Source organism: Ostrea edulis, chromosome 6 (genome assembly GCF_947568905.1).
Source record: "Ostrea edulis chromosome 6, xbOstEdul1.1, whole genome shotgun sequence".
Lineage (NCBI taxonomy): Eukaryota > Metazoa > Mollusca > Bivalvia > Ostreida > Ostreidae > Ostrea > Ostrea edulis.
Genome location: NC_079169.1, coordinates 17,538,941 through 17,676,440, shown reverse-complemented (window position 1 = coordinate 17,676,440; position 137,500 = coordinate 17,538,941). Strand labels below are relative to the sequence as shown.

Below are 137,500 nucleotides of genomic sequence, written 5' to 3'. Positions count from 1 at the left end.
GGTCCAACTTGACCGCTTAAACATAGGTAGGTCCTACTTGACCGCTTTAACCATAGGTAGGTCCTACTTGACCGCTTCAAACATAGGTAGATCCTACTTGGTCGCTTCAAAAATAGGTAGGTCCTACTTGGCAATTTTAAACATAGGTAGATCCTACTTGACCGCTTTAACCATAAGTAGGTCCTACTTGACCGCTTTAACCATAGGTAGGTCCTACTTGACCGCTTCAAACGTAGGTAGATCCTACTTGACCACTTCATATATATGACATAAAAATGGATTGATTGTTCCTTCGCCAAACACTCGGTATTTAAAAATGAGAGTACTGGGGTTTTCGAGTGAGACTTTAAAAACTTGGACCCCGTGTCGCGGCAGACATAGACAAGTTAAAGAAAAAATTCGATTGCCATGGCGGCACCATGCATGGGTCTAAATGTGTGGCACTTCACCTACAGCTGTTGACGTCTCAGACATTGCGAGAAGGGGTAAAACAAACAAACAAAACTTCCCTCACATTTAGCGTCATTTAAAACTCGGGGGATTGTTAACATATTTTGTATTTTTGAATGGAACGTAACATAACAGATAAACACTTTTTCACACGAAACCGATATCGTGTTTTATAGTGTGCGGTTACTTCTCTTTTACAGTAGGCACCAGTTCAAAACCCAGCTCCTGTTTTGCAATGGGTAATTGACATAAACATCCTGTTTTTCAGTAATCGATTATTATAAGCCGGTATCCTGTTTTTCTGGGTGGGGGTGGGGTAATAAAAGCCGATATCCTGTTTTTCTGTTGGGGTTTAATAAAAAGCCGGTATCCTGTTTAATCCAATATCCTGTTTTTCTGTTGGGGGTTAAAAAAAAGTCGATATCCTATTTTTCTGTTGGGGGTTAATAAAAAGCCGATATCCTGTTTTTCTGTTGGGGGTTAATAAAAAGCCGGTATCCTGTTTTTCTGTTGGGGGTTAATAAAAAGCCAATATCCTGTTTTTCTGTTGGGGGTTAATAAAAAGCCGATATCCTGTTTTTCTGTTGGGGTTAATAAAAAGCCGATATCTTGTTTTAAGTTAGGCAATTAGAAAAAAGCGAATACCCTACATTGGGTAATTTTGGCGCGCTGGGAATGTTCCTTTTTGTGAATGATGAAAATTTCGCTAAAGATACCGGTGCTCCAAAGTTTCTATTGATATAAATGACAGACTTGTTAAATGAAATTGCGCTAAAATCCAAATTAAGCGCTAAGATTTCAAACTACGAATTCTAGAACAAAGCGTTAAATAATTACCGGATATACTGTTTTACAACAGGCAGTAATACAAAACAGTTATCCTTTTTCACAATGGGCGGTTAATATAAAACGGATGCCCTTTTTCACAGTGGGTGGTTAATACAAAACGGATGCCCTTTTTCACAGTGGGCGGTTAATATAATACGGATGCCCTTTTTCACAGTGGGCGGTTAGTACAAAACGGATACCCTTTTTCACAGTGGGCGGTTAGTACAAAACACTATCCTGTTTTTCAGTAGGCGTAAGTGTTTTGACTGCATCGATAGGAAATCTAGATTTGATATTATATTCATATAGATGACACCTCGATAGGAATGAAATACTCCCACTTCGACATCGCTTTCCAATCGATCGATCAATCAATTGATTTTCTGGAATAGACCATTGCTTCTATACACGTTTTTGGAATAGGATGATGCCGGTTTACGTGTCCGATTCATTTCCATTCATGATGTTTTAAAAATAAACAATATAAAACATTAATGTCATGATTAATGATAATTACAAACTTCAGCCATTTACAGATTACATAATACAGAAATGCATTCACATATGTACATATTTTTACATACATAAATTTCACTACAGCACCGCGCTACGACAGTGGATATTGACATAAAAACTAATATGCTTAAGCAACACTTACAGAAATAAAAAAAAATATATCAATTTTCAGATAGATATGTGAAATAGCAGCTGTTATTCTGGACAATTTTTCAGCTTTTAGCGATGGTTCTTAAATGTCACGACTGAATATGTCGATATCCGTTCCGTGGGCAAAGGGCCATCAATAACAAAGTCTAGTTTGTATTCATAAATGTATTTAATGATGTAATTAGGGTTCGATAATGATAAATACAGAAGAGTTGAGACAATCATGGAAAATAATATACAAAGATATTCTAGTATTCATTTCCTCCAATTGGAATATAGCTGGTTATTGCATCTACAAAAAAAGAGAATTTTATATGAATGCATTTTGATAATACCTCCAAAATCATAATATTGCTATAACATAATTTTTGGAGCTTGGAATTTTTAAGTCTAACTATATTTGCACCCTCTCACTGAGTCTTACAGTATAAATATGTACATGAAGCAATATCTGAGCATGAAAAAAATTAAGAGATATTATCATAAAACTGTTACAATAAAAATGATGTTACTAATTGCATTACTGATACTCACAGATCTTTGACAAGGGTGCACAAAACTTTAAGACTAATCTTCGGTATCGGGCTAGGGGTAGTTTTGTCTTCAATTGTATTAATGGAATTCTCAAAGCTAATCTTCACACTCAGGGATTGGTCCAATTTGCCTTCTTTCGTTTCTATATGAACGGGATCTCTAGAAGCGTTTGTGGCGTCGGTCAGTTCGGACGTATTAGCCGCCGGACTGCTGGTCACGTTTCCAACAGGAACCGTTGCCGATCCGACAGTGTTGAAAATAAAGTATAACATGAAAATACTAGCTGCGATACACTTTGAATACAGCATCCTGTTGTTTCTGATCTGGAAAGAAAAACGTTTTATTACATGTAGAAAATGTAAGAATATTATCTTCAATAAGTTTTAGATTTGCAAAACGAGGTAATCAAAATTATACCGCCATATTTCAGGCAAGGTGAACATAACGAACAGTGATCAATCTCATAACTCCTACTACAAGCAGTGCAAAATAGATAGTTGGGTAAACACGGACCCCTGGACACACCAGAGGTGGGATCAGGTGCCTAGGAGGAGTAAGCATCCCCTGTCGACCGGTCACACCCGCCGTGAGCCCCATATCCTGATCAGGTAAACGGAGTTATCCGCAGTCAAAATCAGTGTGCCAAGAACGGCTTAACAATCGGTATGAAACACGTCAGACAGCATTTGACTCAATGCGAGGTTGTATTGACGAACTAGATCGTTATAACGACCATAGAATTTGTGAAATGATGACTTCAATCGAGACTGTTGAAATCCCTGTACCATCAACTTATTTGTCAGTAGCTTACCTCGATTTAAAAACTTGACTATACCCAGAACAAGCTCTTGTGTATCGAATCGGTTGAGATATATAAACACCATATGCAGGTGATAATGGAATATTGCTAATTCTAAATCATTCGGGCACTCCACATATTCCTCAAATGAAAAGCAACATTCATATTTTATATTACACTTTCGTTTACAAAATTTACCGTTAAAATATCTCTTTAGTGGCGATACAGAAGGTAAATGATTTCTGTTTTAATTACAAGTAGACATGCAAATACATTTAGTACATATAAATCTAGCACATACCTGATTCTTTAATGGCAGTTAGAATTCTTCTGTCAAGGAGCAGAGTGAAGGTTTACTTATGAGCTACAGCGTTATAATCGTTAATGACTTAAGGCGTGTAGAGTGCGTTGTATGCAAATCAGTCGTGGTGATAAATGTCGACACCTTCTGTTGTATAAATTTTGTCAGTAGTTTACGAGGTCAAAAATTTGTTCATCTTAAATTTGTCCTTTGAAAAGAAGTTAGATATGCTTAGTTCAGAGTATTAGTTGTGTTTAGCAGTTGTGATTGTGGGCGAATGCCCAGATGTACACTTTTATAATGAATAAAAATCTGTATGCAAATTTCTTGGGAAGAGTACGGAAGAAAAAGATCACGTTTGTAAACAACTTGGTGACGTCAGAATAATCACTCAACTTTTAGTTAGGAACTCAGTCTATTGATTGGTCGAATTACCTGAATCGAGCTTTAAATAATGTTATGACAAGCATTTTCTGAAAGGTATATTCCCACAAAATCTGTTGAAAAAACAATACTGTGATGACAAAATTCTGACATTTAATTAATATTGTCATTACTGAAAAACAATATTGTTTTACATAAAGTTTGTATTTAATGAGATGCGTAAATCGGAATTATGTCTGCTTTTGGTGCAATATCATGAAGAAAAGCCATTGAAAAATTTAAAATAATGAATTCAAATACAAAATATGCTTAAAACACTGACTACATTCTATGTTGAATTTGTTTTTCGTATGCTAACAATTTACAACTAATTATATTTGATGAGATTTCTTTTGAAAGACGTGTCCGTCCTTTTTCGTCCCCTCAACCAATACATCAACACCCTTGACCTGAAATCAAATGTGAAATTTAATTTAAAACGTGTATCCATCTATAATTTAAAACGTGTATCCATCTATAATTTAAAACGTGTATCCATCTATAATTTAAAATGTGTATCCATCTATAATTTAAAACGTGTATCCATCTATAATTTAAAATGTGTATCCATCTATATTTTATTTTTTTATACATACATTTTTTATGGTCATGAATGGAAATCACTTACTTCAGAAAAATCTGATATGAATGTAGAATAAATTCCAGGAAATCGACTCGTTCTTAATTTACTCAGTGGCTGTTTCAGATTGCCAATTTTGATGGAATCCAGTGACATCACCGCAGAAGGGTCATTAAGTCTGACGGACAATAAAACTTTCTGTCCTAAAAAAAAAATCAACAAATTATCATAAAGGATATGGTCACAGTAATGGTTAATGCATGCTTCATCATCGCGTGTAGGCAAAAACTATGTGTATATGATAACGTGCGGTAATCAAACACACCTCGCTGAGGATTTACAGCCTTAACCCAGTTACTCCCACTCGCCACTAGAAACTGGTGAGTAAGGTCAAACGGCTTCTGTTCTTTTATCTTGTTTTTCACAAGAAAATACCATTTGTCTACAAATTCAAGTATTCAAGATGTAAAGATGCAACATCCCGTACTAACCAAAATATATCAAGCTTATACATTTCAGAACCGCTCCAGCCTGGATAGAAAAAGTTTGATAACTTTGTGGAATTTTTACTAAGTTTTACTAAATTAGGAAAAAGTAAGGAACATCATGTAAATCTTTTAATCACCTACTTACTTGTAGAACGTTTTTGTTTGCATTGCCCTGTCAGAAGAAATGATATGGTGAGGTCCTTTTCTGTTGCCATAGCCTGTATGTATCGTATCGTGACGTCATTTTTTGGTGTTGCATCACTGAATACGTATATCTTAGAACCATACTCTGCTGCCGTTGCAGCTAAAGAATTAAAACAATATTTAGTGAGTATACCATAAACACATGGTGCATGAATTCTAAAATACAAAAAGCAGTTTCATTGAATCTCCCACACGACAGCAAGGGTTGTCTGTCCATCCGTTTATCTATAACACGGTGGTATCCAGATGAAATCTATTAGGCAATAGAACTGAAAACTCACATAAGAGTATACAGTATTAATAAAGGATGCCCCTCCTGATTTTGAGGTTAGGTCCAATATCATGAGCTCACATATATTAAATATTTTTTTAGCTTTAATCAATAAATTGTACACGATGAGGTTCCATGACTACAACATGAGTGGCGTAGCAACTTATATCATGCAACTTGTTCGCATGGTTCATTGCTTTGTGCCTTATTTGTGCGCCATCTTTTTGATATTATTAGTGTTTTTTAGATGTGTATTGGCTGGGATCAATTTGTGTAATTTACATATTATTTACTGATTTGCAAACCTAGTCATTAGTAAACGGTGTTTTATAATAAGTTGTCCCAGTCAATTAATTTTGTATATTTTGGTATATTACGGCATTTGTTTAATCATGATAATAAATGACATGTTCACTTAAAATGCCGTGTTATTTCATTAGACATTTCAATGATTATCCATCAACAAAAACTGAGCTACGGAATGCCAGAGTATTTGCTCAAATTTCAAAGATTAATACATTATCTATAGAGATTAATTTACTACCTATATTGTCTACTATACCTGCTTCTGTTCCTGAGGTTGAGAAAGAACAGGGATGATTGGCAGCTATGTTGATGGAACTGAAGGCAGAAACTAGGTCATTTCCGTTGGTTTTAGTAACAATTGTAGGTGTCGTTTGACCTAGTTTCGTCGAGAAAATGAATGAAAAAACAAACATGTTTCATGAATTGTAGATCCAAATCCTATCCCTACAAACCAATATAAGCATTAAACATTCTACACACAGTCTAATAATTAAATTATGCTTTGCAAGGAATAAAAAGAACATATAACTCCACGTCACTATGCACTGATAGCTTACGGTGTGTTATAGCATTGGGCATGCAATGAAGCAATCACTGATAATGTCTTCATTACAAAAATGTAATACGACATACGAGGCAAATAGTACATATCTCTATAAATATAAAAAGAAATGAAACTCATGTATCAACGTTACCTGAATTAGTGTAGACCAGGATGTAGTTGTAAGGGTTTTTACCAGAAGATATCAAGTTCTGAATTTCTTGCTTGATGGCATCTCTTTCAGTCGAATTACTGGTGTCAACGACGAAGCAGAGCGATATCCCGGCGTGCAATTGTAACAAACCTTCAAATTTACTGTCCCCAAATACAGCTCTCAACCCAATAGCTAAATGAATAGTAAAACACAATATGTGATCTTGTAAAATCCCAACATTTTCGCTATTCTTTTTTTTAATGTAACATTGGAATGGTTTTAATTAGAGCGCGTTTGAAATTATGATTTCTTGTTAAGAGTGGGCGTTATCATGTGAACATATATGAAATTAATCTTTGTTATCTTCACTCTTTTTATGTCAAAGGTCTTTGTCATAAGCTTCAAAATGTTATAATTGAATAAAATTTACTTTTTGAAGCGAAGAAATATTTCGTGTGTCGTATGGCAAGCTTGGAAACTTCCCCATGTTCGTGAAATAATGGCGAGTAGTTCAGAGTTGTCGTTTCTTTGTTAATCCCTCCACTAGCAGCTGACGTGTTGGTGCTGGTGTCGAATATTCCGCCATGACTGCACTTCCCTTGCTGATCAGTTGTCGGTTCTGCATTTGTTTGTTTTCAGATTTATTCAGGTTACTTATCATCAACTAGACCTACCATATATTGACACTTAAATGTCGCAGATTCGGAATTTTTGGAGATTAATCATGATTGCCTAGTTTTATAATGGAACATTATCACAAAAGAGAGAGAGAGAGAGAGAGAGAGAGAGAGAGAGAGAGAGAGAGAGTTGTATACTGAATGGTTTGACAATATCCTGTCCGCTCCGGTATCCACTTGTCAATTTGTTGTTGTTGGTCAGCAACGGAGGGTCAAACAGACAAGGGAGGTTAACTCTGTGAAGAACGAGTTACAACACTCACTGTGGAATTACTATCCCACTAATTGCAAACCATAACGAAACACAAGACAACGTACAAAAACTATATCAACGAAAGTACATCCTAACAACATAACCCAGTAACATCTCCACAATCCACACCAGCGAGGCGTACGCCAAACGTGACATATTTTCTTACCCTTTCTCCCCAGTGACCACCTCGGCTCAGGTTGAGACAACCTTTGTACCATGTATAACTTTATAGTGGTGTTTATGTCTCTCAACTCATTCGTTATACAAGAGCTTGTTCTGTATATGATCAGGTTTTAAATCGAGACAGGCTACTGACAAATAAGTTGATGGTACAGAGGTTTCAACGGTCTCGATTAAAGTCATCATTTCGCAACTTCTATGGTCGTTAAAATGATCTAATTTACCAATACAACATATCATTAGGTCAAATGCTGTCTGGCGTATTTCATACCGATTGTTAGGCCGTTCTTGGCACACCGATTTTGACTACGGATTACTCCGTTCACCTGATCAAGATATAGGGCTCACGGCGGGTGTGATCGGTCGACACGGGATGCTTACTCCTCCTAGACACCTGATCCCACCTCTGGTATATCCAGGGGTCTGTGTTTACCGCCCAACTCTCTATTTTGTACTCCCTATAGGAGTTATGCGATTGATCACTGTTCGTTATCTTCACCTTTATAGGAGTTATGCGATTAATCACTGTTCGCTATCTTCATCTTTATAGGAGTTATGCGATTGATCACCGTTCGTTATCTTCACCTTTCATGTTCGTAATCATAAGTTGAGCCAAGTAGGAGCTTCTGATTTTTTGACAAATTTTTATCTAATTTCAATTAAGTTCTAAGAGATTAAGAAAATGATTTGAATTCTTAGTCCGGCGGGTCATGACTTTGTAACTGACTGGTGGCGTTCTTTGTCCGGTCATGACTATAACTGACCGGTGGCGGTAACTTAATTGTTAAGGCACTCACTTTAGAACTGGAAGATTTGCTTTCACGGCTTACTATCTTGTCCTAAGCAACCGTTGTGCCTCAATGTTGTGCTTTTGAAGTGTTTGTATTTATAGCTACAGATCTGACTGTTACATCGTGACCGTGTGTTAAGATTGTGTCACTCCATCTGGCTATAGGCAACCTTTGTAGCAGTTTCTAAATTGTCTTTATTACAAAGTTGTGGCTTCGGCAAAGAGCAGGACGTATGGAATGTGAGGGTTTTCGATTAAAACCCAAATAAGAGAAAACGGGGTCTACAACCCCTTCAAGGATGAGCAAGCGACTACCACCATTATGAAAATTCAGCATTCACATCCATATCGTTGTAACAATAAAATTTCTTTTTGTTTGTTAATAGACTAATAATTTACAATGTTCACCATTATTCCACATTAAAACTCAAATCAAACCAAAACAACATCTTGCGGGTAATTAAGCAAACATCTGGAGTAAATTCGAACTTCGTAGTTCGTAAAATTGTCTTTTGTTTTGATTAAATGATTGACATGATACGCACCCACAGTTTTTACAGGTATCTTCACTTGAAGCTGCTACCGGAAGTAATGACTTTCCGGGAACACCTAAAGCAAAGGAATAAAGTACAATTAAAACAACTCATCTGGCCCCAAGACCATAAACTGAGAAAAGACTTATGTCAAAATTTTGTTTACTTATATCTTACGATTTATCCAGCACAGATGTTTAAAAGCAACTGCCGGTTTATAAAAAATTCAAATGCAAACATATACTGAAAATTTTATTTGTTTTTGAAAATTATTTAAAAAGTTAGCTGAATTTGAAATTTAGACTTAAGAATATTCTCATGTTATGGTCTTGAGGCCTGGTCTCCGTCGATTATTCATTTTTGAGAATTTGTATTAGGAATTACTACATACCCAGATCAGTGTAATGGTGTGTAGCGTTGATCTTGTTCCAGTTCGTGTTGCTATAGAAATCCTGAAGTACATGTAAGTATTGTCCAATCATGTTACGTGCAGTGGCATAATTAGGCTGCGATACATTCAATGCGTCAAATGCTGATGATCGTACACTCAGTAAAATGTCATTGCCTAAAAAAGAACACTATATCCTTTTAAATATAAGAAATGGAATTAATTTATTAAAATACTAATAGGCTATGTAATAGTTAGAATAATTTACCTTATGTTAACAAAATTAATAAACACAAGGAAGAAAGCGACTATAAGGTTATAATCAAGCCATCGACTGCACAATATATATTGCTTTTTCTTTTTTGTTGTTAAGGTTCGTTGGGGATTTTCCTTTGTTTTCTTTGGGGGTGTCTTTTATTGTTTTTGCTGTTTTGTATTTGTAATTTGTTTCTTTGGGGTTTGAAGTTGTGGGTTTTTTTAAATATGAAAACATGTTAAAACTAATTTAGCTTGAAAAGTTAATGCCAAATTGATGATCAAGATTGCCGTGAAACTCTGCATGCACATATACATACCTTGACTGATCCGTTCACCGTTACCTTGACTGATCCGTCCACCGTTACCTTGACTGATCCGTTCACCGTTATCCTGACTGATCCGTTCACGGTTACCCTGACTGATCCGTACACCGTTACCTTGACTGATCCGTTCACCGTTACCCTGACTGATCCGTTCACGGTTACCCTGACTGATCCGTACACCGTTACCTTGACTGATCTGTTCACCGTTACCTCGGCTGATTCGTTTACCGTTACCTCGACTGATCCGTTCACCGTTACCCTGACTGATCCGTTCACCGTTATCCTGACTGATCTGTTCACCGTTACCCTGACTGATCCGTCCGTTACCTTGACTGATCCGTTCACCGTTACCTTGACTGATCCGTTCACCATTACCTCGACTGATCCGTTCACCGTTACCTCGATTGATCCGTTACCCTGACTGATCCGTTCACCGTTACCTTGATGATCCGTTCACCATTACCTTGACTGGTTCGTCTATCGTTACCTTGACTGATCCTTCCAGTTACCTTGACTGACCCGTTCACCGTTACCTTGACTGATCCGTTCACCGTTACCTTGACTGATCCGTTCACCGTTGAAATGCCAGGCAGCTTCACTGGAATGTTCACGGTCCACTTTGGAGTTGTAATTAACAATATCGTCCATAGCGGACTGAAACTTCTTCTCTGGTACGTAAGCTTGGGTAAAGATTTTCAATTTAGTCGCACATGTTATGGTGATCCGAAACTACGCTTAGTGTTATTGTTTTATCATTATTATTATTTTTGAAGCAGTTTTCTAATTCATTTTAAACATTTTTCTTGCGGTTTTTGAAGGTGAAGCAGTTTTCTTATTTATTCTTTAACAACCATCCAACAGTAAGCTATTTTTGGTACTTACATCCATAATAAGCATCAAACAATTTTCGAGCCGTGATATTAACTATCCCTGTCAGCGATCCAGCTTGTGGAGGAGCGGATTGTCCAGGGGCGGCTTTGGTTTCAAAATACTCCGCAACCGCCAGCAAGATACCCTGTTCAGTTATGTCTTGGTGTGTATAGTCTTTGTCGGTAATGTATGGTGTAAAAGCATTAGGAATGAACGCGTTTATACCATAAACCATCAAGGTGCATATTGTCCAGAGAATCATCTTTGCAGCCGTATACGAAATGGGATTACGGTACGTGTTCTCTCGGTCATATTGCACCAGGTTCGTGTGTATATCGCTTAAGATTGACACAACCTCTTAACTGTTATACAAATAAATCTCCATTTCTAATCGCTTAACGTCACTCCCCGAGTCTAATCGTACCCCGGATTTCACTTCATAGATTATAATGTAGACATGTGAAAAACAAATTCTCCATTGTAGAAATATACAGACAGGTATTATAGGCAAAAGCTAGCTTAAGCACATAGAAAATACCTGCTGCAAACATATTTAATGCGATTTTCATAATTGTAATAAGCAAAAAATGATTTTTAAAAATTAATGTTTTCAAATTGACTAGAATAAAATTACAATTATCCAATTATGGAAAAGATTGATACAAAAGTTGAATTCTGATTTAGACTTTGTACTTTTAAACAATGGATTACCTGCCTCACAGTGGGTTGTTCACGACTCAAAACAAAAAAGGTAAATTCTAAATTGATTGATTGTAAAATCTATACTTTTTCCCTTTAATGCTTTTTATTAGAAGACTTTAATAGCTATGTAAAGTTGAAATTTAAATAAATTGTCGTACCTTGCGATATAAACAAGCACTTAGCATCGATAAGAAATATCAATACAGGGAAAATTCCAACAGGGTCCTCTGATTCGTGTGGCAGGATTAAAACCAGTCCGGAACATTATATCATGGCGATATTCTTAACCAGATCAGGTATTGCATTTCATTTCTACGAAATAACTATCATAATTATTTTCCTATAATCTGTAATTTAAAAATCGTTTCTACCAAACGTCAACTTTTTAAGATATTGATAAATATAAGCTAATAATATTTAAATTTTGAAACCATGTTTTATTTTGAAATTGTGTCCAGACTTTTGAGATTTTACATTATCATGGAAAGCGTAAATTACTAAATAAATATTCGAATATTTTCTAACAATCAATGACGCCTCTTTAATTACATGTATCCTTCATCATTTCTTCTCTTTATTTATTCACGCAGAATTCCATGCACTTTAGAAAGATATGCTGGAGGTTTGGGAGTTTGTCCTGATTTTGGTTGGGGTAGAGGCCCTCGTTGGAATTGTAGCGGGTGTTGTTATATGGAGAAAGCAAAATACCAAAAAGTATATATACTTTGAACTGTAAATGTCTGATGAATAAAAATGATAGTTCAAGTTTTCGGCATCTGATTTATTCTATATTTTCTCCGTAACAATAAATGCAACAATGAGTAAACCTTGAAAGGAATTAACTCAGAGGGGACTTAAATAGGTTATTGTACGATTTCAGAGCAGATTGTGAGTTTCAGAGAGATCTACTGGACGAACTTTCTGAAGATGCAATTCTTGACGATTTGTACGAGGCAGACGATGTAGAAGTCGGGGTACCGCCACAAAACTACCAACAAAATGACGCCATTCAACTAAAGACCTTCCGCCAACTGAGCAATGTTTCCGACTTCCGGGAAGTGACCTCAGAGGAACCAAGAACTCGGAGAACCAGCATTCTAAGTGAAGTAGCTTTACCTGACGTTGATCCGCGCCCCGCGCCGATGATAATTGCTGCCAATGACAGTGTATTTTACGGAAATGAAAACGATGTGCGCCCTCCGTCCTATCACACAAGAATGTCGTACGATCATTTTGATATTGGCGAAGAATTGACTCCTGTCAACACACCTAGCCCGACAAGACTTAGAAGAACATTGGCCATCACTGAAACACCAACAGGAAGTCTTTCACGACCTAAAATGGGCGATCCCACACCATTTTCTTTTTTCTCGGGTAGGTATCAATTGTTCGAAATCATTTGGGGAATATGTAAATCGAAGAAATTTTGTCAATCTGATAAAAATTGTAAATGTGTAACTAAGCGAAAACATTCCTCCATGCCTACAATATCCTGAGCATTGCTTCAATACGAAAACTGCTTGTGTGTATGCACTATTTCTGCTCATTTAGATATAGTCAATTTACAGAAGAAAAATTTGTATGAATACCCGTTGCTTTACATTGTATTGTCAACAGGGGATGCTTACTTCTCCTAGACACCTGATCTCGTCTCTAGTGTTTCCTGGGACCCGTTTGTCCTACTGTCAATTTTGTATTCTTTAAATAATTTATTAGATCGATCACTGTTTCATCTTGTTCAGTTTTTACTTGTAGAGAAGACGGATATGTCAACAGTTAACGGAGAATTAAAGAAGCCATTGTGGGATTCAGATAGTCACACAACACCCGGCGACCCCGGGTACTAGAGATCCGGTGCAACCATTTGATTTGAATCGAATGCAGAGAAAAGGTCTTGTTTGGAAAGTGTGTAGATAAACAGAGCTACATGTATATAACATAAATTTACACGTATTTCATGTTTCCTGCAGCTGTATCTTTATAGAATAGTAAATCAGGACAATTGGGCTTTAGGAATAATTCCTGAAAAAAATTGAGCGTTGTCTCTCCCAAGTGAAAGTACAGAATTGTGCATATCCAACTGGGGGTTGTTAGAAATCTGTAGTTTCGTCATTTTTCTTTTTAAAAAAATACTGAAACACAACTTCATCTGTATTAATATATTCAAAAAGTTAACTTAGTAATCTATTGACATCGAACATTTAGAGTTATTGTGTAGAGACACTTGAGAACTCCAGTCTACATAAGTGGTTTTGTTCTTTCGTTTATGACACATTGCCTTTGCGTCTAGGATATAGTTCCAAAGTACACTGGATAGGAAACAAGTTCTAATAACTTTTAAGTTCTCTACCACTTTAAATGATCCCCCCGAAGACAACCCACTTGAGAATGCACCCCAAAGATTCGGTTTTAAAACTTTCATTGAATAACTAACTATAGAGCATTGAAAAGGTTCATACTTGTAAATACTAATCTTAGAACGACCTTAAATAGGTGCTATTTATTCCAGGGTCTTCTTTTTATTCAAACTTGTGCAGTTTGAAAGGATTGATCACGCAATGCTTTTAAAATCCCATATGTCGAATATAAAAACTGGAAGTTTTCGATAAAACTTGAATTGCTAATTAGAGAGTGCGTTTTTATGGCATTCAGTATAGCTTAGATTGTAGAATGAATGCAGCTAATTAAAATGAGTTAGCTTGTTACACACTTTCGCTAAGATTCAATGGTCCTTTGTGTTATTTTCGACATAGTGGAAGAATCAATGGCAGACCAGAGGTATCTTTGAAATCGCCGGGTTTTTTTATGGAACACATTTTTAAAAAAAATAGTTCCAAAACTAAACCACAAGAACTGATTCCATTAGACATTTATTTCCGGTGGATTCAACCGCCCCTCTTTTGGTCCAAATATTTTAGTTATGGTAGTGATTGTCATCTTGATATTGGTGACATCCATCTGTAAACAATTTATCACTGAACACTTAACATAAGTTTACTAGTTTTAAATCCAAAACGTTTCCGTTTGAGTGAATCTGTTTTCATCACTTTATGTGAATCTGTTGCAATTACTTCAACTGCTTCAATAAAATGCTCCATGCCATGCAATCTTTGTGTTGTTAATGTGGATTAAATTTAGGTCATATTGTAAATAAACAAAAGTGTAGGCATTCAGACACACACAAGAAGACAGACAACCAGCTCCTCAGAACAAAACTCACGTACGGAGAGATACATACGCCACATCGTGAACACTGCGTGTAATATAAAGATCATAATGAAATGCTGTCCATCTTGGACAATGTTTTCTAAACAAAAATCGTGAAAACACGTGTGGACATTTTAAAACATGTCTCCTTTAACTCATATTGAGACGTCATCAGCTGTAGGTGAGGTATCACAAATATACCTAATAGTATGCTTAGCGCTAAGGGCCAGGGCAGTGAGGGGTCTTTAATGTGCCAACGCCTGCCGCTAGTAAGGCCATCTCTCATCGTGATTCTCACCTTGACATACCGAGTGTTTCGCGAAGGAGCAATCACTGATTATGTTAACGTCTTAGATTTGACGCGGCCATGGCACGAGCGGAGCTCAAACTCACGACCTCCCGGTTACGAAGCCAACGCTTAATTAATGAACTACCGCGACCGGTGTAAACAAAGTTTAAAAAGCTAAAAATCCAGTCAGAATCCGTTCTCGAGATAAACGTCCAAGAATTGAAAAATCAGCCCGGCATCGACAAGATCTTATAATCTGTTATATCGTCTCTTACAGATAGTGTTAAACAGATACGCTCTGATTCTACGGCGCGTAATACGTGCAATGAAAATTTAGACATTACTAATTTCCGAGGCACAGTTACGGCAATAATTGTTGTAAGACGCAACTAAACATGGGACGGTCCTTCCTTTGAGACCTCAGAACCCAAGGGTCCGTGTCATAGCAGGTGTGGCACGATAAAGATCCCTCCCTGCTCAAAGACCATAAGCGCCGAGCAATGCGAGCATAGGCTTAAATTTTGCAGTCCTTCGCCGGTAATGGTGACGTCTCGTTATGAGTGAAAAATCGAGAGGGACGTTAAACAATATACAATCAATCAACCAAAAGTATATGAGACATTGAGACAGGCTGTGAATGCAGTGATGTCCATTACAAGCAGCAAAGAGAGTATGGGGGAGTTAGAGAAAAGTCTGAGCGTCCAGAAAATAGCAATTTATTGAAGGTCCATCGTGTTAATAAAGAAATCTGGGATGCTATGCACACACAGGTTCATCGAAGATCTTGATTTACAAATAATACTACAAAGGTCTCCGACAAATGGCTGATATGTAGATCAACAAAGAAAGACTGGCCCTCAGAATTTTAAAAAGATGTTAGCAGATTCCATTAGCATTTTAGGAAAAGCTTTTTACAATGTCTCAACCAGAAGGCGAAAAGATATTTAAAATATTTTGAATTTCCGGTATAGAAAATGGTTTTCTCTACAATCCCATTCCCGTAACAGATTATTTGTTTGGGGATAATTGTGCATCCAAACTGAAAAAAATGGGGGATATCACTAGACACCCTATCGTCATGAAAACAAATTATTTAAATGAAATGAAAATCAGTCAAAAATCTATATCAACAACAATCAAGGATATCAATAGTTTGCCAATACAACCCATCATTGGATCAAATGCTGTCTGCCTTGTTTCATACCGACTGTTAGACCGCTCTTGGCATTCTGATTTTGACTACCGTTAACTCCGTTTATCTGACCTAAATATAGGGTTCACGGCGGGTGTGACCGGTCGACAGGGGATGCTTAGTCCTTCTAGGCACCTGCTCCCATCTCTGGTATATTTGTATTTGCCCAACTCTAATTACTTATAGGAGTTATGAGATTGATCACTATTCGTTATCTTCACCTTTCTAATAACAAATTACCAGAACTGTTTGTTTGTGACTAACACTTTGAATATGCTATATGATAACCTCGCAGAGCAGAAAGGTGATATGTAATAGAATAGGCTCTCCTGCAAGGATCCTTTAGTATAAGGGAAATTCAGCTTTCAGGACTTTAAGAAAATCAGCATATTAAAAAGGGTATCATATTTTTACAGATGAATGTTCCTTTTCGATTGTCTCACCAATACCAAGATGACATGTGCCTACCACAGACTTCATAAACTACAATTAGAACAGTTTGTTATCAATGATGTCTACGGTTGCAAGTATTTACATCGATATGTATTATGTATTTTCAGAAAATTGAAAATGGGTGGCTCCATAGAGCAATATAGAACTGCAATCTGTCTTTTTTATATGTTTTGTTCAGGTATATATATCTAAATCATATTCATTTTGTGTTTTCATTGGTGTGTATTTATTGCATGCATTTAAAAAGATGTTCAACCTATTCTTACGCTTTTGGTCTGAATATAGTGCTAGTATTGTAAGTCGTACACATGAAAAACTGGGTCTTCTGACAATTGACTCACATTTACCATTAGTACGGAAAACCATTCAATAGTGTATACAACTTTTATATGACCCTTCCTTGAACATTATGTTTCGTAAGATCATATCTACAAACGCTCAGAAACAACCGGCACATTTTACATTTGGTAAATGATATATTAATTCAATTCACACTTACATATAACTAAGACAAACTTTTTATATCTTTAAAAGTATAATTTACTCAGACGTAATATTAAGGATTTCCCTCCATGAGGTAATCTTTTCTAATTTTTTGTAGTCCCTTAAGACTTCGCTTACACACAATAGACATTCATTTTGTTATACGTTGGGAAATGAAAAATGAATGGTTGTAAGTGATATTGTATCGTAAAACTTCTACCACTGTTTGGATGTATTAGTTGCAATTATTTGTACCACGGTCATTTATTTGTATTCAAGTATAGATTGTATTTACGATTTGTTTGCATGATTATCATTGTTATATAAAGGAAATATATTGTGTTTTAAGTTGCAAGAACTAGTTACCAGTCCTTTTTTATTATTATGAATAAAATATATTTAGGAGTTATGAAATTGACCACTGTTCATTATCTTCACCTTTCCAAACAAAACAACCTTTTTCCATATCCAAAATATTTTCTAAGATGTGTTCTTGCAGTTTTAGTTCGTCTGCTGTCAGTGAAGTTGGTGTGTGATGATTGTTGTTGTTTTAGATCGTCTGCTGTCAGTGAAGTTGGTGTGTGTTGTTGTTTTAGATCGTCTGCTGTCAGTGAAGTTGGTGTGTGTTGTTGTTTTAGTTCGTCTGCTGTCCGTGAAGTTGGTGTGTGATGATTGTTGTTGTTTTAGATCGTCTGCTGTCAGTGAAGTTGGTGTGTGTTGTTGTTTTAGATCGTCTGCTGTCAGTGAAGTTGGTGTGTGTTGTTGTTTTAGTTCGTATGCTGTCAGTGAAGTTGGTGTGTATTGATTGTTGTTGTTTTAGTTCGTCTGCTGTCAGTGAAGTTGGTGTGTGATGATTGTTGTTGTTTTAGATCGTCTGCTGTCAGTGAAGTTGGTGTGTGTTGATTGTTGTTGTTTTAGATCGTCTGCTGTCAGTGAAGTTGGTGTGTGATGATTGTTGTTGTTTTAGTTCGTCTGCTGTCAGTGAAGTTGGTGTGTATTGATTGTTGTTGTTTTAGTTCGTCTGCTGTCAGTGAAGTTGGTGTGTGATGATTGTTGTTGTTTTAGATCGTCTGCTGTCAGTGAAGTTGGTGTGTGTTGATTGTTGTTGTTTTAGATCGTCTGCTGTCAGTGAAGTTGGTGTGTGATGATTGTTGTTGTTTTAGTTCGTCTGCTGTCAGTGAAGTTGGTGTGTGTTGATTGTTGTTGTTTTAGATCGTCTGCTGTCAGTGAAGTTGGTGTGTGTTGATTGTTGTTGTTTTACGTCCCTTTTCTTTTTTCTTTTAGCTAACAAATATTTTTACAATGAAACCAACATGATGTATCTACAAAGAATTCTTCACTCCTATAGAGACCAGGGGCGGATCCAGAAATTGTGGTTGGGGGGGGGGGCAACTTTATGAAGCAGGGGGTCTGGGGTGGTCTTGAGAGTCCCAGTGGGCCATGAGTACGAAGCCCCCGGAAGTTCCTGGATTTTATAAGGCTTAAAATATATCTCCTATGTAGTCATTTTTACTATTTTCTGACATTTTTGATATAGGGAAATTAATAAAATGACGCAAATTTTAAGGGTTTTCGGGGGGGGGGGTGTTAAGTTCTCTCAATAAAAGTAATTCAATAAATCGAAAAATTTTGTCATTAATTGCTCAAAGTGGAAGAAATTGATTATCGTTTACATTTTTCTAAACAAGATACCACGATTTACCTTAAATTTGAAAATCTTAAGGGCGGGGGCGCCCCTCTTAAATCTGCCACTGGAGACGCCACCATCTTAACGTACGTGACGTCGTGCCCTATGCATGGCGCTCAAAGCCGTAGCATCGTGCCAACACCCACCACAAACTCCCCGTCGAGGCCTCATTACGTCACCTACGAATAGACCTCTCCTATGTGACGCACCACAATATACAGATTTGTATATTGTGAGTCCGCGATTATCACGCAGACAAATTACACTAAAGAAGTAGTTCGCAGTTAAAAGTTTGAAGATATTAATAATATGTTTTACGGCGTGACCGTATTTGAGGGCGAAGCAAAATAATTTTGGCATTAGTATCGATATCCAAAACAGAACAAAAACAACCCGAAGTTAGCAGGATTTGATCCGCCTATATATTGAACGCGGGAAATATAACGCAACTGATGTAAACAGTACATTGTGACGTCATATTCAGCGTCGTATTTTAGCAAATTTACAAACATAGCGTCTGAACCACAACAACAAACATGGCGTTAATGGTGGAGTGATTATATATGATTAAGAAAATAAGATTTACATGCTTTTACGAATTTTTGTAACATCTCAGAACGACGTGAACTAGGGTAGACGAGATTCAAAATGGAGAAATACATGTCCACGCGATAGTATTCGAATCGACGCCATTAGTACCAAACTTTTCAAGTTCCATAGGTATGGTTTAATTTTTCATTGTTTTCCTATATTTTCCTTTTAAACATGTATATACGTGTTACCTATAGGGAGAGCTCCGCTCTCACGGCCCTTCGGGCCGTGAGAGGGCTTCGCCCTCTATTAAGAGCATTAATATAAAAGTATGGATTTTATTTTAAACATAAAATGATCAAAAGATCATTAAAAAGTAGGGAGACTCTGTTCAAATTATTGTGTAAAGTAATGAACTGGATGTTTACGTTCTTGTTTTGAAAGTTGTTTACGTTTGACGTTATGTTTTTTCGTCATTCTACAGTGACGTCACAGTATACGCGGCCTAAGAAATCGCTATCCCATAATGCCGAAGTGGAAGGGTTTGGTTTGTGAGCAAACGAACTCTGGTGGAAGTTTGCACCCACCATGGTACATAACTTCTGTTGGAGGTGATATCCGAAAGAACCGAGACTTTCACCTGTACTTCCGGGAGCTTGGCGAAGGAACAGTCACTGCCCATGTTAAACGTGTGATGCGGCGCCGGGATGGTTTCAGCACGTGACCTATTTACGAGTGACCAATATTTCACTCTTAGTCTATACTTCTACATATATGTAAATCTGGTTACAACTTCTCAAAAAGTTTGATTCTTTTATTCAGATTTTTTGGGGAAAATTCCAAGAGATTTCAACATTTTCAATAGGTGTAAAAAGCTATCTGCTTGTGTTATGTATATATCAGGGATACATGTCACAGGTTCAATATGTTGTGTGATCATTATCTTATTTGTAATGCGAATTAAACATTTTCCGCATTGATGTGCGAGAAGATGATATACTGTTCCTTAAAGATACAGACAATGGATTATAAGTTGATAAAGCACCCCAGAACAAAATTAGTATTCTCCTGCACTCACGTATGAAGACAACATCAATTACACGTTCTCTTTATCAACATCAAGAACAATGACAAGAGACGATAATGAACAGTGATCAATCTCATAAAGAACGCAAAATTCAGAGTAGGACAAACACGGACCCCAAGACACACCAGGTGCCTAGGTGTTAAGAATCCCTTGTTGACCGATCACATTCACCGCGAGCCGTGCATCTTGAAAAGGTAAGCGGGAAAATCTGTCATCAAGATTAGTATGTAAACAGCGGCCTACCAATACAATTTTCGATTAAAAATGTTCACCATCCCACGTTTTAAGCAGTTGAAATGAAAATTGGCATAGTAATACTGATTGTTCAATGTGATTTTTAACCGTTCACCCAGAAAGAAATATTTCTTAAAAATCTCTTCACTCGCATACGTTTATATTCAAGTAAAAGTCTGCAGATTATAAGATGATGTTCGTAGGTTTTGGTTGTCAAATTTTAACTTATTTCATAAATCAAGAATTGAAAATCCATATGGGTAAGCACGTATAAAAATAATGTATCAAAACTTTTTCAAAACCTTCAAGATCTATCCAACCGTCGAGATGGTCTAGAGGTAGAGCGTTCGCCCCGCATGCGGAAGGTCGGGGTTCGAATCCCGGCCGCGACAGACCTAGGCACCTGATCCCACCTCTGGTGTGTCCAGGGGTCCGTGTTTGCCCAACTATCTATTTTGTATTGCTTGTAGGAGTTATGAGATTGATCACTGTTCGTTATCTTCACCTTGCACCAAAGTCGTTAAAAATGGTAGTGGCAGTCCCATTGCCAAAAGCTAGGCATAAGGTGTGAATGTCACGGGTCTTCGGAGATGACATTAAAAACGGATGTCCCGTGTCACAGTAGATGTGGCACGCTTAAGAACCCTTACTGCTCAATGGCCGTAAGCGGTGAGCATAAGCCCTTCACCGGTCTTGGTGACATCTTCATTTAAGTGAGAAATTATCTAACTTTTAGATATATCGATGACGTTTTGTCTATTAACAATGATAGCTTTCATTCATATGTCGATTTGATATATCCCTGTGAGCTCGAAATAAAGGACACCACAGAGTCGTCCACTTCTGTTTCATACTTAGATATTTTATTGAAAGTAGACATTAACGGCAAACTGACAACTCAACTGTATGACAAACGGGATGATTTCAGCTTCTCCATCGTCAACTTCCCACATTTATGTAGCAATATTCCATTATCACCTGCATATGGTGTTTATATATCTCATCTGATTCGATATGCAAGAGCTTGTTCTGGGTATAGTCAGTTTTTAAATCGAGGTAAGCTACTGACAAACAAGTTGATGGTACAGGGATTCCAACAGTCTCGATTGAAGTCAGCATTTCGCAAATTCTATGGTCGTTATAACGATCTAGTTCGTCAATACAACCTCGCATTGGGTCAAATGCTGTCTGACGTGTTTCATACCGATTTTAAGCCGTTCTTGGCACACTGATTTGACTGCGGATAACTCAGTTTACCTGATCAGGATATGGGGCTCACGGCGGGTGTGACCGGTCAACAGGGGATGCTTACTCCTCCTAGGCACCTGATCCCACCTCTGGTGTGTCCAAGGGTCCGTGTTTGCCCAACTATCTATTTTGTATTGCTTGTAGGAGTTATGAGATTGATCACTGTTCGTTATCTTCACCTTGCATACAATCAATCAATAATCGAGCCTCAGTGATTTCCGATTCACTCCATTCTTGTTTGATCACATTTACCTCTCATTTTGGTGAAAAACTATATAGTTTAAATTCTTATGGAATCTATATTAAATTGCACCTCGTACGACTTTTGTTTATTCATAGGTTTAGTGGACACACAATACAATCCTGCTTCTGATGAATCGTCTAAAATCGTCATATGAAATGTAACGTGTAGCGGTCACCCAGCCAAGTGCTGATAACGCGCCGTTGCCTAACTTGCGTGATCAAGAGAGAGACTCTACCACATCATTAGAAAAGCTAGCTCTCTAGCAAGGCAATACAAGATCCCTCTTATACTGACCGCTACATTTCCCCCTGCTCAAGAAAGCTTCGTCCTGAAGCTTAGCGTGAATTCTCTCTGAAAGTTTGGCACTTCTTCACCAACGGCATCCGCCGTTACCAACGACAACCACTCGTTGTTCCGTACATGGACACGAAGCCCCAAGATCCGAAGAGACTCTACCAGAAGAAGGCCCACCAAACACCAGAGTCACTACGCTGCCATCAATTTTGTAACGTGTAGCGGTCACCCAGCCAAGTGCTGATCACGCTCACTGCTGCTTAACTTGCGTGATCAAGAGAAACAGAGAGAGACTGTACCACTTCACTAGAAAAGCTACCTCACAAGCGAGGCATTATACGCTTAGACTGACCGTTACAAAAAGTTAATCACAAGCTTGTATTTTTTACTTTAAAATTCATTGCATATAATGCATCATCATGAATAATTTTTCTCTTAGATATTCTAATATTTCCTATATCGATTTCGTCATATTAGATATAAATTTCAGCATTATATTGTCAGCTTATGTATCATTTATATCATATTTTATAGTTTTACAGGAATTTAGTGTCTACCCAAAATGTCTCTAACTCGTGGTGTGTAATGATTTCAAAGTATTACCAATGTTACACACACTGAGTTAGTATAATTATGACAATGATTAGTGAACACGCCACCACCTTTATGGTCTTCAGTCTCGTGGGGATCTGGGTTAGAATAGATCCTCAGTACCCCTTGCTTGTCGTAAGAGGCGACTAAATGGGGCGGTTCTTAGGATGAGACCGCAAAAACTGAGGCCCCGTGTCAAAGCAGGTGTGGCACGATAAAGATCCCTCCCTGCTTAAAGGCTGAGCATAGACCGAGATTTTGCAGCCCTTCACTGGCAATGGTAATGTCTCCATGTGAGTGAAAGATTCTCAAGCAGGACATTAAACAAAATACAACCAACCTTTATGATCTTTAGTAGTGATTTACAATGATCTTACCACAAAGTAGTTTATATTATAAATTGACAAAGATTTGAAAAAGAATTAGAAAAATATTTCTGATATTAAAATGCACTCTCAACATACTACATACAGCTATCGATGCTCGTTCCTAAGCTAAGGCATTCAATTGTTTTTATTTCCTTTCGGATTGGAATACCACAATCTCTTCCTCGGCATAATGTACACGCCCCTTTAAAATCACGTGACTATGTGGTGTTCTGCCATTTTAAAATATCATAGCTTTCCCTTTGTAATGAATTTCCCCCTGATTGGCGCCAGTTACAAGTTGTCGTTTTTAGTTATTTCGAGGCGAAAAGACGACAAAACGAAAAGGCGGATAAATTGGTCGCTAAGAGAGTTTTCTGTGTCGTTTTTGCATATGTACATCGTCATTTTTACGACTTTTCTGTTGTCGTCTTTTCGTGATTTTTGAGCAAAAAGTTGTTAATTATCGATTTCTCGCGGTTTCTCCTCAAAATAACAAAAAGACGACAAAATTTAAAATGGCGCCAATCAGCTTTTCTTTCATTTGCATGTTGTTTCACGAAGATTTGGCGATATTTCACAATAGAAAAAAAAAATAGTGGAGTATATTTCAGATCACAATAGATGTAAATTACATATTGAATTAGTCAAACCACATTTGATTATAGGTTTGTGTTAATGTTGTGTTTGGGTGTAAGCATGAGCGTTTAATTACAGTGTTTATAGACAGCACTCCAATTACACGATTCATCATGTGACAAAATTTCATATATCTGTAATATACTGTAATTCCACCGAATATTAAGTGTACACAGTTAAGTTTTGTGTACCGGTTACCTCGCTTAGTCCAACCGCAAATAAATATAGCACGGAAGTAGGGGTACGTACTGCCTACGTAATACGGGATTTTAATATTCTTCTTGTACTCGTAATTCATTCTGACAAGGTATTAAGTTCTTCCTTTTCATATTTAGCCAATCGTCTGGTATAACCTTCGACATAATTCATAATAAAGATAAATTTTGTCGCCAATTGAAAGACCAAGGTTCTCTGAATTTAGGATTATTTGAAATAAGTGATTCCATGTCCTCATTTTCAACTATATCAACACCATCCATCTATCTATTTATTTATCCATCTATCTATTGAATGTGTTGATGTGCGCACTCTGTACGACTGCATATGCTAGAGGTGGTGTAAATCAAACGTGGATTCTAAATAATTCTAAAGAACTTTGAGTAAATTTGAAATCGCAAAACTTTTCTCAAATCAACATCAAAATGTATGACTTTTCAACACTTTACACGACCATTCCTCACAATGAATTAAAGACTAGACTTTTTGGCATCATAGACAGTTGCTTCTCCAGCTAAAATGGAAAATGCAAATATTCATATCTAGTGATCAGTTATCCAAAAAAATATTTTGTTAAACACCACTCTGATTCTACACACAAGGAAGTTGAATAAAAAATATTCTAGAGTTCCTCATTGACAATTTCTTCGTGGTCTTTGGTGATTAGGTATTCCAACAGTCTGTTGGAATTCCCATGGGCACGAATTGTGCTCTTTTGTTAGCTGGCCAGTTTTTATATTCTTGTGAAGCAGAATTTATTCAAAACCTGCTACGTGAGAAGAAAATATTTCTTGCTGTGACCGTCAATTCTACATTTAGATATATCGACGACGTATTATCTATTAACGATAATAATTTTCATTCATCTGTCGATTCGATATATTCCTGTGACCTCGAAATAAAGGACATCACAGAGTTGTCCACTTCTGTTTCATACTTAGATATTTTATTGAAAATAGATATTAACGGCAAACTAACAGCTCAACTTTATGACAAACGGGATGCTTTCAGCTTCTCCATAGTCAACTTCCCATATTTATGTCGCAATATTCCATTATCATTTGCATATGGTGTTTATATCACTCAACTGATTCGATACGCAAGAGCTTGTTCTACGTATGGTCAGTTTTTAAATCGTGGCAGGCTACCGACAAACAGGTTGATGGTACAGGGGTTTCAATAGTCTCGTGTATAGTCAGCATTTTGCAAATTCTATGGTCGTTATAACGATCTAGTTTTCCAATACAACCTAAATGGGTCAAATACTGTCTGAAGTGTTTCATACCGATTGTTAGGCCGTTCTTGGCACACTGATTTTGACTACGGATAACTCCGTTTACCTGATCAAGATACAAGTCTTACGGCGGATGTGACCGGTCGATAAGGGATGCTTACTCTTCCAAGGCACACCTGACCCCACCTCTGGCGTGTCCAGGTTCCGTGTTTAACCAAGTCTCTATTTTGTATTGCTTATAGGAATTATGAAAGTGATCACTGTTCGTTATCTTCACCTTTCATTTAAGTGTTTTACACTTAAACACTACATACCAAGTTTGAGCCCACCCTGGGGTCGGAACCCCTACCCTGGGGATCATGAAATTTACAATTGTGGTAGAGGCCTTCCTGCTTTACATCGATATGCATTTACTTTCTCATACACGTGTGCGGTTCTTGAGAAAAAGATCTTTAAAAATTGATAAATTTTAGGCAGTTTTTGTCCGGCCCCAGGGATGCAGGAGTCCTGAAATTGTTAGAGTTGGAATAGTAGTAATAAAAAAAAAAGATAAAAATGTTCATTTGTTAACGCACGTTGCACGACGACGGACGACAACCAATTTGCAATAGGTCAACTGAGTAAACCCATATAACCTTAAAAAATATGCTGGAGTTCCTCATTGAAAATATCTTCGTAGCCTATGTTCATCAGGTCTTCTAACAAATTGTTGGAATTCCCATGGGCACGAATTGCGCTACTTTGTTTGCTGATCTGTTATTGTAATTATTCTTATGAGGCAGAATTTATTCAAAGCCTTTTATAAGGGAAGAAAAAAGTTATTGCTGTGGTCTTCAACTCGACATTTACATCTAAAATGAAAATGGATCAGAAGAAATAATATGAACATGATGTTTTCAGCTGACCACAATTATTTCATTTACACGACAATATCATGTTGTCGTGCAAGTTAATGTTTCTTTATGAATACACATCAGCAGCGTATAAAAGATGTTACAGACTGATAACGAACAGTGATCAATCTCATAAATCTCAAAAGCACTACAAAATGGGCACACACGGACCCCTGGATATACAAGAAGTGGCATCAGGTGACTACGAGGAGTAAGCATCCCTTGTTGACCGGCCACACCCTTCTTGTAGCCTATATCTTGACTATGAATAAGACATAAGAAACCATTCAAAAATAAATTACATTTATTTACCAGGTTCCTGAGTACATCGATGGTCACAATGACCTTATATCAACATTTTGGTTGAGTTATTGGTTGGCATGTGTCTTGAACGCAACAGATATTAAAAGGTTGAACTAGAACTGGTTCCAGACACGGGTCGTTCATTGTCTCGTTTGTTGGCGGACATACACACTCATAACTAACCCCTCTAACCACACAAATCGAGGGTTCGTTACAAATGCCAGGTTTGGCGCAAGGGTCTGTCATTGTGGTAATAGTGGAACCCGTTGGTTGGGTTGAAGTCGATGAATTATCTGTCGGATTCGCAGACGTTGTCGAAAATCCAGTCGTCTGTACAGTTATTTTCGTGGAAAGCGAACTGTGTGCTGATGCTGTAACTGTTGCTGTTGAACGCGATGAATTTGCAGTACTATCGGTTGGTAATGTTGTAAATGATGATGAAGTTGACATTTTGGAGATCGTCGTATTCTTAATTGCCTTTGGTGTGCTTATTGACGGTGATGGCGACGATGCAGTAGTAATCAGTTTTGGATCGATTCTGCTGTTGCAGTATTCTCCGTAAAAGCCTGGATCGCACAGACACTTGTAGTTCCTTCCGTCCGGAACACACATCCCCCGGGCGCAGGGGTTCATGTCACAGGCTGTCAGTTCAATTGTACAGTTGGGACCAGTAAATGGAAGGGTACAGACACAAGTGTGGGAAACAACGTTATTGACGCATGTCCCGTTGTTCAAACAGGGTGATGGCGTACAATGATCAGTGACGTCACAAAGTTTTCCCGCGAATCCTACTGGACATACGCAATGAAAATCCTTCCCTAGCTCTACACATTTGCCTATGATTAAAATAATCAAGAGTATATTGTTCTCATCCAATTACAACTGTATTACAAGAAATACGAGTAGAACTGTCTGCATGCTGAAAACGATGTGATTCATGTGGCTCTATAGTGTTACGTTCTATCATAATTGTACAAAAGTGTAAACTTGGAAAAAACATAAAATAATAATAAAATTTCAGCGCAAAATCACATTCAACGCATTTCGATCCCCCTTACCTCCATTTTCACAAGGACGTAATGAGCAGGGATGACCTCCGGTGCCACAACTGCTGCACTTTACTAAATGTAAAATTAAAACCATAGAATAGCAGAAACCACTTGCCCTGGTGCCTACAGTCTGACAAATAGGGCATGTAAACAACAAAATAATGAAGTAATTATCTATTAATTCTTTCACTATTGATTAAGAATTAATTACTGCTATGAAATTAACAGGCTCTTATTGCTGTTATTAGTTTTAGTAAGTACTTTCTAATTGCCTCATCCGGGATTCGAGAGCTGTCACGGTGTCGGTGAGATTTTTCATTTTATCGTCAACATTCGATGTAATATTATGTATTGCCTCCATTACATCTGAGCTGCTACTCGGTGCAAAATTCTGAAACATAGTTTTCAAAGTAAAATTATTAATGAATGATATGTCTTCAAAGATTTCAGGGAGTCATGTAAGAGATAAATATCCACAGCTGTACTCAATAAAGAGCAGCTCAACATTTGTCTCGAAAGTAGTTTACATTCTTCTCAGAAAATTGATCTTTGATGTGATTTGATCTTTTGTAACTGCACTATTTGTTAACCAGGCATACATATTTGTGGTGTAAGCAGTGTCAAAGACAAAATTTTGAGGGGAAATTCAGTAAATTAGTAGGTATAATATTTCACCAGAAAGCAGTGCAATCGGTTTTCGTTTTGTTCGTACATCGCTCTCAATTTCGGATTCATATAAACACCGTACCCTTGGCGGATTTAGAGGGGTTATTGGGGTTTTACCCCCTCCTCCTTGCTTGATTTTAAACAAGAATTGTCTTCTTTTTTTTTAATATTGAGCCTTTCACCCCCTCCCGAAAAAGTACAAACTTGGGTCGCAACCTCCTTTGAAAATAGAAAGCATGAATTACCTACATGTAGTATAAAACATGAAAATATCTAACACCTTTCTTTGCTCACGTGTACATCAAAACCGGAAATAGGTGCACTACATATAAACGTAAATAAAAATGCTCACGTGTACATCAAAACCGGAAATAGGTGCACTACATATTTATAAACGTAAATAAAAATTTTGAAAATGCGTCACCAATAGTTTTAATTTAAAATCAATCATATACTCTACCTAACGATCCAACGCAAGGGCATGTAATGGAAATTAGCAATTTTTACCTAATGCGAGGTGAAACGATATACATGTATATCTTAATGTTTACACTCCGCAATTCCCGTGCTGATTAATTTGGAGTAATTTCATACAGGTCTGTGTGTTTTGTCATGTGTATGAATCGTACCTGAGGAACTGATACATTCTCACTTGTGCAGCAATAGTGATATAGAGTAGAGTATTCTAATTCTTCTCTTGCATTTTTTAATTGTTTAATGGAAAATGTTTTGTTATTTCATTTTTTTTTCAACAGTGCGCACTATGCTGTCATATTATGACATCATAGTCACAAGAAAACACTCCATATCTATAGATGACTATGCGCAAACTACACGGCTGTTTCATAACGCCATTTGCATGGAAAAACTCAAAGCTTTTACTTGTAAGGGGTTGTTTTTTTCTAGATCACCGAAGCATTTCGTCTTTCTGATTACAAAAAGGAACAAATCCCAGATAAAATCCCATTCAAATGTAAACCAGATAAAATCCCATTCAAATGTAAACCAGATAAAATCCCATTCAAATGTAAACCAGATAAAATCCCATTTAATGTAAACCAGATAAAATCCCATTCAAATGTAAACCAGATAAAATCCCATTCAAATGTAAACCAGAGGTCCTTGAGTCTAAACGGTCCTATTTCAGGTTCAGATTTTGAAGCAGGATCTACAACATGATAACCTGCGATTGGAATGAATCACTGATGACAAAATAAACTTGTGCGATAGTTTTCTCATATCGGATGTTGATAAAGACGTGGTAATAGCCAAAACCTACCATGGATTCCCATTTTCCGGGAAAAGACCTCTTGAAAGCATTATGGACCAAAAATCATTAAACCAGTACAAAAGGGGCGGGAATTGAAACACCGACACAAACGTACTGCTATCTAATCTGATTCTTCAACTATGCCCAGGAGAAAAATGACACCGGACTCCTGACCATGAATCAAATCGTAATGCGTTGATCTTTTCTGGTTTGAGGTGTTATTTAGCTAAATTAAAGAGACTTGATTGAGATAATATCCGGTTTCTATGTCTGATAAATGATTGTACACTTTCTTCTCGGTCAATTTCGAATAATGAAAGTAGTGACAATATAAACTGTACCAAAATCAATGACTTTCTGACAGTGAGGTAGGATAAAATACCATCAGTCAAAGGTTTACATCATCCAAAAGCTTGTTGCTGGCAAAATTGTGATATTTGTCGAATCTTTACCTATGGTTAAACATCGAGTATGAATAAAATTAATGTTACACAAATCACCGGTAATGATGATAGAAAGATATTCAACAAATCGTTCCAGTATATTATTTTAGAACTCTTAGTTTGATGATAGCCTTGTGATTTTGTTCTGTCCTCATTACTTAGCGATTATATGTAATCACTCATTCTTATGAAATGGATAATGCTATGTACGTTGTAAATCCCATGGGGTGTTTTCGGACACCCCACCCCCTAAATCCGTCAATGAATATGTATGTATGTACGTACGTACGTATGTATGTACGTACGTATGTTGTATAACGTAACGTAAGTCAACTGTATATGACATACTGGGTAAAATGACATCTATTTGTATATATGTAAAATGTAACGAATTCGCAAGAGAAACAGAAAGAAGACAGCATAGAAAACATTTTACAGCACCAGAAAGTAGACAACATAGAGAACATTTTACAGCCCAAGAAAGTAGATAGCATTGAGAACATTTTACGGCATCAGAAAGTAGATAGCATTGAGAACATTTTACGGCATCAGAAAGTAGATAGCATTGAGAACATTTTACGGCATCAGAAAGTAGACAACATAGTAAACATTTTAAGGCATCAGAGAGTAGATAGCAATAAGAACATTTTACAGCCCAGGAAAGTAGATAGTATTGAGAACATTTTACGACACCAGAAAGTAGACAGCATAGAGAATATTTTACGGCATCAGGAAAAATAGATAGCATTGTTAACATTTTACGGCCCCAGAGAGTAGACAGCAATGGGAACATTTTACGGTATCAAAAAGTAGACAGCATAGAGAACAGTTTACGGCACCAGAAAGTAGATAGCATTGAGAACATTTTACGGCCCCAGAAAGTAAATAGCATTGGGAACATTTTACAGCACCAGAAAGTAGACAACATAGAGAACATTTTACAGCCCAAGAAAGTAGATAGTATTGAGAACATTTTACGACACCAGAAAGTAGACAGTATAGAGAATATTTTACGGTACCAGAAAAAATAGATAGCATTGTTAACATTTTACGGCCCCAAAGAGTAGACAGCATTGGGAACATTTTACGGTACCAAAAAGTATACAGCATAGAGAACAGTTTACGGCACCAGAAAGTAGATAGCATAGAACAGTTTATGGCACCAGAAAGTAAATAGCAATGAGAACATTTTACGGCACCAGAAAGTAGATAGCATTGAGAACATTTTACGGCACCAGAAAGTAGATAGCATAGAGAACAGTTTGTGGCACAAGAAAGTAGATAGCATTGAGAACATTTTATGGCACAAGAAAGTAGATAGCATTGAGAACATTTTACGGCACCAAAAAGTCGATAGCATTGAGAACATTTTACGGCACCAGAAAGTAGATAACATAGAGAACATTTTCTGGTAAATTTATCAGTGTTTGACCAGGCCATTTTTCATGGTTCATTTACCGAGTAATTAACATAATCTGTGTATGTTCAAGGCAGATGAAAGGACAGAAGATGAACAGCCAAGCTTTTTACAGTTATTGACTGGGAGTTATTGACTAGGTTCGTATAGCCTCGATCAGAATCCCTGACCCAGGTTTCAGAAGTTTCACAATCTTGGTAGAGCATGCTCTCAGTTTTGTTGCTTGATTTTGTTAGAGACCCCACGCTAATCATACCTATGCACACATAGTATCTGTCACGGAGTAAATGCGATTTTTTAAGATTGGATTTTATTTAGAGATTGTATCATTTCAAAAATGTTTGCTCTTGCCCTTAAGCCCCCATGGAGACATGGTCCACAAAATTTACATATTTTATTTCACTTGCCCAATATATTTTATGCGTCTTCTAAATGATGTAGTTAACACAAGGTTAAGCATCAATTCGAAAATATTCGGAAGTTTGATAATACAGCAAAGTTCTCCATAATTTTGAACATGCTTGTCGCTGATTTACTGTAAAGTAAGTACATGTATATTTTAGAGGGTTTTTTAAATCTGTTTTTGTTTGATTTGTGGGTGGTGGTGGTGATCGATCAGTGTCGTCACTCACTCTTACTATAAATAGAGATGATTTAAATAAAACAGCAGTCACACAGAATTTGACATATATAATGTGTGGAGATATAGGCTATATGTAGCTTTGTGACTGACCTCATCTAACCACGCCGCAGATTTTCAGACACAGGGTGAAAGTTTTAACACACTGGTAAAAATTACATGCTAAAAATAGAATAAGATCTGTCTTAAATTTATAGCATGACGTTGACTTACGATAGAAAAGATTGGAATTGGTAGAATTTGCCACCGAGTAATACAACATAAAAATAAGGAAGGCGTGATACAAAATCATAATAATTCTACAGAACAAAATATGCTAGACAATTGCTTTCATTGTATGTGATAATATATGTATATTTAATGTAAGCAATGTTCTATTTATTTGAAAATCGATTTAGATGCACACAGTGATGTATTTTAGCCATTCCGATCTGCAAGCATAATTATCTCAGCCGTTTTGAATGATATCGTAGATATATCCTAAATTATTTGATTCATAAATAAAAATAAAGTAAACCAAGTATAGATTTTAACTAAACGAAACAAGGATCTATATATTAAAGAATGTTGTGAAGTTTCCCTCTACACAACGTTAAAAGCAGACACTGCACGCTACGTATTTTATTGATTTTCTAAATGTTTATCAAAGTTAGTTTGATCCAATCTACAACCGGTTCCGGTGTGAAGACCAATTAATGTGGGGGTGTGACAGTCCTTCAGATTGGTTTAATTGAATCACTTTCAATTTCCGTTCCCTAACTTTCATCCGTATTCTCTCTCTCTCTCTCTCTCTCTCTCTCTCTCTCTCTCTCTCTCTCTCTCTCTTTAATTTAATCAATTCCTTAAGTTACACTTAAGAAGCAGAAAATTATTACAGTTGTTTAAATAGGTATCTTGCTGCTAAATGATCGACGGAACTCTGAGATAATTGAATAATGCTGATTAAACGAAATAAAGGCTTAGCCTACATATAAAACGGCAGGCCGACGAAGCCCAGAAAACTACCTTGACATACAATAATCTGGCAAAAATTATAATGAAATCCTAAATCCTATTCTAGAACCAAAGGATTCACGGAAGAGAAAAACATTATTTGTAATAAACAGCTTTATTATGTTTCTTAGTTTATTGGTAAAGGGAGTTTTTTTTTTTATTCAGCAGATGAATCGTATAAAACACCGCGACTGTTCGTTCGTATTTATTAAATAAGTAAATGACGAAAGATTTGAACTAACATGAGGGTTAGTGGTGTATATTGTGTATAATGACTGTCTTTGCAACCTGACATTTCGTATCAAATATTCTTTTTAATATAAAATTGAAATAACAGGGATATCGTGAGTTTGAGCCCTGTTCGTGCCATGGCCGCGTCAAACATAGGGAGAGCTTGTAGGTGGTGATTGTACCTTCGCCAAACGTACAGCCTTTAGAAATAAGCATCATGGGTCTTATAAACACGAAGGTCTCGTGTCGCGGCAGGCGTTGGTACGATGAAGAACCCTCACTACCACGGCCCTGAGCTATTAAGCATAGGTTTAGATTTGTGGCACTTCACCTACAACTGGTGACGTCTCCATGTGAGTGAAAAATTTTCGACGGGACATAAAACAAAAACAAACAAATAAACTGAAATAAAACTCCCCAATCTAAAGTCCCGAAAATGCCAACTTCAAATTTTAAATAAAATTATTCGATTTAAAAAAAATGTAATAGATAAGCAACAGTACATGAATAAAGTTTGTGACTATAAAAAAAAATCCCACGAGGAACGACCTCAGGTTTATAGATGAACCCGACGTATCAATACGGTATTATGTCTTCCCTTTCCGGGTCATAGAAAGGAGGGGAATTGTTTTAGCCGGATTCCGTCTCCACTTCCGTCTCTTCCATCTTTCCAATATCTTTTGACAGAGCCTTGTGATAATTGGCGTGCGAGTACATCATGATAGGGAGATAGTTTTGTACTATTATGTCCCGCCTACGACATGTTCTTTAATCTAAATTGAATTTATTTTAGCATGCGTTCGTACCCGAACCATCAATTTTCCATTTTTGACCGAGGCTTTCAATATCACAACTCTGTATGCTATAAATTGTCTGTTCTATTACGCTTTTATTGAAGGCTTTCGTGATCTGGTATGTGGATGCAACAAGATATAAAAGGGTGATTGATTGATTGATTGATTTTATATTGTTTACTCTCGAGAATATTTCACTCATATGGAGACGTCGCCATTGCCGGGGAAGGGCTGCAAAATCTAGGCCTATGTTCGGCGCGTACGGCCTTTGAGCAGGGAGGGTTTTTATAGTGCCACACCTGTCGTGACATGGAGCCTCGGTTTTTGCGGTCTCATCTGAAGGACCGCCCCATTTAGTCGCCTCTTACGACAAGCAAGGGTTACTGAGGACCTATTCTAACCCGGATCCCCACGGGAATAAAAAGGTGAAGATAAGGACTCCTGTATGTATAAGGAATACAACAAACACGGACCCTTGGGTATACATAATGTACCTGAGGTGGGATCATATGCTTAGGAGGAGTAAGCATCCCCTGTCGACCGGTCACACCCGCCATGTACCCTATCACACGAACCGCACCATGAAAACACCCTTACGACCTTGATCTCAAGGTGACATTTTGTCGCCCTTTCATCCATAAATTGAGATACTATTATGCAAAAACGAACCTCAACCATCTATATTTCCGCTTCCGTAGCCTACACCCCGGTCACAACATAGCCTATACCCCGGTCACAACATAGCCTACAACCCGGTCACAACATAGCCTATACCCCGGTCACAACATAGCCTACACCCCGGTCACAACATAGCCTACACCCCGGTCACAACATAACCTACACCCCGCAGGCTAAGGTATACTCGGTGTTATATACTAATTGAATTTGGCCCCAACGTTATAAAAGTGTTATCATTTTGAGTACACACACATATATATTTCATGTCATTCATTTTTGAGAATCGCGGTCCTATCAGATGAGACCTTGGAAACCAAGGCCCCGTGTCACGTATGTTGGCACGATAAAGAACCATCCTTGTTACGGCACAGGAAGGGCCAAACCTAGGTCTATTTGGAGCGCTGATGACTTCTGAAAACTATCGAAGGGACACTAAACAGCAAAAAGCATTGCTACATTCCCGTTCTTTTACAAAACAATATCTAGCTCCATACATTAGTACATTACATACTGGTAGGCTTTCGTAGCATATAGTAGCTAAATGTCTATTCAAGTTTACTACAAGTTGAATTCACACTTCCTTCTTGTATACGATATATTAAGATCCATTCAAAAGCCTATTATAAATCAAGTTTCTGAATGGTGAAGATAACGAACAGTGATCAATCTCATACTTCTCACGAGGAATACAAAATAAAGTTAGGCAAACACTGACCCCTGGACATAACAGAGGTGGGATAAGGTGTCTAGGAGGAGTAAGCATCCCTTGTCGACCGGTAATATTTGCCGTGAGTCCTATGTCTTGATCAGGTAAACAGAACAATCCGAAGTCAAAATCAGTTGGCCGAGAACAGCCTAACAATCGGTATGGAATATGTCAGACAGCATTTGACCCAATAATATGTTGTATTGGCAAACTAGATCGTTATAACGACCATAGAATTTGCGAAATGCTGACTTTAAATGAAACTGTTGAAACCACTGTAACATCAACTTGTTTGTCAGTAGCCTGCCTCAATTTCAAAACTGATCATACGCAGAGCAAGCTCTTGTGTATCGAATCTGATTATGGTCATAGGATGTGAAACTTACAGTTACATCTTTTCATTTATATATACGTTCAATGTCTCTGTCGCGTGGCTGATAAATGTACGTCTACGCTGAATTAGCACTAAGGCAATGATTGAGGGAGGCTCATCGGGTATCCCAAGGAGCTGAAACTCGACACGAGGAGCTGCTATTTTTTAAATGAAAAAAAAAACAAACATGAGATTTGTATTTTCTGTTGCACAAAACAATTTATGTAATATTAGATCCGCCACTTGATCATTTGTATTATGAAATCACTACAACGACTGTGACGTCACATCTATCATTCCGGCCGGTTTTTGTATTATGAAATCACTACAACGACTGTGACGTCACATCTATCATTCCGGCCGGTTTTTGTATTATGAAATCACTACAACGACTGTGACGTCACATCTATCATTCCGGCCGGTTTTTGTATTATGAAATCACTACGACTGTGACGTCACATCTATCGTCCCGGCTGGTTTTTGTATTATGAAATCACTACAACGACTGTGACGTCACATCTATCATTCCGGCCGGTTTTTGTATTATGAAATCACTACAACGACTGTGACGTCACATCTATCATTCTTGCCGGTTTTTGTATTATGAAATCACTACGACTGTGACGTCACATCTATCGTCCCGGCCGGTTTTTGTATTATGAAATCACTACAACGACTGTGACGTCACATCTATCATTCCGGCCGGTTTTTGTATTATGAAATCACTACGACTGTGACGTCACATCTATCATTCCGGCCGGTTTTTGTATTATGAAATCACTACAACGACTGTGACGTCACATCTATCATCCCGGCCGGTTTTGGTATTATGAAATCACTACAACGACTGTGACGTCACATCTATAGTCCCGGCCGGTTTTTGTATTATGAAATCACTACAACGACTGTGACGTCACATCTATCGTCCCGGCCGGTTTTTGTATTATGAAATCACTACAACGACTGTGACGTCACATCTATCGTCCCGGCCGGTTTTTGTATTATGAAATCACTACAATGACTGTGACGTCACATCTATCGTCCCGGCCGGTTTTGAACGATATTACGATTTCAATCAAATACACTGCATCAGGCAGGGTAACTTCTACTATGCCGATTCCTACTTTGCATGACGAGGATTGGGGTTAAGCGGAATACTATGTTGGCGCCATATTTATGGGGACCTGTATACTAGAGATGTACCGTAAGAGAATCCTAACTCTAGGATGAAATGGAGATAATCCACAGATAAGATTGTGGTATCATAAAGGACGATTAATAGAATTGTCGAGGTTTTACCGGACGTTAACAATTCCTTGGGTGTAGATGTAGATTAGAATTTTCTCTGTCCTAATCTTTATAAAATGAACGGCTGGGATACTCTCTTGTGTTCACTGTTATTAAGTTCTGGGTGGTTTTATATTTCATTAGATTTATATCTACCTGTTTAGTGAGGTTGCTCTGTAGGTCTTCGATCATTTGACGGTTGTCGTAAATACTCTTGGTTTCGGTATGAATGGTATGCCATAATTTTGAGAGTTCCACCTCGTTATTGGACACTCGTTGTGTGTCGCCTTTCAAAACATCCACTGTCGCTTTCATATGACAAAAATCCTCCTCAAAAGCTGGTAGCAAAAAAAAAGTTTAAGCAATCACATCTCATCAAAATTGTTATTTTCACCACTTGTATTTTTGCTATTTGTATTGCATTTGTATGATATTGGACATTATTCTCTTGAAAAGGTTTAGGGTTGGGATATCAAACCAATCTACGTGAATTTTTGTGTATATTTTCGTTTAAGAAAGTACTAATTTCCCTCTTTTAATTGATGACGATTTGGGAAAGTGTCGTAAAAACAGGCCAAACTTCATGTTTCTGACGAAGACATCCTCAAGATTTTCAATTGTGTAACATGCAGAAATTCTCAGGTCAAGTATCTCTTCAAATTTCAAGGGTGGTATTATATATCTGAAAGAGTTTTAATTTATTGGATGTACCCTTTGCACAGATCATTGACATGTTTGTTTTCGGAATAAATTGATATACATAAAGATGCCAAAACGATGATGCACGTGTATTACATGTACAAAGTCCGACAATAGAACTTCTATTCAAAATTCATTAAACAGGATCAAGGTTAAAATTGCCTTTTTATGACGCCTTTTTTTTAAATTTACAGACAACGGACAGCAGTCCAACCCATTTTGTATTATTTATCATATAGACATTGCTAAAATTTAAATAAATTGCTAAGAAACACTTATTATTAGATTGATGTATCTTATATTACAGTAGTAAAATGTCGTTCAGCTGATCAAGCTTTTTTTTTCGTACTTTTTTTTTTTGGCTATACAATAAAGAAATATAGAATTAACTCATTTTATCATGTAACGTTTATAAAAAAAAATTTGATTAGAGATGTTTGGATAGCACATGCTACTGCTAAACATATATGTCTTTATTTTAACTCTAGTTTAAAAGTGTGCACTCTAATGATGGCCGATTATTTAACCGAATTTGTGTTCCTCTGTTTGAAACATCTTCATAGGTAATTCATTTAAAACAAATGTTTTCTCTCCTAATTTTTTATAATCAAAACATGAGATTTTGAATTAACAACTGCATTTGAAAAATCAGTCAGTTTTTTTTTTAAATCTTTATCCGGAATTCAAAGTCTTGCCTGACCTTCGTATCCTATTTAAAAATCATTTATTGATATGCATATAATCTTCTTCTTTTTTTCATACTAAAAAAGTGTATAAAATTTTACATTCGGTATAAAGACAAATTCTTACAGAAATAATCAAACAACCTTGGACCAGTTTTAAATAAGGGGTTGCTGTCAGTTGTTTACGGTGTTTTTAGTTACCCTATTTATCGTGTCAATGACTGTCTTGGACTATTTTCAGACAACAGGCAGACCTATGGTCGTCTACTTACTGTCGGAGTGGACCTGGCAGGCCTGGGCTGCGACTGTCCCCAGGAGACTCAACAAGACAACCAGCGGCGCCATTCTTATTGGACCTCTGGTGCTCCGTGGACCGGTTATCTGGGTCAATCACAAGCCCCTTATCACTACTAAGTATGTTATAATATTGCGTGAGGTCTGTGAGAATTACAGGTTAACAGATCTTGATGGTGAGTGGGCGTCACGGTGTCATTGTGATTTTTTCCCCATATCGCTTCCAATATGACTAGAATTTCATTTTGAAGAAAGAGTTATTTAGTTACATATACTCCATGGAGTAGGCCAGTTACTTACTATCTCGTAACTGTAATAATCTCTACCTGATTTTTTCCCCCATGAGGTACATCTCTGTTTACTAACAGATCGCTGATAATTTGTGTTCATATATTGTACTTCATATCTGTATTTAGATAATATACATGTACATGCATTTATCTAGAATTGTCGCTTGCAGGTTCACTGTTAAAAGTTTCATTGTAGTAAAATTCTACATTTTCCAGGCGTAAATAAATATACATATCTGATTGATCGACCACGTAATTCAGTTATTCATCTAGGTACTTCAACAATTTCTACTCTAATAGAAAAGAAGTAAATTTTCCTTTTAAGGATCCTTTTTAATTCATTGCAGAACAAATAAAATGATTGAATTTCGAATAATTTTTTTAAACTTGTGTATTGAGTTAATGAAATGCTCTAGATTGGTGTATGTATACAGTATGTACACAAATTGTTTGCAATCAAATCGTGCCCCTTGATATCACTTATTTCCTATCTGACCTTTCTTTACTGACGCAGTAGGGGTGACTATTAGGTTACGCGAGAGATGATGGGTCGTTCTGGTGTCTGTCTTCAATAAAAACAATTTGTTTGTAACAATACGAGAAATATAGAAATGTTCCTACAGTATTGTAAACTGATTTGGTGTAAGACACGGGATGCAATGAGAAGGGCACATTTCGCATCCAGATAAGATGGCAACCCAAAGGCGTCATTCTTTTTAATTTTCTATTTCAGTGTAACAGCCTATGGTTGGATCGATGTACCATTTTCATTTCCAATTTATTATATTATTGATTTGTTTCCAGTCAAATTTTCGCTGCCAGCATTTTAACCTCTGTATTTCTATCGTTAAACAAACTCAAAACATAAAACACCTTTTGTGTCTGTTCAATAATGACGTCACACACTCCAATGCTGAGCGTGCTCGACTGCTAATCTGCAATAACTTCTTTGATGGATCAATTTGTAATTGCTCGAATACACCTTCACAATAAAAAGTAATCCACGACTTGCAGGGGGTGCGATCTGTTAGCAATTAAAAGATGAGAGGGAGGTGGTTACGAGAAAGATAATAATCTGATGCGTTTTACGCAAATTTGATAAACATCTATTAATTTTTTTTTCTTCTTTCTCCTACCAATAATTATGAACCCACAAATCTATGTATTATGGAATATAGGTCACCCGCACTGACGACTGTTAACCTTTTGATGTTTTGATAAAGTGTCAAGGTCATTTAAACAAAAAAAGGGGGTTAAAACAGGTGCATTTGTCTTAGAACATGCGAAAATCTTTCCCTTTTTTATTGTTTGCACTTTCGCTGCGAGACGAAAAGTATTGTTTTCCTTTGATTTTGGGTGTGGAACGTTACGAGGACCAGATGCATTATTTATTTCATCAACCGTTATATCACAACAGACTGGGTTCAGTCTATTTCACAGATGAGAGAATTACGTGGGGTGATAGGATTTTTTCAATTTACCAATTTTCTGTTAAAGATTATGAAGATTTAAGTTATAAAATGTGAGTAAGACAGCAGATTTTCGCTTTTGCAGATAGATAAGAAGGATTATTGTATTATATCCATTATCAGTTTTATTAGATTGCACGGCGATAGTCCTACTGAGCGGGAAAAGATGAGGTTCTTTACCACATCAAACAATGGCCTGATGTGGCTCAAACTTCATCAAAATGGAATGAATTTTCAAATAGGATGAAAGGGTGTCTCGTACTATTGTAGATTGTAGGTAAATCTAACAAAGATAAGCCTGTGTGTAACCTATTGGTATATATCACGTGTAGTACCGTTATGTACTCACTGTTCACCAATAGACGAGAAGATGTCCTACCAGAAACCGAATTAAACGTAGTCCCTTCGATAGACAGTATCCACTGATCCAATATATTAAAAATGCACATCAGCATAAAGATGTTGAAAGAAAATAAGAAGACTGAGGGGTAAATATATTCAAAATTATAATCCATTAGTTGCTAGTTTCTTTAGACCTGATACCCACTGACAAGTGTATGATTTATTGGTGCATCGTTGCAACTTTTTTTTTTTAAGATGAAGGTTTTAGTATATATCAGATAATTTGTATATAATAATTCAACTTCTCAAGGTTGCGAAAGGTCTTTGGAAATATGACCTTTCTATTGAAAATGTACAGATAATTCAACAGAGGCTAAATATACAAAAGCCTGATAACGTTTAGTCTTACCGGTTGCAATTATGGATAAAGATATTGATAAAATAATCCGTGTTTCTCATCAAAAAATGTTGCAGACATGATTTATCATTTCAACAAAAGATTTGATTTGCATTAGAGAAAAAGAATGCAAAATCATAAGATGGAGAATAAATCCTCACAAAAAATTACAGACTGGTTTTGTTTCACTATGCCTCTGAAGAAAGAAAAAAAAAATTCGGATATTTTTACAAGATACCTTGAATTTCAATTTTTAAAGCATTTGATATTGATACTATTTACTTTTATTTTTTGGTCCAAGAATGAAATATTTTCCTTCCTGTGGAATCTTATGTATAAATGTTAAGAAAGTGGAGCACAAAAAAAAAAAAAAAACACACACAAAAAAAAAACAACAACAAAAAAAACATTTGAATTTTAGCCTGAACCTATATTCCAAACAGAAAATAAAACACCATTACAAGGAAAAGAAAAATATGCACAGTATGCAAAAACTACCACAATTTAAAGTGAGAAAAACTCTGGTGTACACACTGATTAAACACAATCATACATGTATTATATGTATATATATATATAAAATATTTACAAATTCTATAGAAGATTCGCATAGCACTGTATACACGCTGTGATTAAGTTATTAATAATTCAAATAAAAGGAATGGGATATTGACATTTAATAGTAAAAACGTTGCAAACGATGATATAAATTTTAAAAACGCATATCGTGATCGATGGAAATCGAAAGTGGTTCACATGAGAGTAATTAACGCACATTATAGTGCAGGTCGTGGTCTGCATTGATCACGTCCATTGCTTTAGACTATTATTTTTTATTCATTTATAAAGCGCAAAATTACACATAGTTTCTATGCGCTGATTTATTGATTGATTACGGTTTTACGCCATATTTTAATCATTTTACGGCGGTCGATTGGTTTAGAAAAGTGTGTTACAGACAAACAAACCCCGTCAAACTCAATATTGTAGTAAAGAAATACGACTAAAATCTTTAGTTCAAGTGGGACATCATACTCAGTGCAATGTCACGTTCATTTGTCATTGAAATGTACGGTCACGTGGGGTGTATACATGGTACGAAAAGTTAAGTCATCATTTTACTTTAAAATTCTAATTCTTATAAACACATTATCGTTGAGGAAAGCTTTGTAAATTATATATATATATATATATTAAAAGTTTATTCGGTACAGTTGTAAATAGGTAATGAAAATTAGAATGACACATTCCATAAAAAACAATCATTTACTGCTAGCGCTTTCTCCATGTCTACATTCAAATATATTTGAACTGCCTGACCTATACTTACATATATGTATATTTTCATATATATATATATATATGTAAACATTGTACACATTGTGTCTAAGCGTGCTTCTGGAAGAAAATCTGCGTGAAAAATAGTCATTATTTTCGAATTCAAACTACCAGAAATTGGAGGGTAATATCTTCCTTTAAATGTCGTAGTTCCGAATCTAGGTGAACAAGTGATGGTATCGATCAGCGATCAATCTCATAAATCCTGTATAAGATACAAAATTAAGAGAAGGGCAAACACGGACCCCTGGACAGTAGGTCATTTTTGTGGAATTAAAGATAAGTATATTGCTGCATCGAGATTCTTACGCAAAATGCTTCATTTTAAAACACATGCAATGTCAATTTTTATAGGAAACTAGAGTTTTGGTCACTCATATTCTAAATCTTAGGAATATATGATACCGGTATTCAAAAATCTGCTAGAGGTGAAATGGCAAATGTGCTGTTTTAATTTGCTAAACAGGAACTCCAGAGCTCTTAATCAATCGAGATGCTTGTGGTCCAAGATGATCATATAACAATAATGAAAAAGGCATAGAGATCACACATGTTGTTGGGTGTTTTTGGGGCGTGACTGTGATATAAGAAGCAAACTGTATGTTTATTTATATATCGGAATTAAGAAAAACACTCTGCTGTAAATGTTGAACGAAAGACCAAAACTATTCTGATTTCTAAATGATTCCCCGTGAAACATAGTTGGAAATAATTGATGTTTTACACGTATCTGAAATGCATATTGTAGTGTCTCATTTTCCGATTTTATGGAAGGAGATTGAAAAAGTATTATATGATGACCTTTTCAGTCTGTAAAATTGAGTTTGATATTTACTGTTTTTGTACCAATATTGCACACCCATTGCGTAGTATCAATAATGCGCATGCGGTATTTGAAATACGGATACATAAAATTTCCAAAAAGAAAGTCTTGATATTTTCAGAAACAGAAAGACCAGATTGTTTACTTTTCTGGTAATTAAAGCTTATAGTTGTTAATTAAAGTTTATAGTTGTTAATTAAAGCTTATAGTTGTTAGATGCTGTCAGTAGTGGAATTTTTGTTTTTCCATAAAAATATATATCTTATAAGATATAGAACAATGCTGCCTTTCTGAGTGACAATTGGAATGATTAAGAATGCTTATTACTTAATTCTAATTAATCACCATAGTATGACTATAGAATACGTTCAGGGGACCATGCATACATTGTACAATGTATATTGATAAGAAAGTTCACAGCAATTCCCAGTCTCTTGAATCCCAGTTATGTATTCAAAGATATTTTTAAAAAACAAAGTCAAACTGTCGGTATTTTTCTTTTGATTATTGTAGATCGGATTTAATCATAATCTCAATAACTGTCGGCATTTTTCTTTTAATTATTGTAGATCAGATTTCATTATTATCTCAGTATAAGAGGATAGCCCGCAAACAGAGTTTACTTTGAAGTGCAAAAGTAAATTGTCTTATGCACTTTCTTTCAAAATGCATGGCCAATCAAAGATTTTGAAAATATAGAGGGGAAAAAAAGAGTCCTTGTGATTTTAACATTATATGATAATCATGGTAGATTTATACACATCAATTTGCTAACTCCCATTTAACCTTATATGGTTGTGATATCTTTGCATTCAATCGAGTTTTTCCCTTCAATCTTTCTCTGCGATCTGTTAATGAGCTTCCTTCGTATAGATACAAAGTAAATCATTCACAGTAAACCGTCGTTACCCATAATTCCATTAAACCCGCGTTACCCATAATTCCATTAGAATTAGTATCAGATATATGCAACACTGCAGTTTTATTTGATCTGTTTTACTACCGTGTCTCCATTTGATACGACTAATGTCTGTAATGACATCATTACGTACACTACTTGAACACCTCAAAGACGTCAGGATAAAATATTGCTACTCTGGCTAAAGAGTAATATTGCTTCCCTCGTATTTCGGAAGAGCTCTCGCACGATAGAAAGCGAACAAACATAAGCACTTAAATGCTTTTTTGAATGATATTTTATCACTTAAATGCATGCCATCCTGTTAAGTGCAGCAATTAGTAAAGCAATATATTTGCCTTAAGCTTTTCCTAGCATGCAAAGTTCCTTGTACAAACAGTTTATTTGCATTGATCGTTACACCCTGTATTCTTCATTAATCACGCGCCTGTAATTATATACATTAAATCGTTGTTCCTTTCGCTCGATTTTGATTTAAATAACATCGATGGATGTCGTGCAAATATAAATTAGGTCCAATGAAAAAAAACCCGGCATGAATATTTTGTTCAAACATTGCGTGCCTAAGTAGAGATATACGGAATAAAGTTTGTTGCACATTTAACTGAATTTTAACATTTGTTTTTATCACAATACGGCTTTGTAACGACAGTCGTTCTAATAAAAAAATAAATAATTTGATTGCTTTGACTTTTCCGGAACTCATATCTTAATTTCATAAGAAGATTGCAGACTTTAATTCTAAGTAGATAATTGAAAACTAATGAGTTATTGTCGTAGAAGTTGGTATCTACTTCAATATTACAAAATCGGGCATCGACATCATAGATTTATATTGAACATGTTTAATTAATTAGCGATCTATATGTATATAAACTATGGAAATAAATCAGGTATGGAGACCAACACAATAATTGATTCGAACCATATAGATTTAATTTAGGTAAAATTTACCTGAGACTTTTCTTATTACAATATTTACAAACAATTAAAATAAATACAATATATATTATTTACAAGTCAGAGATTCATCACCCACTCATGTGAAATTGTATTGACGACTTCATAAAGTTGCTAAGACGCCATGACGCTAGCGAAGTCACAATCCAAAGCATGCTGCCTATGAGGTCAATCAGATACCCTGTACTGAAGGTATAGCACACTTTCCCTCCTCTACCTGTATTGCAGACCGAAACGTCCGAATTTTTTTCCACTGGAGTAGAACCGTCTTAGAAGTCTTTGGATATCGACTCGTCTGTATAATGATCTGTGAAAACGACCTCTAGAATGGGTGTTTGCTTTCATTTGTTTCAAAAACGAATTATGTAAAATTCTACGTTGAAGAGGACCAACACGTCTTTGCAGAGATCTAACTGAACGTCCATATCGAAGACCCATGGTGCCATATCCACCATATGTAGAGTAAAAAGCGCGTAAAATTGCCTGGAGGCGCGGGTCTGAATAGTCCTGATACGCGCGCTTTTGTCTGTTTGAAAGATCAGAGGAGTGAGCCACGGTGTTGTGAATCAGCGTCATCAGCCATTCCGGCGGATTATCGGGTAATGGCAGGATTGGATAACTCAAGTCCTCATCAGAATTCAACAAGTTTTCATAGTTCACAAGAAATTGTCCGGGAACATGCACATCTTCCGCGTCAGCCGGGACGGCGATATCATCGTCCTTAACATCAGTTAATGAGAGTGGTGACGCGGATAGTCTGCTCGTCACTCCGAGAAGGCACACGAAGTAGAGGAACTCAACCATTCTGAAAATAAATATTTTTTATTCAAATTAATATGTTTATTCACCTTAAGATTATAAGCATTTCAGAAAGCATACGTAATTCGCTATTGAATTAAATATCGAAACCATCATGCCAGATATGTCATACAGATATTTGCCTACCTACATCACTCCACGAGCAATTATACAGTAAGTGTATTAGACGAATTTCACACGATTTTCTAGTATTTATAAGTTAATTAGGGGAGGGGAAATCGCTCAGTGGTTCCGGTCATTACACTGAAATTGTATCTTAGATTGTTGTCAATACCACAATTTGTGTGGAAACCGCCAGCACTTCAAACAGTTACATTTCCCTTTTCAAAAAGGACTGTCTTCAAAACAAAACACTTTATTACTTCCCCCCTTGCTTATCGCGAAGTATTGTGTTCTTCCTTTATAAATACGTCCACTTTTCTGATCTTCATATTCGCCTTATATTTATTCTCAATCAAATTGCAAAAAAGCTGTACCACTCATCAGTAGAATTTACTTATAAATATTTGAAAGAAATAATTTTTTAAAAATCGCTTTGATTTTTGTCCGAAAAATAAATTTACGAGATTGAAAATTTATGTTCTCCTTTAAAGTTTATATTTTTACGAATGTATGATTTACTAAGCAATTTTCTGCGTGTACTTTTTAATTGCATTAAACAAAATCAAGATTATTTATTTCAAATCAAATCAAATCAAAATTTATTAAAAAAAAAAAAAATGACACAAAGATTATTTATTTCAAATCAAAATTTATATATATAAAAAAAAATGACACAAATTCTAAAACGAAATAACAATGAACCTACCTTATAATTGTAATGAAAATGATGAAGGCAATTAAAAGATCCCTTTAATAATTTTCTTGGAGACGTGGTATAGGTTTCTTCGTTGCAGTCTTAACAGATTCTGGTCCGGACATCACATGCAGGGTACGTTTATAACCGGTTTGCGAGGGGTTGTATAAACACCTCCGCAGGAGGCAGACATACCGCGGTTATCGTCAGTCCTGTGATAACGGACAGTAGGAGAAGATTCTTTCAATGATAGCTGTAGATAAAGCCGATCGTGGACCTTATTGACTCTAAACACTCAGAATATGCCAATAATTTCATCCGATTTACGGCGAAATCTACGCGGAAGTCTCTCTTCAGCGGTAAAACTCGGTTGTCTCTTCCAGAAGGTGAAGTGTGGAAGTGATTATTTGACGAGTTTACAGAAGGTTTAAAAAGTTAACTCGACTTCAAACGTTGTTGTCAAATGGTGTAAATCATGAGCAATGAAAACCCCAACGCAGGGCAAGAGGTTTATATACGCTACAATAATATGAACCCCGCTGAACTGGACCGCAGGCAATTTTTACGAGAGATAGTGATATTATGTAAACACCGATGTGCTATATAAATGTATAAATGCTCGTAAATTTTTCAAATAAAGACTGATTGCATCGAAAGCCTTCTCTTGGTTTGATGAAGGCAATAAACTTTGGAAAGTTTAAATTTGTGTTTTTGCCTCTCTGGTTACAGTTTTTTCTTCTATATTATCGCCTACTGTGATGAAAATCAAACAAATTTGTCATCACTTGGCACGAAAAATTTTCAATCCATCTCTCATCTTGAAAAATGGCGTAAAGAGTGAAAGTAACGCCTTTTAGAAGTTAGACTTTGAGAAACAGAAGCGTGTCTGTTCACAGGGCGCTACTTTCCCGTCTCAAGTTACTTATTGAAGCTAAGTGTTGACAAGATGTCGGGGTTATTCTTGATCCTGTGAGCTTATTTGAACATTTTGCAGATGCTCTTTGCAAATAAAACGTTATCATATAAATGTGATATACTGCTGCATTTCCTGTGATTTTTGTCGTATTGTTTAACATTTTATTCAACAAAGATTTCCTGTATTCCAGAAAACAAGTTCTGTCTCATTTCTTTCAATTTGCCGTGTATAAATAGATATACAGTCCAAATTTAATATTTAGAAATAAATATTTTCCATGAATTAATCAATTGTTATTAATGGGCTTCTTGTTTATCGAAATGAATCAGAGTTAGAGCTTTATGGAAGTGAGAGAGCACCTCTGCTTCGTGGAAAGCATTGTTGATTTTTATGAATATATTTTCAAATTTAGAGACTAGAATCTCTTGGTTTATGGACGTTACAGCACACGTGGGATGTCTTTGTTATAGAATATTTCAAATGAAGCACAGATAATGCTGTAAATGTAGTAACTCAGAATTCCTTCAATCTACCTGTAATAAGCTTTCTCCAGTTAATAAAATTTTCACGAGAGAATTAAATGTACGTTATCAAAATTCAAGTTTTCAACAAACAGGAACTCTCTCTCTCTCTCTCTCTCTCTCTCTCTCTCTCTCTCTCTCTCTCTCTCTCCACGAAAACTTGAAGACCGAAATATTTTTTTTTATTAGTTTTACGACTTTGCTAAGCATGTGAAAGAAGATTAAATTTATATAGACATACGACAGAGCAGACTTGTCGAATCTAACGGTGAAGTACTTGGGTATTATCAGTTGTGAAATGGAGGGGGAACGTAAGTAATACCGTTACATTGTATACAAATAAAACATAACATTAAATTTTCTAGACAGGAATTAATTTGCTCCAAAAATCAATCTTCACTCCGAATAAATGTTTTTGATTCTTTTTTCTCTTAAACTGACTGAAAACTGAATCAGACAATCACTTTTATCGAAATATCATACCTACACATACGTAATGTAAACTGGCTTTTTTGCTCTAGAAGAAATTGGTTCAACCAAGAGCAGATTTAATTCAATCGCAGTGACGTGTCTGTTCATTATGTAATATACTTAAGTTAACATAATTCTAGAATTTGCAGACTAAACGATTTTTCTCACCCATAGCCTTGGCCCAGAGTGAGCGATTTCCTCACCCCTTAGCCTTGGCCTTTTTCTTGAACCTAAAATTTAGCTGTAGTTGCTATTCTCCAAAATAACAAGTTTGTTCTGGTTATATTCCTGGTCATTTTGAGAACTGTCTTCCTATTTGACAAAGGTTGTCCATTCACAGAGGGTATGCTAAGGACATCTTGTTTACGGGATCCATCTATTTCAAGGTCTCCGTGGGGGATATTTTGACCAACTGAAATGATGACCGTGGACTTAGCTATAGATAGTTGGAAATCAAATAGATATAACTGTTGAATTATGACATCTCGGATCCTATATATCACCCAATATGATCAAGGAAACTTTTTTTCTCTAACAAAGCTGTAGTATTTTGCATTTTCGGTATCAGCAGACAATTGTTTTCTAGTAAGTAAAGTGTTACCTACAATTTTGACACGTGACGAGGAAAAGGTGCGATGTATATTTAGAAATCAGGACCCAATCACGAATTCCACCATTAATCCTTTACATAGTTGACATTCCCCCAAAGGTCAGCTTATATGCTTGTATTTGTACTATCTGTGATAAGGGCACACAAAAAGCAAACCACGTGCGCATCTTCGTTAGAAGTTAGTGCAAGGAACATCGTCTGCTCTTTCTGGATTTTTAATTACTTACGATGACATCAATAAAATATTCAAAACGAAAAAAAAAAAAAAAAGTTAAACAAATATGGCAGTTTTACACTTCTTTGTCCTATAATAATTTTCTGTGTTAAATAGAAAATTTTGATTTTTAAAATACAATTTTGCAATACAAACTTAAAGTTCACAAACAAGTGCGATAAACAACGCTTTATGCATTTTTTTAACTTGCGAAAAGACGTGAATACTTTCAACATTCAAAAATGAAGCAATGAAGTCAGATATCAAAATTTATACAAACAACAGTAACATATACGTCCAATAACAAGACGCTTCTTTTGAAGTTAAAGCATTTAAATAGTGAAGAGGACCACTTAAGAACTTCTGCTCTTTCAGCCCTAATTTTACGATGCTACTCGCAGCAAGCCGATACACAAATGAGATACAACCACAGAAGAGGTTTAATATTCTAACTACGTAACAAAGCTTTTGATTGTGTGTTATCAGCAATGTCCCATTTGAAAAGCCATTTGCTGTACAAAAGAAAAATATTGATCAATATATCATAAACTAGGTGATAAATGAGAGATTCTAGAAGAACACAAAACACTCCACCATTAAGCAAAACTTCACCAAAATGCATTTCCGTTGTTTTTACCATGTGTGGAAATGAAAATGTCCAGAGATCAAATAAAAAAAGCTTATTTGGTCATTGAAGTTGTAATTTACGATATATGATGACGATGTGAATGGATAATAGCATCTTTTTATAATACCGAGAAAACAGCTTTATTCATTGATTTTGTCAAAAAGTTAACGCTCGTTTGAAAATGAAAGGTTTTTTTTGAAACGGGCCACTTTTTATGGCATGAAGTGGTCTTATATAGCGATTGTTTCTTAATATTGTTGACAAAATTTCGCTAAATCGCACTCCTACTAATTTTCTACGTCTTCCTAAAATCAAAATGCACACGTCACAGCAGAAACATGTAATTAATGGAACCGACGATGCGCCGATTCCAAATTTTGAAACTGATGCGTTGTTTTGAAAGAAGATAATTATTAAGGAACAAATGCACTCGACTTTTAAGCTTGCAAATAATAATCAAGGATTACCATAGATCAAGATCCAAGCAACGAGGGATTAAAATGCAATCAGGCACGAGGTTTAGTGAAGGTCACTACTAGTGCTGATACCGAGACAAGAAAAGAAGAAATCCAATCTTGTTTACTTCTCAAAATTCACCTTGTGAGAATCCTTGGGGGTAAAAGACCGTTGGAGACTTGACCCCCTACGATGTCGATTTGCCCGAACTGGACTTAGTTAGCAATGTCCACCTGCAGGTCACGTGATCGCTTACAAAATTATCAAGTTTCTGCAAATGCAGTAACCGTTTTTAATATGAAATGTCTTGTAACTGTTAAACGTGTATTTTGTATTCCAACAATTATCCTAGTGTAAAACAATTGTGCATTGTACCGATATTGCAACAACCACCTGCTACTGCTAACTAAATACAAACCTTTCAGCGTATACGTTCTTACTCTATGCTAGATTAAAAGATAAAGATATCTTGATTCATGGGAACTTGACTGTCGTTAACATTTATTAACACTGTATTTCACTGTACTTCATTAATATTGAAGACATCACTATTTGCAAATATTTTCAATTAAATTAAATTGTGCAAAATAATTCATATGACAATTCAATCATTTATATTGAGATATCCTTCATTCTCAAGACCTGTGATTGATTTATTGATTGATTGAACGCCATACTTCTGAACAGGTTGAATTGTTGATATAAATTTCCTCTAAATAGATTACTAAAGACATTAACTTCATTAGAGAGAGAGAGAGAGAGAGAGAGAGAGAGAGAGAGAGAGAGAGAGAGAGAAGGCAACGGTAGAATTAAAGTGCACTTTGCTAGAATTAAAGTTATCATTAATTCAGTCATTCACTAATGAATGAGTAGGCTAATGAAATAGACAATTAATAAAATCTTTAATTGTACATGTACGAATTAATACGCTCAATATCTTTCAATTGTATCAAACATATCTATACATTCAGTTATTTTGAAAATATATCTAAACCAATTGTTGAACACAAAACATTATTTAATAAAATATCGTGGTTGGCCATCGAAGGAAAGAGCTCGTTTGTTCTCTGAAAGATGTATCTTAAAGTACATGCAATATTATATAATTATCAGATACTTAAACCAAACTAATAATGTAACTTATACGCTAAACGTATATGTCACACTAAATACACGTATTATCTTTTTAATTCAATAAAATTTACAAATTTTGTAATGTGGAGATACACTATTAAATATGACCTTGACATTCATGTAAATATGACCCTTATCAAAGGTTTAACCGCGAAACTGTAATTATATTTTGCCTAAAAGCAGCAACACATGTACATGTAATTGGTATTTGGGTGCAAACCAGAAGGGCAATGTATCACAAAGTATCATGACTTTGATGATGCATATTCTTTTCCGCAAAGTTATCGCGCCCTACATTTAACACATGGGGACGTAGCACACCTATGACCCGGCGCTGTTACCCACTAATGACCTTGACCCTATTGCATGTATCAGCAAAGGTGATCTGTAATGACGACAAGGTTGAATTGCACGATACATATCCATACAAGCTAGTCAATGAATATCACGTGTATAAACTGGTGACAGTGTGTTAGGAAGTTGAATGACACTAAAAAATGTACATGTATAGAGGTTAAGGAAAATACTCATACCAAAATTAAAGTATGAAAAACTTAACAAAGTATTAGAACAATTTTCTTTGTCTTAATTAGAGCTCCTCACCACTTAAAGAAAAAAACCCAGCACCTATGCAATACTTGAACAACGCATTAACGATGTTTCCGGGTTCGGAATGACTTTTGGTATATTTTTCATCGGTAAAGATCCCTGTCTTGATATACAGATGGTTTTTTCTTCCAAATGGAATGTTTCTTGATTAAAGGCTGTGCAAAGCCAGAATTGTGTATTCCGTATTGGGTATACGATGGAGTTAATTGTTTTTTTTTTAAACGAAGAGCATAAAAAAGACAGTTGATTCAATACATTAGAATGAGCTATTAAACTGTTATAAAGCTGATCATGAAATCAATGAGATACAAAGTTAATGAGGTGATAAAACGACGCAGCCACAACAATTAGATACTGCATCCTTTCATGATCCTAATCATTCTACGCACGCACGTGCACACAAATACACACACACACACACACTCCCACACACACACCCCCCCACACACACACACATCACCACAGCCGCATATCCCGACAATTAAACACACACACACACACACACACACACACACACACACACACATCACAGCCTCATATCCCGACAATTAAACACAAACACATCACCACAGCCTCATATCCCGACAATTAAATACACACACACACACACACATCACCACAGCCGCATATCCCGACAATTAAACACACACACATCACCACAGCCGCATATCCCGACAATTCAACAAACACACACATCATAGCCTCATATCTCGACAATTAAACACACACACACACACTTTACCACAGCCGCATATCCCGACAATTAAACACACACAGCATTACCACAGCCTCATATCCCGACAAGTAAACACACACACATCACCACAGCCGCATACATGTATCCCGACAATTAAACACACACACATCACCACAGCCTCATATCCCGACAATTAAACACGCACATCATCAGCATAGCCTCATATCTCGACAAACTTTGTGACAAACGGGATGATTTCAGCTTTTCCACCGTCAACTTCCCGTATTTTTGTAGCTATATTCTATTATCACCTGTATATGGTGTTTATATCTCCCCAACTGCGTTAATACGCAAGAGGGTGTTTTGCGTATGGTCAGTTTTGAAATCGAGGCAGGCTACTGACAAACAAGTTGATGGTGCAAGGGTTCCAACAGTTTCGTTTAAAGTTAGCATTTCGCTAATCCTATGGTCGTTATAACGATTTAGTTTGCCAATACAACCTATCATTGGGTCCAATGCTGTCTGACATGTTTCATACCGACTGTTAGACCGTTCTTGGCACACTGACTTTAACTACGGATAACCCCACACCGTCTACCTTATCAAGATATAGGGTTCACGGCGGGTGTGACCGGTCGACAGGGGATACCTACTCCTCCTGGGCACCTGATCCCACCTCTGGTATGTCCAGGGGTCCGTGTTTGCTCAACTCTGTTTTGTGGTACTTGTGGGAGTTGTGAAATTGATCACTATTCGTTATCTTCACCGTTCATTTCAATTTCCCAATTCATATTGTGCGCCATGTTTGATGTACTGAAGCTGAACTTCCGGTTTTCAGGTTTATTTCCATATACCCAGTTAAGGTAGTGTTTATGTCAATGTACGAGTACAGAGGAGAAAGCGAAGGTTTAAATATCAAGTTAGAGAACAGTTGTGTATTTTTTCCTGTCACTATATGATTTTCCTTTCTTTGTCGGAATGTCTCACTTCCATGATAAACAACTACACTTTTTAGCTGATTGTCAGTGTTTTCGTTTTTCAGTCTTCCACTTATGATAGCAAGCATGGTGGGGAAGACGAATACTTTTTACCAGTATGTTTATACATGATATTTAATATAATAGACAATGTTGTAGTGTAAACAACATTAGAGACAAAGCTTATTATAGGTTATTTACATAATATATTTTGCACCATTACGAGGATGAAATTGTAGCTCTCTCCCGAAAATGTCCAGAAGATGGTTTATCTACAATACAGTAGGAGATCTGAGAACCAGGCTTTTCTTTAAAAAAAAACCCACAGCGTTTCTAATCCCCGAATTGGTCCTCAAAGTGTAAAATAAAAATTCTGAGACCTTATTACACATCTATAATACACCACAAATTATCTACTAAAACATGAATTGGTTACTGCGTAAAATGCAAGAGGAGTTCCGGTAACGAGGTTTCTGTAGAAAAATGCCGTTTTTCGACCCCCATTTGGCTCTCGGGGTGATAATGAAAATTCCAAAACCGTATTGCACATCTACATAACACCGCCAATCGTCTTCCAAACGATGATTTTGCTACTGCGTAAAATGTAAGAGGAGTTCTGGAAATTAGGTTTTGTACATTGTACACAAACGGCGGTGTTTTTGTTTTTTTTTACCTCCATTTTGCACCCAGGGTAAAATTGAAAGTTAACAAGATGTGTTTGTGAAACACAAATGCCCCCGATAATGGCCAATTCCGAAGATGGCCAAGGTCACAAGGGCAAATATCTTGGTACCAGTAGAAAGATCTTGTCAAAAGAAATGCTCATGTACAATATGAAAGCTCTAATATTTACCATTTAGAAGTTATGACCAATGTAAAAAAAAAATTAAAGTAAGTCAAATGTCAAGGTCAAAAGGTTCAATACCAACGGAAAGGTCTTGTCACAAGGAATACTCAAGTGAAATATCAAAGCTCTAACTCTTATTGTTCAAAAGTTATTAGCAAGGTTAAAGTTATCAAAAAGTAGGTCAAACTCCAAGGTCACGGGATCAAATATGTTGGTACCCACGGAAAGGTCTTGTCACAAGGAATACTCAAGTGAAATATCAAAGCTCTATCATTTATTGTTCAAAAGTTATTAGCAAGGTTAAAGTTTTCAAAAAGTAGATCAAACTCCAAGGTCAAGGTCACGGGGTCAAAAATGTTGATACCCACGGAAAGGTCTTGTGACAAGAAATACTCATGTGAAATATCAAAGCTCTATCACTCTATCACTTATTGTTCAAAAGTTATTAGCAAGGTTAAAGTTTCAGACAGAATTACAGAATGACAGAATTACAGAATGACAGACAGGACAAAAACAATATGTCCCTCGATCTTCGATCTCGGGGGCATAAAAAAACCCTTATTGCACATATACAGGAAAATATCTAGCATCTTATCCCAAAAAGATTAATTAGTTACTGCTTGAAATAAAACAGGAGTTTGAGAAAGAAGGAAATGTGACAGACGGACGGACCAGGTTAACAACACTATACCCAAACTTTTATAAGAAAGTGCAGGTATAATAATCACTTTCCCATAACTTGGAAATTCTAGGTAGAAGAACCAGTTATCCTTCAAGATTATATTTAGATTACAAAACACACCCAATGGAACACACTCCAGACAAGAATATACTTAGATTACAAGACACACCCAATGGAACACACTCCAGACAAGATTAAACTTACAGATGAACTTTTATTGGACACACCCTATACACAATTCATATTATTATACTTACAGGTGTAGTCTTCTAGGTCATACGCCATAGAAGATAATACTTACAGGTGTACTGCTATGGGGCACACTCCACACAAGACCATAGTGAGAGGTGTAATCTCATGGGGCACACTCCACACAGGATCACACTTATAGGGTTACTATCATGGGGCACACTCCACACAGAATCACACTTATGGGGTTACTCTCCTGGGGCACACTCCACACAGGATCACACTGATAGGGTTAGTCTTATGGGGCACACTCCACACAGAATCACACTTATAGGGTTAGTCTTATGGGGCACATTCTACACAAGATCATACATATAGGTTACTCTCATGGGGCACACTCCACACAGGATCACACTTATGGGGTTAATCTCATGGGGCACACTCCACACATGATCACACTTATAGGGTTAATCTCATGGGGCACACTCCACACAGGATCACACTTATAGAGTTAGTCTTATGGGGCACACTCTACACGGGATTATACTTACACGTGTACTCCTATGCGGCACACTCCACATAAGATCATATTTACAGGTATGCTCTCATAGGGCACACTCCACACAGGATTATCTCACACGTATACTCCCATACATACGAGCGTACTCTCATGGAGTGCACTCTACATAAGATTATACTCCCATGGAGCACACTCCACATATTACACTCTCATGATGCACACTCCACATAAGATCATACTCTCATGAGGCACACTTCACATAAGATTATACTCTCATGAAGCACATTCCACAAAAGATTCCACTCTTATTGAGCACGCTCCATATAAGATTATACTCTCATGGAGCACACTTCATATAAGATAATACTCCCATTGAACACACCCTACACAAAATTATGCTTTCAGGTGTACTAAATTTAGTACTCTGAAAATGGAACAATCCATACAAGAATATACTAACGGATGTAGTCCCATTGGGCATCAGACCATGCAAGATTATATCTACAAGTGTACTCTCATGGGACACTTTTACACAGCATTATACTGACTGAAAACTACCATGGGGCATCGGTAAAGTTTCATAATTTTGCCCTGTTCCCGATACCCTTGGTTTACATGATTTTGAACATATTTAATCTTTGTAAATGTACCTGGTTAGTGAAATTCTCCACATTTCACACCTTAATGATACCAAGAACACAATGGTATCCGAGCTGCCACAAATCATAAGTCCCAGAAAATGTTCAGAGGAGTGCGTATACCGGTACCTGCTTACTTAGGAACAGGGAGTACATCTGTAAAATATCTCAGTTGTTAAACGCTGACTTCAAGGGAACTGGAATATAAATATCCATAGGTATTATTTAATTCCAATGGTTACACCTTGCTTATCAATATCCATCGGTATTATTTAATTCCAATGGTTACACCTTGCTTATCAATATCCATAGGTATTATTTAATTCCAATGGTTACACCTTGCTTATCAATATCCATCGGTATTATTTAATTCCAATGGTTACACCTTGCTTATCAATATCCATCGGTATTATTTAATTCCAATGGTTTGAGGACTACATGGGATACTAGAGAGGATATAGATGGTGTGTGGAGCAATTTAAAAATTCAGCTAAGGATTCTTGGATTTCAATAGAGACACAAAAACATTTTATTTGAAAGCGTATCAGACTTGCTTTAAATAACGTTTACAAAATTGGATAATGGTTTCAAAAAGGTTATTTCCATGGAGATGATGTGAAATACGAGCACTATCGTTTTGTGACTATTTCCACTTTCATGCAACCAAATGAAAGAAAGAAAACCAGAGTCTGCTACATCTGCTTAATACTTGGCTATTTTATTGAACTGAGAATTAACGAAAAACTAATACAAGACAGAGTGATATCAGCTTCTTCTTCCATCGCCAACTTCCCATATTTACGTAGCAATATTCTACCGTCTGACCTGCATATGCTGTTTATGTCTCAACTGATTCGATACGCAAGAGCATGTCTGCATATGATCAGTTTTTAAATCGAGGCCGACTACTGACAAATACGGTGACATTACTGGAGTTGCAACAGTTTCGTTAGACATCAGAATTTAGCACATTTTATTCTCATTGTTAACGATCTTACACTGTGTATCCCGTGAGGATCCGGGTTAGAATAGGTCCTCAGTACCCCCCCCCCCGGGATCCGGGTTAGAATAGGTCCCCCTTGCTTGTCGTAAGAGGCAACTAAATGGGGCGGTCCTTCGGATGAGACCGAAAAAAACGAGGTCCCGTATCACAGCAGGTATGACACGAAAAAGGCAATGTTCACGTATCCATATGAGTGAAACATTCTCGAGCGGGACGTTAAACAATATCTAATTAATCAATCATTAACGATCTTATCTACAAATTCAATATGTCATTGGATCAAATGCTGTTTGGTGTGTTTAATATCAATTATCATGCCGTTCTGATTTTGACTACGGATTACTCCGTATATAGGGCTCATGGTGGGCGTGACCAGTCAACAGGAAGGAGATGCTTACTCCTCCAAGGCACCTGATCCCACCTCTGGTATGTCAAGAGGTCCGTGTTTGTTCTTCTCTTAATTTTGTATTCTTTACAGGAATTATGGGATTGATCACTGTTCGTTATCTTCACCTTTTCTTAATGGCGAGCGTTTTGCGAAGGAGCTGTGCGCCTTTAAGTTTGACGGGGCCGAGACACGGCAGGATCTCACACACACGATCTATCAGTCACAAAGCCAACCACTCTACCTACTGAACCAATGCGACCGGTAATTTGTTAAATAGTGATCACCTTTCAGCAACCATAAGGCCTGAATGGAGACTGGCTGAGGGTTCAGTATACTATATTTCCACCTCTGGTGTGTCCGGGGGTCCGTGTTTGCCCAACTCTCTATTTTGCATTGCTTACAGGAGTTATGAGATTGATCACTGTTCGTTATCTTCACCTTTCATCATAGATTTGATCAGTTCCACTGTAAGACCAGGACACATGAATCCTTTTTATTTCCTATCTTTGTGTGGGGGTCTTTGGTTGTTTGAATTTTGTTTGTTTGTTTTGGTTTTGTTGTTGATTTTTTGGCATGTTGTTTCATGTCTCATATGAGAATGTATCACTCATCCAGCTGTAGTTGAAGTGCCACAGTGTCACAGATTTTACAGCTGTAGACAAGTGTCACAGATTTTACAGCTATTGTTGGAGAAATTTAGGGTTCTACAGAACATATATCATGCCATTGCCTACCGTGACACGGACCCTCCGTATTTAAAGATCCGTGATTCACTTTTAATACCAGGTCCTCCGTATTTAAAGACCCGTGACTCACTTTTAATATCAGACCCTTCGTATTTAAAGACCCGTGACTCACTTTTAACACCAGGCCCTCCGTATTTAAAGACCCGTGACTCACTTTTAATATCAGACCCTTCGTATTTAAAGACCAGTGACTCACTTTTATTACCAGGCCCTTCGTATTTAAAGATCCGTGACTCACTTTTAAATACCAGGCCCTTCGTATTTAAAGACCCGTGACTCACTTTTAATACCAGGCGCTTCACAAAGGAACAATCACTACCTATGTTGAACGTGTTAGGTTTGATGTGGCGCCGGGAGCGAGAATCAAACCCAGCCCCCACCCCCTCCCCCCTCCGCCGTGTACAAGGGCCTTAACCTCTAACTACCGCATGCTAAATCTTTGAAATGGGTTCAGTGTTTTTGCTCCATAGTTTTTCGGTTCGATATCAAAAGTACACAAATGTACTAATGTATTTAGATACTGAATGATATTCAAAGACGGGATTTTATTGGGGGATGTTAACCCAACCTTCTAAAAAATGGGTTCCCTCATTTTTGTTTCTCTCTTCCTATTGTACTGTCGTGTCCATGATGCATCATTCCATGTTGATTATGATGTGTAAGTATTCTATATAAGCAAAATACGGGGCGGGGGGGGGGGGGGGGGGGGGGGGGGGTCTCAACCTAACAGTGATACTAATGAAACATGTATAAGAAAAGTAAATGATTGCAATGAAATCAACAAAATGTTACGAGATACAGGTGCTCCCAGAAGCAGCGTACGATAATATACATAATACATGTACACACACAGAGAGAGAGAGAGAGAGAGAGCGAGAGAGAGAGAGAGAGAGAGAGAGAGAGATAACTTGATTTTTCTGAAAGATATAGATGAGGAAATACAATTCAAAAAATTTCTCTTGATCAAAGAACTCAAACGAAAAGTATTTCACTAATTGCCTAAGGGGAGTTTACTCTCTGTTAAATCATTCCTATATATACATATTCCTTTCCGTTAGTTCAGTTCATAAAACAAAATTTACATTATGATCTCCTATGCAACATTAATTTTTCGTCTCTATTAAATATCCGTTCTAATTGATAAGAAGAGTTTGGGGAAGTTGTGTTTCACCTAATGTATTATTTTACTTTATGTCAATGTATCCAGATATCCTCTCCCTAAATGTTCATAAAAGATTCAGGAAATTGGAAATGTAATTACCGTACAAATATTTTTTTTTAAGCGCGAACAAATTTTTTCTCTAAAGAATGAGCACTATATATATATATATATATATATATATATATATATATATATATATATATATATATAATATACTTTTATACTTTTTGATTGAAACATTGCTTTTCAAAAGAAAAATTCCGAAACATAGAACCCTAGCCATAAGCGTTCAGCTAATTTTCAATGACAAATTTTAGAAAAATTGCTGACATGTTTCACTATCTTTAATATGGTCAATAATTTACCGGTAATTACTTTTCATTTTCTTTCCATACGTGTACATTGTATATCGAAAAAATGGAAATATGATGGGTATTTTCCAGCGTAAATTGTCGGAAGTCTCGTTACTAAAATTGGGGACCCAGTACTTCACGTGAAGTGTCTGTCAAGTGTTTAGTAGTCTCCATATCAGATAGAGAAAATGACAGGGGACCTCCTCAACGCATGCCGGATCCTGCCACAATCAACCAATCACAGGCCTCGTTACAAACGGTCTTCTTAAAGGTGCGGGAAATTGTCTTCAAGTTGGTATTTTACCATATATAGAAATGGTCTTTGAGAGTTTTCTATTTTATCGAAATACAACCTCCATCAACTCGAATTCTGTACGGAAAAGATGTCTTTAAAAATTCGCAAACATTTATGAACACATTTAACTTTATTTAGGCACATCAAAGTTTACACAAAATATATTTTTTGAAACCAACACTGAATATCCATTTGTATAAATTGAGGATAAAAGTAACTTACTTCATTCAACAAAAATAGTCAATAAACTTAACAATATGATACGAAAAAAATTAAAGTATGCTGATATGCATTTCATCAAAGTTTATAATTCACTATACAAGCATAACGTTCTTGAGAACGCCCATACACAACAATATCAAATAAATTACCTTTCTTTTTCTTTGAAAAAAAAAAAAGGATATTTGATAAGTTAGTAAATGTTATTAATTTGGTCCACAACCTCAACATGTCTCCCAGTTTAATTTAATAATCACAATATAGACAGCTACCGCTGATATATGAATCACTAGTATGCAAGTTTTGATCTTTAGAATGGTTACTTCGCTGTTTTCTAACGGTAAAACAAATGATACTTATCATTACGTATCAACATTGCCTTCACAAACATTTACAAGGAAAGGCAAGTGCAATTATACAATATTTTACATTTATACATCACATGGCATACTCAGTGCACTTTAATCAGCTGCAGCTTAACCGGGCGAACAAGATATGTTTGGATAATCCATTATATTGTAAATTCGTGATTTTAGAGAGCATGAGACCATACACAACGGATACGAATGGATATCATATATGCCTGACATGAAAAGAAATGTTACAACATGTACATAAATATCATATTTGTCATGGAAAATGAGATTGAAAAGAAATATTACAACATGTACATAAAAATCATATTTGTCATGGAAAATGAGATTTTAAAAACTGTAATTATTGTATTCAAGTCTCAAAACTTCAGATAAACCACCTACAACAGTATGACTACCGACATAAGCTATGGAGAGCATATCTAATCGATACATTGCTAGAATTTTGTCGTTTCTATCAACAGGGTAGGGAGTGAAAACGATACACTTTACAAATTATTTGGCATCTACATTTGATTTGGAATCAACGTTACAATCAATCTATCAATACATCAATCAATGTCATGCAATGCAAACACTTATCAGATCAAGATGCATGATCAAAACTCCATACGCCATCTTTGTCTGATCGATGTGTACAATGCCAGAACGCTCAAGATATCGCGCCCTAAAATCAAGCACATGTATAAACATTACATAAATTCTGCATTTGGGTGAAACCCATGGACTGTCAAAATATTTATAATGCGTCTTGTACAAACTTTCAGATCATTATGATTCAGCAACAGTGAGACAGAGAGAATTACAATGGAAACGTTTGTCTTCGACACAAACTTCAAGTCATGAAAAATTCAACTACTGAAACGTCATAATATTCTCTGGCGTTTAATTAACATGTACACTAACAGTATTATTAAGTACTGCCTATTTCGTAACTACCATCATTTAAACGAACCAGGCTCTGTAGTATAAACCTTTAAAGTTTAGAAAGTTTGACAAAGGTCCACGTGCACCAACGCTCACTTGAGTCACCATATAAACCTCTATTGGAGATATTTATTTCTCTGCAGCACTCTACACACTTATTTTCTAATGTAACATTATTTTTCAAAAGTATTTTTTTTTAAACATTTGAAATTAAACAGGTACATATATGATACTTTTCAAAAAAAAAAATTTATTTTTTTTTTTTTTTTTTTTTTGCTCCTAAGCAAAACTTTGTAATTTGAATCTTATCATGACCCAATCCTCACCATCCAGAAAACCCTGTATATATGTGTTAAACTGATGAGCGGAGAAGTCACAGCATAACTAATGAAATTTAGAGTAGTGTGAGTTCGAGATGTGATATAGCTCACGGAGCTTAATTACACAAAAGATATCATTTTTGATGAATTTCTTTTTTGGAGTAATTTCTTGTAAAACAGCTGATATGAATGAGAACATCGGAACATCTCTCGTAAGTAGTGTATACATGTACAATGTGTTCCTAAACCAAACTTTGCGCCCCTTTTATACAATTTGTACTTCATTGAATTCATATTACAAATACTGTATCCTTGAAAAGACCTTCAAAAATGTTTTTCGTTATAAATTCCTATGTAAAACTTGAGATCCTTATTCAGGCCAAAGACTTTGAACAAGTTTCTATCTACACTATATACAAGAGTTTTGTCTGTTCTGACCTCGTGCTTCTTGGGATCCAACCACTTCTTCTTTCAAATTACCCCCCCCCCCTTTTTTTTTTAAAAGAGGGTGTGGCCTTCCAGAGGAAAAACCTGAATCTCCTTGACTTTAGTTATATTAATAGACGGTTTGTGGTAAGCTTGTGGAAACTGACCCGGTTATTCTTAAGAACAAGCAAAGTATACTACAGACACACAGACAGACTGACGACGGATAAATTTAGATTTTAAAAATTCACAAAATTCAAATACAATTTTGTAAAAGATGGAAGTACCGAGTATTTCCTTTCCAAACAATCAGATCTGCGTAAATCACTTTCCACAAAAACTTGAACACCATCATGACTAGTACAAATCTTGAATTTCGGGGATTCCCTATGATCACCACAATGAGGTGTTCTCTATCTGGTTAAATGCTGTGTTGTCATAACTTTCCGGAAGCCAGAGTTCCCCGTTTGGAATACGGCAACTCGTCCATTGCAAAGTCCTGTTGGTTCCGAAGTAACATCTGCTCTCTGTAGAAATGCAATATATGAATTAGAATTCGAAAATCTCTCTCTCTCTCTCTCTCTCTCTCTCTCTCTCTCTCTCTCTCTCTCTCTCTCTCTCTGTAATTTTAACATTTCTAAAGGCAAAAAAAATAATTTCTAAGTACTATAATATCAGTAGATAAAACATCGCATGCTGAGCATCTTTGCTCAGCGTAGATCGCTAGATGGGAGTATAGCGAAGATGCCGTTGAGTGACAAGCTCGCTAGATGAGAGTATAGCGAAGATGCCGTGGAGTGACAAGCTCGCTAGATGGGAGTATAGCGAAGATGCCGTTGAGTGACAAGCTCGCTAGATGGGAGTATAGCGAAGATGCCGTGGAGTGACAAGCTCCCTAGATGGTAGTATAGCGAAGATACCATGGAGTGACAAGCTCGCTCGATGAGAGTATAGCGAAGATGCCGTGGAGTGACAAGCTCGCTCGATGAGAGTATATCGAAGATGCCGTGGAGTGACAAGCTCGCTAGATGGGAGTATAGCGAAGATGCCGTGGAGTGACAAGCTCGCTAGATGGGAGTATAGCGAAGATGCCGTGGAGTGTCAAGCTCGCTAGAAGGGAGTATAGCGAAGATGTCATTGAGTGACAAGCTCGCTAGATGGGAGTATAGTGAAGATGCCGTTGAGTGACAAGCTCGCTAGATGAGAGTATAGCGAAGATGCCGTTGAGTGACAAGCTCGTTAGATGGCAGTATAGCGAAGATGCCGTTGAGTGACAAGCTCGCTAGATGGGAGTTTAGTGAAGATGCCGTTGAGTGACAAGCTCGCTAGATGGGAGTATAGCGAAGATGCCGTGGAGTGACAAGCTCGCTCGATGGGAGTATAGCGAAGATGTCGTGGAGTGACAAGCTCCCTAGATGGGAGTATAGCGAAGATGCCATGGAGTGACAAGCTCGCTCGATGAGAGTATAGCGAAGATGCCGTGGAGTGACAAGCTCGCTAGAGGGAGTATAGCGAAGATGCCGTTGAGTGACAAGCTCGCTCGATGGGAGTATAGCGAAGATGCCGTGGAGTGACAAGCTCCCTAGATGGGAGTATAGCGAAGATGCCATGGAGTGACAAGCTCGCTCGATGAGAGTATAGCGAAGATGCCGTGGAGTGACAAGCTCGCTAGAGGGAGTATAGCGAAGATGCCGTTGAGTGTCAAGCTCGCTAGATGGGAGTATAGCGAAGATGTCGTTGAGTGACATGCTCGTTAGATGGGAGTATAGCGAAGATGCCGTTGAGTGACAAGCTCCCTAGATGGCAGTATAGCGAAGATGCCGTGGAGTGACAAGCTCGCTAGATGAAGAGTATAGCGAAGATGCCGTTGAGTGACAAGCTCGCTAGATGAGAGTATAGCGAAGATGCCGTTGAGTGATAAGCTCGCTAGATGAGAGTATAGCGAAGATGTCGTTGAGTGACAAGCTCGCTAGATGGGAGTATAGTGAAGATGCCGTTGAGTGACAAGCTCCCTAGATGGCAGTATAGCGAAGATGCCGTTGAGTGACAAGCTCGCTAGATGGGAGTATAGCGAAGATGCCGTTGAGTGACAAGCTCGCTAGATGGGAGTATAGTGAACATGCCGCTGAATGACAAGCTCGCTAGATGGCAGTATAGCAAAGATGCCGTTGAGTGACAAGCTCGCTAGATGGGAGTTTAGCGAAGATGCCGTGGAGTGACAAGCTCGCTAGATGGGAGTATAGCGAAGATGCCGTTGAGTGACAAGCTCGCTAGATGGGAGTATAGCGAAGATGCCGTGGAGTGACAAGCTCGCTAGATGGGAGTATAGCGAAGATGCCGTGGAGTGACAAGCTCGCTAGATGGGAGTATAGTGAAGATGCCGTTGAGTGACAAGCTCGCTAGATGGCAGTATAACGAAGATGCCGTTGAGTGACAACTGACAGTAAGGTTCCACATGCACATGTCATCATAATTATTTTCTTGCAATATTTCCCTGGATCAGCTGTCCCTATAGGATCTGGTGTCATATCCCTATAGGGTCTGGTGTCACATCCCTACAGGGTCTGCTGTCACATCCCTACAGGGTCTGCTGTCATATCTTTACAGTCTGCTGTCATATCCCTATAGAGAGATCATCGACCTGTCGTGGTATGAAATAGGAACATACAAAGCATACCAGAATTTCTATTAGCTCAACGAGTTCTGTTCGTAACGAGTGTGGAGATCATCGTGGCAAAGGGGAAAGAGAGATAACTCGTGTTTATGGATGAAGAACTGATTCACAATTTTCCACAAAATTTTCATTTTCACTATTAATGATCAAAATATACTGTCTAATGTGTTTAAAAGAGTTCTCATAAGAATTAAGGTTATACATTATCACAGAAGCTCATTTTAGAGAGTTCATTATTTGTTGTGTAAACAAAGATTGCGGAATGTTTTGTTTATGAATTTTTCAAAAGAAATGGATATCCATCCAAGTTATATCTTTCACATTTCAAGCATTTTTGGGGTAAATGAGTCATCTAAAAGTTAAATTGTGTGACTATGCATATTCTTTATGCTTTATATTACAAAATAAATATTTCACTTGATTGTTTGTTTACATAAAAAGACTCGAGTCTTTGTTTACATAACAGAAATTCAAGGCTAAAATATTGCTATTATTCTTGCATTCAGAAGGTCAAAATTTTGGCTGTCAATATGAAATAAGTTATATTTTTAATGTTTACCATCAAAAATTAAAAATATTTTTGTCAAAAATCGTGAACCAGTCCCTATATAAATGTACAGGATTATATGTGTAAAACTGTCTAAACCGTCGAGTCAGATGGCCCTAAACCGTCGGCTCTAATGGCCTAAATATTCGGCTCTGATGTGTAAATTACACATACCTTCTAATAAAAGCATTTATATTTAATTTATGTTTATTCATTATTATGAAGATTGCGAATTCTACAGTAAATTTACATGTATCCACACACATAAAATTCCCGTGGAGATCCGGGTTAGAATAGGTCTTCAGTATCCCATACTTGTCATAAGAGGCGACTAAATGTGGCGGTCCTTCGGATGAGACCACAAAAACCGAGGCCCTGTGTCGTAGCAAGTGTGGCACGATAAAGACCCCTCCCTGTTCAAAGGCCGTAAGCGCCGAGCATAGGACGAAGTTTTGCAGCCCTTCACCGGCAATGGTGACTTCTCCATACGAGTGGTAGATTCTCGAGAGGCCCCAGGATATTAAACAATACAACGCAATTATTTGTCTCGGATATATTGTATCCATCAGAATGATCTTATACCAAATATGTCATTTAGGAGCACATAATGAAAAATTCTGCACCCATAAGGGATGAAAACAGCGCGAACGAACGGGAGCGATGGGGAAAAAACCCCACAGGATCACAAAGAAAGGAGAAAGTGTATTGAAGTTGATGTGGCCGAATGCGCTAGAACAGAATGCCTAGCCACAACACTCATTACCTGATGAACTTTCACCTGAATTGAATGCAAATGATACCGAAGTTGATTAAAAATAAAAATGACTATCATTCTCTATTCGAACTAGTTTCTAAAAATTACATCTTAATTGGCTAATTGTCTTGGCCTAGGAATGGGTCGTGGCAACACTAGTCACTCAAGGCCCACGAGATCAAGCTGCACGGACAATTCTCATTCGTGCTAATCATTTGAAATCGACAATCAAGTCCGCAAACGGAGTTGGAGTTGTTCGTGGAAAAAGTTTTATTCAATGCCGGTGTTGTAGCATAGAACCCCCAACCATTCCCATACCGTAGACTTTCCTTCCGCAAAAACGGGCCCGGGATAGACCCCCCCCCCCCCCCCCCCCCGCGCGCGCGGAGAGATGGACCTGGCATAGAATTTCATCTTGGGAAAAGAATTAACCCGGGTCCAATCCCCCCCTAGGAAAAACCGTCCCAGTGTAGAATCTCTCCCTAAATGACAGGAAGCCCCCCCCCCCCCCCCCCTTCTTCCATTTTAGCTATGTATCCGTTTCCAGTTCTATTACTAGAATTCTCTTGCTAATTTTTTTTTTTTTTTTTTTTTTTGAGCAGGGTCTTGGGTCTTGTGTGTCGTGAGCAATCATCATCTTATGATTTTTTTTTTTTAAATAGGAAATTATTCAAATCGCATAATGGTATATCAAAATTCGCGTAAACCCAACTTCAACATCACAAAAAATTATGTTTTATGAATATCGTAATATTAATGAGCACATATCTATTTCATTAAACTATAACAAATGAAATCCGGAAACAGAAGGGGGTGAGTCTATATGCTACATGTATGTACAACACCGGCACGTAGCATCGTTTTTCGAAGGGAGGAAGGGGGAGGCAGCCGAAGAACTTGGAAGTGGATTGGTTTAAATTATTACAAAGTGAAAATTGTATTTTCAAAACATGTTACAAAAATTTACGTGGAGAAGCTGAAAAAGATGGAAATTGTGTGATTAATTGGGGCATCCATATAAAAAACAAACTATTTGACATAGGTTTGGGTCATATTTGGTGTAATCAAGAAATTAATGGCGTATATTGCAATATTTATTTCCCAATAATTTAAAAGCAAAGAACCACTGATATTTTTGTGCAGAGTATTGTTGAACAAATCAACTCCTCATCAAGATGCAAAATCTATATATACATTTATGACTATTTTTCATTGCAATTTTACTTGATGAAGGCTATACCACATGTTTATAAAAAACACATTAGTAGAACTAGAATGGCGTCGCATAATCTTGCCATTGAGAGTGGACGTCTTAATGCAGCAAGAAATAACCCTATAGTAAACTTAGTAATTTAGATATCGAGGATGAATTTCATTTTATTTTAAAATGCCCTTGCTTTATTGAATTGCGCAGGAAATATATCAAGAGGCATTATTGGAGAGAAAAAAACATGTTTTTAAACTTATACAATTATTAAGTGTAAAAAATTTCAAAGAGTTGTGTAATTTGGGGAAATATCTTTACTGTGCCTTTAATTTACGTAATGATTTACTTATATAACATTCTCTTTCTATAAATTCACATCAGTATTGTGTAACATACCATATAATGTCATGCCATGCCATACTATACAATTGTTAACTTGTTTATTATTTTTGTAAACATGTACATGTATGCCATAAGACGTATGTCTTCAGCAATAAAGAATACTATTTAATTCGTCTAAAATTTTTGACAAGCCAACCAAAAATTAAGGGAGTTTTAGGGTCCTCATAAGCTAAAACTGCCTCGTTTTCCCCAGACTTCGATTAAATGGATGTGGGGACATATTCTTCATGTCTTCACAGCTTACATTCTTCTCATTCACTATACTACAATGAAATACAGTGGGGTGGGGGCAGTCACCCAAAATATCTTCATTTGATTATACAAATGTAAATATAGCAGATATTGATCATTGTCAACCCACCCACCCCCTTTTTTTCTACGTGCCTACATTGCCATGATAATTCCTTAAATTCAAGCTTAGCCAGAAAAATGTCTACAATCAATGTTATACATGTATTCAAAAACGAAATGCAGAATGAAATTCTAATTTTGGAGGATATTCATCTTACAATTTTACAGTGTAAGCATTTCGTGTTCACTTCAGTGATGTGGTATTTACACATATACATACAAAACCACCATGTATAGTATTAGTGACATGCACTGAATTACGGATAGTATGTCCACATGCATGCAAGAATTAATTCATACCTAGATCATCGTAGCATGCTTATATTTATATTTGATATTCTATTTTCCTGTATTAAAAAATTTGTATATGAAAGTTATATTTCTGGGTAACGGACTAACGGTGTTAGGTGTTAATCGCGCATATTGTAACCATTTCAAATCAATTTACAAATTACTGAAAATCACAAGATGAGCGAAAACATTTTGAAGAGTTCATTATGGACTTTTCTTTTAAGATATTGTGATAATATATTCTTGTTGATTTAAAACAGAAGAGTTAATGAAGACCATGCACTGAGGAAAAATAGACTATAATTCTGATTAAACCGCAAGCTTAGTTTAAGGATGTATGCTACACCAGAGAAATTTGATATGGATGAAAAGTGGAGGATGTGTACAACAATATTTTGAAATTGAAATTTTTTTAATTTATTTTATTTAGTCAAAAATATGCAGTTTTAGTCGATAGCAATTTGAAAAAAATAAAAATAAAACCCCTGCTGGACTCGAACCCGCGATCTACAGTTCAACAGTCGACGTGCTAACCTACTTAGTTACTCGACTAGGCGATAACTTTTTTAATAAATAGACAAATCTTGCTAATATTCATATTTTCATCCCTGTTTTAAGAGGAATGCAGCCATTATGACGATGTGGAGACATTACCTAGATTTAGTTTCTCAGGGAAAATATCTAATTAGTTTTATGCTGCGTTAGCCTCAACTATCAAACCCCTGGCATATCAATTTCATATCTTCCTTTCATCAAAACTTAAAAACTTATTTCAATGTAAGTTATATATCGATGTTCTGATGTTGCGTTTTTTACGTCATTTTGAAGTTACACTTATTGACACCAATAGTGTGCGCAATATCTAATCAATCAATCATATCATGTCATAAAGTACCATGTCCTTCAGCAAGATGTCATGGTAACTAAATCATTATAATAAAATCTGAAATGGTTTTGTCCCCCCCCCCCTCCCTTCAGGCTTGTTATGTACAAATCCTTTTCGACGGTATGCCTCTACATCTGGTGGTTTTCTTGGGTTTTTTTAAACATACATAACTTTTATCTTATTGTTTAGAATTAATGCACTTGAAAAGAAAAAATTCCAAAAGACTGAACATTGCATTTATCTCTTCTATAGACAGTCTCTAGGGTATTGTATTTATTTTCAATAAAATAATAATAATAATAAAAAAAAAAACAAATAAAAAATCCTAAATACACACACTGATTAGACAAACGTTTGTGATATTATAATACATGAACTCTGACACCGCTGAACAAATGACTCACGACTGAGTGGCCCGGCGATTTAAATTCGAATCAATACGTCAACAATTTAAATATAATTTGTCATATAAAGGTGACATTGAAAGAACAAAATTTTATGCGTATTTTTATTTACTTTTTTATCAACAAGTAAAAATTATGCATAAAATAATTCCAATAAAGTTTACTTTACTCCATGTTGGAACATTAGGCCTATATGAATTCGTCCACATCAGTGCTCGAAAACTTCCGGAATAACACGGAATAGGGTTTTCCTTTTAGTCACTCGAAATACCAACATGGCGACTTTGCGTCCGTCACAACGGGCATAGACTGCGTGAACTTTATCTGGAATCTTACAGGTTTTGAAGACAATTCTATATGCATTATTTGTTCTCATGAGGGAACTATAGTTTGGTAATTAAAATAACAGGTTAACTCAAATGGAGTTGGCCTAGCAACGTTTTACCACGTCTTTAAATGGCAGTTGTACAGGACAGTCTTTACCATAGACTTCAAATGATGAGCTCCGCTTTAGATAGTCGACCTACCAGTGCCTTGGCCAGAGGAGTACAGATTACAGAGTTCAAAGAAACTAGAGTAAACCCTGAACCAGTAGTTTTAGAAGACAGTGACCTCTTGTTAGAACAATACCTTTCCCCAGGCAAATTAAGACTTCTGACAGAGGTTGACAATTTAGAAGATGTTTATCGCTTGGAATTAAAAGTTGACACAAAAGAAACAAGTCTGGGGAATTTTGGTTCCTTACTACCAAGTTTGACACAACTCAAACTATCGAATAGCAACATCCCATGTATCCGGGACTTGGGTTCAAGTTTACGAAATATCACAGTTCTGTGGATGTCGAGATGCGGCCTCTACGAACTGGATGGAATTTCTTCGATGTTGAGTCTTAAAGAACTTTATCTATCATACAATGAAATATGTGATTTAAGTGCTTTAAGCATGCTAGACTCTATACAGATTTTAGATCTAGAGGGAAATAACATTGATGATACCCAACAAATTCATTACCTTGCTATGTGTTCAAATCTCTCTAGTTTAACACTGGAGGGGAATCCTGTGTGTGTTTTGCCTACACCAGACAGTAGTGAGACTGAAGATTATGATTACAGATGGACAATTAAGAAAATTATACCTCATCTTAGGATCTTGGATGAAGAAGCATTAATTTCTGAACCATCCCCTTCAAAGAAGAAGAATGTATTTGATGAAGACTGGGCATACTTAGAAGAATTACAGAGAGACGTAGGGATAGGGGGTTCTACAGAAAGTCTTAATTCCTCTGGTGAGTGAATGATGACAAAGTTCTATGTAACAAATATACCATACAAATTATGTGAGGGAAAAAATACTGTAAACCAACTCTTATTTGTGGGGTGTCTGGGTAGCACAGTGGTTAACACACTAGCTTTTCACCGCTGCGACCTGAGTTCTATCCCCGTGATCGGCAGTGGTTGTATGTGAGAGGGTATGGTGTTCGCCTGCTCGGACATGTGGGTTTCCTCTGGGTACTCCGGTTTTCTCCCACTCAAAGGACCCTAGCGCAAACATTCGTGCAAGTTGGTAAAATAGCTAGTATATAGCTAATGTTATTTGTTGATTAAGTATATCCGACTTTAAAAATAAAAATTATTATAGAAAAAAAAGTGTGCAAGAAAATTTCGCGAAAACCTCATCGTCGTGAATATTTCTCATCACGAATCAGTCCTTGAATGTCTGTCATAGGCTCGAAATAGGCATGGTCACGAAAATTACTCACTGCAAACCAATTTACCACAGGTGAATCATGAAATAAAGTAGCCGTGAATAAAAGTTGGTTTACAGTATCAACTGACAGAACATTCAGTTAAATCATGAGTGTAATTATGTTTTCAGAGGGAAGCCATGTAGAAAACTCGGGGAGACCAGGCACTGCCTCACTTCGACCGACCACTGGGTACCGCCCAGGTTCTGCTCTAAGACCCTCCTCAGGATTTAGACCACTCACAGCTTCAAGGAGGCCTGCCACTACCTCAGGAGGTAATGTGAGGCCACTAACAGCAGAAAAAGTGATTCATGAGGAGAACGAGGAGAAATCTGTCACAGAGGACGCCTCCAGTGAACTGACCATGGGGAGTGTTGTGTGCGGTAATCCATCCAAAGCTCTCTTCTCTCGCAGGAAAATCAACCCTGGCAGCCAACCTAAGAATGAGTCAACTGGTCTAAAACTGTTCCCACAATTCCTACACAAGCCAGAGCATACCTACGATCCTGTTCCCGATGATGATAAGGACCGAGCTGATATTGTGGCTGAACTCAAAGAATGGAAACAGCATCATGAAAAAATGATGGAGAAGATAAAGGCTGAAAAGGCTCCTCAGGTATACACACTAGTGTCATGTCAATTTCATTTTCTTTACTACTTAAAACATTTTGAAACGGCATGTATTGATTGGAGGTGATCATGAATTCAGTATGTTTGATTTTAAAATACATGCAACTACATGGGGTTATAATAGATTTACAATCATACTATTACAGTCATACCAGTGCATTGAACTAGTCTTAGGTGCAACATATTCTGCACCCAACTTCTAAAAATCTTTTGTTTTGTGCAGGTCCTAGTAATTGATCATGATGATGCTTTTGTTTTGTGCAGGTCCTAGTAATTGATCATGATGATGCTTTTGCTTTGTGCAGGTCCTAGTAATTGATCATGATGATGCTTTTGCTTTGTGCAGGTCCTAGTAATTGATCATGATGATGCTTTTGTTTTGTGCAGGTCCTAGTAATTGATCATGATGATGCTTTTGTTTTGTGCAGGTCCTAGTAATTGATCATGATGATGCTTTTGTTTTGTGCAGGTCCTAGTAATTGATCATGATGATGCTTTTGTTTTGTGCAGGTCCTAGTAATTGATCATGATGATTCTTTTGTTTTGTGCAGGTCCTAGTAATTGATCATGATGATGCTGTGAGCATATCTAGTGATGAGGAGATCACAGATGAAGAAGAGAATGATGACTTAGCTTTCAACTTCAGTCCTCTGAATGACAGAGACCGGCCAGTCAGTAGTGGCCGGCCAGTCAGTAGTGACCGGCCAGTCAGCAGTGACCAGCCAGTCAGCAAAGAGGAATTTGTCACCACTAGTCCATTAATGGGTACTTCTCTGTTTATTTATGATTCTTACAGGGGTGTGATTTTTCCTCTCTTCAAAGGAAATCCTCTGATTGGCTCAATTTTCAAAAAAATGAAACACTCTGGGTTTGATCTAAAGTGACAGAAAATGATATTGTTCTTGGTAGGGTGAGGTGTTTTCCTTCCTTCTGACCAGTTTTCCTCGTGATTTCTGAGGAATTCAGTCACAGACCTGTTTTTGATATTTACCTATATACAAAGTCAAAACTGGAAATCAACACTTTAAAAGGAGGTTCTCTACATTGTCATGATAGCTGACTTCCTTTTAAAACATGAATGAAAATATGAATATGAGCAATATTTGTCTATTCATTTAAAAAGTTATCGCGTAGCTGAGTGGCTTAGTAGGTTAGCATGTCGACTGCTGAACTGTAGGTCACGGGTTGACGTCCAGTAGGGGTTTCATATTTTTTTCAAATTGCTTTTGACTAAAACTGCATTTTTTTTTTTACTAAATAAAGTAAATTTGAAATCTTTCAATTTCAAAATGTTGTACATAATCTCCACTTTCCATCCATATCAAATTTCTCTGGTGTAGCATACCTCCTTAAGATTTAAATTGCGGAAGATTCTCACAAGTGGATACTACATAGTACAGTAGAGGGGGAAATATTTGCTTGGTTTTTATTTTTGCTATATTCATGATTATATTAATGATCACAAAAATAAAACCATCACAAAGCTCTGTTAAGAGTATTTGGGAGTAAACACGAACTATTTGAAAGAGTTTATCCGCAAAATTTAAACCATTGTAAAATACCCAACAATAAAAAAAAACCACAAAATTTTAGCCCCGTAAAATTAAGGCCCTTTGCCTTTTCAGTATTCAATTTGGTATGGATCCAAAGTACTGTATAAACCTAAAAAATATAGGACAGATTCCCAATGCATCATGAGAATGCATAATGGAATTTATTTGGTTAAAAATAACCATATAAATTTAACCGTGCATTCTCATGATCTGTTAGTCATCTGTCTGACTTTTTTAAGCGTTTACTTGTATGATGAATTTAACAATAGGCCCACAGGCCTTATCGGTCACCTGAATACTAGTGGAAAAGTATCACTACTTCCATGGGCTATGAAATCCAGAAAAAATTTCCTGTTCTAAATATCTATAAAGCTAAATTCTAATGTTCAGCAACAGTATAAAACAAGATGCGTTCTTAAAACTTCACTGTCCTCAAAAGTGCATGTATACACTGATGAAAGGCTTTAAATAATAGGTGTATTAACATTAAAACATCAAAAGATATGAGTAATTTGGACTCATCTTAAAGTCATAACCCCTGGTTGTGAAATTCACCATTTTTTGTACATCCTTTTCTGCTATTCCTTAGTATGCATTTAGATTTTATACAGTATCAGCAAACTTACACATAAATACTATATACTAAGTTTGGCCCCACCCTGTGGTCAAAACCCTTACTCTGGGGAAAATCAAATTTACGATTTTGATAAAAGACTACCTGTATTCATTTAGTTTCAATTTAGTATCAAATGCACTAAAGAAAATGTTATTTAAGTGTTTTACACATAAACACTATATAACAAGTTAGGCCCTGCCCTGGGGTAATAACCCCTTTCCCTACCCCAGGAATCATGAAATTTACAAGTTTGGTAGAGGCCCTCCTGCTCTACATCACTATGCATTTAGTTTTTCTTACATGTGTGTGGTTCTTGAGGAGGAGATTTTTGAAAATTGGTCATTCGGGAGCAGTTTTTGCCCTGCCCCTAAGGCCCCAGGGGTGCAGGAATCCTGAAATTTACAATTTATGTTCCCCTTGTTCCAAAGATGTTTCATACCAAATTTGAAAAGAATTGGAATGATAGCTATCAAGAAGAAAGTTAAAAATTTCTATTGTTCACACACTTAATAACTGACCATTTTGGCCCCACCCTGATACCAAAACCCCATGCCCTGGAATAATCAAATTTACAATTATGGTAAAGGACTACCTCTTCTTTCTAAATATCTATTTAGTTTCAATTTAGTATCAATAGCATTAAAGAAGATGTCATTTAAGTGTTTACACATAAACACTATATAACAAGATTTGCCCCCCCCCCCCCCCCCCCCCCCCCCCCCCCCCCCCCCGGGTCATAACCCCTACCCCGGGGATCATGAAATTTACAATTTTGGTAAGGCTTTCCTGCTCTACATCACTATGCATTTAGTTTTTCTTACATGTGTGTGGTTCTTGAGAAGATTTTCGAAAATTGGTCAATTGTGCCCCACCCCTAGGGCTCCAGGGGTGCTGGAGTCCTGAAATTTACAATTTATGTCCCCCTTGTCCCAATAATGCTTCATACCAAATTTGAAAAGAATTGGACTGGTAGTTTATTAAGAAGAAGTTAAATATGTTTAATTATTATTATTCTTTATTGCTGAAGACATACGTCTTATGGCATACATGTTTACAAAAATAATAAACAAGTTAACAATTGTATAGTATGGCATGGCATGACATTATATGGTGTGTTACACAATACTGATGTGAATTTATAGACAGAGAATGCTACATAAGTAAATCATTACGTAAATTAAAGGCACAGTAAAGATATTTCCCCAAATTACACAACTCTTTGAAATTTTTTACACTTAATAATTGTATAAGTTTAAAAACAGATGGGTTTTTCCAATAATACTTCTTGATATATTTCCTGTGTAATTCAATAGAGTAAGGGCATTTTAAAATGAAATGAAATTCATCCTCAATATCTAAATTACAAAGTTTACAATTGTTAATGGATGATGACGGACAAAAACCAATTGCAATAGGTCACCTGAGTAAACCTAATAAAAGTTCTGTCTATTAGGTAAATCTGGGTAACATTATTTAGTGGTGCAACATGTATTTACTTGTATGGTGAATTTGATAAAAGTTATATAGGTATTAGGTAAATCTGGGTAATATTATTTAGTGGTGCTACATGTATTTCTTTATTCTGAAGAAGTGAGGAAATTTTACTCTTCCTTTCTTGCTACGTAACACCATATTTCTATTTTAAACTTATTCATGAATCACTATTTACTTCAGTTTTGTCAAATCTTTTTAACCATTGTTAAAGCTACTATGAAATAAAGTTTTCTCTCCATACACAGATCTTCCCGCTCCTCCAACACCACCCAAGATGTTGGGACAGGTCCGTGAACCCCCCTCTGGTGAATTCCAGGAGGTCATAATAGAGGCCTTGAAAATGGAGGGTCTTACTAAGGATGGCAAAAGAGAGGAACCAGAAGATCCCTCACCGACACCCGAAAGCATCCAACTGAAGACGAGACTGGAGAACCACGCCCTGAATCCGAACCGCCCAGTTCCTCCCATTAAACCCCTGGGGAGGATGACCTCAGATGGTCCCATCATCCCAAAGGCTCCTCCCCCATCTGCTGTGGGGAGAAACATGCTGAGCAAAAGTATGGCCGTCCCAGCGAGGCGAAACAGTGCGAGCAGTCCTGATTCAGCCTCTCCCGTGATTGGACCGTCGGCTTCTGTTGACCGCCCTCTCCTGCAGAACCGTCCTTTCACTGCGCGTGCAGTCCTTTCTGGAGTACGGAGGCAGCTGCCCCAAGTTCCTACACTTCCTTCTAAACCTAACTTTCCAAAGTAAAGGATGATTACATTCCCCAAAAATATCCTTAATTTGCCCCGTAATCTTGGTCCTGGTCTTTAAATTATTGTCTTTCATTTTCGAATTGTGTGTTTTGAAGATCCCATGCATCAATATTGTAGGACATACAAAATAAAAGCCATATTTGCTACAATGCTTCAAGTGAATGTTTCTAAAGGAAAGTTACATATATTTTCATGTAAACCAGACCTCTTGAGAGTTAAAGGGACTGGTTCACATTTTTTGAAAGAAAAAAAAAATTTCACTTTTGATTTTAAACATATCACTCATTTAAAGTTGACAACTAAAATTTGGACCTTCTCAATGCAAAGATAAGATCAATATTTTAGCCTTAAATCTGTGTTTTATATGTAAACAATACTTGAGCCTTGTTTATATTTACAAACAAACTAGTGAAATGTGAATTTTGTAATTCAAAATATTCTAATTTTGAAGACACAAATCTAACTTTCAAAATGACATATTTTACATAAAGAATACTTTAAATCTGATATATATATCATAAACTTAGATTGATAGTCAAACATTTTCAAAACTTTGTAAGCAATACATACCTCAATCTTTAAATAACAAATAATAAATTGTGTATAATGAACTTCCTGTCATATAATTGTATAACCTTAATTATTTTGAAATCTTTTAAACACATTAAACAGTAAATTTTGATCATTAAAAGTGAAAAACAAAATTTTAGGGGAAATCGTGAATCAATCCCTTTGAATGTTGGGGGTGACTGGGCAGAAATTCTCTCAAGAAATATGACTTGGATCTTGACACAGGAGTGGCAGGTATGGTGATGATGTTAATGAATAATGTAACGAACATTTGGGCTGCCACATCATTGTCACTCAGCTCTAGAAGTGTCGGCATAGCTGTGAATTTTGTTAGTTTGTTTCTTTTTCTTTTTTTACACAGCAAGAAGTTGCCAGCAAATACATTCCATATTTCAAGTCTTGTAAATCGAATACCAGTAATTCAGAGATTGTACATGTACATACCAGTATTAGTGTTGTTTTTAACTTTATTCAGCCCCATTTTAAAGCATGATGATACCATGATAAATCGGATTGAAGTTTTATCAATGTGCTACATTCTATTTACAAATTAGTGGAGTGCTACGAGATGAACATTGTAAACATGGTACAGGTCTTCACCGCATCACAGGGTGTCCATTTACATCAAACAATATAAACTGGATCAAGTCTAGCAATCACAGAATGCATCTCAGCAATTGTCATAATCAATTCCAATTAAATCATGTTTTAGTTTTACTATTGTCTGAAATGCTACTGAAAATGAATTTTAATAAAAATTATTACTAGTAAATGAATTGAAATTTGGAGTGGGATTTTAAATTTATTAGGCAACATGATTTTGTTTGTTATGAACAGTAAATGATGTGTTTTCCAGGTCTAGATGTGTCTGTGTGTTGCCAATAATTGCATTTAATTTATTGAGTTGAATAGGCTTTTCTTGTATCGTTTTCAATTTTTTTCACCATGCATATGTAGATGGTTTCACATTAAATGATGCTGCTATTTTTGACGTGGTTCATCTTGTTCTTTTTGCTGAAAATGGAATAGCTATAATTCCTTTTTTTCTCCAATTTCGGCTTCCTTGTGGCATTTTATCAGATTTTTTTCCACACATAAAAAGAATACTGTACTTGTACTGAATTTAGTGGGATTCATATTTTAGTGTATTTGCCAATGAAGCAAGAACACTTAATGTATGTGATGGGAGGTTTTTAAGTTTGAGCTCCGCTCGCACCATGGTCACATCAAATCTAAGACATAAACATATTAGGTATTGATTGCTCCTTTGCCAAATGCTCGACATTTAGAGAAGAAAATCAAAGATCTACAGAGGTCCCGTGTCACAGCAGGCATCGGCACATTTAAGGACTTCTACTGCTATAGCCTCGAGAGCTAAGAATATGGCTAAATTTGCGGTACTTCACCTACAGCTGGTGACGTTTCAGTATGAATGAAAAATTCTCGACATGACGTAAAATAAACAACCAACCTACCAAAATATGAAAATCTATTTATCCATTATCATATGTGTAAAAAGCACTAAATAATGATTGCGCTAAAAAGTACATCCACTGTGATTGCCCAAAATTTTCAAAATGCTAAACAAGTACAAATACAGAATCTTGGACTTGAGCAAAAAACAGATATGGTATAGTGGTTTACTGATATGGTATAGTGGTTTACTGATATGGTATAGTGGTTTTTCTCTACATGGTGATTAATTTGGTTTATTTCAGCTGTTGGATAGCTTTCTGCCACAATTTCTCTTGCCAAATATGCACCCAATTGCGACTTCAGTATTTTCAAAAGAGATATATAACTCTTTCTTGTTCACCAAAATTTATTCCGCTAAAACTGAGCCAGCAAATCGTCAAATTCTAAACCCACGGAAAAAACACAGGTCTTATGGTATGAGGTGCTGTGGACATGTTGAGTTTAGGACTTTAAAATTTTGGACATAGTACTTCGCTCCCACTATTTCATTTGATCTATAGTAAATGAGGAAGTGTGAAGCTGAGTTAAATTCTTTATTCCTGGATAAAAGAAAGAAACAACAAAGGCGAAAAAATCTTTTTCGATTTGAATTACCATTTAATTTTTTTTCTCCTATATAATCAAAAGAAGAAAGAATTGCCTTATACACATGTAACAGTAAGGGGGGAAATGCAATGAACCTGACTGAGATTTGAACACAGGTCTGGTCCGTTGCAGTTTTCTCCCTTCCTGTTACATTTGGTGCCGCAGACCAGCCCCTGGAACTAACAGGTGAAAATGCCTGCCAGGGGATTAAGATCCTGGGTTAGTGTATTCAAGATGTGAAGACATTTAAGGAATGGGGAATGTAGCAATCGGACAGGCTTGATCGTCGGTGGCCTGGCAGATGGCTCAGTTTCTACATGTAGAGCACCTAACTAGAGACTCAGGGGGCTCAGGTTTGAATCTCAGTCTGGTCTGTCACATTCTCTCCCTTCCAGATATATAAATTTCTTTGCTTGTTAATATGTACAGTTCTTAAAAAGCAAGACTCTAGTTACCTCCCTGATCCCTGTAGGTATTATGTGGAATGATTAATATTCAATACAAAGTATGAGAAATATATGTCTGATATGATCAATCAACCATGATAGTTACACATGCATGCATGTGGTACCATCAAAAACAGTAACATTCCCCTCCCTCCTTTCACGCTTCTGATGATGTAAAACATTTAGATTGCACAGTGTACCTTATGTAAGGTCTGTAACTTTATGAGACGGTGGCATAAAAGTTCCTTCAATCAATGTAACTTTGGAAAGAGGGCTTACATTGTGTACAGCAGTTTAAATTTTCTAATAATGAGGTAAACACTAGACATATCAAGGCCTCACCTACAGACCTAATGGTAGACTACACACAATCCAAGCATTTTACGTTATCAGAATTTGCAGGTATCGTATTACCTCCTTTTTCGGACCATCCTTCTCTGTCTGTAACAAATGGACACAATGACAAAAATAAACACAGAGGGTACAATGACTCCCATCACAATCAGGGTCACCAAAACTGTGCGATCCTTCCCAGTCAGGGGGTGAGGTGTGTTATTGGCAATCCAGGGCATGGAGGCATTGTGGGACTCTGGAAGACACGGAGAAAATGAAGAATGTGTACAGTAAGAGCTCTACAATTCTTTTTTCTAAATTCATAATTAAGTTCATATATTGTACTTCTGTAAGATTTTGTGCCCTATAAATTGTGAACCAAAGTATACAGGTACAAACAACATATATAGTATGTATAAATTTTTCAGTGATAGTAAAACCTTTTCTTCTTTTTATTTTAATGTTGGTACATGTAGTATACTCAACACTCTGCTTTTGGACTGACACCGCCAAAGATAGGGTGCCTTATTTGATCTAACTAATGAAAAAAACTCTACCTGAAGTACTGAAAATCTCTACCTGAAGTACTGAAAAACTCTACCTGAAGTACTGAAAAAATCTACCTGAAGTACTGAAAAACTCTACCTGAAGTACTGCCGGTGCCTTATTTGATATACAGTAACTCTACCTGAAGTACTGCCGGTGCCTTATTTGATATACAGTAACTCTATCTGAAGTACTGCCGGTGCCTTATTTGATATACAGTAACTCTACCTGAAGTACTGCCGGTGCCTTATTTGATATACAGTAACTCTACCTGAAGTACTGCCGGTGCCTTATTTGATATACAGTAACTCTACCTGAAGTACTGTCGGTGCCTTATTTGATATGACTCTACCTGAAGTACTGTCGGTGCCTTATTTGATATACAGTAACTCTACCTGAAGTACTGCCGGTGCTTTATTTGATCTAACTCTACCTGAAGTACTGCCGGTGCCTTGTTTGATATAACTCTACCTGAAGTACTGCCGGTGAAAGCTGTAGTGGATTCACTTGAGACAGTAGCATTGTTGACCAGAGATGAAGCATGAGAAACCATGTTTGTTATAGTTGACAACAGGACTGAAGAGGTGCTGGATGCTGTCATCCCTGGAATAGAACTTATCACTGCTCCAGTTTCTAACGGTAAATCTGTCATGTTTCCCTCAACCCTATATCAACTTGGAACTCTCAAGTGCATCTGTCTGATCAGTGATATAAAAATCCAAACATTATTAAGTGAAATAGCAAGTTTTATTAAAACAAACACACAATAAATTTTATCAGTTTTACATAAACTAGAAGTACTTGGCCTGAAAGCAGACAGTATCTATCAGTTAATGAAATATTACATCTCAACATCTTTATCAGTTTTCAGTTACCACCATTTATAAAATGAGTTAACAACATATCTTGGCCTATAGATTCAAAACATACCAAGTACTGTTATCGGGTTTGTTTACATCAAAGAGTTGTCTTTCTTGAGTGTTTTACTATTTTGTGCACTCCGATCTCCATAAAAATATACAACTTGATATTTTTGTAAATTTATTTTATTTGTTGTTTTTATTATATATTTGTATGAAATTAATGTATGTAAAGTAATTTGGAATTACTTATATGATTGATAATATATATGATTTGAATAGACAGAAAATAATTTTTAAATCTTTAAAGCGAATCAGTAATGCATTGACAGAGACATATAAATTATATACCATGCAATAAACATATTCATAGTATATATATTTCATATTATATGTTTAAATTGATTTTATAGTATGGAGGGAAAGACATAATTTATATAATTCATATGATAAGTTTAAATTGATTTTATAGTATGGAGTGAAAGACATAATTTATATAATTCATATGATATGTTTAAATTGATTTTATAGTATGGAGGGATAAACCTACATGTATGTAGAGCAATACCACTCGTCATGATTTACGAAATTAATTGTGGGGCACCGATAATTTGGAGGAGGAGAATATGCACAGAGTATCCTTGGAGGGTTTTGTTAAAGTTTTACATAGAAGTGCCAAATAATACTCTTGTGATTTTGTGCTCGAAATCCAATTTTGTGTGGACAAAAATGAATTCTGTTCAACAAAAATGAGTTCAGGTTAACAAAATTGATAATAAATCACAAAAATTAGTCATTGTAAATGTATGTTAAAATTGCGCGCTGTAGACCACAAACTGTTTTACATTCATGATTGAAACAAAAACAATGACAATTTGTATCATTGTAGCAATTGAGGATTTCCCTTTGATCCCTTTGATGACAGCTACTTTTATTTCTGATTCACCACAAAAATCTACTACATATGTACATGTAGATATAACAGTGTGTTCTATATATCACAAGTTAAAATTAAGTTGATTCAATCTGACCTCTTCTGAGAGAGGGAGGGGGCGGAGACAGACATACAGAGAGAGAGAGAGAGAGAGAGAGAGAGAGAGAGAGATTCACAGGTGCTTGGTTTTGGTTCAGGAACACACACACACCCTTCCAACCACGAATAACCCACACGAGTCAGGGGCGGATCCAGATTTTGCGGTTAGGGGACCGGGGGTGCAATTTTATGAGACAGGGAGTCTGGGGGCCGCCTTGAGGACCCTAGTGATTCCAAAGCAAAGGCCTGGTGGAGGTCTGGGGGCGAAGGTCCTGGATTTTACAGTTTATAGGGTTTGAAATATGTCTTCTTCTAAGTAGTCATTTTTACTATTTTCTTTTATTTTTGATAAGGTGAAATTAATAAAATTACGTAAATTTTAGGGATTTTGGGGGGAAAAATTAAGTTCTCCTAATAAAAGTAATTCAATAAATCAAATGATTTTGTCATTTATTTCTCCGAGAATGGAAGAAATTATTGCTTCTTTTACCGTTTACATTTTCCTAAACAAGAGACCACGATTTATCTTAATTTTGAAAATTTTAGGGGGTGGGGGTGGCACCGGCTTCGCGTGCTCCTTAAATCCGACATTGTGAGTTAATTCAATTATTATTATTATCATTATTTTTAGTTGAAAATCTCTTTAAAGCTAGATATTATTTATAACAGAATCGTTCTAATATCCGAGGAGAGTATTTCTTATTTAAAAAGACTTATTTTGTCGTAAATATTTTTGTCTTTTGGGGTTTGCAAGATATTGTTGCCATGCTTTAGAGAGACTTTGCAACAAAAACAAACAATTAAATCAACTCATGTGAGTTATTCGGGGTGGGGGTCCTGAACCCAAGCATCTACCTTGTGGATTGTTTTTAATTAATAGTACATTGAAGTCTTGTGCAATCTGTGTGATTGGTATACAGGTATCTTCATCTAGCAACTCTTGGAACCTGTCTATAATGTCTTATTAACGTGTTGAGGTCATCGTGGCATGTATTACCCGGTACTATCTTCGCCTGTACTGCAATGAGAGGCCTTCTTACAAAATCGTGATGAAAGTTTTCATTTGCATATCCATATCTAGATTCTGTAAACTAATTTGCATACAAAATTAACTTCTGTTAGACAAAATTTACTTTTGTGACACAAAATTGAATTTTGTGTTCAAATTTCACTTTTGTCTAACAAAACTCAATTTGGTTCACACGAAAATGGATTTTGAGTACAAAACTACTTAATTAAGTCTCATTTGGCGTCTCGAAATCAACATTATGTACGAATGCAATTTTGTCTCACAAAATTTACTTTTGTTATCTAATTTGCAAATTAGATAACAATTGTCAATTTTGTATGCAAATGAGCTTACATTTGCATACCTAATTGACAAAAATTAATATTGTTTTGATAAAAATGAATTTTGTTTTGACAAAAATGAATTTTGTCGAGACAGGAATTATTTTTGTCCACTTAAAGATAATTTTGTCTAACAAAATTTATTTTTGTCATTACAAAAATGAGCTTTTCAAGTATGTACAACATATTTTTGTTAGACAAAAAGGATTTTATCATGATGGAATTTTGTGTACACAAAATTGATTTTGATTACAAAAACACCAAGGCCCAATTGGCTCTCCACAGAATATACACTCGTGGGAAATATCTCCACCTAAGAATTTGTAAATTAATATTATAATATTAGTATTTTCATGTCTAATGTAGATATAAGTTTGTTCAAAACATGACCCCCGGAGACCTGAGTGGGACACAATAAGATGACATCCAGGGGCCTGAGTGGGGCACAATAAGATGATGCCCGGAGGCCTGAGTGGGGCACAATAATAGTAGGAAAATTCAAATCTTTAAAAATATATGATTTCGAAAAAAGAGCGTGATCACTGAATAAACAGATAGATAGATATACATGGAGAGAGAGAGAGAGAGAGAGAGAGAGAGAGAGAGAGAGAGAGAGAGAGAGAGAGAGAGAGAGAGAGATAACAACGAGAGAGAGAGAGAGGGGGGAGAGAGGAGAGAGAGAGTGTGTGGGGGGGGGGGGAGAGAGAGGAGAGAGAGAGAAGGGTGGAGAGAGAGAGAGGAGAGAGAGAGAGAGAGAGGTGTTAAAGTTTTACATAAGAATATATCGGAAAATATACCTCTCTCAAATACCATAAGCTTTGGAATACAATTTTTCAACGATACAAGCATTTTAGGGCAGAATCAATCCATATGACCTGGGACCAGAGCAGATCTGTATAGGGGTTGGAAATTTTCCCACCTTATGAGTCCTATCTTTGTGTGAGTATGGTGTCGTCTGTATGTGTTATGTCCTAATGGCATACTTTTTTTTTTTTTATTAAATGTACCTTTTTAGCTTACGCGAGCTCAAAACTCAAGTGACCACCTTTACACTGTCAGTCCGTCCGTCTGTCTGTAAGCTTTTCACATTGTCATATTCTTCATGATAATTGGACCGATTTCAATCAAACTTGGCAAATTATCATTGAGTGTTTGAGAACCACTGAGCCAAAAAAGTTGATATTACATGAAAGCCTTCTGATATATAGCAGATTAAACTTTGTTCAAATATTGGCCCCGTAGGTAGGGTGGGGCCACAATAAGGGATCAAAGTTTCACATAAATTGTGGCCCCGTGAAGTAGGGTGGGGCCACAATAGGAGATCAAAGATATACACGCCCCAACCCTAAGATTTTCAAATTCAAAGTAAATCGCGGTCTTTTGTTAAGTTGTTTAGAAAAATGTAATGATAAAAGAAGCAATAATTTCTTCCAATCTCGGAGAAATAAATGGCAAATTCTTTTGATTTATTGAATTACTTTTATTGGAAGAACTTGCATTTTTGCAACCCCCATTAAAATTTGCGTCATTTTATTAATTTCACCTTATTTAAGATGACAAAAAATAGTAAAAATGACTACATAGGAGGAGCTGTTTTAAGCCCTATAAAATCTGTAAAATCCAGAAGCTTCCGAGGCTTCGCCCCCTGCACCCACTGGGACCTCAAGGCGGTGTAGATGCCTAGTGCTCCAGACCTCTTGCCTCTTAAAGTTGCGCCCTCAACCGCAATTCCTAGACCCGCCCCTGCAAATTATACAGGGAATTGATTGAAAGAAATTCTTTTCAACAGTAGCAGGGTCACACTAAATCATATCTAAATGCAAATGTTCCCAAATTGTGTGGATTTAAGTTTTTTAACGCCCTAGTCGGGGACATATTATCTTGCCCTTGTCTGTCTGTCCGAAACTTTAACCTTGCTCATACCTTTTGAATGGTGAGTGATAGGGCTCTCATATTTCATACGCACATTTCTTGGAACAAGAGTCTTTCTTTGATACCTAAGTTTTATTTAAACCTTGTTACTCTGATCTTCGCTCGAGTTTGACTTAAATATCCTGCTTTTATAATTTCTTATAGATTCATTATAGCAAAGTCTTACATTTCATACCATATCTTTGACATCGTAATTTTTACCTTGGGAGTTTGACCAAGATTTCAAAACTTTAATCATAATTTTTGAATAGTGAGTGATAGGGCTATCATGTATGCATTCCTTGTTACAACCTTTTCTTCTAACCTTGTGACCTTGACCTTTTACATAATTTTTCAATAGTGAGTGATAGGGCTATCATATATGCATTCCTTGTTGCAACCTTTTCTTCTAACCTGGTGACCTTGACCTTTGACTTAATTTAAGAGAAAACGCAACTTAAAGTCTCCTTAACTATTTCATATATTTCTATAGATTTTTCATTGTAAGACTTTTCATTTGATACCATGAACTTAGACCTTGTGACCTTGACTATGGTGTTTGACCTACTTTTAAAACTTAACATATCAAATTATTTTGTATATAGATTCTTTATGAAACGACTTTGTGACCTTGGAATTTAATCTGTTTTTAAGAACTCTGACCCATTCAATATCTCCTGATTTATTAAAGGTAAAGCTTTCCTATTTTGTATATATATTTCTTATGGCTAGACGTTTCATTCCATATCATGATCTATAGCCTTGTGACTTTGAAATTCTCCAGAACAGCAAGATCATGTTTATCATATTGGTGTTGAGGCATCCCCATGTTGTGTGAATTCATGTTCAGTTATGTCATGACACTTTGGGACTAGATTGGGACACAATATGGGGTCGAAAATTTTCATTGGAATAAATATTGAAAAATAAAATCTTCTTAAAATTACAACAGTGAAACAACAGCAGGACCAGTGACCCAGGTGAGCGATGTGACCCATGAAACCCTTATTGAAATATATAGTTATTTGCAGTATACTGAATAGTTACAACGAGTTGAAGGATAAATCATTTATTTGAACTTGTATGGGTACATTCCTATCCCATCATTGTCTTCTTCATTATCCGATAACAAGCATTTCTTCCAATCTGAAAGTACAGAAAAGTACAATCTGAAAGTATAGAAAAGTACAATCTGAAAGTACAGAAAAGTACAATCTGAAAGTACAGAAAACGGGACTTTGAGCCGAGTACATGGAATCGTCTAACGTGTTCGAACTGCATCACTCTGTGTGTGACTAACTACAGGCATAGAACTTGGTACATGTATCTAAATGCTCACAGGTGAAAATCTATATTGAGCGCGAAAATAATGTATCGACTAAAATAATTGAAGATTTAACTAATTATTGGTCAAAGATATACTGTCCATCCTAAATATAAGCGAAGAATTTATTGTCGCGTAATTTCGCGAGATGCAGTAAGATTACTCGATCGCTTTGTATTTTTCTCGATCGCTTTGTATTGATCAACAAACTGCACGCGCATTCATGTTCACACGATTTGTCATACACGATTCATTTCGCTATATTAAGTACCAGAAGAAGAAACAAGTGAACATTGTTATGGGAATGTGATAGTGTTCAGCATTTCTTAAGAGAATTTGAAGTTTGCTTTGAACATAAGACCAATCTTCAAATAACAATAACAAAAAATAATTTTATTTTGGGATTTTTGGATGAAAAGAAAACTATACAAAATAATCCTGTTCTTTGGCTGAAATATTATATCTATACTATGAGGTGTAAAGGGAAGACACTGAATAACGTAAATGTTTGTTGTTGTTTTTTTTGTTTTTTGTTTTGGTTTGTTTTTTTATTTGGTTTAAAACAAATTATAAATTGCAATATATATGGACCTTTAATATATTAGATAATGACTTAATTAATCTCATTCATCTCTCTCTCTCTCTCTCTCTCTCTCTCTCTCTCTCTCAGAAAAGAATATATACATATACCTTTGATAGCTTCTTATAAACATTTTGTACAAGTTTCTTTGCAGAATATATGTACGTATATACTGTATGTATGTTTAAAAAAAAAAAAATTTGGAAAAAAGTACTGGCGTAAAATAAGGAATCTACAGTATCCAAATGAATTACTGTACATATAGTCACTAATTGATAAATTAATTACGCGCATTTTAAATTATTATTTCCTTCATCAACTGAATCACTGCGCGTATTGAATGCCTTCCTGCGCAATATTTCACCTGATGATATACCAGTAACACATTATCTCATTTGTTTAATGCTATCTCATTCTATAGCACTGTAATTCATTTAATAGGTGCAGTAATTCAGAAAAGTAATATCTCCTTGTTTGATTTCGGTATAAAAGAACATTAAAGCCAAATACAGCCAATTCTACGTTTCATTTCTTCGTTTCGCTACTACATTTTGGCAAGCACACGCCATCATCTAGCGCACACTACACCCGGAACACATTAGGAAATATTATATATGCATATACTAATTTTTAGTGGAGGGTGCATGTGCTCAATATTTCAATCAGAGAGAGCATCAACTGTGGATATGCTGAACTGTAGATATCATAAGTTACAGAGTGCAATAAATCAAATGTTAATTCACCAAATGAATTGAAGATTTATTAATTTAAATATTGCACGATTTGATAGAAATTTGATAGAATTTAAGATATCATTGATTAAAATTAAAGATATTTTGAATTCTTTTAATGTGCACAATAATTTTAAAAGATGTCCTTAAAATCCGCGTAATTATTGAGAGTGCCATACTGTTTTTCGCAGATGAAGTTCATTCTTTCGTCACAATGGGAATCATTCCATGAGAAATCCACATCGCTCCACATGTGAGCGCAGTCCTCATTACTATCATAATCATCCGGAAAGTTCCGCGCCCAGTCCGAGAAGGAAAATTCAGTCTGTGACGTCATCCAAACCCACGTGTCCTCAACAACAGCGTCTGTTCCACCAATCCAGAAACCGGACTGCTCTGTAATGGAAGGCAAGAAATGTGAAGAGCACATGCAGGGGCTTAGCTCGTTTTGGGCGCGAACTCGATGATACTATGTATTTATAGTGTCACAGAGTTCGGACTCAAAACGGGCTTAGCCCCTGTGGTGAGGAGGATTACATACGTAACGTTATTTCTGATCATTAGAGTGCAGCATAACACAAGCACAAAATGGAGGACTGAAACATTTAAATTTTAGAGGAAATAGAATACAGTATCATTCCGTTACTGATTTTTTAAATTTCGGTCCCTCTTGTATGACAAGCCCTTTTACTATTTATTCGTGAAATAAGATATCTCTTTAGATAAAAGAGATATCTCTTTGCACTAGAGATATATCTCTATTGATTGTACAGATATATCTGTACGTTAGAGAGATATCTTTTCACGCTAAGGAGATACATATGTATCGCTTTAACCAAAAGAGATATCTCTTTAACTAAAAAAGATATCGCTTTATGTTATAAGGGAGATATCTCTTTTTCTTTGAGAGATATCTCTTAAAGCTTAAGAGATATCTCTCAAAGAGAAAGAGATATCTCTCTAGAGCAATGATATAGCTCTCTATCAATGTATAAAGAGATATGTCTTTAATTTAGAGAGATATCTCTTTAAATTTTTTAAATGGGATATCTCTCTAACTTAAATAGATATCTCTTTAACCCCCACCCCCGGTGATCATAATGACTTCTCCCTGTTGCATCGCCATTAATATGATGTAACCATATTTTAACCAATCAAAACACTTCTAGTATAAGAATGGCGGAAAGTGTTAAAGAGATGGGAGGTGGTTGGGGAAACACAATTGTTATAGCTGTAAATATAAATCCAGTCTAGCTCACATATTTTATCAATTTATTGTCTTTGGGTGGGTGGAATGTTACCTGTATACACTTCACATGCTGTAAACGCAAATCTCCCGGGATTGCAGCCATCATGGTAAGATTTGCTTTGGCGGGCTTCCGGTTTAGGGAGAATTCTTTAAGTATTCAAACTAATAAAAAATATTGGAAAGAGATATCTCTTTTTCTTTGAGATGTCTTTTTTTTCAACGATTAAATAGATATCTCTTATACTTTGAGAGATATCTCTCTAGGAATTCTTAGAGAGATATCTCTTTAAGTGAAAAAGATATCTCTCAAAGGGAAACAGATATCTCTCAAATTGAAAGAGATATATCTTAAAGTATAAGAGATATATCTCTAAGTGAAAGAGATATATCTCTAAGTGAAAGAGATATATCTCTAAGTGAAAGAGATATCACTTTAAGTGAAAGAGATATCTCTTTAAATGTAAGAGATATCTCTAAAAGTAAAAGATGTATCTCTCTAAGTGAACGAGATATCTCTCTAAATGAAAGAGATATCACTGTAAATGAAAATGATATATCTTTAAATGTAAGAGATATCTCTAAAAGTAAAAGAGATATCTCTCTAAGTGAAAGAGATATCTCTTTTTAGAGAAATATCTCCTAAATCTAAGAAATCTCTCATTTTAAGAGATATCTCTTTAAAATAAGAGATATCTCTTTAATTTACAGAGATATCTTATTTTTTGAATAAATAGTAAAAGGGTTTGCCATACTTTTGGGTATTGGTTGACTAAGGAAACAAATTGCGATACTTTTCCAGTGATGAGGAATTTTACATGTTTTCATTCTTTCTGAATTATTCTACAGATCATGAATTATAAACCTCGTGCTACAAAAAGTACGGTGACGTCAAAATATAGAAACTCTTGTTGTTTACACTAGAATGAGGTATGCACCTACAAAAAAACCCCACAATAGTTAAATATAAAAACCACAATTCCTAGAGAGATTAATGTTAATTTTTTACTGGACTGGGCGGCAATCATATTGTATTGTTTAAAAGTATCCTACGATCACATTAAAAATCAACCAAAAAGGGGAGGGAGTACACCCACCCCCGTAACCCTCCTCTAGATCCGCTCCTGCTACAACCCCCGTAACCCTCCTCTAGATCCGCTCCTACTACAACCCCCGTAACCTCCACTAGATCCGCTCCTGCTACAACCCCCGTAACCTCACTAGATCCCCTACTGCTACAACCACCGTAACTCTCCTCTAGATCCGCTCCTACTGCAACCCCCGTAACCTCCACTAGATCATCTCCTGCTACAACCCCTGTAACCACCCACTAGATCCCCTACTGCTACAACCCCCGTGACCTCCTATAGATCCGCTCCTGCTACAACCCCCGTAACCTCCACTAGATCCGCGCCTGCTACAAGTCATACATGCAGGTGCTTGGTCTATGGGAACGATTGTTAAGGAGATAATTGCAGAAGTGAGTTTATATCTAAATTAAACCTGCAGTCATAAAACAAAACGTCATAATGAAAAAAAAAAAGTGTTTTCATTGTTGCATATTGAAAAACGTCATGGTTACCATATACGAGCTGGTTGTCATCTTTGACTGACTGTAATATTTTAACGACAATCAACATTGCTCCAATATTTTGAGGGATATCATCTATAGTTCATACTTTAGAAATAATATACTTAAGGACCCTTTTTGCAATGGAACGACTCAAATACTTAAATGGGGTTTACGGAAATGATCAAGTGAGCTCCCGAGGGACCGAACCACGTGTGTTACCTTCTGTTTCATTTCTATGGAGCGCAAAGTTAACATAAACTCAAATGATTGAAGATATCTTTAATTATTTGAAGATTTTATCAATTCAATTATTAAATCAATGGGAGCATTAATTCAGATAATAACAGCAATAATTGATTTGATGCGCGCATTAATTAATTCAATTATTGCTCTCATCAATTCAACTGATAAGCGCATCATTGTGGTGGAAAAGTTGCTCGCAGAATTTACTTTAAAGCTCAGTATGAATGATTTTATGATCTCTGTAATTCACATAAAAATATTTCTATTCATTTACAACTATTTCGTATAAGGAAATCATGCGCGCATTCATTCTTTTAAAGAGAGCAACAATTCAGTTTAAAGAGATTATTAATTCAGTTTAAAGAGATCATTAATTCAGTTTAAAGAGATCATTAATTCGATTGTGGATATGTTGAATTGAAGATATCTCTCATGAGATAATTACTTTATCTAAAAGAATTATTGCGCGCATCAATTGAGGTATGCATGCATCATTACTTCAAATGAAGAGAGCAATAATTGAATTAATGCGCGCATCCAATCAAATAGCGGAGATAGTATTACCGTGTTGGTAAATAGCGGAGATAGTATTACCGTGTTGGTAAATAGCGGAGATAGTATTACCGTGTTGGTAAATAGCGGAGATAGTATTACCGTGTTGGTAAATAGCGGAGATAGTATTACCGTGTTGGTAAATAGCGGAGATAGTATTACCGTGTTGGTGTGCTGTTTTTGCGTGTTCTTTCAGAAAGTCGTTCTCTTCTTTTGACTCAATCTCCACGAGTTTTGCACCCAGCATGTGACAGAAATACTGAAAAGTGGAATGTTAAGGACATCTCAGTAAGAATACAACGCAAAGACAAGAAATTTCAAAATATTCAAACCACGAGGTACCTCGGATTCTGTCCAGTCGTTATCGACATGCGTGACGTACAGGTAACATGATGATCCTCTCTTTAACCAGCCGTGCGCGCAATTTTGGGAAGATGGTTGTGCGAGGGCACCTACACAATTTACAAAATATATATATATATATTTGATTGTTCGTCCATTTGTGACACGTGTTTGTAATATAGTTCTACTTTGTGTAAGATATACAAGAAGATTATGGCATCAAGCGCGGGATGTTTGATCTTTTCCATTTATATTACAATGTAATAAAGGTGAAGATAACGAACAGTGATCAATCTCATAACTCCTGCAAGCAATACAAAATAGATACTAGTAGTTGGGCAAACACGGACCCCTGGACACACCAGAGGTGGGATCAGGTGCCCAGGAGGATTAAGCATCCCCTGTCGACCGGTCACACCCGCCATAGCCCTATATCCTGATCAGGTAAATGGAGTTATCCGTAGTCAAAATCAGTGTGCCAAGAACGGCTTAACATTCGGTATGAAACACGTCAGACAACATTTGACACAATGAAAGGTTGTATTGACGAACTAGATAGTTATAACGACCATGCTGACTTCAATCGAGACTGTTGAAACCCCTGTACCATGAACTTGTTTGTCAGTAGCATGTCTCGATTTAGAAACTGACTATACACAGATCAAGCTCTTGCACATTGAATCGGTTGAGAGATATAAACACCATATGCAGGTGATAATGGAATATTGCTACGTAAATATGGAAGTTGATGACGGAGAAGCTGAAATCATTCCGTTTGTCATACAGATGAGTTGTCAGTTTGCCGTTAATGTCTACTTTCAATAAAATATCTAAGTATGAAGCAGAAGTGGACGACTCTGTGGTGTCCTTTATTTCGATCTCACAGGGATATATCAAATCGACATATGAATGAAAGTTATTATTGTTAATAGACAAAACGTCGTCGATATATCTAAATGTCGAAATGAAGGCCACAGCGAGAGGTTTTTTCTTCTCACGTAGATGATTTTTCATTTGTGTGTATAATTCTAACTTGCATTCCATGATTTTAATCTTTATTATTTTTTTCCCCTAGTAATCATCATTTTGCATATCTTTTTTTTTAAATTTGAATTTTATACATGTATATCTGTGAAGATTGTAACGTTTGACACGTCACCGCTGGGGAGGAGGATGTTTCAAATTATTACAGTTGAAATTCTGTTACACTTTATCAAAACATTACATTTTCATACCTTGACACGTGTTTCTTATTTAGTATTGGGTCAATATGGGCTCTGTGAAGGTTACTAAAGCAGCCTATTGATTGCGATAATGTCAGTATTTTTAGTTCCCTACCGACAAAGTCGAAGAGGACTGTAGGTTTGCGCTTCGTCCGTCTGTCCGTCAGTCCAGTTTTCCGCACCTTTGTTCTCTGTCCTTGCAGATATTTGTTTGATTTTTGGTACGTTGCTTTGCCATAACAAGTTACAGATCAAGTTCGAATTCCGTCTCGGTCCGTCGATTTTTCATTTAGTTATGGTCCTTGGACGTAGAAAAATAGCACGAATTTTCAGTTTTCCAGACTTTTTTGGGTTGTGCTTGCAGATATTAATTTGATATTTGGTACATTGCTTTCCCATAACAAGTTACAGATCAAGTTCGAATTTCATCTCGGTCCGTTGATTTTCCACTACGCTATGGACTTTGAAAAATTGCATAAATTGTTAGTTTACATCCAAGTTTCTCATCTCTGTAGATAAGAGAACTACACTCATTAAAACTTCTAGCATAGTAATACAACAATATAGATAAATTATTCATGATCACCTACATGTCACAGTTTATTGACTTGGCAAAAGATCTAAACCTAATCATAAAATTGTCTGTTTCCTGGTCTAGTCTCTACTCGAATAGTAGTCACTTGTTGATTTCCAACCATTCCTATCCTGGTCCCCAATTTTCCCTTTTATCATAACCTACATACTGAACTTTGAATATTGTTGTGGTACAGTAATTGTTGTAGGGGACTATGTATTGGTATGCTTGTTTTATATGATACAATAATGTAAAACATCGAATCCGACCTATCAGTTTACGAAGAGATACCTGGTCACCCATATTTGTTTACAATTAGAATGTAAGACTAAGGCGAACGTGATTAGTATCGATTTTTTTTCATTGGATGACCAAAAATTTAAAAACAAATTATATCAATTAGAAAATTCTCGATTTATGTTTGGTCCGATGTTGAAAAACTCAGTATCATATGTCCATTTCGAAGACACATGGAGGTCAATGTAATGTTCACATGGAGGTCAATGTAATGTTCGCATGCTACACTGCTGGATCTCAGCGAATCAGAAATTTTGGAATTATTCAATCATATGATCGTCCATTTTACTGCATAAAGGGAGATGACACATTATTTCAGAAATTCTTGATTGTTTCACAACCAGTTATCTTTCAATTTCCTAAAGTGCGGAGTATATTTCGCTATACTTTGTACACTCGTAGTACGTTAGATATTAACAATGATATTTTGAAAGCTATCTGGACAGTAAACTTATTTATCACATGCAATCTTTAGATATTAAAGCAACAACGAATGCGGATACTTTACCGACAAAGAATGTGGTAATGTAGATCCAGAGCATGGTGGGCAACTGACCAGTTTATCACATTTTCTATATATAGACATGATAAGAATGTAAGACATCTGCAGAGAACAAAGATAGCAGATACCGAGCCCCACTTGTTGAACTGTGTCACGTGGCTCTTCTTGGCGCTATTCTAAGGGCAGTTCCACCAATATTTCGTTGTTCTCTAATTGATAGAATTGTTCTCATGTCCTAGCTGTTACATGGTTTGGGTATCAGAGTCTTCGTTGTGGTTCCTATAGCTGTATGTGTCGGGCTTTGTGATTGGTGCTATACGATGTTTTAGTTGTGTATTATTATTTGATGTGGTTCCTATAGCTGGACGTGTCGGGCTTTGTGATTGGTGGTATACGATGTTTTAGTTGTTTATTATTATTTGTTGTGATTCCTATAGCTGGACGTGTCGGGCTTTGTGATTGGTGGTATACGATGTTTTAGTTGTTTATTATTATTTGTTGTGGTTCCTATAGCTGGACGTGTCGGGATTTGTGATTGGTGGTATACGATGTTTTAGTTGTTTATTATTATTTATTGTGGTTCCTATAGCTGGACGTGTTGGGCTTTGTGATTGGTGGTATACGATGTTTTGATTGTTTATTATTATTATTTGTTGTGGTTCCAATAGTTGGACGTGTCGGGCTTTGTGATTGGTGGTATACGATGATTGAGTTGTTTATCGTTGATTGATTAATTTTTGTTGTAAAGCTCTCGGGGATTCGTTCGTTTCCACTTTTCGATCGACACACAGAAAATGCTTGATGTTTCAATCTTATTTTCCCAGATTTTGTTCTGTGTGTTGTGGTGCATTTTGATTCAATTCATCATAAATATCTTATGTGTGCCCTATAATTGCGCATGCTCATTAAAACAGTTTTTGCTATTTCCTACCATATTTGACCTGGTGACCTTGCAAGTATGACCTTTAAAACCAACTCCATATCGCATGACTGTTAGGCAACGCGGGTTAAGGCAAGATTTTGCTCTCGAGTATCACAGATTTACCACCGGTTTTTTCTTCTACCCCTACCTACATACATATGCAATTTCTTTCACAGGGGATAGTGGAAAATAAATAAAAAATAAATAGAAATATGAATCCTCTTGGGAAAAAAACACCTTTGAAGTTGTTTTGATGAAGATGCTGTGATGATTAGTCATTTCTTCATGAACGCGTTGTTGTTGTAAACAGTGCGCATATGAATCTTGCTCAATCTTGTACGTCTTCATATATTCTAACGGCTGGAAATATTGCAACAGAAATGAAAATAGAATTTGAATATAAAAAAAATAATGAAGTTTATTTTTGAAAATACATGAGAGTATAAACGGCAAAACTTGCAAAAACGGAAAGATCAGGCGAAATCGCCATTTTACTCGTCCCCTTCTTCCTGGAATTGAATTGAACATAGTTTATTGACAAAACATCAAAAGGCTCAGACACAAATTCACAAACTTAGATAGCCCTCTTCCGTTACAATAATATATAAAAATGGCATACATTATGAATTGATAATTAGCAATCTACAACGGATACAAAGAAATACAATACAGGTATATTATTTGTGTTACGGGGTGTATAAGTACTATTGATCATCATTAAATTATAGTAAAAAGGTTCATAATTTTTCTCAGAAAAACAGCCACATTCATGTACAAGAGATTGAATAGCCTTGCAAAGTTCTAAATTTTGTACATCAGAGAAATAATCCCCCTCCCCCTCTCCTATCATTAGATGCACATCTGTAACGTATATCATTGACTGAAAGTAGATTGTTCATTAAGCAATGTCTTGCTGTAGTAAATTTCTTACATACAACAATGGTGACGTCTCCATATGAGTGAAATATATTCTCGAGAGAGATGTTAAACAATATACAGGCGTACACACACACACACACACACACACACACACGCACGCACGCACGCACACGCACGTACGCACGCACATGCATACACACATACATACATATACACACACACATACATACATACATTGTAGATACTTACATATACATACATACATACACATACAGCGGTTTGGGGGCGCAACTTTATGATTGATTGGTAGTATCTTGCTTAACGTCCCACTTGAGAATTTTTCACTCATATGGAGACGTCACCAAGACCGGTGAAGGGCTTCAAATTTAGGCCTATGATCGGCGCTTACGGTCATTGAGCAGTGTGGGTTCTTTACTGTGCCACACTTCTGTGACACGGGACATCCGTTTTTAAGGTTATCTCCGAGGACCCGTGATATTCACACCTGATGCCGAGCGTTTGGCGATGGAACTGTCACTATACCTGTTTTAACGACTTGGGTCTGTCGCGGCCGGGATTCGAACCCCGACCTTCCGCATGCGGGGCGAACGCTCTACAATGTACCTCTAAAGGCAGGCGGTCTGGGGGCCACCTTGAAGTCTCCAGTATGCCCTGGTGGGGGTCCGGGAGACAAAGCCCCCGGAAGCTCTTGGATTTTAAAGATTTTATATGGCTTGAAATATTCCTATATAGTCATCTTTACTTCACACTCTTCAGATGTATAACCCAAAGTAGAAATCCCAACATGCTCTGGAAAAGTCCTACTGACATGCACGAAGTTCAACTTTGCAAATTTATAGTGAAACTCTGGACTCTTGTCGATACTCCACCCGAAACGTGTATAATTTGTCATCATGTTTTTACAAATGTATTTTAACATGCTTCAACAGCTTGCAAAGGAACCTTTGTATTTAGAGAAGCTTGGTGACAAACAATAGTAGAAAATTTTGATATCAACTTATCCGCTGAGTTGTGTGGACTTGGCAGTCGTGACCTATATACGTTTCTTTTTGGTGGAAGGTCTCTGCCAAAACAATCCTCCAGTTTACATCTCCTTAACTTTCGTTCATTAAGGGATGCAGCAGCCTGATATTACAGAATGTCTCGTTTACCTACATAATTTCAACCATATTAAAGCGAACAATCGCAAACCAATGTAACTGCCCAGTCTAGATATCTCAATGTCGTATTTCACACTGTGCCTAATAATGCAAGTTAACTGGTTATGCATATGAACCAGGCGCGGATCCAGAATTTTTTTCCAGGAGGGTCGAACCTTTTCACAAAATTGAACCCGTAATATAATAACAGTCAACTCATTTTTCTTATAAATATTGTAAAAAAAATTATCTTTGCAAATTCCAGGAGGGGGGGGGGGGGGGCGGCTCTATATATGCGCGCATGTGAACATATACGTGTACATATGTAAGTAAGAAAGTAAGTAAATTTTATTTAAAGTCAGCACTGTATACAATAGTAACAAATAACATGAGCTCTACAGAGCTGTTAAACTGACTATAACTTTATTGTAATTGTAAATTATAGATGTGTGCATATGCATGCATATTTTCATTCGTATAATAACGTATGATGTGAGAAAACATGTTCCTCTAAATCGAGTACCTATGGTATTACTTACCTATAACATGTACTCGCAATATATATTCACCTGATTTTTCTGTCTTTTATAAATACTATCTATGTGATGTTTATTTTTCTAATGTATATGTTATATGTAAATTTCCTATGTTCAACAGTTTTAAATAAAATTCTACTTGTCGTCCTGCGGCTTATTTTGTATTTGAACATTGCGACAAAAGTTTGTTCAAATCAACCTTACAGCCAAAGCTTAAAAAATGTGGCGTGGATCTAAAAATATTCTGACAATTCAATAAGTGTGTGGAGTGGGAAGATGATAGCTGATAATTATACGCTGATATTTTGAAATGATAATTTTTAGCCACTAGATAATTTACAGTGGTGAATCTAGTGAGTGGGTTTCACTTGAATATTATCAACCAAAAATTGTCAGTATTTACTATTTTGCGGTCTTCGATTCACCTCCCCTTTTGAGAGAATTTTCTGGATCCGCCACTGATTTGTTATTAAGAAATACAACTCATTCCATGTTTATTTCATGCCACTAAAAATCTACCAGAGTTGTCTTTCTTTATGAAGCAGCAGACACTTGCGGTGAAAACGGAAATGGATCCCGAATCTGAAGAAAGTTTATTTTAGGGATATTTGTAGGCACTTAGTAAAGATGACTGTCGGATACAGTGCAATTAGGTATTACTGAATATATCGTCTTGTTAATTATCTATATATGTGAGTTGCATAAAACAAATATATGGGATTGTCAACCTTTACTTGGCCTAACGTAACTTTGAGTGTGTTTACACAAGTGGCGGATCCAAGCAATATTGAAAAGAGGTGGGACCTAAGTGTGTACTTTTTGGTTAATTTCGAACACTCATGATACATAGTTCTATTAGTCGTGATGATTATTGATATATAGTTCTACTAGAGGTGATGATGATATATAGTTCTATTAGTGGTAATGATGATACATAGTTCTATTAGTGGTAATGATAATATATAGTTCTATTAGTGGTAATGATGATATATAGTTCTATTAGTGGTAATGATGATATATAGTTCTATTAGTGGTAATGATGATACATAGTTCTATTAGTGATAATGATGATATATAGTTCTATTAGTGATAATGATGATACATAATTCTATTAGTGGTAATGATGATATATAGTTCTATTAGTGATAATGATGATACATAATTCTATTAGTGGTAATGATGATATATAGTTCTATTAGTGGTAATGATGATACATACTTCTCTTAGTGATAATGATGATACATAGTTCTATTAGTGGTAATGATGATACATAGTTCTATTAGTGGTAATGATGATATATAGTTCTATTAGTGGTAATGATGATATATAGTTCTATTAGTGGTAATGATGATATATAGTTCTATTAGTGATAATGATGATACATAGTTCTATTAGTGATAATGATGATATATAGTTCTATTAGTGGTAATGATGATATATAGTTGTATTAGTGGTAATGATGATACATAGTTCTATTAGTGGTAATGATGATATATAGTTCTATTAGTGATAATGATGATATATAGTTCTATTAGTGGTAATGATAATATATAGTTCTATTAGTGGTATTGATAATATATAGTTATATATACATTTGCAACTGTTTTCTCCTACATAACACTATTACGAGCAATACGTATTTATTTCTGGATAAATCTACTACGGGGTCAACAGAGGTCACGGCTGTGCGTATGAACATTTGTTAAAAGTAGGTAACAGGTACTACTTTTACTAAGGCAATACACATCTAGCAATCGCTCTCACTTACTACAGAAATCTTTCAATAGATGAAATCAACACCACAAAATGTATTTACGGTTTTATTTGTATTCCAAGCAGTGGACTTTCATCAATAATTGATAAAAGCATAACTGTAAACAATGTCTTTAGTTACCAGCCTACTAGGCCTAATGTATGTCTAAAATTTCGTCTGCTACAACTTCACTTTGGTCATCGGAGATGCGGAATTGTACCTACTGCTAGACGATGACATTAGGCTTTAGCAAAAAGGTCGTTCACAGGATGTATGGCCGATAAGTCGTCAAAGTGCATTAAGACCTACACACCACACTGCTTCCTTGCCACAGCAGCCATATTGCTTGATGTCGGTTTCCAAGTTTATGTCGGGACATCGAAGCGAGGCGTCGTTAAAAACCTATTACAAAAAATTATCGAGTCAAAAGAAGCGTTCAGTGAGCTCATGTTTATCAACAATTACATATCCAAATCCAAACCGTCCCTTACCTTCGTGCAGTTCCACATTCTCTTCGATGTTCAGTTCTTTCCGGAGATTCATCTGAGCTGCGTCCTCTGTCGAGCTGTCCTGTCTATAAATAATTTGCCTACACCTGACGACTGCCGCCCTGTTCTTCATGTTCCTCCATCTCAGTCTTCTGTTAACTCCGTAATATCCACAGAATATCTTTCAAAGTCGGTCTTCAACGTCTTCACTTTTCAAAAGTCAAAGCGCATCACAACTCTAAGTGTAACACTGCGCATCCCCGTTTAAATCATAATTCCCCCACCCCCTAAAATTAGACACATGGAAAAGTTTTCCATTATATACTCCCGAGTTAATGTATAAGTATATGTTGATATACTTGCTTTCTAGCGTCTTAATAATTAAAACAGTTCTTCATTTTATAGAACTTTGTTTTGTGTTGTCGTCATTTTGAACATCTATGACGCTTCGTTGTGGACGTCAACAATTTGAAATGTATGGAAACGTGTTGTTAACACAATTCAGCAATGTTACCGACCAAAAATGTAAATATAAGTAATAAGGTATCATTTAAAAATATTTATCGGGATATAAATACGGGTTGGTACATGATCAAATTTTCCATAAAGCCCTTTGGGCTTTATGGAATTTGATCACGTGACCAACCCGTATTTATATCCCGATAATTATTTTTAAATGATACCTTATTTCTTAACTATTAGTGGTAATGGTGATATATAGTTCTATTAGTGGTAACAATGATAATATATAGTTCTATTAGTGGTAATGATGATACATACTTCTCTTAGTGATAATGATGATATATAGTTCTATTAGTGGTAATGATAATATATAGTTCGATTAGTGGTAATGATGATATATAGTTCTATTAGTGATAATGATGATATATAGTTCTATTAGTGATAATGATGATATATAGTTCTATTAGTGGTAATGATGATATATAGTTCTATTAGTGATAATGATGATATATAGTTCTATTAGTGGTAATGATGATATATAGTTCTATTAGTGGTAATGATGATATATAGTTCTATTAGTGGTAACAATGATAATATATAGTTCTATTAGTGGTAATGATGATATATAGTTCTATTAGTGATAATGATGATATATAGTTCTATTAGTGGTAATGATAATATATAGTTCTATTAGTGGTAATGATGATATATAGTTCTATTAGTGGTAATGATAATATATAGTTCGATTAGTGGTAATGATGATATATAGTTCTATTAGTGGTAATGATGATATATAGTTCTATTAGTGGTAACAATGATGATATATAGTTCTATTAGTGGTAACAATGATGATATATAGTTCTATTAGTGGTAACAATGATGATATATAGTTCTATTAGTGGTAATGATGATATATAGTTCTATTAGTGATAATGATGATATATAGTTCTATTAGTGATAATGATGATATATAATTCTATTAGTGGTAATGATGATACATAGTTCTATTAGTGATAATGATGATATGTAGTTCTATTAGTGGTAATGATGATATATAATTCTATTAGTGGTAACAATGATGATATATAGTTCTATTAGTGGTAACAATGATAATATATAGTTCTATTAGTGGTAATGATGATACATACTTCTCTTAGTGATAATGATGATATATAGTTCTATTAGTGGTAATGATAATATATAGTTCGATTAGTGGTAATGATGATATATAGTTCTATTAGTGGTAACAATGATGATATATAGTTCTATTAGTGGTAATGATGATACATACTTCTCTTAGTGATAATGATGATATATAGTTCTATTAGTGGTAATGATAATATATAGTTCGATTAGTGGTAATGATGATATATAGTTCTATTAGTGGTAATGATGATATATAGTTCTATTAGTGGTAACAATGATAATATATAGTTCTATTAGTGGTAATGATGATACATACTTCTCTTAGTGATAATGATGATATATAGTTCTATTAGTGGTAATGATAATATATAGTTCGATTAGTGGTAATGATGATATATAGTTCTATTAGTGGTAATGATGATATATAGTTCTATTAGTGGTAACAATGATGATATATAGTTCTATTAGTGGTAACAATGATGATATATAGTTCTATTAGTGGTAACAATGATGATATATAGTTCTATTAGTGGTAATGATGATATATAGTTCTATTAGTGATAATGATGATATATAGTTCTATTAGTGGTAACAATGATGATATATAGTTCTATTAGTGGTAACAATGATGATATATAGTTCTATTAGTGGTAATGATAATATATAGTTCTATTAGTGGTAATGATGATACATAGTTCTATTAGTGGTAATGATGATATATAGTTCTATTAGTGGTAATGATGATATATAGTTCTATTAGTGGTAATGATAATATATAGTTCTATTAGTGATAATGATGATACATAGTTCTATTAGTGGTAATGATGATATATAATTCTATTAGTGGTAATGATGATACATAGTTCTATTAGTGATAATGATGATATATAGTTCTATTAGTAATAATGATGATACATAATTCTATTAGTGGTAATGATGATATATAGTTCTATTAGTGGTAATGATAATATATAGTTCGATTAGTGGTAATGATGATATATAGTTCTATTAGTGATAATGATGATATATAGTTCTATTAGTGGTAATGATGATGATATATAGTTCTATTAGTGGTAACAATGATGATATATAGTTCTATTAGTGGTAATGATAATATATAGTTCTATTAGTGGTAATGATGATACATAGTTCTATTAGTGGTAATGATGATATATAGTTCTATTAGTGGTAATGATGATACATAGTTCTATTAGTGGTAATGATAATATATAGTTCTATTAGTGGTAATGATGATATATAGTTCTATTAGTGGTAATGATAATATATAGTTCTATTAGTGATAATGATGATACATAGTTCTATTAGTGGTAATGATGATATATAATTCTATTAGTGGTAATGATGATACATAGTTCTATTAGTGATAATGATGATATATAGTTCTATTAGTGATAATGATGATACATAATTCTATTAGTGGTAATGATGATATATAGTTCTATTAGTGGTAATGATGATATATAATTCTATTAGTGATAATGATGATATATAGTTCTATTAGTGATAATGATGATACATAATTCTATTAGTGGTAATGATGATACATAGTTCTATTAGTGGTAATGATAATATATAGTTCTATTAGTGGTAATGATGATATATAGTTCTATTAGTGATAATGATGATATATAGTTCTATTAGTGATAATGATGATATATAATTCTATTAGTGGTAATGATGATACATAGTTCTATTAGTGATAATGATGATATATAGTTCTATTAGTGGTAATGATAATATATAGTTCTATTAGTGGTAATGATGATATATAGTTCTATTAGTGGTAATGATAATATATAGTTCTATTAGTGGTAATGATGATATATAGTTCTATTAGTGATAATGATGATATATAATTCTATTAGTGGTAATGATGATATGTAGTTCTATTAGTGGTAACACTGATGATATATAGTTCTATTAGTGGTAATGATGATGCATAGTTCTATTAGTGGTAATGATGATACATAGTTCTATTAGTGATAATGATAATATATAGTTCTATTAGTGATAATGATGATATATAGTTCTATTAGTGGTAATGATAATATATAGTTCTATTAGTGGTAATGATGATATATAGTTCTATTAGTGGTAATGATAATATATAGTTCTATTAGTGATAATGATGATATACAGTTCTATTAGTGATAATGATGATATATAATTCTATTAGTGATAATGATGATATGTAGTTCTATTAGTGGTAATGATGATATATAGTTCTATTAGTGGTAACACTGATGATACATACTTCTATTAGTGGTAATGATGATATATAGTTCTATTAGTGGTAACACTGATGATATATAGTTCTATTAGTGGTAATGATGATATATAGTTCTATTAGTGGTAATGATAATATATAGTTCTATTAGTGGTAACAATGATGATATATAGTTCTATTAGTGGTAATGATGATATACAGTTCTATTAGTGATAATGATGATATATAGTTCTATTAGTGATAATGATGATACATAGTTCTATTAGTGGTAATGATGATATATAGTTCTATTAGTGGTAATGATGATACATAGTTCTATTAGTGGTAATGATGATACATACTTCTATTAGTGATAATGATGATATATCATTCTATTAGTGGTAATGATGATATATAGTTCTGTTAGTGGTAATGATGATATATACTTCTATTAGTGGTAATGATGATACATAGTTCTATTAGTGGTAATGATGATATATACTTCTATTAGTGATAATGATGATACATAGTTCTATTAGTGATAATGATGATATATAGTTCTATTAGTGGTAATGATAATATATAGTTCTATTAGTGGTAATGATGATACATAGTTCTATTAGTGGTAATGATGATATATAGTTCTATTAGTGATAATGATGATATATAGTTCTATTAGTGGTAATGGTGATATATAGTTCTATTAGTGGTAATGATGATACATAGTTCTATTAGTGGTAATGATGATATATAGTTCTATTAGTGATAATGATGATATATAGTTCGATTAGTGGTAATGATGATACATAGTTCTGTTAGTGGTAATGATGATACATAGTTCTATTAGTGGTAATGATGATATATAGTTCTATTAGTGATAATGGTGATATATAATTCTATTAGTGGTAATGATGATATATAGTTGTATTAGTGGTAATGATGATACATAGTTCTATTAGTGGTAATGATGATATATAGTTGTATTAGTGGTAATGATGATACATAGTTCTATTAGTGGTAATGATGATATATAGTTCTATTAGTGGTAATGATGATACATAGTTCTATTAGTGGTAATGATGATACATAGTTCTGTTAGTGGTAATGATGATACATAGTTCTATTAGTGGTAATGATGATACATAGTTCTATTAGTGGTAATGATGATATATAGTTGTATTAGTGGTAATGATGATATATAGTTCTATTAGTGGTAATGATGATATATAGTTCTATTAGTGGTAATGATGATATATAGTTGTATTAGTGGTAATGATGATATATAGTTGTATTAGTGGTAATGATGATATATAGTTGTATTAGTGGTAATGATGATATATAATTCTATTAGTGGTAATGATGATATATAGTTCTATTAGTGGTAATGATGATACATAGTTCTATTAGTCTTAATGCCCGCACCCTCATTTAGTGTAGATTCCAGTTTGTAGACACAATGATCTCAGACAGCGGCTAAAATAATATAGACATACCAAGACTCGTGTGAGCAGTAAGGCCCATCAAGTCTCTGTGATAAATCTTCTTAAGAACCACAATCTTTTTGTGTTCTATTCAATTTGTCCGAATCGTGTTGTCTATATTTTATCTAGCATGTTGTCCACTAAGCCACTGGTGTGGATGACAGCACAATACCTACCCTGCACACAGACATTGAACGGAGCTACCTGGCCCATTATCAGAAGAGTGAGCAGCACTGTGCGTCCGATCAGAGAAGTTTCTTGAGAAGCGCATAATTATGAGGTGCAGGGCTACATTATTTTAAATTATTTTTACTTCCTGGTCACTTGGCCAGCTATCAACTTATTTTTTTATGAATCATCTGAGAACTTTTACTGCCCCTTTGGATATGAAAACAGTTGGCTCAAATTTTATGATTGAATAAAATAAAACACTTTCATTAAAAACAGTTCTTAGATTTCACACATTCATGGTTAAACTTACTAACATATATAGTATATACATTATACCCAATAACCTAAACTACTAGCAAATAATTAAGAAAAAAAATATAATCTCTTGAAGAAATAAATGAAGTCTTGTTGTTACACACTTTAAACGTTTAAAGGTAACTATTTAACAATGATTCTGAGGTTTTATTTGTCACATACACTAACACATAATAGTGCCAACATCATCTTCGTTTTGTCATTGTCATCTTACTTGTATTAGTGACCATGTATTCAGCAAATTTTATTCTTTTTCACCATTTTAATTATTTCAGGCTTTGAGGTGACACTTTTAAGGAAGGGGTACACAGTTTGTGTTGTTGGTCACAAGAACGTCTCACCTGGCACCCCCGAGTAATGTGTACCAGGGGTTATTGTTGGTACCACTCACTCTAAACACGGATTACATGTCCTGGGACTTGGCTCCTAAGGGACATGGGGCCAAAATAAAAATATTGTTTGTTTCCCCTCGCCCGACCGAGTCTGAAAATTCACACCGACCCATAAGTTTTTATTACGCCATTCTGGTGAAGTTTTTTTTTAATTTTAAGAAAAATTCAAGGTCGCTTCTGGTGCAGATCAGTATTTGATAATGACAAAAATTTTCTATATCTTCTTTGGTTTCAATCCAAAATAAAAAAAAATAATGATAATACGAATACAGGAGGTGTTCTGGTCCGAAATCTAGAAATTTCGCCGCCTCCAGCTGGAGGCGGCATTCTCTGGCTGATTTCAAATACTTACAAGCCGAATTTAATTTTAAGCTCATAACTAATCAATAAAACGATTCTTCTTGTACTTACTAATATCGATTTTATGGGTTCTTTCATCACATAAACAGTCTCTTGAAAACATTTTATCAAACTGTCGAGCTTTGTTTTGAGTCACGAGACTCGTTTGCTCAAATGGCAGTGAAAATTCGGTTGACTACAATTGTTGGCTTCTGTTTAATATCGAATTTTGGATTGATATTTTCTTTTAATCGATATTAATGAGTACAAGAATCATGATTGTTTTATTGATTAGTTACAAGTGAGTTTAACATTGAATTCGGCTCGCAATTCGGACTAGTGATCTGCAAGATCGAGATGGAGAAATGTTGTCTATACGAGGAGCGAGGAAACAAGAGAATTCGGGGCATCCAGTGTGCAAGTTGTGTTCTTCAGTAGGGGAAAGTGTTGATATTTCGGACGGATGCGATATTTTTGACAGTCAATCGGAAGCATTCTCAATTTAACTTATTTCTGAACTAATGCTATATTTACAAACTGGAAAACACCTAATTATATGCACATGTGTAACTCAGCTCTGATTGGTTGATGTCAGCATCCATTTTGTTTGATCGGCAAAATCAAGTCCCGTTGAAACGTTTTCTGGTAAACTAGATCTACCGATATCATTTAAAAATATAATGAAAATCACTATCATATATAAATTAAGATAATGTGCAAAAAACAAAAGCATAAAATGTCAGTGAACCATAAATAAAAGACAGCAACCGAGTTTACCAATTTTATAACACCATGTGTCCAAAACTAACACCATTGTCCATAGTTGCAACATTCTCCCTAACTTTATTTAAGTGTTAGTATGTGGTATAAATAGCAGAGAAAATTCTGATGAAACTCAATGTTCGTCGAATCAACCAATATGTATACATGTAGTCCAATGCCTAAGTTTAGTGGTTAGATAATGAGGATTTCCAAAATACATGAAGTACTGTCCGAAATATCGACACCTTTCCTAATTGCAAAACGTGGCAATCAAAGCAGAATTTACGCGAGAACTGACTATACGAGTTTGATGAGGAAACATGGATGATGTGCTTCATGACGTTTGGTATTGGGCATTGTTAATGGTTATGGGAATTTCATAATAAATAAAATTCTGCCAGCTAAAAAAAAACCTTTTTACCTACCTACCGACCTTCCTCTGAAATTTAGGGTCGGGAGAGGGGAAACAAACATATTTTTAAATGTGGCCTGACATTTACCAACTGGCAACATCTGTGACTCAATCATCTCAGCCTCATTTACATTCTCAATTTTGGCAATAACTAATATCATTGAAAATCTTTTTAGGGACTTGTATGAATGGGCATAAGAAATGTTCTTAACTGACCACTCCATCATTGCCTGCTGTTGGAGACTGATCACTTCATTGAAAATTGATGGGATGTAGTAATCAATGGGCGTCATCATTTTCCCTGAAAAGACTAAGAGAAGTATTCATTTTTATTGCAAAAAGTTTAGTTCATGTAAAGAGCATGAAGGTAGATTTTACAGTTATCTCCCTTAGACTATGTGAATTACAATACAGGCTCTTGCTAATGATGTTATCATATTTTAATTTGGTTCGTAGTCAAAAACATGATTAATAGCTACATGCTTTGTACCAGTTTACATATAGTTACCCGCAGATTAACAGTAGATTACATGTACCTGTCTCTCCAGGGATGCATTTTTACCTGAGTGACTATTGCTGTTTGTCTGCATTCATCACAATCTAATCAAAATCAGACTTCTTAGATCCGCGCCGTATACTCTGCATAAGCGATTGTGAGCGTATCCTTTGAGGATCTGATTTTAATTAGATTGCATCCATCACTGAGTTTCGTCTGTCATGCATTACCAATTGAACATGTTATAATTACCTTTCTGTATTATGATACAGCAATGTCTGTATGTCCGTCTGTAGATGGGACGTATTATGGTACAGCAATGTCTGTATGTCCGTCTGTAGATGGGATGTTTTATGGCACAGTAATGTCTGTATGTCCGTCTGTAGATGGGACGTATTATGATACAGCAATGTCTGTATGTCCATCTGTAGATGTGACACATTATATGGTACAGTAATGTCTCTATGTCTGTTTGTAGATGGGACGTTTTATGGCACAGCAATGTCTGTATGTCCGTCTGTAGATGGGATGTATTATGGTACAGCAATGTCTGTAGGGGGCTGAGATAAATTCCCATTCCCAATGCTAAAAGGTAAGTATTTTTGACATTCTGTGCTTTAAAATTCCCAAACAATGAAAACAAATCAAAGCAGGATAGCCTCTTTGTTAATAAATCTTCACTGACCCATAGATTACAATTTTTGCATCCAAATTGTTAAGTAAATTGGCCTCTGCTTATTTGAATGATGTACGCTTTGACCAAAGTGAAAGTCAGAAGGAGTCTAGTTTTACCTTAATTCATTATGGGTTGTTTTTTTCCCCTAATTCTTTGTGTAAAACATTTTTCCCAAGTTCAAACAAATTCCATTATTTTTCCCAATTGGAAAGGTCCAGGCCCTCAAAATGAAAACCTTCAAAAAACTTGAATTTAAATTGTAAAATCCACTGTCAGTGAGGCCCTAAGGCAGGGTCAACATAGGAAAATTATTATTGACTTTGTAGTCTTAGTGTTACCTATAACCAATGTTCAGGTGACCAATAAGGCCAGTGAGTCTCCTGTTTAAAAGATAACCCGTACGAAAATTTGCTCACGTAATTTATAAAATTTCCTGGCGTACCCATAATTCTGAAAGTCCTGGTAGATTTTTAACAGCAAATCCTATGGAAAATACTGGCGTACCTGAGGCGTACTACGGGCGTAATTTAGCTTGAATTATGCAAATTAGTACGTCTAGATTAATAAGTACGCCTTTAAAAAGAAAATACGCCTCAACTAGGAAATATGTCGCTAGCGAAAATACACCCGTACAAAAACCCTCCAATTGTAGAAAGTACGCCTCAATTAGGAAATATGTCTTTAGCGAAAATACGCCTCATCAACAGCCAAGGCAAAAAAATTACATATAGGAGTCTACTTGTGGCCTGCATATTTAGTAACTCCTATAATGGAATATAAGATTGAAAAAATAATGAACACAATAACTGACAGGTATTTGAAAATTGGAACTGTATTTAACAATACATAATTATGCCTGTGTAACAGCTTAAATTTTTCATCAGTTGACAAGTACATTAAAGAGCTGGTTTCTTTTGACAAAATCCATGAGGATTTTTGATTTGTTTAAACTTTCATTTACCTGTCTGATTTCTGGTCATTCCAGCACTCATTGTCACTTTGGTTTTTCAGCTCCCTTGGCCTCACGAGATCATGACACCCTGCAGTAGGAGCAGTTCCTACCAGTATCTCTTAAAAGCAAACAGAAGTTCTCTTAGCATCTGATCTCTTTCTGGAGACAAACTTTTGTGTGGAGCCGGTAAAATTTCTGTCTTTTTTATAGCTATAAGCTCAAGTGGGATTTTCTGATCATCCCTTGTCTGCTGTACATCTGTCTGTCCATCTGTCTGTAAACTTATTTTCAACTTCTCTACAATCACAGAGCCCAATTTCAACCAAACTTACATTGTTTGTCCATTGTTCATCGACTTTGCTGTAGGGGTCATCGTAAACTTTTCACATTTTCATCTTCTTCTCCAGAACCAGCTAGTGGACCAATTTCAACCACACTTGGCACAAAGCATCCGTAGGTAAAGGGAATTCACGTTTGTTCAAATGAAAGGTCATGTCCCTTTCCAAGGGGAGTTCATAGCGAAATAGTGAAAATACATTGACAATTTTTAAAATTATCTTCTCCAGAAGCATTTGGCCAATTTCGGCCAAATGTGGCACAAAGCAATCCTTGGGTGAAGGGAATTCAAGGTTGTTCAAATAAAGGGCCATGCCCCCTTCAAAGGGAAGATAATCACAAAAATGCAAATATATGGTGGGGTCATTTAAAAATCTTCTTGTCAAGAACCACTGGGCTATAAGAGCTGTTTACATGAAAGCTTCCTGACATACTACATATTTAAGTTTGTTATAACTATGACCCTCGGGGGTATGTTGGGGCCACAATATGGGATCAAACTTTTACATTTAAATACATAGGTAAAATCTTTGAAAATCTTCTTCTCATGAACCACTGAGCCAGTAAAGTACAAATTTACATGAAAGCTTCCTGTCAGACATAGTGCAGATTCAAGTTTGTTAAAATTATGGTGCCCAAGGGTAATATAGGGCCATGATAGGGGATCAAAGTTTTACATATACACTGTAAATATATATGTGTAACTTTTAAAAATCGTCTTCTGAAAAATCACTGGGCTATAAAGGTTTACATTTACCTGAATGCTTCCTGACATTGTGCAAATTCAAGTTTTTTAAATTATGCCCCAGGGGAAGGAAGGGTGGGGTCACAATAAGGGATCAAATTTTTATATACAAATATATAGGGAAAATCTTCAAAAAACTTCTCAAGAACCATTTGGCCAAAAAAGTTTACATTTACACGAAATCTTCCCGACATAGTGCAGCTTCTAGTTCGTAAAATTCATGGACACTGATGGTAGCATGGGGCCACAATAGGGATCAAAGTTTTACATGTGAATTAATATATGGGGAAAATCCTTAAATATTGGCCAAGGTGACTCAAAGGAGTGATGTGGCCCCTAGGCCTCTTGTTGATGTTTTGTTGTTGACACCAGGTACACTAATTTAACAACACAGAACGTTTTCTATTGATTTTTCATCAATTCTTTATTCTTCAATTCTGGGTTAGAATCTGCCCTTAGGTAACAATTGCAAATATGATGCAATAATATTTATTTAAAAACAGGAATAAGTAAGATAGATATCATTACAATGAACTCTTTATTCATATATGTACATGGTTCAGGTATTAAACATGTTTACAAATACTAAACGTTACATTGGGAGGTGAAAGGTGGAGAATTGTTTTCTGAAATTTACGTTGGGAGGTGAGGGGTGGAGAACTATTTTCTGAACTTTACATTGGGAGGTGAGGGGTGGAGAACTATTTTCTGAACTTTATTTTGGGAGGTGAGGGGTGGAGAACTATTTTCCGAACTTTATTTTGGGAGGTGAGGGGTGGAGAACTATTTTCTGAACTTTACGTTGGGAGGTGAGGGGTGGAGAACTATTTTCTGAACTTTATTTTGGGAGGTGGGGGGTGGAGAACTATTTTCTGAACTTTATGTTGGAGAGTGAGGGGGTGAAGAACTAATTTCTGAACTTTATGTCAAGATATGTTGGGTTGGAGAACTATTTTCTGAAGTTTATGTAGTGAGGTGACAGGGATGCAGAACTATTTTCTGAACTTTATGTAGTGAGGTGACAGGGAAGGAGAACTATTTTCTGAACTTTGCGTTGAGAGGTGAGGGGTGAGAAACTTTTCGTCGATGTTGTATAGGACTTGATGTATACAGAGGTTAGATATTGTGCTATGAAATTTTTGAAATTGAGGTTTGTTCTCAATTTGGTACATTCAGAATGATTACATGGATTTTTTGTAGACATTTGTGTTCTAATAGCCTAATATAATGGTGTGGAGAACTCGATCATTTTAGTTACCTAGTCCTTAATGTTGAAATAAATTTTACAGGGTAGCGGTTACTTGAGATGTCTGGCTGATTGACGAGGATAATTGTCCTGCGACTCTGACATTCTGTAGGACTTGGATAGCTCTATTGCTGTAGAAAATGTCAGGTTTGTTAATGAAATTATGTAAAATGTTCCGTTTCTATGTTTCATTTATGGAATGGCTGGGGCATATAGTGTTAACCCTTTTTAGCTCACATGAGCTTAAAGCTAAAGTGAGCTATTCTGATCACTTTTTGTCCAGCATCAGTCTATTTGTCTCTTTGTAAACTTTTAACATTTTTGACTTCTTCTCAAGCACATACCACGGGACTAATATCAGTTAAACTTGCCTCAAAGCATGCTTGGGTAAAGAGAATTCAAGTTTGTGCATGATGGAGGGCCAGGCTCCCCCCAAAGGGGAGATAATCAAAAATAATATTGAACTAGGGTAGAGTCATTTAAAAATCTTCTTAAGAACCGCTAGGTCAGAAAAGTTGAAATGTATATGAATGCTCCCTGACATAGTGTAGATTCAAGTTCAAATCATGGCACCAAGGAGTAAGATGGGATCACAATAGGGGATCACAAAGGGTGGGATCATATTAGAGGGTCAGAAGTATTACATAGTAATATATAGGAGAAATCTTCTCTTTTGGTAAAATGATGAACCTTGAGTAAAGGCAATTGTGTAGCTACGACACATCTAGGTTTTATTTAAAAGCAGTATACTAACGGAAATATAACAGTTAAAGGGATCGACACTTCAGCTCATTTTTATACAAGTACTATCTTAAAACATGTATCAATAAAATGATAAAAATCATATTGATACTGTCAATTTATAACATTGAACGCGTAAGTGTGCTGCTCTCAGCTACGCTTTCAAGATCATTTGGAAATCAAGGAAATTCTCATGCTGCCTCAGACATTTTAGAATGACAGCAAATTTGTTGTGTAGAAAGTTATTTAAATACCCCTTAATGGATCCACACTTACTTTTCAAGTATGGGATTATTCTCTGCTTCTTATATTTAAGAAATTATAAGTCAGACCTCTTATCAGAACAACTTCCTTATCCCAATTGACCAAACAATGTTTTCAAACAAACATGACGAGTTCAGATAAAAATAGCACTTACTTTTGAAGACCTGCATGCGTTTCTCGTAGCTCTTGGTTACGGTCATACTGATCCACACGTAAATTTTAGTTCATGTAGGAGTTGTATCTCGTTATTCTCGCATGGTATGTCAAAATACTGGGTTTACTCATTTTCGCTTTCTCTCACTGGACAACATGCTGCACTGTTTACTGTCGGTGGTCATGCGTCTAAACATCGATAGGAGGAGGCTCAATATTTTTTAGCAAGGGTCGCCAAAAAGTATTAATTTTATCCTTTAACCGAGAATTCTCAACTTTAGAAATGTTTCAAAATTGCAAAGTTCATAGATTCTATAATACAACAAAATTTGAGAAAACTTTAGGAAAATTGTCATTTTGTGATTTTGGGGCTAAATGGGCTCTAGTATCTCTTTGAAGAACTGTAAACAGTAAAATCTCAAGATGTCAAAAAATCGTGAACAACAAAGAAAAGAGTGTGGTCAGTGACCTATCATTGATTGACTGATCATGTGTAATTAACTCTCTGCAATAATCGTGGACATTTTATTAACACTGTTACACATCACTGGATATTCTTCTAGAAATCAACTAAATCTGATTTTAACATATTTTATTGTCCAGATGTTTTAACAACAGGATTGAGCACCAGTTCCTAAACCCTAGAACTTCTCTCTGACTGAAGAATTCAACATGAACTGATCGATCATATAGAATTTTTCAAGGTCTCTCAGATTTCGGGAAATGAAAGATCTCTGATTCACCATTCGAATGTTATCAGCAAGTTGAAGTTTCTATAAAGGTTTTGCAGCTGCAGTGAATCTTCAAGGTCAAGGCCACAATATAAAATATCATTTTATTAAAGGGTCTTGTGGTAAAGAATCTTACATACAAACTCCAAAGCCAAGGTCACATGTTCAAAAACTTTGATACCTAAAAAGGTTTTGTCACAAGAAATTCACACCTGAAAAATGGATGACCCATCACTCACCATTAAAAAATGATGAGAAGCAAGGTTCAAGTTTAACCTGAAGTTTTGCAATATAAGTCAAACTTCAAGGTCAAGATTGCAAAGTCAAAGATAATGGTGTAAAATGAAAGCTCTCAGAAGGAATCTATATCCAATATTAAAAGGCCGTACTTCAAATAGTTCAGGAGATACTGTCTAATGATTGGTTTTCTTTAAAAAAAATCAAATTCTAAAGTTAAGGTCACAAGGTTGATAATATCAGGAAGGTCTTGTTACATAGAATGCCGATTTGTGAAATATGAGAGCCATATGACTCACAAATCAAAAGTTAGTAGCAATGTTAAAGTAGGGCCTAACATACAGGACAGGACAATATGCCTCCCCCTCCCCGGTTATAGTCACAGGTGTATAAAACAATTAAATCCACACACCTGCTACACTTGAAAATGATTTGTTTAAGTTAAATACCAGCACTATTATCTGAATGTGTTTGTGTATTATCAGAACTAACCATGGCCCTGCTGTTGTTGAGATGAAGAAGTGCAAAAACATTTCCCTATACATTCCCGTACAAAACTTATGTCCATTATTGTAGTTCGAAACACCCCCCCCCCCCCCCCCCCCCCCCCAGAGGACCACATATTGAAAAACTTGAATCTGCACTACATGGGCATGCTTGCATATTGATGTAACTAACCACAACCTTCTTGTCTTGTGAAGGGTTTTCCTCTATAATTCAATGTAAAACTTTGACCCCCGATGAGGTCCTACCCAACCCCAGGCAGGCCATTGTTTTAACAAACTTGTATCTATACTATATCAGGAAACTTTTACATCAGTCTCAATTTTTCTGGCCCAGGGGTTCTTCAGAAGATTTTTAAATGACCCACCCTATTTTTGCCTTTTCTTGTTTGTTCCTTCTTGTGAACAAACTTCAATTCCCTTTACCTAAGGATAAATTGTACCAGTTTTGATTGAAATTGGCCAAGTGGTTGTGAAGAAGATGGCAATGTAAAAAGTTAATAACCAGGGGCGGATCCAGGAATTTTAGTTAAGGGGGTGCCACTTAATGATACAGGGGGTCTGGGGGCCACCTTGAGGCCCCCAGTGGATCCTGGACGAAGTTCTGGTGGGGGACTGGGGGACGAAGCCCCTGGATTTTACAGGTTTTATTGAATTTGAAATATGTCTCCTATTTAGTCATTTACAGGACTGTAATTAACACAGGGCTGTACTTAACACAGGGCTGTAATTAACAAGCTGATGTAATTAACAAGTAGAAGGAATTAACACAGTTATGTAAATTGCACTTTGTAGAGCTGTGTAATTAACACTGTGTTTAGATGTGTAATTAACAGAGTTTTTAGATGTGTAATTAACCCTGTAGAGCTGTGTAATTAACACTGTGTTTATAGATATTGGATTTTCTTCACTTTAGCAGTGTTACACTCAGCCACAAAGAGGTTGTCTCTGATGTCCACACATAAACCCCATGGAGTGAATAAACCACAGTGAATGTAACGGAGGAACTGTCCGTCCTGATCTAGGATGTGGATACGCTGATTGTCACAGTCTGCTGTCAGGATGTGACTCTGGCTGTCTGTAGTGATGCCGTATGGTTTAAATGATTGCCCGGTATTAGAGGGATGACCAGTGTATCTAAATCGGAGTTTTCCTGACTGATTGACCACCACTACTGCACTAGCTCTATAGTCAGCCACACAGATATCCAGGTTCCTGTTCTCACTGAGGTATTTAATGTTACATAAACCACCAGATGAGTAGAGAGGACGACCCTGATCATCAAACTGAATGCTTTGTTTCTCTGTGGAGCCGGAGTAACGCACGACTTTGGATTGTTTTCTATCATCACTGAGCATGGTAACCAGGAGATCGTTAGCCGCGGTACAGCAGACATAGCGAGGTCTCCACCCCTGTAGTGTGATCACGGTCTGTATCTGTTTATTCTTAATTAAGTTCACGGCGTTATTACTAGTGTCAGTATAAACAAGATCTCCGTCCCGTGTCACTGCTATGTCTGATGGTGGTATCCCTGACTTGGTTTGTATTGATGTCAGTAGTTTACTCTGGAGGTTGAGCAGCTTCATGGTGTTGTTATCCCCGCGTGTCCAGACTTGATCTTCACTCAGACAGCTAACACTGTATAGATACTCATACCCAGTGTCTATGGTGGCGGTGACGCGCGGCTCATCAAGCAGTGGTTTGACTGGAGGAGACGATACAGCTTCTGCTGACTTCATTGTGTCGCCAGGTTCTGTGTTAATGGATAATGGCGGCAGAGAACCAAACATTTCATTGAGCTGATCTTTGTTTATTTTCTGAGCAGACAAACTGGGTACTGTAACTCGGACTTTAGGCGGTAATGTTCTAAATTCGGAATTCCTAGATTTGTAAGTAGAGGTTAAGGAGACGTCATTGGATTTTAGGATTGATTTCAAGTCGGACGTGATCTGTTTGAGGTCCGCCATTTTCTGTGTGATTTCATCTGTATTTTTATTTAGCGCGTCCAGATGTTTAGTTTTCATCTCCGCAATGGCGGATTTCCGCTGGTTGACAATGGCGGTGATCTCTCGGTGTAAGAGTTCTCCTTGTTGGTCAGCGGCTGTGGTCAGTTTCCCGTATTTCGTTTCTAATTCCGCTTTCTCAGTTTGGACATCGGACGCCATTTCTTCATATCGGGGATAAATCCTGCATTCGAGTTCTTCCAGATCTTTTTGTAAACTTTTTGTTTTAGAGCTGAGTTTTTCCAAAAATTCTGATAATTTGTGACCTACGTGTTTACTTGAGGAGACGCAGGTAATACAAACAGGAATGTCGCAATCCTCGCAGTGCAGTTCGCAGTGTTTTTCAGCGTGGTTCGGACATTTCGGGTAGTTAGGGGTAGCCTTTCTCTGTAAAAACGGCACGACATTGTGTCTTTTAGACGAGTCTGAGAGGTGCTCCCCAACACAGGCCTTGCATAAGTTTATATTACAAAGTTCACAATGACTCTGTAGGGGGACAGTTTCACAGAGGTCACACAGTAGGACTTCCTGAGCACTGCGCCGGGGATGCATTTCTGATGCCGGGATCACACGAGAAGTTTACTGTCGATAAAAAAGGAATCTTATTAGAAATTTTGACAGGTCGAAACAATTGACGAGCTAGAATTACAGTATGATATGAAACACTGCGGTCAATAAATTTGATATTTCAAATGAAATGTATTCGAGGCATACACACCCCCCCCCCTCCCGAATTTTATTGAATTAGTAACGAAGTGAGATCTATTCCATTGATTACAGATTAAATATCTTGGTGATCAGATCTATCACACAAATATCGATACTATTGACACTACAATATCAAAATACACACACACAAACACACATATTATATATATAATTTAGTCTCACCTTAAAATCCAACATGGCCTCCCTGTTCTTTCGACCTTCCCTCTGTGCGGCGTGTCAGCCTGTGTACACCTTGCCTGTGTATGTACACTCTCTACGGTAACAGGTGGTTTCGTCTCGATTACTTATTCGCACCTAGTGGATTCGCACCAAGTGGTTTCGCCCCCGTGCACTAATCGAGTGGCTTCACCCCCATTTACCTGCGTAGAATCTAGTTACATAGGTACAACAGCGTGTAGGTGGGCGTGAGTAGTTACCGATGTCTAACATCGGTGAAGTGTAAAAAAAAAAAAATATTCCTGTTTACTTTATCTTTTTCAAAAAAATCTTAACTGCAGTCTGTAATTTCATTCAATTTTACCGGCAGTAAATGCCTCTTGAAAGTATGATTGTTATGAAATGTATATCTATTATATTTTTATGATTGCTAATTTTTCAAAAAATTAAATTCTTAATTTTGTGATTCATGTAGATATATCTTAAGATTAATAAAATCATATAATATACACACTAATTTTATCTACATAATGCTAATTTTGTTTCATATGATACATTTTACTTACTGATTTTCCACAATGAACTTGATGCAACTTGCCATGGTAATTTTTTTTTTGGGGGGGGGGGTATAATGATAAAAATGGACATAGTTTGGACGTCGGTAAATTAATATACTGTATAGTATTCATTGATTTCCATTGCTCATCGTTAAAGGAGAGTATGTACTGATCAATTGTTCCGACCACCGTTGCTACATACTCAATGGGGGGCGAAACCACTGAGTCCACTCGGGACGTACAGGTAAAGGTGCGAATCCACTCGGTGCGAATAGGTAATTGGGACGAAACACCCGCATTCTTATCTACGTGTTATCGCTTGAGTAAATAGTTTTAAAGTTTGTTTGACCTAGTTCATGTTGCGTAGCTGTGTCAACATTTTCGTCAGAAGACAAAATTTCCTTTCATAAAAAATGAATGCAATCATACGTGTACATAAATACAAATAATAACTGTTTTCTTTTATTATACTTTTTTGTATATTGAAATTCAACTCTGTGTACACAAATAATATTGCTTTGAAGGCACAAAAGAAAAGAAAAAAAATACAAGGTCTATTTGACGACATTGGGGAGGGGGGGGGGGGGTCATTCAGTAGGGTCTCGTTTTAATGAAGTTTTTTTTTTTCTTGACAACGCCCACCATGACACGTGACCTGTTTTCATCGTCATATCTGAACTTTGAAGATATACAACTTTTTTTTCTATTGCAGGACGCTTTGTAAACATTGATATAAATACAGGCACTACTTCGAAAATACTATGAAAAAATTGATCCACAAAATAATAATAAAATAGCTCTTTTATATCTAAAATGTCAAATCTATCAATTAATTGATTAATAGTTCGAATGATATACATGTATGTAACAAAAAGTCACTAAATCCGTAGGACAAAAAGTAACAATGCTGACTTTGGATCAGATAGGATAAAAAGTCACAGGACAAAACGTCACTGGACAAAAAGTAACAATGATGACTTTGGATCAGATAGGATGAAAAGTCACAGGACAAAACGTCACTGGACAAAAAGTAACAATGCTGACTTAGGATCAGATAGGATAAAAAGTCACAGGACAAAACGTCACTGGACAAAAAGTAACAATGCTGACTTTGGATCAGATAGGATAAAAAGTCACAGGACAAAACGTCACTGGACAAAAAGTCACAAAATCGGTAGGAAAGTCACAAAACTGACTTAGCAAATGAGACCCTATATATACACCTTTAAGTTAACAATTACAGGTGGTACCCAAATGCTCACTTAAGTTATTGTTCATTTTATGTGTCAGTACATTATTCATGTAGTCTAAAGATATTTTTTGAAATCGTGAAATTTAAATTGTCCTTTTTTTCTGAATATCAAATACAATGCATACGGTTACATGTTACGAGTGTATCAATAGTGTATTTTATAGTTTATACTACTTCAGTCCAAAAGCTCTTATACTCGTATATATTATTTTCTACAACCAACAATTGACAACTGTACATGACACAAAACAAAATATGGGAAATATAATACGCATTAATAAAGTTCAACGTTATTCGAAGTACATGCACCTGTAAAAATTGATTCAACATAGCAATTTGCTGCTGGAATACATATAAACTCAAACTGTTTAATGGTTATTTACTTTGTGTGGCCTTAAAGGTTTTCTTCCAAAGTTTTGCAAAGTTCACAACGGTTTTTCGTAAAAGGCACCACTTTCATTCAGCAAAACATACAAGCTCTAGTATCCTTGACTATTAAAACACAAGTATTGCATGCTGTATTCGGCGTGTTTGTTGAGAGTCCTATTCACAAACTAAACTGTGTCCAGGTTGGAAGCTTATTTCAAACTCGGCACATGGTAATAAACAGAGATTTGACATGAAACATTTATAAAAACTATAAGCGTATTTCAATTGAGACAAAACATCTAGATGGAAAACGTAATATGAACCCCCACAAAAAAATGTGTTCGTGAGGAAGTCGAACCCGGTCGTTTTAAAATAGAAAACATCTTTACAGTCGATGACCTTATCCACTAAATCACGCAGTGACCATACATTACTATGAAAAATTAACGTACAGGTGAAGTTGAAAATAATACCAGTGAAGTCCTTCGATTTTTTTCAATTTACGAAAAAAAATGCCCCCGTTAAACAAAACTTCAAAGCGACAGATTTTTAGAGGAAAACTCGAAACTAAATTTATTTTGTTTCACGGAGGCAGTTTTTCTGAAATTCGGGGATACCACCCCACCCACCATTTTAACGCTAAAAATCATATAAATCGCTTATTGCTTGATTTTATTTCGAAATATTTCACGTCTTTAAAACTTATTTTCAAAAATTATTGTGTCAAGACATACGTTCCATTTGGTTTTATCATATATTGGAGTAACTTAAATTTTTCGATCTTTCATGCAACACCTTTAGGGAAATTAACATGAGACGTGCAACACCGTAACCCTTCTGTCATGCCACGACTCGGCGAAAACCAACGTAATCATGCTGTTGGGATGCTTCAAGCTGGAATGACACAAAATATTGTAGCAAGACACAAAATCTTTGGAGTTCATTGGAACACCATCCAGTCATTATGGAGACTTTTCCAACAATATGGTAACACTCGGGATCGACCACGTTCTGGGCGTCCTCGTGTGACGTCGCATCGACAGGACAACCACATACTTGTGCACCTGAGAAATCGTTTCCAGATAGCAAGTTTGACCGCTCGTAGCATTCCTGGACTTCGACCAATCAGTCCAAGAAATGTGCGTAATCGTCTGCGCGAGGACAACATCAGACCAAGACGTTCAGCGATGCGCCCAATACTGCTTCAACGTCATCGTATCGCTAGACTAGCATGGTGCAGACGACATCTGCGATTTAGAATACAGGACTGATGAATCCAGATTTCATTTGGATAGCAGTGACGGCCGTTTTAGAGTGTATCATCGCGTTGGGGAGCGGTACCAGGACGTTTATGTTGTGCAACGTCGACAATTCGGTGGAGGTAGCGTTATGGTGTGGGGTGGAATAACAGCACGTGGAGGTACAATACAAATTGTCAATGGAAATCTCACCGGCATACGCTATCGAGACGAAATTATTCAGCGCCATGTGATACCCTTCATACCAAGACAGCAACATCACATCACTCTGCAGCAAGACAACACAAGGCCACATGTTGCGCGTGTAGTCAGGGACCTTTTTGTTCAACAGAATGTCGATGTCTTGCCTTGGCCAGCTGCTTCCTCCGATTGATTGCCGATGGAGCACGTCTGGGATGAAATGGAACGACGTCTACGCTACTTACCAAAGCAGACAGTGACATGGGCTGATTTAGGCCAGGCTTTAACCAACATCTGGAACAACATCCCTCAAGCATTTCTGAACACTTTAGTGGCATCAATGAGGCGCCGTTGTCAAGCATGCGTGAATGCAAATGGTGGTCACACGCGTTATTAACTTTGTTAATTCAAGTTCGAATACCAGTGTATTTCGAGTGTGCTGAAATTGACGCTATTTGACGTTAACATTAATGGATTATGAAATGTTGTAACGAATACATTGTTAACAGTATTACAAAAATAAAATGTGTTCATAGTTATTAAGCATAGTATACATATCTGTTCAAATTGTAATCATGCTCCTAAAGCGTAACGATTACATAATATTGTCGGGAGACATTACTGAGATATGACCTACTAGATGCAATGGTCTTCCACTATCTCATTACATGTATTTACGTCAGAAAACAAACAGTAGTGTGACATGACTTAGTTTAATCTTATTATTTACGTTAGCTAACACAACATGGACGCACTAGTTAAATACACATGCGCAGAAAATTATAATTACAATTAATCATTGCGTTATTCATAACAGCCCACACTTGAAGGGTTTTTTTTTTTTGTTTGTTTGTTTTTTTGTTGTTGTTTTTATTTTATTTTTTTTTTTTTTTTTTTTCTGGTTTTTTTTTTGGTTTTTTTTTTTTTTTAGATTTATGCGGGAGAATACAACAAAATTACATTACTAGCTCATACACTCCTGTAACAAAATATCACACATTCAGTCAAGTAGGCATCGCGTTATTCCATGACATAACAACACTCCACACTTCGTATCTTATTAATTACGTTAGGGAACACAACATGGGTGCATCACTATCCCATACACTTGCGCAGAAAAATATACATTTCATCGAGAAAACATTGCGTTATTCTATGACATAACAACCCCTCACACGTTTTAAAAAGTTTTTAAACATAACGCGGTTGCATCACACTCATTCAAGTAAACATTGCGTTATTATGTGACAAAACAACGCCTCATATTTCATGTTTCTTATTATTTGTGTTACACAACACGACATAACAACGCCCCACACTTCAAGTTTCTCATTATCTGGGCCTATGCTGAGAGAACACTACATTATTGTGTCCCATATTCACGCAGTTTAAATTAACGTAGTGTTATCATATGCCAAATTTTCTCATTATTTACGTTAGGAAACATAAATTGTAACCAAACGAACCCAAATCTAATAACATGTCTTTGGTCTAACAATAACATTATATTCTAACCACACACAATCAGATCTACGCAACAAAATACACCCAACACGTCCTCTTACTAGCAAAAAACGTCATTTAATCACCAGCTTTAAGTCACACGGACGCAATAACACATCGTTGGTCTTAGAATAACATTTAATCATTTAAGCAACTACATACACACACAATGTCGTCGACCGTACAATAGCATGGAATGATAACCAACACGAACTTGTGCAAACACAGCTACAATCAAGACGTCGTTGGTTTAACAAAGATTAAATTATAACACACACAAACTTACGCTGACGCACCTATACTCAAGTCGCCATTGGTCTAACTAGAACATGAAAATAACTAAACGAAGTCAAGCTCAAGCAATTGAACCCAACGATGTTTTCCCTTAACTGTAAACAACACGCTAACGGCCCTACACACAACACTTAATGGTTTAACGTAATAGTAAACTTTACGCTATCGGTACTACACAAAATGCCCCATGGTTTAACTCTACTCAGTAAACAAGACGCTAACGGTATTACACACAACACTCCACGGTTTAACGCTATTCAGTAAACAGCACGCTAACGGTACTACACACAACACTCCACGGTATAAAGCTACTCAGTAAACAACACACTAACAATATTACACAACACTCCATGGTATAAAAACAACACGCTATCGGTACTACACTCAACACTCCACGGTATAAAGCTACTCAGTAAACAACACACTAACAATATTACACAAAACTCCATGGTTTAAAAACAACACGCTATCGGTACTACACTCAACACTCCACGGTTTAACGCTAATCAGTAAACAAGACGCTAACGGTACTACACAAAATGCCCCACGGTTTAACTCTACTCAGTAAACAACACGCTAACGGTACTAAACACAACACTCAATTGTTAAATGTAATTGTATAAAACCCATGGGCCACATCGCTCACCTGAGTCACATTGGCTAATAATTAAAAATTTTCCCTACATATTCATGTAAAACTTTGATCCCTATTGTGACCCCAAACTACTCCCGGGGGTCATGATTTTTATGCCCCTGAGATCAAAGATCGGGGGGGGGGGGATGTTGTTTTTGTCCTGTCTGTCATTCTGTAATCTGTCATTCTGTCTGAAACATTTTTGACTGCGTGACCTTGACCTTGGAGTTTGACCTACTTTTTGAAAACTTTAACCTTGCTGATAACTTTTGAACAATAATTGATAGAGCTTTGATATTTCACATGAGTATTCCTTGTGACAAGAACTTTCCGTGGGTATCAACATTTTTGACCCCGTGACCTTGACCTACTTTTTAAAAACTTTAACCTTGCTAATAACTTTTGAACAATAAGTGATAGAGCTGAGTATTCCTTGTGACAATACCTTTCCGTGGGTATTGAACCTTTTGACCTTGACATTTGACCTACTTTTAATTTTTTTTTTACATTGGTCATAACTTCTAAATGGTAAATATTAGAGCTTTCATATTGTACATAAGCATTTCTTTTGACAAGATCTTTCTACTGGTACCAAGATATTTGCCCTTGTGACCTTGGCCACCTTCGGAATTGGCCATTACCGGGGGCATTTGTGTTTCACAAACACATCTTGTTTCACCATTGAATCTTCACTAGGTCAGGAAGCTTTCATGTGAATGTAAACTTTTCTGGCCAAGTAATTTTTAGAAAAAGATTTTTAATGATTTTCCCTATATATTTGTATGTAAAAATTGATCCCCTATTGTCGCCTCATCTCATCTCGGCCACGGAGGCCCCTATTTTTGTATGTAAAACTTTGATTCCCTTGCAGTGATTTTAAAGGCCCATTTTGTGTCCGAATTTCGGCCCTTTCCCCTCCGAGAAATTGTCAAAAAAAATCCAGTTTAGCTGTATTTTTATACGTCCGTCTTTGACGGGATGTATTATGGTACAGCGGTGTCTGTACGTCCGTCCGTCCGTTCGGGGTTTTCTCTTTATAATTTCATTTCCCTTTCACATATCATGCTGACTCTTGCTGTGTAGCTTCTTTGTGGGTCACTCTAGATCACACTGCAATTTTGATCCATTTCGACCTTTTTTCCAGGAGTTTTGCCCCTTTATTTGGAAATAATTATTATATGGAGGGTACATAATTTGTCCACCCTACTCCTCCCACAGTTTTCAAGTGAGGACCTTCTTATTTTGTGGAGTGTTTGTATGGGTATTGAAGATGTGCATGTGGGATGAATTTTGATTTTCTACAATTTTTGAGAAAATTACAGGTTGTTGAAATTGGTCTATTTGGAAATTTATATTCTATGGAGGGTGCATAATTTGTCCACCCAACTTCTCCCACAGTTTTCAAGTGAGGACCTTCTTATGTTGTGGAGTGTTTGTATGGGTATTGAAGATGTGCATGTGGGGTGAAGTTTGATTTTCTACCATTTTTGAGAAAATTACAGGTTGTTGAACTTGGTCTATTTGGAAATTAATATTCTATGGAGGGTACATAATTTGTCTGCCCAACTCCTCCCACAGTTTTCAAGTGAGGACCTTCTTATTTTGTGGAGTGTTTGTATGGGTATTGAAGATGTGCATCTGGGTAAGGATTTTGATTTTCTTCCATTTTTGAAAAAATTACAGGTCGTTGAACTTGGTCCATTTTGAAGAAATCTAGATTTTTAAGTTAAGACCCTCTGTTCATATGAAAGTTTGTCACAGTCTCATGATGGCTGATAATACCTGAAGCAAAGTTATACAAATTATAGCACAAGAAAAACACCCTATGTAAGCATTTCACGGGCGTATTATGTACCATTTGCGGTACTCTTGTTCCCAATAATAGAATTATGAAAGGAAATCGTATTTGAAAAAATAAACATTCGATGTGAATTATACACATAAAACTTGACAAAGAGTTATGGGAATGATTATTTGTATATAATAGATAAAAATTTTAGAAGGTTAAAAAAATTAGATGTGTAAAATAAAGATAATATGATGTTTGATATGATTTTAAAACTTATTTATGATAAAACTGATTTTTTCCCAATTTGACTGAAATTCGAAAGCCGCAGGACCCTTCTTAAAAATATAGAAAAATCACTGCCCCTTGTAGCCCCATCCTACCTCCGGGGGCCATGATTTTTACAAACTTGAATCTGTACTATGTCCGGAAGTTTTCATGTAAATCTCAGCTTTTCTTGCCCAGTGGTTCTTGAGAATATTTTAAAAGATTTTTCCTATATATTTGTATGTAAAACTTTGATCCCCTATTGTGGCCCCATCATACCCCCAGGGGTGCTTGAATCTGCACTATATCAGGAAGCTTTCATGTAAATTTCAGCTTTTCTGGCCCAGTGGTTCTTGAGAAGAAGATTTTTAAATGACCCCCACCCTATTTTTGCATTTTTGTGATTATCTCCCCTTTGAAAGGGACATGACCCTTCATTTGAACAAACTGGAAATTGGCCCAGTGGTTCTGGAGAAGAAGTCGAAAATGTAAAAAGTATACAGACAGACGACGGACAACAAGCGATCAGAAAAGCTCACTTGAGCTTTCAGCTCAGGTGAGCTAAAATTTAAAAAACACGCTAACGATACTACACACAACACTCAAGTAAACAACACGCTAACGGCACTACACTCAACACTCCATGGTTTATTATCACTGTAAACAACACGCTAACGGCACTACACTCAACACTCCATGGTTTATTATCACTGTAAACAACACGCTAATGGCACTACACACAACACTCCATGGTTTATTATAACTGTAAACAACACGCTAACGGCACTACACTCAACACTCCATGGTTTCTCTCAACTATTTATAAACAACACGTATAGTCACGCTAACGCAACTACATACAGCATGCGGTCGTTTAACGTAACTCTAAACAACACGCAGGTAATCGCACTAATAGTCACGCTAAACACACAAACACATTTCGTTAAACGTAATCAAAATCCTTAAAACAGTTCTGCCAAAGATATGTCGTTGATTTAACAATAGCATAAAACAGAAACACTGTCACGCTAACGGAACTACATACAACACGATATGTGGCTATTAAAATAAAGCACTTCAGACACAACAGAGCATGTGGTAGCTTATGTAATTAAAAATCAAAGTTTACCTGACACAACACGTTTTAAACGGGTACCTGTAAAGTGCGAATCGAAACGAAACGAAATCTAGCGAAACGAAACGAAAAAAGATTGTATAATCGAACTCTTTAAATTATGATAATGAAAAATGGTATCTTGGGCCCCTGTGAAAGTTACCACATATAGATAAGATTCGCCTCCCCTTTGATGTAGGCTTTGGGCTTGACTGATACAAAGTTTTAAAAGCTGGAAGGGGGTGAGTAAGCACAAAGTACATATCCGAAGTTGATTAAGTACCGACAAATCTATGAATACATGTGGATATTGTGTATTTGTATGTAGTATATCAAACGGTGGATTCTGAGTGTGTCTTCCCGTTCTCTTTGTAATTTCTGCTTCCCTTCTTCATAAGCCTTCTGATTTTACAAGATGCTGACCTCCTTCTGATATTATTGCATTAAAAATTCCGTTTTCCGTCCCATTTTCAATTCCCCGTCTTAGCAACACCCCATATGTATAGAGTTACACTGTATCTATAGACTCACTACATATTAATAATAATTTTTAATATGTAATTATAAATACATGTATATATACTACTCAAAATTTGATAAGGATCATAAGATATTTTTCTGCTTAAAAATTAATAACTGCATAACTGGCAATATTGTGTCCAAGTGAAATCAAAAACGTCTTCAACAAACTTGCACGTGCATTTCATGCCATGGGAAATGCGTTTCTCATCACAGTTTATGCTTTTGCTACCATTGCACGATTTTCACTCAGGCATCGGTGTCTGATTCTTTCTAAAATTTCAAACTCACTAGAGTGTTTACACTACGTTTATCAACACAATGCCCCCTCAACGTGTAATATAAAGCGTCGCCTGACGACAGAACAACTGGGCAGATGTATTGGAATGATTGACGCTGGGTATACTTTTGATTTCCATTAGTGGAACTCTTCAAATTAAAGGCGCGTAAAGTCGTGCTACCGGGACAACGTAAACATTAGGCACACGTAATACGGCATTGAATACAAATTATAAAGAACTGCAAATCACAACACTGATCAGAATTATAAAGTTGAAATAAATAAAATTATGTTAACAAGAAAAAAGACAAACTTGTTAAACTATGTGAGGGAGCACAGGTACTGAATTTGCTAAATTTGACAGATATAAAGCATCAACTGCAAGAGCAAGAAGAACTGTAACGGAAAAAAACCCAATGCACATCCAACATCACGAAATTTTCTTGCAAATAATGGGATCCATATGCTTTTAAAGTTATTCTCTCAGACTATGAAGATATTTTATCATAGAATTAGCGCAAGTTCATATGGCATTGACTTTGTAAGTATACATGCACCCCCCTCCTTTTCCAATATTTTAAAATAAATTATCCATCTCTCAAACTGCATTTTAAAAAAATTGTTACGTTTATAACACTAATGAACACAACTGATATGTTTCCGAACTTCATCTAAGCTATCTCATAAATTACAACTGTCGATGGAATTCGGATAGAAAACATCGATTTTTGAAATAGATGTGATACATTATGTAGCGTTCAAAAACACGTTAGTTTTATATATTAGTGTTAGGTTTTTTTTAATGGCTATTTTACCATATGACACCACGTTTATATATATATATATATATTTAAAAAAAAAGGGGTGGGGTGGGGGGGGTTATCAACGTTTTAATTGTCCCGCTAATCTCGCACTTGCTCGCGAGACTTGTTCATTGACGCGCAAGAGTCATCAAAGCGCGATAACTCTGACGGGCTGGTAATAGGAAGTATTCACAACGTGACGTTGCAAATGCACTAAACCTCAGTCAGAGCGTTGTAAACAGGGCCTGGAACCGACAGCAAACTTTTGGTACAGCAGCACACCGACATGGGGGTGGTCGTCAGATGTCGAGAACCCAACGCCAAGACCATTTTGTGGCTCTTCAGGCACGACGCCATCCCTTCTGGACAGCAACCAGCCTACGTAACGACCTCCTGGACGCCTCGGGGGTGAATGTATCCACTCAGACGATACGGAATCGGCTTCACAATGCAGGTCTCAACTCGAGAAGGGCATGTGTTCGAGTCCCTCTGACCGTTCGACACCAGCGGGAGCGATTGGACTGGGCTGAAGATCATGTCACTTGGACACAGAACGATTGGGTTCAAGTTCTGTTCACCGATGAGTCCAGGTATTGTTTGGACTTTACAGACAGGAGGCACCGAGTGTGGCGAGGACAACGTGAACGTTTCCATGATGCCAACATCAGTGAACATGACCGTTATGGTGGTGGTTCCATCATGGTCTGGGGTGGAATCATCAGGGATGGAAGAACAGATCTTCATGTCCTGGAGAGAGGAACAATGACGGGGGTGCGGTACCGGGATGAGATCCTCGATGTTTACGTCAGACCCTACACTGGTGCTGTTGGCACTGAGTTCATCCTGATGGATGATAACGCCCGTCCTCATCGCGCCAGGGTGGTGGAGCAGTACCTTCAGCAGGAGACAATTGTCCGTATGGACTGGCCAGCGCGCTCGCCGGACTTGAAACCGATTGAGCATGTATGGATCATGCTGCAGGTTGCCCTTTCACGCCGTAGAGCACAACCCACGACTTTGGCAGAGCTCGGAAACGCCCTCGTGGAAGAGTGGAACAACCTTCCCATTGGAAACATCCGGGTGCTTATTGACAGCATGGCTCGACGTTGTCAAGCCGTCATTGATGCAAGGGGAGGCCATACCCGGTATTGACACTTCATCGACTAAGTGTAATGATGGACTATCCCCAAAAACTGTGTAATTCTTTCTCTGGTTTGCTGTTAACTTTTTGTAGTGAAATGCCTTTTGGTGTTGTTATCAGATTTCAAGCATTCCGTATTGATAAAAGTTCGTGCCGTTCATGAATTTTCATTCATAACCTGAGTAAACACGTTTCTGAGTCAAATTCATGTCTTTTGTTATGTTAGTGGTAAATTACACACATATAACCTAGTGATCCTTAAAGTATCAAATTTTGAGTAGTATATATCTTGCCGAATTGCATTCATATAATATGGTATATTATTTAAATTTTTTTCCATTATTAAAAGTACTCGCACCTCAGCAGATAAAATAAGGGGTTAAGAGTTCTTCCTGCTTTCAACTTTCTCAGACACCAGCTTCTTCAAACAATGTATCTAAGCCCAAAGACGGATCCAACGCCAGCGACCCCACCCCTCGATTAGTGTGTTTCTCCAGACCTCTGACCTGTGAGACTGTAACCCTCCGTTCTGAAATTTATGGATCCGAAACTAATTGCACATGGTACTTAATCAACTTCGGATATGTACTTTGTGCTTACTCACCCCCTTCCAACTTTTAAAACTTTGTATCAGTCAAGCCCAAAGCCTACATCGAAGGGGAGGCGAATCTTATCTATATGTGGTGACTTTCACAGGGGCCTAAGATACCATTTTTCATTATCATAATTTAAAGAGTTCAGTAATACAATCTGTTTCGTGTCGTTTCGGTAGGTTTACGTTTCGGTGGGTTTCGTTTCGGTAGATTTCGTTTCGTTTCGGTAGATTTCGTTTCGCACTTTACAGGTACCCGTTTTAAACTAGACTCAAAGTCATATGACAAACCGACACGGACATGCGTTCTCAACCCATTGTTCCGCTGGCACAAAGTGCAAAGAATACATGTCATATTAATCACGTTGTTGGACCATCCCGATATGAGACTCTGCTATGGGAGCTAGCTGTCATCCGTCAAAGCGTCATTACGGCAGCACAGAATTACTTAATTGTTAAATAAAACTCAGTGGGGATGACACAGAACATTTAATTAATGGTATATTTTATGCAATGCACAAGTTGCAGTTGCGTACAACAATTTACACAGACACACCACACAAATGTTTGCGATTAAACGCATTGATTATTGCGATTAAACGCATTGAATATTTAGTCTAAACGCAAAAGATTGCGTTGCAAAATTTTGCGTTTTGCGATAAAACGCAATAGAATAAGGTTCTTTCTATGTAATGAATGTCGAATTACGTCTTTTGTACAGATAGAATTCGAAATATATTATTATGTGGTTTTTACCGACGTTATATAGTTATCAAATTCTAATATAGGTGGACATATTGTAATAGTTTGTTCAAAAATCAGGCGGACATATTGTTACGCTTTGGAAAAAAAATGGGCGGACATATAGTGACTCTTTGAAAACAAAATTGTGTGGACATATTGTGCAAGCGGACATATAAGGACTCAACAATTGTATAGTACATAATATACATGTAGTAGTTAAAGTTATGAATTTATGTATCAAAAGATGGCACCCCCACCCCCTTCTCCCTCATTTAATTCTTAGGCCGTTTTAGTTGATGAATCGATTAAGGATTGGGCAGGCGGGATAATCTTTTATTTTGTTTGACAAGAATTTTAAACAAAATATTTTACAATTTCCCCTATGATACAGGATGCATATGATTGTATGTTAAACAAGATCAATTTGGAATGTTATTTAAGTTTATGCACTCTCCATATACTGTATGTTGTTATATTTTACAACTGTATTGTATGTAATTAAGTTCAATGAGCCGCGTGGCTCACGGAAATAAAGAAACATATACCCTCCGACTCCCCCCCCCCCCCCAATTTGAAAAAAAAATATGTTATGTGTCTATCTAATGAAAATCAACGTTGTTTCCGCCTTTAAGCACAGAAATTAAACCCAACACCTCACATATTTTTATCAGTACGTTTATTGTTTGTAGGGGTATGAAATCGTTATCTCACCAGAGGGGGTGTTACACAAGCTATATTTACCTGTCAGACATTAACTTTAAATTACACACCTGTGTACAGGTAAATTACACGTGTTTTAACGTCCAGAAGCTTGCGTAATGTGACCTCTGGTGAGAGAATGTCCTGGAATACGTTACGCATGATTTTGTATATCAATATCCATGTAGTTAACATATTTTGGTTTCTATTGTAGAATGAGTTGAGTGGAATAATGAACCTCCAGATGTCTATGTACACGTGTACGAATAAACCTGTGTTGCACTCGCGCATGCGAGATTACTCTACATTACGTATTCGAGTTTTATTTCCTGAATATTTTAGGTTTTGTTGAAATCGTGAAATACAGCAGAAATTTAAAAAAAACAACTTTCCGTGATTTAGTGAAGGAAAAATCACAATATAATGCCTGTCAGGGCGTATTGTTTTATGGAGGTTTATATATAATTAGCGAAGCCAATGATCCTCTGAAACCAACACGCACAACATCACGGCCATCGCTCGGAAAACACGATGATCCGGGCAGTGTTTTGTAAATCAAAGAAAGAAAAAAGTTTACAATACTAAACCGGTCGTATTTTGTATCCATTAAGTGAAAATAATGTTTGTTGTGTGTGAAATTATTATAGGATTGATTATATAAATTATTTTGTTGATGGAGAAATGTATATGAAAACCGAATCGCAAACTTTATTAATAACGTTTGAGATACGGTTTTTATATTCATTTGTTCATGAACAAAATAATTTCTATATTTAACGCTTATAATTCAATTACAAGTTAAAGCTGTCATTTTCCATGAAATTTGTTAACAACCTGTCGAAATAGAAATAAACATTTGTGCACAGCTACAGGAGTAATTTACACGCATGTCGGCCGCCAGAAATCAACAGCAATTGTAGTTTTCTCTGTTTTACTGCAAGATACTCAGTTTAGGACATAATTTATGTCAGTGGCGGATTTAGAAGAGGGTGTTAGAATCATGATATTTTTATTAGCTATGCATGGTTTTCACTGAATATTTGTGCTGCATATGTGATTGATATTTTTTAAAATGCATTTTATTTATTTTTCGTGTTACTGCTAATACCTTAACTCGTTTATTAAAACTATAGATATAAAACACATTTCGTCATAGTTAACACCGCTGAAAATCAGTGTATAATATTGCTGTTATTCTCAACTATATGCACTGTAGAGAGTTCTTACTTGGCTGAATTTGCCTTGTAGCAAAATATTATGAATACCTGGATTAGTATAACTATTTATAAAAATACATTGATTTTTTTTATTCTTTATCCAAAAAAAATTATACAAGTATAATTAATGTACATAGTACGCACGATTGAATATAGCACTTGTATTATGATTTTTAGAGAGAGAGCTACAGTCATTTATTCCATTAATGAGTTCCAGTTACTCCAACAGGTATAAAAAAATCTTTTTCGACATTTTTACAAAAGATATACTTTTGGATCTCATAAAAGGCTTAATATGGGATACCGCAAATCTGACATTTAGGCATTTTTAGTACGCCTCATTCTATATTTAATCCAGAGAAAAAGTATATTTTGGACTGCTTTATTTTTGTCAAACAATCCAAAAATAAAATAAATTTTTTGTTATAGGTATATCAACATTTGTTTTATTCTGCACAAACTCTGATAAAAATTCCTGCACACAGTCACTCCCAGAAAGTGTGTTATCGTCTCTTCTGTATTACAAAAGGTACAGTATCTAAATCCTGGGGTGTTTTTTTAAATTTTGAATAAAAACGAGTGTTGCTAATATCCTGCTTATAGTCCTGAATTGGAACCACTGTAATTTAGAATTTTTTGTGATTTTAAATGGTAACAAATTTATCCGATTCCATTCCCTACTTAGATCGAAAGCTTCATTCCACTTCCTCTTTACATGTTGCTCCAGTCTTTTCTTTTTTTATTTAGAATTTCATTTTAAAAAACTCTTTTCAGATTTTTGCATTTTAATAGAGTATACTTGACTGTATTAAGGGAAGGAAAATTTTAATAAGGGGACCAATAAAATTTACCTTTCTAAGCAAAGTTTTCATAGTTTGTATTATACCTGTGTACTCTAAAAAAAGAATATTTCAATGCTTGGATAGTCTGACAAATTTCTCATAGGAAGATAATTTACTATCTTCATTATGAAGATTATTAACTAAACGTACATAATACACTGTAGCCGTATAATGTGCCTGTGGAAGATAGCTTTACCACCTATGAGAAAATTGGGATTAAAAAATAATGGTGTATCTGTGTAGACTACCTAAATATATTTTCATTACCCGATCCAGGCTTTAATAACATCTACCCAAATGCTATCAATTTCTTTTTCTTTACATGTTCTAAGTAAGTCTTTCCACAGGTAAGTATTTTAGCTAGATCAATCGAAGGTAAAAAAAAAAAAAAAAAAAAAAAAAAAAAATTGCTTCATCCTTGATCTGTAAAAACAAATTGTTTCATCCTATAAAGATCTTTAAAGAACTCAGATTTCTGTCAAGATTTGTCATGTTAAATTCTATGTTTTAACACTTACGTCTTTCTAGAACGATTCAGATTCTTTATTTCCGTGAGTCCCTGCCTCTTTCACCTTCCATATAAAGGAGAAGTAAAGTTTCTTTAATTCTTTACTGACGGATTCATTTGGATTAGGAATAGCCATAAATAGGTATTTGAGAAGGGGAAGTACTAAGGATTTTAGAACAGTCATTTTTCCTATTGGAGTCAAGAATCTTTTTTTTTTCCACTGGTAAAGAATAAATTTTATTTTGCTCATGAAGGTATTTTTGGAGATCAATATCGAAAACAATTCCCAGTAGTGTAAATCTATCAATACCCCCACTTTAATTTAGAATTTTCCACCAGAATTTTATTACTATATTTTTTCCCCAATCTAAACAGTTTGTGACTTTGAATAATTTATTCACTTTTAAAGGTTTCAAGGAGAGATTCTCTACTTTATAGAGATGTCGTCTGCTAACTGAGATACATGTATATATTTTCATATTTAAAAAGCACGTGCGATGCTGTGAAAATGCATGTACAGTATGCGCAAAGGTTTTTCTTTTGAGTAAATTGATTATATTACAGGTAGAATATCAAATAAAACATTCTACATGTAAAGTGTAAAAATTTAACAAAGAAAATTAAACCATACTAGTGCATTCCACTTTGCATGTGTACTACTGTAAAATAACGGAACTATTTTATTACTTTTGATTTAGATTTAAAAATCCACTTGTAAAATAACGGAATTATTTTATTACTTTTGATTTAGATTTAAAAATCCACTTGTAAAATAACGGAATTATTTTATTACTTTTGATTTAGATTTAAAATTCTAAATAAAATTTAAATTCAGAAACGTCAACTTATTTCTGCTAATGGTAACTACATATGTACATTTTATTTATCATGTTGTTAATTTAAATCTTGTTTGTAATCAGTATTTCATATATAATTATAGATATGTGCAGTGCAGAAGTGTGAACTCTGTCAGTATTACCGGTAGTACTTCTAAATGATTGTTATTTATTTTCATTGTTATAATTAATTGCCTGTTAACATGTTCATGCCCCCGAGGGCCCTTGATTGGTAAATAAACTAATATATATAATTTATATACATGTAACTGAATACAATTTATTAGAGTATATTTAATGTAGTATACTAGTATTTAGTGTATTGGTAAATAAATTACATAATGTAGAGGTTCTAGTAAAATTTTTGCTAATCTTATTTGCTATGGGGTACAATTATCGTCATATAAAATTAGAAAGTTTTTGATAATATACAAACACAGCATATAAAGGTATTTAAGTGCACTTAGTTGCGCCCATATATTTCCAGATCTGTAGAAGTATGGGCGGGGCCAAATGCCTATGTGAATTTCAGCTAATGAGGAAACCCCAAGCTTTACTTCATCCTGTACGATTTTTTATACTGTAATTACGACTTTGTATTTCATTTGATCTTCATAGGCTTGTGTAAGAGTGAAATAAAATCCGGGAAGAAAAAAAAGGTTGAAACTGTTAAACCAT

The 137,500-nt window shown here is 36.0% G+C and overlaps 7 protein-coding genes, 4 long non-coding RNA genes and 1 pseudogene across 14 annotated transcripts; 4 read left to right on the top strand and 8 right to left on the bottom strand.

Annotated features, from left to right (window-relative positions):
* Positions 1 to 2,094: 2,094 nt before the first annotated feature.
* On the bottom strand, positions 2,095 to 11,169 carry LOC125647024 (von Willebrand factor A domain-containing protein 7-like). The gene is made up of 14 exons (XM_056141736.1): positions 10,830 to 11,169; positions 10,505 to 10,627; positions 9,370 to 9,543; positions 8,991 to 9,054; positions 7,361 to 7,458; positions 6,976 to 7,164; positions 6,546 to 6,737; positions 6,107 to 6,226; positions 5,215 to 5,373; positions 4,907 to 5,023; positions 4,630 to 4,784; positions 3,579 to 4,411; positions 2,479 to 2,801; positions 2,095 to 2,236 (listed from the first exon to the last, which is right to left on the bottom strand). Exons 1-12 carry the CDS (start codon positions 11,077 to 11,079, stop codon positions 4,334 to 4,336), a joined length of 1,719 nt encoding a protein of 572 aa, XP_055997711.1. The 5' UTR covers positions 11,080 to 11,169; the 3' UTR covers positions 2,095 to 2,236; positions 2,479 to 2,801; positions 3,579 to 4,333.
* A 534-nt stretch (positions 11,170 to 11,703) lies between these two features.
* LOC125646883 (uncharacterized) lies at positions 11,704 to 14,621 on the top strand. Its single transcript, XM_056141735.1, has 4 exons — positions 11,704 to 11,815; positions 12,110 to 12,233; positions 12,400 to 12,893; positions 13,275 to 14,621. Exons 2-4 carry the CDS (start codon positions 12,133 to 12,135, stop codon positions 13,364 to 13,366), a joined length of 687 nt encoding a protein of 228 aa, XP_055997710.1. The 5' UTR covers positions 11,704 to 11,815; positions 12,110 to 12,132; the 3' UTR covers positions 13,367 to 14,621.
* Positions 14,622 to 15,615: 994 nt separating this feature from the next.
* On the top strand, positions 15,616 to 16,167 carry LOC125647023 (uncharacterized; annotated as a pseudogene).
* A 10,525-nt stretch (positions 16,168 to 26,692) lies between these two features.
* On the bottom strand, positions 26,693 to 39,056 carry LOC125646876 (fibropellin-1-like). Its single transcript, XM_048873474.2, has 5 exons — positions 38,911 to 39,056; positions 37,413 to 37,594; positions 28,020 to 28,149; positions 27,768 to 27,830; positions 26,693 to 27,545 (listed from the first exon to the last, which is right to left on the bottom strand). The coding sequence occupies exons 1-5, from the start codon at positions 38,981 to 38,983 to the stop codon at positions 26,758 to 26,760; spliced, it is 1,236 nt and encodes a 411-aa protein (XP_048729431.2). The 5' UTR covers positions 38,984 to 39,056; the 3' UTR covers positions 26,693 to 26,757.
* Positions 39,057 to 45,424: 6,368 nt separating this feature from the next.
* Positions 45,425 to 47,608, bottom strand: LOC125646895 (uncharacterized). Its single transcript, XR_007359921.2, has 2 exons — positions 47,098 to 47,608; positions 45,425 to 46,275 (listed from the first exon to the last, which is right to left on the bottom strand). It is a non-coding gene; the product is annotated as an uncharacterized LOC125646895 (long non-coding RNA).
* A 13,640-nt stretch (positions 47,609 to 61,248) lies between these two features.
* LOC125646894 (uncharacterized) lies at positions 61,249 to 82,652 on the bottom strand. 2 transcript variants are annotated; one of them, XM_056141733.1, is made up of 4 exons: positions 82,603 to 82,652; positions 82,144 to 82,366; positions 81,208 to 81,382; positions 61,249 to 63,934 (listed from the first exon to the last, which is right to left on the bottom strand). In XM_056141733.1, exons 2-4 carry the CDS (start codon positions 82,322 to 82,324, stop codon positions 63,844 to 63,846), a joined length of 447 nt encoding a protein of 148 aa, XP_055997708.1. In that variant the 5' UTR covers positions 82,325 to 82,366; positions 82,603 to 82,652; the 3' UTR covers positions 61,249 to 63,843. The 2 variants fall into 2 exon arrangements, with proteins under 2 accessions (XP_055997708.1, XP_055997709.1); XM_056141734.1 differs by having other exon boundaries at positions 82,144 to 82,370; positions 82,603 to 82,640.
* On the top strand, positions 71,174 to 79,274 carry LOC125646867 (leucine-rich repeat-containing protein 56-like). The gene is made up of 4 exons (XM_056141731.1): positions 71,174 to 72,208; positions 72,799 to 73,283; positions 73,849 to 74,062; positions 77,206 to 79,274. Exons 1-4 carry the CDS (start codon positions 71,380 to 71,382, stop codon positions 77,709 to 77,711), a joined length of 2,034 nt encoding a protein of 677 aa, XP_055997706.1. The 5' UTR covers positions 71,174 to 71,379; the 3' UTR covers positions 77,712 to 79,274.
* A 5,227-nt stretch (positions 82,653 to 87,879) lies between the features above and the next one.
* On the bottom strand, positions 87,880 to 96,285 carry LOC125646890 (perlucin-like protein). Of its 2 annotated transcripts, XM_048873494.2 has the most exons (5): positions 96,020 to 96,285; positions 93,418 to 93,527; positions 93,238 to 93,334; positions 89,641 to 89,857; positions 87,880 to 87,972 (listed from the first exon to the last, which is right to left on the bottom strand). In XM_048873494.2, exons 1-5 carry the CDS (start codon positions 96,051 to 96,053, stop codon positions 87,945 to 87,947), a joined length of 486 nt encoding a protein of 161 aa, XP_048729451.1. In that variant the 5' UTR covers positions 96,054 to 96,285; the 3' UTR covers positions 87,880 to 87,944. The 2 variants fall into 2 exon arrangements, with proteins under 2 accessions (XP_048729451.1, XP_055997705.1); XM_056141730.1 differs by lacking the exon at positions 87,880 to 87,972 and having other exon boundaries at positions 88,690 to 89,857; positions 96,020 to 96,083.
* A 1,061-nt stretch (positions 96,286 to 97,346) lies between these two features.
* Positions 97,347 to 111,713, bottom strand: LOC125646898 (uncharacterized). The gene is made up of 3 exons (XR_007359922.2): positions 111,592 to 111,713; positions 109,675 to 109,768; positions 97,347 to 97,444 (listed from the first exon to the last, which is right to left on the bottom strand). It is a non-coding gene; the product is annotated as an uncharacterized LOC125646898 (long non-coding RNA).
* LOC130047167 (uncharacterized) lies at positions 101,317 to 102,348 on the bottom strand. The gene is made up of 2 exons (XR_008796219.1): positions 101,755 to 102,348; positions 101,317 to 101,665 (listed from the first exon to the last, which is right to left on the bottom strand). It is a non-coding gene; the product is annotated as an uncharacterized LOC130047167 (long non-coding RNA).
* On the top strand, positions 107,025 to 115,875 carry LOC125646892 (uncharacterized). Of its 2 annotated transcripts, XR_008796218.1 has the most exons (5): positions 107,025 to 107,347; positions 109,635 to 109,777; positions 110,433 to 110,546; positions 111,642 to 111,768; positions 113,953 to 115,875. It is a non-coding gene; the product is annotated as an uncharacterized LOC125646892 (long non-coding RNA). The 2 variants fall into 2 exon arrangements; XR_008796217.1 differs by lacking the exon at positions 107,025 to 107,347 and having other exon boundaries at positions 107,626 to 109,777.
* A 1,327-nt stretch (positions 115,876 to 117,202) lies between these two features.
* LOC130047166 (uncharacterized) lies at positions 117,203 to 119,654 on the bottom strand. The gene is made up of 2 exons (XM_056141729.1): positions 119,433 to 119,654; positions 117,203 to 119,123 (listed from the first exon to the last, which is right to left on the bottom strand). The coding sequence occupies exon 2, from the start codon at positions 119,091 to 119,093 to the stop codon at positions 117,426 to 117,428; it is 1,668 nt and encodes a 555-aa protein (XP_055997704.1). The 5' UTR covers positions 119,094 to 119,123; positions 119,433 to 119,654; the 3' UTR covers positions 117,203 to 117,425.
* Between the last annotated feature and the right edge of the window lie 17,846 nt (positions 119,655 to 137,500).

What these genes read in the sequence shown, in the direction of transcription:
- LOC125646876 (XM_048873474.2), bottom strand. Translation starts at nt 38,983, where the DNA reads ATGGCGCCGCTGGTTGTCTTGTTGAGTCTCCTGGGGACAGTCGCAGCC. An exon ending in CTGCCAGGTCCACTCCGACA is followed by an intron (nt 37,595 to 38,910) that starts GTAAGTAGACGA and finishes TTTTGCTACCAG; the next exon opens with CTTTTGAGGAGGATTTTTGT. An exon ending in CCGGATGAGGCAATTAGAAA is followed by an intron (nt 27,831 to 28,019) that starts GTACTTACTAAA and finishes TTTTACATTTAG; the next exon opens with TAAAGTGCAGCAGTTGTGGC.
- LOC125646894 (XM_056141733.1), bottom strand. Translation starts at nt 82,324, where the DNA reads ATGACAGATTTACCGTTAGAAACTGGAGCAGTGATAAGTTCTATTCCA. An exon ending in TTTCACCGGCAGTACTTCAG is followed by an intron (nt 81,383 to 82,143) that starts GTAGAGTTATAT and finishes CGTGTCTTCCAG; the next exon opens with AGTCCCACAATGCCTCCATG. An exon ending in AGGATGGTCCGAAAAAGGAG is followed by an intron (nt 63,935 to 81,207) that starts GTAATACGATAC and finishes GCATTTCTACAG; the next exon opens with AGAGCAGATGTTACTTCGGA.
- LOC125646890 (XM_056141730.1), bottom strand. Translation starts at nt 96,053, where the DNA reads ATGCTCTGGATCTACATTACCACATTCTTTGTCG. An exon ending in ACGACTGGACAGAATCCGAG is followed by an intron (nt 93,335 to 93,417) that starts GTACCTCGTGGT and finishes TCCACTTTTCAG; the next exon opens with TATTTCTGTCACATGCTGGG. An exon ending in AAAAACAGCACACCAACACG is followed by an intron (nt 89,858 to 93,237) that starts GTAATACTATCT and finishes CTTCCATTACAG; the next exon opens with AGCAGTCCGGTTTCTGGATT.
- LOC130047166 (XM_056141729.1), bottom strand. Translation starts at nt 119,093, where the DNA reads ATGCATCCCCGGCGCAGTGCTCAGGAAGTCCTACTGTGTGACCTCTGT.
- LOC125647024 (XM_056141736.1), bottom strand. Translation starts at nt 11,079, where the DNA reads ATGATTCTCTGGACAATATGCACCTTGATGGTTTATGGTATAAACGCG. An exon ending in ATATTTCTTCGCTTCAAAAA is followed by an intron (nt 6,738 to 6,975) that starts GTAAATTTTATT and finishes CTATTCATTTAG; the next exon opens with CTATTGGGTTGAGAGCTGTA. An exon ending in AACCTCAGGAACAGAAGCAG is followed by an intron (nt 5,374 to 6,106) that starts GTATAGTAGACA and finishes TTAATTCTTTAG; the next exon opens with CTGCAACGGCAGCAGAGTAT.
- LOC125646867 (XM_056141731.1), top strand. Translation starts at nt 71,380, where the DNA reads ATGGCAGTTGTACAGGACAGTCTTTACCATAGACTTCAAATGATGAGC. An exon ending in AGGCTGAAAAGGCTCCTCAG is followed by an intron (nt 73,284 to 73,848) that starts GTATACACACTA and finishes TGTTTTGTGCAG; the next exon opens with GTCCTAGTAATTGATCATGA. An exon ending in CACCACTAGTCCATTAATGG is followed by an intron (nt 74,063 to 77,205) that starts GTACTTCTCTGT and finishes CTCCATACACAG; the next exon opens with ATCTTCCCGCTCCTCCAACA.
- LOC125646883 (XM_056141735.1), top strand. Translation starts at nt 12,133, where the DNA reads ATGCTGGAGGTTTGGGAGTTTGTCCTGATTTTGGTTGGGGTAGAGGCC. An exon ending in AGAAAGCAAAATACCAAAAA is followed by an intron (nt 12,234 to 12,399) that starts GTATATATACTT and finishes GTACGATTTCAG; the next exon opens with AGCAGATTGTGAGTTTCAGA. An exon ending in ACCATTTTCTTTTTTCTCGG is followed by an intron (nt 12,894 to 13,274) that starts GTAGGTATCAAT and finishes TTTTACTTGTAG; the next exon opens with AGAAGACGGATATGTCAACA.